Raw genomic sequence first — 137,500 nt, 5'->3', positions numbered from 1 at the left:
CACACCTTCAACACACCTTCAACACACCTTCTACTCACCTTTACACACCTTCAACACACCTTCAACACACCTTCTACTCACCTTTACACACCTTCAACACACCTTCTACTCACCTTTACACACCTTCAACACACCTTCAACACACCTTCAACACCCCTTCTACTCACCTTTACACACCTTCAACACACCTATTACTCACCTTTACACACCTTCAGCACCCCTTCTACTCACCTTTACACACCTTCAACACACCTTCTACTCATCTTTACACACCTTCAACACACCTTCTACTCACCTTTACACACCTTCTACTCACCTTTACACACCTTCTACTCACCTTTACACACCTTCAACACACCTTCTACTCACCTTCAACACACCTTCTACTCACCTTTACACACCTTCAACACACCTATTACTCACCTTTACACACCTTCAGCACCCCTTCTACTCACCTTTACACACCTTCAACACACCTTCTACTCACCTTTACACACCTTCTACTCACCTTTACACTCCTTCAACACACCTTCTACTCACCTTTACACACCTTCAGCACCCCTTCTACTCACCTTTACACACCTTCAACACACCTTCTACTCACCTTTACACACCTTCAACACACCTTCTACTCACCTTTACACACCTTCAGCACCCCTTCTACTCACCTTTACACACCTTCAACACACCTTCTACTCACCTTTACACACCTTCTACTCACCTTTACACACCTTCAACACACCTTCTACTCACCTTTACACACCTTCAACACACCTTCTACTCACCTTTACACACCTTCTACTCACCTTTACACACCTTCAACACACCTTCTACTCACCTTTACACACCTTCTACTCACCTTTACACACCTTCTACTCACCTTTACACACCTTCTACTCACCTTTACACACCTTCAACACACCTTCTACTCACCTTTACACACCTTCAACACACCTTCTACTCACCTTTACACACCTTCAACACACCTTCTACTCACCTTTACACACCTTCAACACACCTTCTACTCACCTTTACACACCTTCTACTCACCTTTACACACCTTCAACACACCTTCTACTCACCTTTACACACCTTCTACTCACCTTTACACCCCTTCTACTCACCTTTACACACCTTCAGCACCCCTTCTACTCACCTTTACACACCTTCAACACACCTTCTACTCACCTTTACACACCTTCTACTCACCTTTACACACCTTCAACACACCTTCTACTCACCTTTACACACCTTCAACACACCTTCTACTCACCTTTACACACCTTCTACTCACCTTTACACACCTTCAACACACCTTCTACTCACCTTTACACACCTTCTACTCACCTTTACACACCTTCTACTCACCTTTACACACCTTCAACACACCTTCTACTCACCTTCAACACACCTTCTACTCACCTTTACACACCTTCAACACACCTTCTACTCACCTTTACACACCTTCAACACACCTTCAACACACCTTCTACTCACCTTCAACACCCCTTCTACTCACCTTTACACACCTTCAACACACCTTCTACTCACCTTTACACACCTTCAGCACCCCTTCTACTCACCTTTACACACCTTCAACACACCTTCAACACCCCTTCTACTCACCTTTACACACCTTCAACACACCTTCTACTCACCTTTACACACCTTCTACTCACCTTTACACACCTTCTACTCACCTTTACACACCTTCAGCACCCCTTCTACTCACCTTTACACACCTTCTACTCACCTTTACACACCTTCTACTCACCTTTACACACCTTCAACACACCTTCTACTCACCTTTACACACCTTCTACTCACCTTTACACACCTTCAACACACCTTCTACTCACCTTTACACACCTTCAACACACCTTCTACTCACCTTTACACACCTTCAACACACCTTCAACACACCTTCTACTCACCTTTACACACCTTCAACACACCTTGACACACATTCAACACACCTTTACACAACTTCTACTCACCTTGACACACCTTCTACTCACCTTGACACACCTTCTGCTCATCTTTACACACCTTCTACCCACCTTGACACACATTCAACACACCTTCTACTCATGTTTACACACCTTCTACTCACCTTTACACACCTTCAATACACCTTCTACTCACCTTTACACACCTTCTACTCACCTTTACACACCTTCAATACACCTTCTACTCACCTTTACACACCTTCTACTCACCTTTACACACCTTCTACTCACCTTTACACACCTTCAATACACCTTCTACTCACCTTTGAACACCTTCAACACACCTTCAACACACCTTCTACTCACCTTTACACACCTTCAACACACCTTCTACTCACCTTTACACACCTTCAACACACCTTTACACACCTTCTACTCACGTTTACACACCTTCAACACACCTTGACACACCTTCAACACACCTTGACACACCTTCTACTCACCTTGACACACCTTCTACTCACCTTGACACACCTTCTACTCACCTTGACACACCTTCAACACACCTTTACACACCTTCTACTCACGTTTACACACCTTCAACACACCTTGACACACCTTCAACACACCTTGACACACCTTCTACTCACCTTGACACACCTTCAACACACTGTTACACACATTCAACACACCTTGACACACCTTCAACACACCTTTACACACCTTCTACTCACGTTTACACACCTTCAACACACCTTGACACACCTTCAACACACCTTTACACACCTTCTACTCACCTTGACACACCTTCAACACACCGTTACACACATTCAACACACCTTTACACACCTTCTACTCACCTTGACACACCTTCTACTCCCCTTGGCACACCTTCAACACACCTTTACACACCTTCAACACACCTTGACACACCTTCTACTCACCTTGACACACATTCAACACACCTTGACACACCTTCTACTCACCTTTACACACCTTCAACACACCTTCAACACACCATTACACACATTCAACACACCTTTACACACCTTCTACTCACCTTGACACACCTTCTACTCCCCTTGGCACACCTTCAACACACCTTGACACCCCTTCTACTCACCTTGACACACATTCAACACACCTTGACACACCTTCTACTCACCTTTACACACCTTCAACACACCTTGACACACCTTCTACTCACCTTGACACACATTCAACACACCTTTACACACCTTCTACTCACCTTCAACACACCTTCTACTCACCTTGACACACCTTGACACACCTTCTACTCACCTTGACACACCCTTTACTCACCTTGACACACCTTCAACACACCGTTACACACCTTCAACACACCTTCTACTCACCTTCAACACACCTTGACACACCTTCTACTCACCTTTACACACCTTCAACACACCTTCTACTCACCTTTACACACCTTTACACACCTTCTACTCACCTTGACACACCTTCTACTCACCTTGACACACCTTCAACACACCTTTACACACCTTCTACTCACGTTTACACACCTTCAACACACCTTGACACACCTTCAACACACCTTGACACACCTTCTACTCACCTTGACACACCTTCAACACACTGTTACACACATTCAACACACCTTGACACACCTTCAACACACCTTTACACACCTTCTACTCACGTTTACACACCTTCAACACACCTTGACACACCTTCTACTCCCCTTGGCACACCTTCAACACACCTTTACACACCTTCAACACACCTCGACACACCTTCTACTCACCTTGACACACATTCAACACACCTTGACACACCTTCTACTCACCTTTACACACCTTCAACACACCTTCAACACACCATTACACACATTCAACACACCTTTACACACCTTCTACTCACCTTGACACACCTTCTACTCCCCTTGGCACACCTTCAACACACCTTGACACCCCTTCTACTCACCTTGACACACCTTCAACACACCTTTACACACCTTCTACTCACCTTCAACACACCTTCTACTCACCTTGACACACCTTGACACACCTTCTACTCACCTTGACACACCTTTTACTCACCTTGACACACCTTCAACACACCGTTACACACATTCAACACACCTTCTACTCACCTTGACACACCTTCTACTCATCTTTACACACCTTCTACTCACCTTGACACACATTCAACACACCTTCTACTCATGTTTACACACCTTCTACTCACCTTTACACACCTTCAATACACCTTCTACTCACCTTTACACACCTTCTACTCACCTTTACACACCTTCAATACACCTTCTACTCACCTTTACACACCTTCTACTCACCTTTACACACCTTTTACTCACCTTCAACACACCTTTACACACCTTCTACTCACCTTGACACACATTCAACACACCTTCTACTCATGTTTACACACCTTCTACTCACCTTTACACACCTTCAATACACCTTCTACTCACCTTTACACACCTTCAATACACCTTCTACTCACCTTTACACACCTTCAATACACCTTCTACTCACCTTTACACACCTTCTACTCACCTTTACACACCTTCAATACACCTTCTACTCACCTTTACACACCTTCTACTCACCTTTACACACCTTCTACTCACCTTCAACACACCTTTACACACCTTCTACTCACCTTGACACACATTCAACACACCTTCTACTCATGTTTACACACCTTCTACTCACCTTTACACACCTTCAATACACCTTCTACTCACCTTTACACACCTTCAATACACCTTCTACTCACCTTTACACACCTTCTACTCACCTTTACACACCTTCTACTCACCTTTACACACCTTCAATACACCTTCTACTCACCTTTACACACCTTCTACTCACCTTTACACACCTTTTACTCACCTTCTACTCACCTTCAACACACCTTTACACACCTTCTACTCACCTTTACACATCTTCAACACACGTTTACACACCTTCTACTCACCTTTACACACATTCAACACACCTTTACACACCTTCTACTCACCTTTACACACCTTCAACACACCTTTACACACCTTCTACTCACCTTTACACACTTTCAACATACCTTCTACTCATCTTTACACACCTTCTACTCACCTTTACACACCTTCATATATCTTCTACTCACCTTTACACACCTTCTACTCATCTTTACCCACCTTTAACACACCTTTACACACCTTCATATATTTTCTACTCACCTTTACACACCTTCTACTCATCTTTACCCACCTTTAACACACTTTTACACACCTTCATATATTTTCTACTCACCTTTACACACCTTCTACTCACCTTTACACACCTTCATATATCTTCTACTCACCTTTACACACCTTCATATATCTTTTACTCACCTTTACACACCTTCAAACATCTTCTATTCACCTTTACACACCTTCTACTCACCTTTACACACCTTCATATATCTTCTACTCACCTTTACACACCTCCTGCACAAATGTATACAACTTTACTCGACTTATATATACCTTTACACATTTATACACCATGCACACATTCCGTACAGCTTTACACACCTTTCTACATACCATCTACCCATGTTTAATACACTGTTACACAACATTTAAACGTCTTTACACACCTTCTCCACACGCCTACATTTCTTTACACAACTTCAATACACCAATACAAAATGTCTACACAGCTTTGCCCACCGTCTATATTTAATTCAGTTACGTTTTATTTGCAGTGTCATAATGCAGCATTACTATTTACCTTTAAAAACTTTTTACACACCTTCCCCACACATTCTCTGCACGTTTGCACAGCTTTTACACACCTTCTGAACGTCTTCTACACATCAACTATGCAATAAAAGCAATAAAAAACTTTCAGTATGCTATAAAATGCAGATTATTTATTTCATTTTCCAGCCAGCATCTCTCTCTCTCTCTCTCTCTCTCTCTCTCGATGATAATAATAATAATACTTTCTTTGTGTTGCAGACGAGGATGATGCTTATGGGTTCCTCTTTCTCTCTGTTGGCTGGGTTTGAGTCGGCTCTCTATGAGGTGCTGTTTGCACGCCCTGTGAGCCACTCCCACATCACTTCTTCTTGCTCCAGCTCAGAGGCCAAAAGCACTTCCTGTGCCACGAATGGCTCATCGCTTCCACACGAACAAAAAGATTCGGAGAAGGACAAGAAAAAAACAGAATAATGTTTTGTTTTCTTCTTCTTTCTTTTATTTCCTTCCTTTTCCTGCACGACTGTGATTTTTTCTCCAAGACACTTTTCCACTTTTGCATGTGGGTAAAAATTGAAAGCTGAATTTATCCTTACATGTAGCTGTAGATTTTTTAAATTGCAAGGTTTTGCTCGAACTTTTGTATAACCTCACTACTGAATATTTTCTAGTAAATTCTTTCTTACCTCCCCCCCAAACCCTTTATCTGTATATTTGCTGTGGATCTGTAAATATTTCTATTCTGATTTTATAAAAATAAATCTATTCTCTCAATTATATTTTATATTATTTATATCACAAGATTATGCTGATGTGAAATGTTCTAACTGCTCGACTACATTCCTGAAATAATATCACTGAAAATATAACGGAAGATGTGTCACATTTGTGTGTTATTGTGCGTTTTTACTGAACACATTCCAACCTTTTAGACATCACACACAGCGATGTGAAGCGTTTCCACATTAATAATGGAATATTATTTTAACCTTCACTGAGTTAAATACATTTTTGAATGAAAATATTGTTAGTTCATCAAGTTTAAATGTATTTACAGTATATAAAAGTCTGTTAAATTATCAGTCAAACCTAAAAAGACATGGTAGTGTGACTAAGGTCCCCACAGCAGAATCTCTCCATGATAATATAATATAATATAATATAATATAATATAATATAATATAATATAATATAATATAATATAATATAATATAATATAATATAATATAATACAATATAATATAATACAATATAATATAATATAGGCTGCTTGATGGTTTAGTGGTTAGCACTGTGGCCTCACAGCAAGAAGGTCCTGGGTTCGAACAGGCAGGGGCCTTTCTGTGTGGAGTTTGTATGTTCTCCCCGTATTTTATTAATATGCATGAGTTTACTCAGGGTACTCCGGTTTCCTCCCACAGTCCACAGTCCTCCCACAGTACATTAGGTTGATTGGTAATTCTAAATTGCCCATAGGAGTGAGTGAGTGTGTGTGTGTGTGTGTGTGTGTGTGGTTGTCTGTGGCCCTGTGATGGACTGGTGACCTGTCCAGGGTGAACCGCTACCTTTTGCCCAATGTGTGCTGGGATAGGCTCCAGCAGATCCCTGTGACCCTTATTAGGAATAATGCGGGTATAGACAATGGATGGATAATATAATATAAGCCCGATACTCCTGCTCACCTTTACACACCTTCTTCTCACCTTCATATATCTTCTATAATATAATATAATATAATATAATATAATATAATATAATATAATATAATATAATATAATATAATATAATATAATATAAGCTGACTAATGAGCTAAGAAGCTAGAAAACGAAAAATTGTGTGTGCGCGCGCGCGAGTGTGTTGTCCACTAGGGGGGGTTGTTTTCTCCTCAGTGGTTTGACCCCCCCTCTCCCAGAGGAATGGTATGAGCCAAACGAGCAGAGTGACACAACGGCCGTCAAAACAGACACAAAGAGCGCGTGCACGCACACAGAGACACGCTGACCATCCAGAGCTGTCGTCTTTGTCTCCCACACATGAGAAATGACGCCGAGGCAACAAATAACCATCAGATATTATTGTAATATAGTAAATATCAACATGTATAAGAATTTTAATAATAGTATATAAAGAAAGAGAGTGTGTGTGTGTGTGTGTTCTTTGGTAGACAGACAGACAGGCTGAAAGAAAGACTGTCCGACATTAATGTGACAACAGTGACCTCAATTGATTCAAGTGCATTTTCTTCCTTTGGAGAATCAACACACTGATAAACTGTAGTCCAGTCTCTCTCTCTCTCTCTCTCTCTCTCTCTCTCTCTCTCTCTCTCTCTCTCTCTCTCTCTGTGAAAAAATTAGGATACTCCACTAAATATTCAGTTCTTTATTAAGAAATGTCAATTTTTGATCTTGTTTTAATTTGTACCTGTAGATGAAAGTGATGTAATTGCATGCAAACAACAAAATATCGCTTTGTTTTCACTTTTTAAACAAAAGAAATCAACAAAATTGATTATTTCACCTGAGGAAAAAGTTAGGACTCCCTATGCCCTAATAGCTAATGTTTCCCCCATTGGCTGAAATAACCTCGGAGAGATGTTTCTTGTAGCCATTTACCAGTTTCTGACATGGACTGGAAGAAAGTTTCCCTCACTCCTCAATGCTTCCAGCTGTGTGATGTTTGGGGGGTTTATTGCATGTTTCAAATCACTCCACAGGATCTCAATAGGATTTAGATCTGGACTTTGACTTGGCCAGCCCAGAATTCTCCATTCTTTAGTCCTTGGTGGATTTACTGGTATGTTTTGGGCCATTGTCACGTTGCAAGGTTCAGTTCGGCTTCAGTTTCAGTTTTTTGATAGATAGTCTTACATGTTCCTCAGGCACCTTCTGATAAAATGTAGAATTCATAATGGAGTCTATAATGGTGAGCTGGCCAAGTCCTGCTGCAGCGAAGCATCCCCAAACCATAACACTTCCACCTCCATGTTTCATAGTTGGTACGAGGTTCATTTGCTGAAATGCTGTATTTGGTTTACTGTTATGGTGTCCAAATAATTCAATTTTAGCATCTTTCCGAAGCACGTTATTCCAGAAGTCTTGGCCTTTGTCTCACTGTTCTTTGGGAAACTTTAGTCTTGCCCTCATGTTTTTTAAACAAATATAATAATTAAAGTTGTGTAGTCTCTTTCTGATTGTAATTCATGCACTTTGGCATAAACTGTAGCAAAAGCTTGCTGTAGGTCCTGTGATGATATTTTAGAGTTTTTGGAGATGTCTTTAAGCATCTTTGCGGTCTGCTCTCGGGGTGAATTTACTTGGATGACCTGACCTGGCCATGTTGGCAGTTGTTTTAAATGTTCTTCACTTGTAAATGATTTTCTGGACAATGGAATGGCTGATTACAAATTCTTTCGAGATCTTTTTATATCCCTTACCAGACTCGTAAGCATCAACAACCTTCATTCTGAAGGGCTCAGAGGGCTCTTTGGATTTCACCATGGTGATACCTCTCACTTCAACAATTAAGAGCAAACCAAGCTAATATATATATATATATATATATATATATATATATATATATATATATATATATATATATAAATATATGCATATATATATATATATATATATATATATATAAATATATGCATATACATATGAACTTAAGTGACATCCCATTCCTAATCCATAGGGTTCAATATGACGTTGGTCCACCCTTTGCAGCTATAACAGCTTCAACTCTTCTGGGAAGGCTGTCCACAAGGTTTAGGAGTGTGTTTATGGGAATTTTTGACCATTCTTCCAGAAGCGCATTTGTGAGGTCACACACTGATGTTGGACGAGAAGGCCTGGCTCTCAGTCTCCACTCTAATTCATCCCAAAGGTGTTCTATCGGGTTGAGGTGAGGACTCTGTGCAGGCCAGTCAAGTTCATCCACACCAGACTCTGTCATCCATGTCTTTATGGACCTTGCTTTGTGCACTGGTGCACAGTCATGTTGGAAGAGGAAGGGGCCAGCTCCAAACTGTTCCCACAAAGTTGGGAGCATGGAATTGTCCAAAATGTCTTGGTATGCTGAAGCATTCAGAGTTCCTTTCACTGGAACTAAGGGGCCAAGCCCAGCTCCTGAAAAACAACCCCACACCATAATCCCCCCTCCACCAAACATTACACTTGGCACAATGCAGTCAGACAAGTACCGTTCTCCTGGCAACCGCCAAACCCAGACTCGTCCATCAGATTGCCAGATGGAGAAGCGTGATTCGTCACTCCAGAGAATGCGTCTCCACTGCTCTAGAGTCCAGTGGCGGCGTGCTTTACACCACTGCATCCGACGCTTTGCATTGCACTTGGTGATGTATGGCTTGGATGCAGCTGCTCGGCCATGGAAACCCATTCCATGAAGCTCTCTGCACACTGTTCTTGAGCTAATCTGAAGGCCACATGAAGTTTGGAGGTCTGTAGCGATTGACTCTGCAGAAAGTTGGTGACCTCTTCGCACTATGCGCCTCAGCATCCACTGACCCCGCTCCGTCAGTTTACGTGGCCTACCACTTCGTGGCTGAGTTGCTGTCGTTCCCAAACACTTCCACGTTCTTATAATACAGCTGACAGTTGACTGTGGAATATTTAGGAGCGAGGAAATTTCACGACTGGATTTGTTGCACAGGTGGCATCCTATCACAGTTCCACACTGGAATTCACTGAGCTCCTGAGAGCGACCCATTCTTTCACAAATGTTTGTAAAAACAGTCTGCATGCCTAGGTGCTTGATTTTATACACCTGTGGCCATGGAAGTGATTGGAACACCTGATTCTGATTATTTGGATGGGTGAGCGAATACTTTTGGCAATATAGTGTATACTACCAGTCAAAAGTTTGGACACACCTTCTAATTCCATGGTCTTTCCTGATGTTTATTTCTTTCTACATTGTAAAACAATGCTGAAGGCGGCCGAAATACACAATAATGTCATTTGAACGGTTGATATTGAGATATGTCTGCTACTGATGCTCTGTAAAGCCTTCATAACGCCTCTAATCTGAGGTGCTGTTAATTGGTGATTTCTGAGGCTGGTAACTCTAAATGAACTTCTCCTCTGCAGCAGAGGTAAATTTTGGTCTTGCTTTACTGGGATGGTCTTCATGTGAACCAGTTTCATCATGGTGCTTGATGGATTTTGCAAATGCACTTGACAATACTGTTCTTGCAAGAGCTATTCCAGAACACCTGACCTTCGTGTCTTAAAATAACAACTGACTGTTTTTTGTTGTCATTACATATGGATTACTTAAGTCCATGTGTGTTATTTCATAGTTTTGAAATCTCCAGTATTGTTCTAGAATGTAGAAAATAAGTCACTAAACAGAAAACATTGAATTAAAAGGTGTGTCCAAACTTTTGACTGGTAGTGTATATATATATATATATATATATATATATATATATATATATATATATATATATATATATATATATATATAATATGTAGGCTGATACACAGTCTTAAGTGAAGCAGAAACAGCTGTGTAGGAGCTTAAATCTGGGTGAGAAAAAAACAAACTGTACTAAGGTGAGGTTGTGGAAGATGGTTTCATGTCACAAGACTGAGCACAGCAACAAGACAAAAGACAGTTCTACTGCATCAGCAATGTCTCTCCCAGGCAAAGAATTCAGAGCAGATTGGAGTTTCAAGATATCTTGAAGAAGCACAAAGAAACTGGCAGTGTTCAGGAGAGTAGACACAGTGGACGGCCAGCAGATGAAAGACACATTATGCTTACTTCTCTTTGACAATGGAAGATGTCCAGCAGTAAAATTTGCAAAGAACTGACTGAAACCAGTGGGACCCAGGTACTACTGTCCGGTGAAGCCTGACCAGAAGCGGTTCTCATGGAAGAATTGTGGCCAAAAAGCCATACCTCCAATGTGGAAACAAAACTTAGTGACTCAACTGTGCATGCAAACATAGGACCAAAAATGCATGTATTTCTAATATATTACAAAATTCGAAATATTTGGCTGCAGCAGGAGGCAGGTTGTTTGCTGAAGGGCTGGAGAGTGGTACAGTAATAAGTGTCAGGCCATAGTGAACAATGGTGGAGGTTCCTTGCAAGTTTGGGGCTGCTGCATTTCTGCAAATGGAGTTGGAGATCTGTTCAGGATTAATGGTGTCCTCAATGCTGAGAAATACAGGTAGATACTTATTCATCATGCAGTACCATCAGGGAGGTATCTGATTTGCCCCAAAGTTATTCTGCTTCAGGACAACAACCCCAAATGTACGAGTTCCTTCAAAAACTGGGTGCAAGTGTACTTAGAACGAATTGACGCTGTTTTACAGGCAAAGGTTGGTCACAAATATATTGATTTGATTGGAATTTTTCTTATTTTTTGAATTTTTCTTTGTGAAAGAACTTCTTTGTGAGCAGAAAAGCATCTCAGTATGCACAACAGGTCAAACCTTGGGGCAGTTGAGCTACAACAGGAGAAGACAACGTCAGGTTCTGCACTAACCAAAAACTGGACACTTGATGACTAGCCTGATGTGATGATTCTCATTTTCTGCTGCAATAATCCAGGCTGTCAACAGGTGGAGGTGGTAGAATGGTGTGGGGAATGTTTTTCATGGCACATTTTGGGCTCATTAATACCAATCAATTGTCACTTGTATGCCACAGCCTACTTGAATATTGTTGCTGATGTACCTTCCTGCACGGTCATAATGAAGTTATGTCTATATCTGGGAATGATTAAACACTGTCCTCCCTGTGCCACAGTTAATGCACAACGCACATTCACAAAGCACATTATGATTGGCTGAATTGAAAACTCACATCTTATTGGCTAAAGAGAACCTCCTTTAAAAGAAAGACTAATTTGTGTACTGGAGCGTGGTGGGAAAGTCTCAATATAGGCACACACAAATCCAAAGCGATATACGCACGCACATGAAGATTTAACAATTAATCCATAAATGTAAATGCATTCAGAAGTTTACAAACACACTTGCATATTTATGAACTGTGTTTTGCATTAGTGAATCTTACTTTGTGAATTGAAATGTATGTGAATGTGTGGATCGCTGTGGACCCCCTTTTTATTTGTGAATGTGAATGAGCTGAGGTCTTTGTGAATCATATTTTTTTAACGTATTCATTTTGAGATGATTCTATTTCCATATTAGCTTCCTAGAAGTGATCCAGATGGACTCTATGTGACAGGGAAACACTCTGTCATAGGGTAGACCATAGAACCTTTAAGGCTTCCCCCTGAGGGACAGCTGAAGAAGCCGTTAATAAGAATAGTGTAGGAAACTGGACGTTGTGAAAGATTTCGAAACCTGCGAAAAGGGAAAACGTAGAGCTTATCCACCTGGAAAACATGAGAAACTGGATTTTCTCCCTTTTCACTGGCCCACTTTGACGTGAAGGACAATAAGCACAGCGCTTTCTGCTTCTCTGTTCTCACTGATACAACAGTGTAGCAAACAATAACCTTAAAACTGTTATAAATCAGGAGCTGTTCTGAGATCAGTGTTCAGGCACACCAGCCTCTCTGTCGGATTTTTATTATTAATATTCTGTCTGTTTTACGTGGCAGCGGCGAGACATCAGAGCCTCAGCAGATAATAAAAGGGAAGAAGAAGGAGCTATTAATCCGAGGAAGATTACCAGCACCGATTCTTTTATCCTGTTGGAATATGTGCAGCACGTGAACATTTATTTATACTGAAAAACCTCCTTTATACAAAAAACAGACAAAACCAGACAAACACACCAGGGATGTTTGTGTGTGTGTGTGTGTGTGATTGTGTAAATTAATACAAGGGTCTCAAAAGGCAAAAATCTGGATTTTTAAAGAGGAAAATCTAAGACCCCTTTAAGCCTATATCTAAGTCGACCAGTTATCTTCTAACTTTAGCTAAGCTATAGGCATGGATGCTGGGGCTAGGGCTACCAAGAAAATGAAGAGCTGCCAAGTTTAAAATGCTAGCTATGTAAAATGAAGTGTAATTTATGACTTAACAATTTTGGAATATATGATATATATAAAATATACCTATAGACTTCTGGGCTAGGGCTGGGGCTAGGTTTAGGGATTACCATGTACGGGGCTGGGACTAACAGGAACTGGAGCATCATTTAGATAACACAGCTAATAGATCTGGATGACATTTTTTTCCATATAGCCTACTGTACCCTACTTTTTCATGTAGCTACTGCAGCAAGGCACTTAGGGGCTGGGGCTCAGGTTACAGAAACCAGAGCAGGTTCCAAACATAATATTCTAGCAGATGTAATCATTCTGCAAGCAGATTTTTTTATTCGTTTGGTTGTTTTGTGTGTGTGTGTGTGTGTGTGTGTAGAATTCTTTTATGTACAGCTAAAATGCAGTACAAATAGGTTTGGATTACAGTTGATTTTTGTGGACCTTTATGATTTAACCCTAAATTGGCTCTTATTACACTCCAAGGGACTGGGGTTTGGGTTAAGGTTAGGGTTCTGGAAGCCTGGTGTGTACAGCTAGCAAACTTTAGATTCTACCAGGTAACAGTGCAAATGGTTTGCAATTGTTCACACAGCGTTTTTCAGCAGAAGACTGAAACCCAGTCAGGTTTCCTTTCCTTTAAGCCGAGAGAAAAAGAAGGAAAAAACCTGATAAAATGGTAGCACGGTTACAATGGGGAAACATTGCATGCTATTGCCTATTCTGTGAGTTTTCCTGCGCTCTAAAGCCCGGCTGAATGATAGGCATGTCTGTTTTTGACAGGTTGGAGATAAGAAAGTGCCCTCAGGTATTAGATGTCATTCCTTTTTTTATTTATTTTAATTTTTTTCTCAGTCAGGAGGAAGCGGTTAGAGGAGCTCCTGCAGAAGAAAAGAGAATTTCGCAACAACAAAAGCCCTTCGTTTCTCATTAATTCGCTCCGGAGAGCGGCGTATCTCAGACGCGTAAATCCCTCCTGCTCAAACCTCGCACTGCGGCAGAATTTCAAATGTCCATAATAAGCCAAGTTCAAAATGAAGGGCACACCATCTCACACACACACACACACACACACACACACACACACACACACACACACATACATACACACACACACTCAAACACAAACAGGGACTAGAGATGTAATAGTAATAAATTCCTGGTATGATAATCATTCTATGCGTTAACGAATTTTTCCGAATAGTGATATGTTTGCAGTTTTCCCTTTAAAATAAAAGTAATTATTTAAAAACAAAAAGTTACAGCCTTTTATTTCATTCCCAAACAAAAGACAAAACACAATTCTATAGGGAAAAAAATTGCAATAAATGCTTTTTTTCCCCCGTTGGTTTGTTTTTAGGCTCCAAAACAATCTGACATTCTGACTCTGACTACATCGTCACTAAACAATGAACACCTCTCTCACAGCCGTATACAGAACACACCCTGTAAGTGACTGAGCTTTTAACGGTAACACACATAGGAATGTTTCTTTTTGACATCATGTCAGTGCAGAAAACTTGTGATTGAGATCAGAAAATTTCTACTGTTGTTGCTATGATCCTCTACATTAGCCTGATTGTTAATTAACTTAGCTCGCATTCATAGTATAAATCTGTAGTTTGTATTCCCGTTGGTTTTTGAAATGGGGAAAAAAAGGTCAAACGTGCCTTTAAACATGACAATAAATGTACTATAATATTATTGTTCAGTAAAATAAAGCACAGAGGTTTTCAGGTGTTAGATAGTGTCTGTTGCTCTGGTACATTAAATAAATGTCATTCAATTTGTTTCACAAGCAATAGAACAGACAAAACTTTCAGTTTACAATAAAAACAAAAGAGATGATAAATCAGTGTGAACCACAATCTTTTTAAAATCTTAAGTTATTCTTTTGGATTATCTAACATGCAGCAAATACGCAATATAACCAAAGGTGTATGTGGGTAGGCCATCACACCCATATGTGCTTACTGAACATCTCTTTCAGGAAGGCTTTGCACTAGATGTTGGAGTGTATCTGTGTGGAATTGTGTTCATTCAGCTACAAGAGTATTAGTGAGACCAGCCAGTGATGTAGGGTGAGGAGGTCATCTTACTGGTTCATCCCAAAAGGTCTTCGATTGAGGTTAGGGTTCTTTGATGGACACTTGAGGTCTTTGACACCAACTTTGGCAAACCATTTCTTTACAGAGCTCGCTTTGTGCACAAGGGCATTGTCATGCTCAAACATGTTTGTCTCTCTTAGTTCCAATGAAGACAAACTGAAATGCTACAGCATGCATTCTATTTGATTGTGAAGACAGGCTAGATGACTGTGGACTTCTGTCTGACACTGGGCAACAATTTGGGGACGGCTCACATGTGGGTGGAATGATAAGCTGTCTGCAAAACCTATGACTATATAGTGTATCTTATACTGCAAAAAGATATAAACAAAATCCACTATCCTGTGTCTTAATCATGGATGCAGTATTTCCTGTTAATGTTGGACTGTTGGCTGGTGATGGTGAAGTCCAAAAGTATTGGAGCGGCACTACCTTTTCTTCTAACTCTCTCACTTTGCTCCTTATAAACTGAAAATATTTGGGTGTCGGATCCTAAGGTAAATATGAGACAATAGATTCGAATATCAGCTTTCATTTCCTTTGCATCTAGATGCATTAGATAACTTAGAACATGGCAGCTTTGGTGGCAGACCATCCAATTTGTAGGTGATCAGAAATATTGATAGTCTTTAAGTTCTTGCACTGGACCTCGCTCCCTCAGATCTACTAGCACTGCTCGACTAGTCCCACCATCTCTCAGGGTTAGAGGTAAGTATACATCTAGACTCTTTTCTGTTCTGGCACCGAGGTGGGGGTTTCTCACTTCAGTCTTCTCTTCATGAGATGAAATGCTGCTCAACTGAATTAAGGTCTGGTGATTGATCTGACCAGTCTAAAACCTTTCAGTTTATCCTTTGTTATCTTGCCAGTGTGTTTTGGATCATTGTCTTGCTGTATGATGAAGTTCCTCCCAAGTTCCTGATCAGACTGAATGCATTTCTCTGTAAATTTCCAGACAGAATGTTTCTGAAGACTTCTGAATTCATTCTGCCGCTACTTACGTCATCAATAAAGATTAGTGAGGCTGCTCCAGAAGCAGCCACGCAAGCCCGAGCCATGACACTACCTCCACCATGCTTGACTGATGACTTTGTATGTTTTAGATCATGAGCAGATCCTTTCTTTTACCACGCATTAGCCTTTTCAACACTCTTGTAGAGGTTGAGCTTGGTTCCAGAGGTTCTGTAGATCAACTCTGTATGTCTTTGTGGATTCCAATACCTTCAGATTCTTATTACTGATGAGTGCTTTGCATTTTGTGGTGTGGTGGGTTGTTGGTTGTTGTTTACATAGCCCTTGGGCCCTGTGTGGTCTTAATCTGGGCTTGGGGAATGCATCACAGATACACCTCCAGATTATACAGTGACTAATATGACTTCTTTGTATTCAGTCCTTTTTTTTAAACACAAAAACACAACTCCAACAGTAGCTCCAGTGTGATTTGATGACATTCAGAAGCTACGTTTGTAGGCTGTGTCTCAGGAAGAGATTCTTTAGTACTCCTTAACAGCTTGTTGTTATGGAAACAGAACATTTTTTTTTATTTGTTTACTTGTGTTTTTAATCGCCCTTCTTTATGCTGACCAACAGTCAACTTTATTTTTAGGTTTTTCTTTCCATTGTGCCGGACGTGCATGCAGCTGATTTATATTGTAAGGAAACAAGACACGGTTGAAGGCCACAACAGGAAGCCGAGAGTAAATTACGCCTTTTTAATATTATTTCAATAACGTTGGCGCATGTGTTTGTGAGAGCGATAGAAATAGTTCTTACAATTATTTTAGTTAACGGTTAAGGAAGTGTTTTATCCAGTTGTGGCAAATTGAAATGAGTTGGTTTTGACCATTCTTTTGTAAGGTGCTAATAATTTTTACTCAGTGTGTGAATAAAAGAACTGAAATAAAGATTGCACTGTAGGATTGACCTTGTGTGATGTTTCGTTTCATCATGCCAGCGCCTGTCAAACCCTCCACTGAATCTACAGCATTAGTGTGTGCGTGTGTGTCTGTGTGTGTGTGTGTGTGTGTGTGTGTGTATGTGTGTGTGTGTGTGTGTGTTTGAGGAAGTGTGTGAAGCACATGATGAGAGAGGGATGATGAATAAGAAGAAGAGATGAAGGGAGGGGGAGGAAGAGAGCAACAATGTCCTTGAGGTGAAGGTTCCTCTTGAGTGTGTGTGGTCTTCAGGATTTTTGGAGCTCTTTGTGCTTCTACAGGAAAGGACACTCTTCTATGTTGATTTGGAACAGTTCATATTTAGGGAGCCAGACTAATTCTCCATGAAGGTACCTCATAAAAACAAATCTATTTTTTTTCCCTCAGATCCAGCAGTAAAACCCTCACTATTTCCCTGGTTGTCACCACAATATTTTTGCGCTCAGAGAGCAATGCTATTTTTGTTAAGTCAAGAAATGTTGTTTCAGTACAGAGATTTTGGGAATTATATTATTATTATTATTATTATTATTATTATTATTATTATTATTATTATTATTATTATTATCATCATCATCATTATTATTATTAGTATTAGTATTATTATTTATTTATTTTTATTATTATTATTATTATTATTATTATTATTATTATTATTTGGCAAACCTAGTATTAGTATTTTCTTCCACTTTTGAAGTGAAGCTCTACGTAAATAAAAGAAAAATTAAGTATTCATCTGTAGGTTTGAAAATAATAATAAAAAAACATCGATTGTATTCACCCACTTAATGTGAATTGACTTTTTGCAGAAATTACAGATTTTACTTGTCTGGGATGTGTCTCTCTGAGCTTTGCACATTATTATTGTGCCATTTTCTCTCATTCCTCAACACAAATTTTCTCCAGCTCTGTCAAATTAGATGGAGGATGTTGGTGGACAACAATTTTCAGGTCATGTCACAGATTTTCAGTTTCATTTAAGTCTGGGCTTTGACTCGGCTACTTCAAAACACGAGTCTTTTTTTTTTTTAGCCACTGCTTTGTAGTTTTTGCCCTTTGCTTTAGCTCTCTGTTCTATTATATAGAGCAGGTCTTATATATTTTTTTTACCCTAAATGCAGATGTCTGGCTCACTGGAGTAGGTTCTCCTCAGCATTTTGGCTTATATTCTGTTCGGTTCCACTTGCTGAAAAGCATCCATAGAGCATCATTCTACCACAAGCATGCTTGATCATAGGAATGGTGTTATCTGGGTATTAGGCTGTATTTGGTTTGCACCACACATTTTGCTCCTGGCTTTAGACCAAATGGCTCAACTTTTGTCTCACCAGATCAGATTTTTTTTCTAAAAGCATTCAGAGTTTTTAACAATGCCTTTCTCAGAAATGGCTTCTGACCACTCTCCTATAGAGGCTGACTCTGTGAAGAGCTGATGATATTGTTAAGGTTTGCAGTTTTAGACAGTCATTTCTGTAACTCCTTCAGTGTTGTTCCTGGCCTCTTAGACACTTGTCTGACAATTGCTCTCCTTGCCCAAGCACTTAGTCTTGGTATTGTCTGGATTGTGGCATAGTTTTCCGCTTTGATCTAATGGATTTCATAGGGGTCCTAAGAAGGTTCAAAACTTTGTTGATATTTTAGTAACCTTCACCATTTTTTTCCTTCAACAATTTCACTTGAAGCTTCATGGGCACTTACTTTACCTTCATTACAGCAGTACTGAACTGATGTGCCATCTTAGCTGTAAGAGCACCCAAAATTACAGATAGGTATAGTGCAAACATACACTATATTTAGTGTGGAATCTTGAAATACTAGACCTAATAAGATTATTAATTCTATGCTATTTAGGCTATTTATTTATTTTAAACTATCTTGAATATAATGGGGTCATTAGCTCACTTAACAGTGTTTTACCCTCTGTGACTTTGTGACTGGATGTCACAACAGTTTCTCTCCACTTTCTCTCTCCCACCTTTCACCTTCATGGGCATTGCACATCAGGAGTTGTGACTAATTTTGAGGTAGCACCTTTCCAGACCTGTTTTGTTTCTTCATCACATGTCCACTCAATGCAACCAAAAATCTTATAAGTCTTCCCAGTGAGAAAGACTGTAATAAGCCCCCTAGGCACTGTTAATGCATACCTCGGTGTCACTGGGTCTATATACAGCGGGTAAAATAAGTATTGAACACGTTACCATTTTTCTCAGTAAATATATTTCTAAAGGCGCTATTGACATGGAATTGTCACCAGATGTTGGTAACAACCCATGCAATCCAGCTATGCGAAGAAATCAAACCAGATATATAACCTTATTGTTACAAAACAGACTGATGGCATTGTTACAGATGGATTACAAAACTTCTGAATGTTCCACTGAGCACTGTTGGACCATTGGAACATCATTTTACCAAAAACCGACTACAACCAGGTGCTCCTCACAAGATTTTTGACAGAGGAGTGAAAAGAATTATCAGAAGTGTCGTCCAAAAGCCAAGGGCCACTTGTGGAGAGCTTCAGAAACACCTGGACTTAGCAGGTACAATTGTTTCAAAGAAAACAATAAGTAATGCACTCAACAGCCAAACTTCGTATAATTGAAGGAAGGATAAATGGAAAAATGTACCGAAACATTCTTGATAAAAAATCTGCTTCCATCTATCAGGATGATGAAGATGAAACAAGAGTGGACATTTCAGCAAGACAATGATCCCAAACACACAGCCAAGGAAACTCTCAACTGGTTTCAGAGAAAGAAAATAAAGCTGCTAGAATGGCCCAGACAATCACCTGACTTGAATCCAAGTGAAAATCTGTGGAAAGAACTAAAGATCAGAGTTCAAAGAAGAGACCCACAGAACCTTCAAGATTTGAAGACTGTTTGTATGGAAACCATGGGCCAAAATCATACCTGATCGATGCACGTAACTAGTTTCTCCATAGAGGAGGCGTCTGGAAGCTGTCATTAACAACAAAAGCTTTTGTACAAAATATAAAATAAATTTCAGTATGCATGTTCAATACTTCAATCCCATGTGTCATTTCACATTATTACACATTAACTTAATCTATGGACATCTGATTTCTTTGCATGTCTGAATTGTATGGGTTGTTACCAACATCTGGTGAAAATTTCATTTGAGTAGCATCTTAAGAAATATATTCACTGTGAATAATGGTGACATGTTCAATACTTATTTTACCTGCTGTAGATTTCTATATAGAAAACCCCACTGGCATTCTTCCTTACTGATGTTTTGACTATTTAGCATCCTGGAATTGCCCCGTCCTCTGTGCCAGTCATTTGACTGTTCAGCTCTGCCTTACCATCTTTTTGCCAGTTAGATTTTTGCCAACACTCTTCTCTTTTCAGCCACAGCCACCTGGATGCTGTTTCTGCCTGCTAACTGATCTCTGCTACCAATTTCTTCCAAAGCTCGACCTTTTATCCATATTACTCATAAGGTTCTCCAGAGTGATTGCCCTGGAAAACCCATGCAGCCCACCCACAGTGTTGACTCTCAAAGATCAGTGCCTGGTATTTCCTGGTATTTTGCTCATGAATTCTCTTCCAAGGGCACTGTCAAATCAATTAAAATCACTTGTTTTGTGCCTTTTGAGCAGAGGACAGTGTCTGTTTGGAGGTTAGTAACCACAGTTTCCTCTGGGAATTTGAGCTTCTCAAGTCCACCTGCATCTCCCAGTCACCCACCATTGCCAGGACCCCTGGCTCCTTAAATGGTTTTTAGATAGGTCTTAGAAAATGGACAAGGCATGATCCATTTACTTGATGTTTTGTTCTAACCCAACAGCCAGCATGGCCAGCATCTTGACATGCCACCACTAGAACTTCCCATCTCTCATGCTTCACTGTCTTCTGAAGAAGCTGTCTATTTTCCATTCAAGTGCTTTTACTCTGTAACGAGGTACTTCATAGACCAGCAGTGGACACAGGAGCCTTGTTAGGATCCCACGTTCATAGCCCCAGGCCTTGAACCCACTAGGGAGCCCATTCTTCCCCAGAGCTCTCATTCAAATATCCTGGACCATCATTCTTTGCACTTCATATTTAATCACTGGTCTCATTCATATATCAGTTCCCAAGACTCTTTACAGGCATTTCATTGATAGTGGGAATGTCCTCACCAATTTTGAATCAGAGCCACTCTTCAGGACAAGGATTCTGGATTTTGATAGTTTAAACTCCATTCTAGTCTCTTTGGTAATTACTACCAGATCTTCTAAGAGACACCAACCTTCCAGGCCTGACCTTTCTGGTATTGTCAGGTCATCTGTAAAAAAACTTGACCAGGTTATTTATTGCTGTGGGAAACAGAATCCCTTAGATTGTCTTGCCACTGACAATTCAGTCTATGCCAGTCTGTGGTAAAGTTATTGCAAGGAAAATGCATATTAAACCCATCAAAGTAGACCTGGAGAAGCTGCCAAAATCTGTCAGGTATATGTGGTCTCCCCGAGTATGACTCCAGCTTTTTGGACTGAGGTGTTAATGTAACTTTTGGCCAGCAGGAAGGTGGTCAGTCTCTGTGCCAGGATTACAAATAAGAGTTTCCCCCTCCACATTTAGCAGAGAGATGGTTTGAAACAGCTTGATGTGATCAGAGTCGTCTTCCTTAGGAATGAAGCAACCATCTTTACATAGCCAGGTCTCAGAAAGATTCTTTTTCCTTCATGCCACCTTCAATAGACATCTTTTCTAATATACACCAAAAAGTCAAAATCATTTACCTCTTTCAACCTGGGCTTGTCTTCATCAAAGAGGGTCAGTGGTTCATCAGGTATAATTTGTACTCATTCCCACTACTAGCACTTCTTGCCGTTGGTCACTGTGTTCTTTACAGGAGATTCTGGTTTCACCAGTTTTTGCCTGCCTGCTAATTTCCCTACAGTGGCACTCTGCCTGACTCCAAGGTATAATTCTGTTTTATATAAAATATATATGTTTTTGAGAGCTGCTTTTCTTCCTTTCTCAGTCTTTTCAGGTCACCCTGTAGGTTTCTGATCTCTTTTCAAATGTAAGTGATCTTACCCCATGTTCAAGATGATTTTGCATTTCTTTTTCCACAGATATCTCAACAATGTTGCTATCACTGCACATTCTATCATTTGCCTGTGGTTAGACACTGGCCCCAGCCTGTCCTCGGTCTCACCACTTACCAGACTTTTACCCCCTGCGTCTTCTGTGGACTGGTTGGCACAACTGGTTGTTGCTGCAGTTTCTTTGTACGAGCATTCCCTTTCATGGAGTGTTGCACATCAGGCCTAGTGGCTTCTTTTCATTTTCAAATAGCACCTGTCCTCGCTGGTGTTTTGCCAATTGAAGCCCATGAGTAACACAGCTCTGGGCTCAAACAGGACTCCTTAAACACACAGACTCAACTGATTCACTGAACATGAAAGGAGTGAATCTCAGTCTTGTCTGAAATGATTCATTGACCTATGAGGATACATGCAATTTCAAACATAACTACAGACATGCGCAGATTTTAAAAAACAGATCCGGTTCACCAGACCAGGTAAAGTCTCTGATAATCATAAAGTTGATTATCACATTATGGAATGTGGTGCACATTATATTTCTGAAGTCTCAGCAGTAGTGAAGCCGATCAGCAGCCCCTGAACAAAGAGAATGCATGCCATTGCCAAGACTGATTTGTTAACAATATAAACTCTTCCTGAATTGTTTGCAAATAAACTGTCTAATGAAATTTGGTGTGTGGAACTTCAGGGTACAATATTTGTGTGTAACTCAACAGGGCAGGTATTTCATGCGTGGAAGCTCATTTACACTCAACAAACTAAAATAAAATGATACCATTATGTTAAATAATATAACATTACTTTCACATTAATAGCACAGTTGGAGATTGTTTAACAGACCATGACATGGTTTATGAAAATGAAGTGTTTGGGGGTTAAACAAAAGTCAGAATTGGTCACTGGCCTCAGACAATTTCGTTTTTCTGATATCACACACTCACTAAAACATTTCTTCTCCTTCTGCTTCACGGAGAAAACTCAAGCCAGAAGCAAGTGAAAGCAATGACTTCACCTATTGTTAAACACTATAAGACACACACACACACACACACACACACACACACACTGGGCGCTGAAGGGGGAGAATACATTAACTCAAGAGCCAGGATGAGAGAGAAAAAGAGCACAATGTTGAAACCCAATGTGACGGAAAGAAGGAGCTGCCCACCATCATGGCAGCAAACAGATGAAAGAAAGAAAGACAGGAACGCAGCATAAAAGAGAAGGAGTGAAACCTCAGACATGTCAGAGGGGCCTCTTTTCTCTCCGGGTGTTCATTCATGGGGATAAAATGTGAAAAAAGAGAAACACTCTTCAAAACTGTGCAGTTTGTAGACTGCGGGTGTGACGACATACCAGGTTTGGAGATACCGTGAAATCCGAAGTATAGAAGTATATAGCTATTTATTATCTACAGCTGCCCAGAATCCACCCTTTAGAAACATGTATAATAAACCAAACAAAAAAAAAGATTTCTACAGTGTTCTAAAAAAAACTGGAAGACTAAGACACTTCACATCTCTGAGGCCTTGAAACTGTAATATGAATACTGTATAACAAATTTTTTCACTCCGTTATCAAAAATGCCGTACAACATAGCAAGCTATGCATCAGGAAGGTTATTTTCTTTTTCTCCATGATGGCACCTTGTTGAAAAGAACATTAATAAGATCTGCCAATCTTTCTCTCAGACCTCTATTTTTACCCTTCATTCCCCCACTCTCATCACCGTAACACATTTTCTCCTCTTTCTACCGAAGAGATCCTGCAGATCTCTCGTCTCCTGCAATCCTATAACATGTCCTTTAGATCCCATCTCTTCAACAGAGCTTCGGACCATCTCTCAAGACCTCCTGCCCTTCATCACTTCCATCATAAATAACTTCGGAACATCTGGTCACTGGTTATGCCCTGGGGTGGCTACTGTAAATAGGCAAGCAGGACTAAGCTTCCACTGTCTTTTCAAAGATTAAAAACACCAGGATAAGGTTTCATTTTTGCCATCCACTTCAGCTTATTTACTGTTAACAAATGTCTTAATGTGGATTATTTTAAAAAAAGACGCAAGGCTTAGCTGATCTTTTTCTAGCCCAGGCTATGAATTCATGCAGACGATCATTGAAAATCGTGTGCACGGAGTAACACACCCTCTAGATTTGATCTCCATTTGGCCATTTTATTTTATTTGACACATCTGTAATCATTAGCAGTGAATGAGAAGTGCATATGAAGTAAAGTTGTAGGTGTAATGAATGTGAATGAGGTGGAGACTAAAAGTAGATTAGACTAAGCACACATTGCCCAATCAAGGTACGGATTATCGGAAAGGACAGATTATACAAAAAGAGAGTCTTTAGTAAGAACGTGAAAAGGTTGCTGCTTTTCAGTTTAGCTTTTTTAACACTCTATTTGGAGGAAAATGGCGTGAAGGCTGTAGAATCACTGATTTATTTATGTTTTATATATATATGTTATATTGATTTATTTCATGATTAATCTCTGTATATTACATGATAATAGTGAAACACATCAGATGTTCTTATCACGCAATAGACATTAGGTTCTTATAAACAAGAAAAACATTTTTTCCTTTACAGTATTGTGAGGACAGACCAATGATAAGCAGGCAGAAATATTTGATTTCCTCAAAGGTGCAGAGATAAATGTGGGAAGCTAGGAGTAGTGCTTCTGTTCATTAAACACTGAAGGCCATGGACAACATTAGGAAGACTGGAATAACAGTTTCTACAAAATTTCTCATTGTGTCTGTCATTTTTCTTTTTTAAGAGAAAATAAAGCATGATAAATCCAGCTCGTTATAGGAGATGCTAATGTGATTAAAAACAAACCTGTAATCAAAAATAAAATTATATTTTTTGTTAGAATTGAGAATACAGTGTCAGTAGAGCCCTGTCAGACAGAAGTGTGTCTCTGTGGGAGTCTCGCCTGGGGGTGTAGGGTGTGTGTGTGTGTGTGTGTGTGGCGGGGAGGGGAATTCTAGATTCCCTGAAATACTGGCCATAGGTTTCTGGTGAGATGTCTGTTTCACTGGTAATGCCTGCTTCAGTTCATTGTAGTTGTCTGCCTTCCCTTTATTGATTGCTATGCATACAGTACAGGCTGATGGTGGAGCTGGAGGATGTTACGGAGAACCAGGGTGTGAGGTCGGATTTCAGGGCTACTCAAACACACTGAGCTGATTTGACAAAAATGCACATAAACCTATTCACACCAAGACTTATAGAAGGCTAGGTTCATGGCTAAGTATGTCTCTCTCTAACATGCACCATGTCTCTAATCATTTCAATTCATGTTTGCACTGTGTGTGTGTGTGTGTGTGTGTGTGTGACTCGTTAAGCAGGGAAGTGTACCGATTAATGTCGAGAATTTGGATGAGACCCAAACATTCGACTCAAACCTTTTTACTGCTGTGGATGGTCCCACATGGATGCCTTAATGATTTGCACTTTCAAAAATCCATTTGTACTCAAGTCTCACCCTTGCTTCAGTGGATAATCTCACCTAGATACTGCAGACTTGTACCTTCGACTGCCTGCTGTAATGATAATGCCGATCCTGCACTCATCCCAGGACAATTATTCACAATTTACTTATTTTCTACATCTTTTCCACACTTCTACAACTGTATACCTTTACTCTTTTTATTCCTGTAAACTTCCTGTATAATCTAACTATTCATTAAAAAAGGATGAGTTTTCGGTTGAGTCTGGTTTCTTACATGCATTCTTCTTCATTTTTTTGTGTCATGGAGTTTTTGAAGCTGTTCTCTAAATAAATATGTCTACCTAGTAAGCCATTGCGTTTGTTTAGATCATGACACCTGAGGTTTAAGGTGTCTTGTACTGTTTAATGACATTCTATTTCAGAACAGCAAGTCATAATCAAATAGTGTGATGTACTGAGGACTACAACACTGAACCATTAAACTGTACATTTATCACCTAGCTAAATACTGTAAGTGTATAATTATGTGTATGTTTAATAGAGTGTATATCTCTATTATGTTTAATAGAGACACTATAAAGGCACCAAAAAATAGATGGGGAAAAAATGACAGAGAAAAGAAATACAGATACAAAATACTAAAAAGTTTGTTGCTGTAAAGTAGTGACTCTTCTCATTGAAAATATAAATGTGCAGCTGATTCATTAATAATTACAAGCCACAGGAATATTGATCTTTATGTTTCAGTGTTTGTGTTTTTACACAGAGCTGCGAGTCATTAACATTCTGCACTGATGCTGTGTGAGAGACAGAGATAGAGGAAAAGTCAATAATCACTTTTTCCCTCAGTACAGTGGCAAGATGCTGAGATTTGGGGACTATTTATGAGATGGTGAATTATTGAGCTCAAATTAAAATGAAACAGCTGAGTGACCTAATTCTCAACACCCTGACTTTTTGTCTCTTTTTATTGACAAATTATAACTGTGTCTATGGCCTACTCCATGAGGAGGGTCCCTATGTAGGGTTCAATGTTGTGGCCCCTGGGAGTGCATTTTAATGATGTTCTTTGAGGCTGAAACTGATCTGATCTTTTATCTTTTAGCCATATTTGGGGTCTATGTCTATGGGTCTGTGTCCAAAAGCTGTCATTATATATATATATATATATATATATATATATATATATATATACACTATATTGCCAAAAGTATTCGCTCACCTGCCTTGACTCGCATATGAACTTAAGTGACATCCCATTCCTAATCCATAGGGTGCAATATGACGTTGGTCCACCCTTTGCAGCTATAACAGCTTCAACTCTTCTGGGAAGGCTGTCCACAAGGTTTAGGAGTGTGTTTATGGGAATTTTTGACCATTCTTCCAGAAGCGCATTTGTGAGGTCACACACTGATGTTGGACAAGAAGGCCTGGCTCTCAGTCTCCACTCTAATTCATCCCAAAGGTGTTCTATCGGGTTGAGGTCAGGACTCTGTGCAGGCCAGTCAAGTTCATCCACACCAGACTCTGTCATCCATGTCTTTATGGACCTTGCTTTGTGCACTGGTGCACAGTCATGTTGGAAGAGGAAGGGGCCAGCTACAAACTGTTCCCACAAAGTTGGGAGCATGGAATTGTCCAAAATGTCTTGGTATGCTGAAGCATTCAGAGTTCCTTTCACTGGAACTAAGGGGCCAAGCCCAGCTCCTGAAAAACAACCCCACACCATAATCCCCCCTCCACCAAACTTTACACTTGGCACAATGCAGTCAGACAAGTACCGTTCTCCTGGCAACCGCCAAACCCAGACTCGTCCATCACATTGCCAGATGGAGAAGCGTGATTCGTCACTCCAGAGAACTGCTCTAGAGTCCAGTGGCGGCGTGCTTTACACCACTGCATCCGATGCTTTGCATTGCACTTGGTGATGTATGGCTTGGATGCAGCTGCTCGGCCATGGAAACCCATTCCATGAAGCTCTCTGCGCACTGTTCTTGAGCTAATCTGAAGGCCACATGAAGTTTGGAGGTCTGTAGCGATTGACTCTGCAGAAAGTTGGCGACCTCTTCGCACTATGCGCCTCAGCATCCGCTGACCCCGCTCCGTCAGTTTATGTGGCCTACCACTTGGGGGCTGAGTTGCTGTCGTTCCCAAACACTTCCACGTTCTTATAATACAGCTGACAGTTGACTGTGGAATATTTAGGAGCGAGGAAATTTCACGACTGGATTTGTTGCACAGGTGGCATCCTATCACAGTTCCACGCTGGAATTCACTGAGCTCCTGAGAGCGACCCATTCTTTCACAAATGTTTGTAAAAACAGTCTGCATGCCTAGGTGCTTGATTTTATACACCTGTGGCCATGGAAGTGATTGGAACACCTGATTCTGATTATTTGGATGGGTGAGCGAATACTGACAGACTGACAGGTGAAGTGAATGACACTGATTATCTCCTCAGGAAGCAGGAAAAATGGGCAAGCTTAAGGATTTGTGCGAGTTTGACATTGTGATGGCTGGACGACTGGATCAGAGCATCTTCAAAACTGCAGCTCTTGTGGGGTGTTCCTGGTCTGCAGTGGTCAGTATCTATCAAAAGTGGTCCAAGGACCACTTTTGATAGGTGAACCGGCATCAGGGTCATGGGCGACCAAGGCTCATTGATACATGTGGGGAGTGAAGGCTGGCCCGTGTGATCTGATCCAACAGACGAGCTACTGTTGCTCAAATTGCTGAAGACGTATATATATATATATATATATATATATATATATATATATATATATATATATATATAGTGAGGGAAAAAATTATTTGATCCCCTGCTGATTTTGTACGTTTGCCCAAAGAAATGATCAGTTTGTAATTTTAATGGTAGGTTTATCTGAACAGTGAGAGACAGAATAACAACAAAAAAAAATCCAGAAAAACACATTTTTCAAAAAAGTTATACATTGATTTTATTGAGTGAAATAAGTATTTGACCCCTTTGCAAAACATGACTTAGTACTTGGTGGTAAACCCTTGTTGGCAATCACAGACGTCAGACAGTTCTTGTAGTTGGCCACCAGGTTTGCTCACATCTCAAGGAATTTGGGCCCACTCCTCTTTGCAGATCCTCTCCAAGTCATTAAGGTTTTGTAGCTGACCCTTCAGCTCCCTCCACAGATTTTCTATGGGATTAAGGTCTGGAGACTGGCTAGGCCACTACAGGACCTTAATGTGCTTCTTTTTGAACCACTCCTTTGTTGCCTTGGCCGTGTGTTTTGGGTCATTGTCAGGCTGGAATATCCATCCACGACCCATTTTCAATGCCCTGGCTGAGGGAAGGAGGTTCTCACTCAAGATTTGATGGTACATGGCTCAGTCCATCGTCCCTTTGATGCGGTGCGGTTGTCCTGTTCCCTTAGCAGAAAAACACCCCCAAAGCATAATGTTTCCACCTCCATGTTTGACAGTGGGGATGGTCTTCTTGGAGTCATAGGCAGCATTCCTCCTCCTCCAAACACGGCGAGTTGAGTTGATGCCAAAGAGCTGGATTTTGGTCTCATTTGACCACAACACTTTCACCTCCTCTGAATCATTCAGATGTTCACTGGCAAACTTCAGATGAGCCTGTACATGTGCTTTCTTTAGCAGGGGGACCTTGCGGGCGCTACTGGATTTCAGTCTTTCACAGCGTAGTGTGTTACCAATTGTTTTCTTGGTGACTATGGTCCCAGCTGCCTTCAGATCATTGACAAAATCCTCCAGTGAAATTCTGGGCTGATTCCTCGCCGTTCTCATGATCATTGAAACTCCATGAGGTGAGATCTTGTATGGAGCCCCAGACCGAGAAAGATTGACAGTCCTTTTGTGTTTCTTCCATTTGGGAATAATCACACCAACTGTTGTCACCTTCTCACCAAGCTGCTTGGCGATGGTCTTGTAGCTCATTCCAGCCTTGTGTAGGTCTACAATCTTGTCCCTGACATCCATGGACAGCTCTTTGGTCTTGGCCATGATGGAGAGTTTGGAATCTGATTGATTGCTTCCTTCTGTGGACAGGGTGTCTTTCATACAGTTAATGAGCTGAGATTAAGAGCACTCCCCGAGAGTGCTCCTACTGTAATCTCAGCTCCTTACCTGTATAAAAGACACCTGGGAGCCAGAAATCTTTCTGATTGATAGGGGATCAAATACTTATTTCACTCATTAAAATGCAAATCAATGTAGAACTTTTCTGAAATGTGTTTTTCTGGATTTTTTTGTTGTTATTCTGCCTCTCACTGTTCAAATACACCTACCATTAAAATTACAGACTGATCATTTCTTTGTCAGTGGGCAAACGTACAAAATCAGCAGGGGATCAAATAATTTTTCCCTCACTGTATATATATATATATATATATATATATATATATATATATATATATATACATAACTGAGACAGATTCCAACTCTCTAAAAGCTTCTGAACAGCACTTAATTTTATGGTTATGTCTCATGTCTGAATACTGATGTGCTTAATCCAACTCTGAATACAGCCACAGTGTCTGATTCTGTAAAGCAGGATGATTCACAAACTGGTCAGAGTTCTTCCACTTGCACTCAGTGGCCATCTTGGTGAAGCTCATGCGCGATTATTATTTCCAGTCCTGCATTACCAGACTTGAAAGTAGAGACAGCCATAAACCAGAAATAGATCAAGATGATAAAGATTTGGCTGTTAATATATAATTATATCCTTTTAAACAATTCTTTAGCTTCAATACAAAAACATGTTTTTGTGAAAAAGATTGTTTTCTGAAAAAGATCCTGAAAGAAACAATCATGTTTCTATGGCAATGTTGATTGTTATAGGACTGCTAAAGTCTAATATTTATTTTAGTATTCATTTTATTCCATTCTCCTTTGCAGAAACGCTCAAGAACTATCAAATTGCAGCGGGATCGCCTGTACACAGCCCTCTTCAAGTCATTCCACAGGATTTTGATAGGATTTAGATCTGGGCTCTGACTGGGCCATTTCAGCACTTTGATCTTTTTTTTCCGAAGCCATTTCTTTGTTAACTTGGATTTGTGCTTTGGGTTGTTATTGTGCTGGAAGGTGAAATTTTTCGTCATCTTCAGCTGTCTAACAGACGCCTGTAGGTTTTGTGCCAAAACAAATTGGTATTTGGAGGTTTCCATGATTTCTTCTAGTTTTTCGGTATCACTGACTAATCCCCTGTCCCAGCTGAGGAAAATTAGGCCCATAGCATGATGCTGCCATATCTCTGCCATATCTTATAGAATAATGCCCAAACAATACTACCTTGTTCTGATCAGACCACAGCACATTTTGCTACATGCTTTGATGTGATTGTATGTATGTATATGTCAAAATCTAGGTTGAGTTGGAATTCCACCTAAAATTGAATTGTATATTTCTTGTTTTTTAGTGAGAAAGACCTGTCACCTAACCTCCCACCTCTTAGCCAAGATATGTGAAGAATATGTGAGATTGTTGTTACATGCAGGGAGTGCAAGTACTTGCCTGCAGATCCTTTAATTTTGCTGTAGATCTCTTGGCAGCCTCCTTGATCACCCTGTTTTGGTCTTGTCTCCATCGATTTTTGAGGTATGTCCCATTCTTGGTAAAATCACTGCTATGCTCAATTTCCTCCACTTGTTGATGGCCTTCACAGTCTTCCATGGTACAGCTAATATAATGGGAATTCTTTTGTACTCCTATCCTGATCGATATCTTTAGACACTGAGGTCAAGTACATGCTGTGTAAGCTCTTCAACAGCACATGGCTTCTGCAGTCAGATGAAACCGACTAGAACAAATTTTGAAACAGCTTACAAATACAGATCTGATCTTTATTTCGGTTAATCAGAATCACTTCATTGATGACAGGTGTGTGATAATTACTTCCATGGTGTATGACAAAAACATCCATGCTCCCCAAAAATAATACAATCAACTCAAACTCTGGGGCAAAATCTGTGATGATAGAAACATAGAACTGTTTCAACGTGATTCTAAAAAGATATGTTTGGTGCAAAAGCGAGACACCTTATCACTCAAAGAACACCATACCTACAGTGGCAGCATCATGCTGTGGGGCTGCTTCACTTCAGCTGGAACTGGGTCTCTGTAGCCAAGTTATAGGGAGTCACAGATAGCTTCAGATACTGATGTATTTTGGCACCAAACCTTCAGTTTTGGAATGGCCCAGTCAGAGTCCAGATCTAAATCCTAGTGAAAACCTGTGGAATGACTTAAAGAGGCCTGTATATGGGAGATCCCATGGAAAGGTGGGGAAAAAAAAGAGCTGATGTGATTCATCTTGGTTTCATCACAAAAGCCTGAATTTTAACAGGGGCATGTGGACTCTTTATACACACTGCCTGGGGTCATTTTTATTGCTTAATTGATTAAAAATATGACGTAATCTTTCCAGGCGTGTACGCATGCATGGTGTTCGAAAACGACTGACATCATGGATATGGACGGGATTAAAATCACAGTGATACTCTGGAAATAATTACATAACTCACCTCTCCATGCATAACTTATCCAAGACTTTAACAGAAGTGTGTTGTATAGAGTGTCACATAGAGTGTATGTAGTGCAATAAGATGCTGCTCTGTTTTTACATATACTGTATGTCAAAGTAGCGACAGCATCTTTATGTCTCTATCTGTCTCCTCGCTCTTTCTCTCTCTCTCTCTCTCTCTTTCTTCAAGGCCCTCTTGAGGAGGTAAAAAGTGCTGACATCACCTTAAGCCCACTGCATTCTGGGGCGGTGGCAGTTTTTGCTGACACTCGTGTCTCAAAAAAAAATCCAACAAAGTGCAGAAATTACAACCCACAACCCACCCCACCCCACAACTATCTCCTTTACATATCTTTGTATATCTCATTCATGTACATTTTTCTCAGAAGGTACTGGAAGTATTTATTGGCTTTACATTGATGATATTTGGGTTTGAGATCGAAAGATAAATATAAGACGATAGATCAGAATTTCAGCTTTCAGTTCCTAATATTTACATCTAGCTGTGTTAAAGAACTTAGAGCATGCCAATTTTTGTTCGAACCCACTCATTTTTCAAATGTTAAAGAATATTACAACAGGTGTTTCTTGTTGCTCAGGTGTGCTCTGTTAGATCGTTGTTTAAACAGATAACAGCTCTTATTTTTACTCTTGGGTTGAACCCTGGGTTTATAATGCATTTGATCTTAAAAAGGATAAACCAACATGAAGGCCAGAGAGCTGTCTATGGGAGAAAAGCAAGTTATATTAAAAAGCAGGAACAAGTACTGGGCATGGTCAAAACAAGAATCTGGAATGTTGTAAAATAAGAGAGAGAGAGAGAGCGAGAGAGAGAGAGAGAGAGAGATAAACACTGAATAGGTCAGCCAAGGAAAACAACAGCAGTTGATGAGCGCTCGGAAGAAGCAACCCAAACAACCTCCTCAGGACAGAGGATCACAATCCACTGTTAAAAGAAGACTAATTTAGAGGCCATAACATAAGATGCAAACCACTTATCAGCAGTAAGAATCAGAGACCAGACTGGAATTCACAAAAAAGTATAAAGATCAACCAGAAAGGTTCTGAAATCAAGCTTAACCTCCAAAGTGATGGAAAAGTGTAGAGAAAGAAAGGATCTGCTCATGATCCAAAACATACAAGCTGCTCAGTCAAGCACAGTGGAGATAATGTCATGGCTCAGGCTTGCATGGCTGCTTTTGGAGCAGCCTCACTAGTCTTTATTGATGATGTAAGTCATGATGGTAGCAGCAGAATGAATTCAGAAGTCTACAGAAACGTTCTGTTTGCCAGTTTACAGAGAAATGCATCTAACACCTCTGGAGGAACTTCATCATACAGCAGGACAATGACCTAAAAACACACTGCCAACATAACAAAGGACTTCTGGGGAAAAAGTGGAAGGTTTTAGACTGGCCAAGTCTCCAATCTCCATATGATAACCCACTGGAGCAGCATTTCACTTCCTAAAAATGAGACTGAAGAGAGAAATCCTGAAAACACACAACAACTGAGAGAAGCTGCAGTAGAAGCCTGGAAACGCAGCACAAAAGAAGAATGCATGATTCCACATGAAGACAGTGGAGTTCCTTACAGGCCACATTAAAAACAAACATTAACAAATATATTCAAATCAGAGCCGCGTGTGTGTGTGCGTGTGTGTGTGTGTGAATGCATGCGTGCCTGCGCGCTCGTGCACGTATGCAACCATTTTTCTTTTTCATTTTCTGATGTGTGTTTATCTGAAATTGTCACTCTTTTCAGGACAATAACACACACACACACACACACACAATTTATCCAGATGTGTCTAAAAGCTTTTCTGCATTTTCCTTTCCCGTCGTTTCTGACAGCAAAATGGATTAAATGTGAATCTCAGACGGCATTCATAACAAATCTGCAGAGTGACTGAACCTCCTGTCTGTTTGTCTGTCTGTCCCTCTCTCTCTCTCTCTCTCTCTCTCCTAGTGAGTCACCTTGTAAATATATGAATATGAAATGTGGAGAGAAGAAAATGTAATCTGCCACTACATCGCCGTGATTTGCATATCTGCCAGCCGCTGTTGTTTTTTTTCCCTGATGTTGTTCTTTCTTTTTCTTTCCTCTCCTTTTTTGGTCAATGATGGAAGGATGACAGCCAATACGATCTTGCCCTAATGTGCCCTCCTCCTCATTTTCCTTCCTTTTCATCCTTTCACTCTTTTTTTTCTTTCTTTTGCTGTGATGAAAGTTGGATTAATGTGAGCAGGTGGAAAACTAAACTAAACAAATGTGCCCTCATTCACCTTCTGTTTTTTTTCCACCCTTCTTTCCCTCCATGTTTTATTCCTTTACTTCCTATTGGCTACGGATAGAGGGATGACAGGCGATGATGATCTAGCCCCCTGTGTGCCCTCATCCTTTCTTTTTATATACATCATTCCCTTCATCTTCTCTTTTTCTCCATCCTTCCTTTTCATGTCATTCTCATCCCCACTTATTTCTCTCAGTGTTTCAGGATGGAGGGATGACAGACGAGCTAGCTGAAAGACAAATTAATAACACTGACATGCCCTTTTTTTTTTTTTCAAATGATCTCCTCCCTTTCTTTTTCCTTAGTTGGTGAAGGATGGAGGGACGACAGGTAAAGTGAGCATGTGGAAAGCTAGAGACATGACATTGACTTGTGCCCTACTTTTCCTCCTCCTCTTTTTCAGTATTTTCTTTTTTGTCTTTGTCCCCTCTTCTTTCCTACCATCCGTACACCCCCAGCCGAACCCTCTCCACCTGTTCTTTTCCTCTCTTTCCCCCCACGGTGCCCCTCGTCCCCCTGTCCAGACCCTCTGCTGCATTCATATTCAAATCCACTGAATGTTCTACCCTTCTGAAAAAAGAAAGAAAAGAAAGAGAGGAATGAAGATTTGAGTCAACACTACAACAAAGAAAGTTTATGTCCCTTCATTTTTCTTTTATTTGATCAAAATATATAATAATTGTTGTTGTTTTTTTAATAAAAGAACAAACTGCGTCCTCTGAAGAAAGACGCCAAAAGCAAAAATTTCCTTGGGAGTCAATCTGAATTCGAAAAAGATCTTACATTAACAAAAGGCTAGGTTTTGTGCCATTATTAAATGCAACAAGGAAAGAATGATTACAATGATTAGAGATAAAGATTTTGTTTACTTTGTGTGGATCTTTAACTCCATGAAGTTTATCCCCCTTTTATTTTAGAATTTATTCAGTTATTTGGCTTAAATTAGCCTCCATGCACCCGTCTTTCCCCCACGCCCCCTCCATGTAGCCTCCATGCATCCTCCTTTGTGTGCCTTCATTACACTCTTACTGTATATATCATTATATCATGTCTCTAATAATGTTCTTACATAACGTGAACAGAAACTGATAAAGGTTTATGAAATGCATTCACCCCTGTTTATTTCCAATTTTTGTAATACTAAAAGCTTCTCTGAATGGAATTATTTTCCTCTTTATAAAATGACCCTGTAGAAATGGCATCAAGTAAAGCATGTAGATGTCCCCAAAAATGTTTGGGGAAAAAATGATAAATATATGATACTGTTCGTATTCACCGAATGCATCTATATGAACTTTGGCATTTCCCCCCATTCGTCAATGCGAATTTCTCCAGCAGTTCTCAGGTTATGTTACAGATAACCAATTGGACTTAATTCTAGATTTTGGCTGAACCATTCCAAACTCTACAAACCTCATTGTCTTTATTTTTTTGTGCAATAAAAGCAGATGTCTGGCTGACTAGGTCCTTCTCAATAATTGGCTCAATCCTTGTTGCCTGTGATGACAGCAAGCTTTCCATTCATTATGCCTTTGGCTTTAGAAATGGCTTAAGTATAGTCTCATCAGACCACAAAATCTTATTCCGAAAGCTCTCAGATTTTCGAACATGGACATCCTTCTGGCCACTTGCCTATAGAGCAGATGATATTGTTGAGGTCTGCAGAGGTTCTGCTGTTCCTGCCAGTGATCTCTGTAACCCCTTCAGTGTTGGAGCTGCACTCTTAGACACTTCTCTTACAATTGCAATTGCTAGTGTCTGGGGTTGTGCCATCATTTTCCTTCTTTAATATAATAGACTTCACAGTGCTTCTAAGAAGGATCAAAGCTTTGCTGATATTTTAATAACCTTCTCCATCTCCCCCCCCCCCCTTTTAACTTCACCTAGAAGGTTCAGGGGGCACTTCCTTGGTCCTCACGGCAATATCTGTTTCGAACTGCTATATTAGCTGCAAGGAATACCAATGTCAGAGTTATTTTGTAAGCATACAATTGGAAATAAATGGACTGTACATGGAAAAGGAGTACCTGGTTAACATATTTAGTGTCAGCCAATAAAAATGGAATACTATTCTTAATTTAGGTTTTTAAAAATAGAAATAATCACTCTGTACATCAAATGTCCAGAGTGTACACATATTCACGGTCACTTCCGAAAGTATTGGAATGGCTAGACCTTCTGTTTCGTTTTGGTTTTGAAATCAGAAGATGAATTGAAGGAGGTGAAATGCCACCCCATTTGATTCAGATCTGTTGACTGACTCGGTCAGTCTAAAACATTCTGCTCTTTTCCTGTGATGAAGTCCATAATTGTGCTGGCAGTGTGTTTTAGGTCATTGTCCTGCTGCAAGATGAAGATTGGATGCATTTCTCTGTAAATTGTGAATTGCATCAGACAGAATGCTTCTGTAGACTTCTGAATTCATTCTGCTGCTTTCATCACGAGTTACGGCATCAATAAAGATTAGTGAGCCTGCTCCAAAAGCAGCCATGCAAGCCCGAGCCATGACACTACCTGCGCCGTGCTTGACTGATATGCTCATGTTTTGGAACATGAGCAGATCATTTTTTTTCTCCATCACATTGGCTGAGGTTTCTCTGATTCTTACTGCTGGTGAGTGGTTTGCATCTTGTGGTATATCCTCTATATTTCTGCTCTCAAAGTATTTTTCCAAACTGGTGGATTGTGAGAGCTTCACTCCTGTGCTATGGAGGTAGTTGGTGATATCCCTGACTGTTGTTTTTGGATTTTTTCTTTATGTTCTTTTTTTGTCATTGTCTGCTGTTGTTTTCTCTGGCCAAACACCTCTTTGATGTCTGGATGCTTATACACCGGCACATTGCCCTGGCTTTGTCCAGTGGATGTGCAGTAGCTCTGATCAAGTTCCTGTCTTTTCACAGCTTCAAAGTGGCTTCCATTTTCATCATAGACAGCTCTCTAGTCTTCAAACCCGTTTATCCCTTTTCAACAGCAAATGCATTCTTCTCAGGTGAAACCCAGGCTTCAAACCAAGAGAGCTATTCATTGTTCGAACAATCAATCGAACAGAGCACACCTGAGCAACAAGAAACACCGGTCAGACACATGATACAATATTTCTGATCACTTACAAATGGGTGGTCTGCCACCAAAAGGTTCAGTGTTCTAATTAACATACATAAATGTAAGAAATCTGAAATTCGGATTGATTGTCTCATGTTTATCTTTTAATCTCAAACCCGAGTGTCTTCAGAGAACAGCACCACCATAAAACATTGACCTTGTTGTTCCAATATTTTTGGAGGGCACCGTATTTATATGATGTGGCATCACTCAAACAAAACAATCGTACAGAATAAGACAGTTCGAATAAGAGAAGCGAAGCTGGATGGACATGAAATCTGATGCAAGAATACCTATATACGTGTCCTCCTTTTCTCCATTATTTATCCTTTTTTTTTTTTGCTGCTGTAGAGAGTGACCTACATCACCATGAGTATTCAATCTGAGGTAAATTGCTTCTCCAGACATTGGCTAGTTCATTGTCATGTCTTCAGAAACGAGGCATGTCAAAGACGATGCTTTTTACTGACAAGAGATAAGAAATTCAACATCAAACTAGCAGCCAGCTGATGCTACGCATGCTGAAGCCTCTGATTCTGTCTCACTGTCGCATCATTAGCATGTATTTACTACTTACTACAGCAGGATCGCATGTTTATAGAAGACACACATTCCACATCATGTTTCTCTCAATCACGCTGGCATTTACACAGTCTATTTTATGCTAGTTTCTGGTTACTCTGTTTACTATCCTTGTTATTTGAAATCTGTGGCCTCTCAGGGAGATATTTAGAGTTGGTTTTCAGCCCATTTAGTGAGGATTTAATAACAAAATTGGGCACATTTGATTTGAGATCTCAGGTGTCCTGTAACTACAGATTAAAGTGCTATTCAGAAGTTACGAGAGACTTACAAATCAGAGTTTGCCTAAAGCAGAGACATGTCTTGGTTGTGTGAGTAAATTAAGCCAGGGTTTATTGCCAGGTAAACTAAAAAAAGGAGCAGTACCACCGTATGATCACAGATTGATGTCTGATGAAATTTATGCTTTGGTGGTAAATAAACAGAGAAAATATGGAATGACAATTTGGGGAAATTTTAAATATATTAATATGATTAAATATGATTACCAGTGACAATGATCAGTACGCTAATCTTTAATAGCCCAAATATCAACCAGATTACTGTGAACACATTGAAACCATTAAGATGGCTGTGGATGTTCTTCCATGGAAAGCCTTAGGCCTGTAACAGGGCTGTGCTCAAGTCTGAACAAAATAGAGTTTAAGTTAAAACTAGAATGAGTTCATAAATGAGGCCCATATTTATAAGTTGCTCGTAAGCTCATAAGTTCCTGGTTATACAATCGCACTTTTTGATTATATAGTACAGAAGGGAAATTATGTTTAATCATACTATCTGGTGTCACTCAGATGACTCCTTTTTCCTTGCCACAGTCGCCTCTGACATGCTTGTTAGGAATAAATTCCAGTATGTTTCTGTAAAGCTCCCTTATTGCAATGTCCACTGTTAAAAGAGCTATTCAAATAACATTTGATTTAATTGAGTTGAACTGAGAGTATCATCCCTTCAATGTACACAAAAGGTTTTTTCAGCACCATCCAAGGAGTTGCGTCTTAATCAAATAAACAGCAAAAACTGCATAGATAACATTATGAAGAATTGAAAATGAGCTGTAAGTTTTATACATGAGTGCTTGGTCAGCTAATTGTTTAAACCATGAGCACAATTCCCTTATAGGACTCCTCAGAATTAACAAGACAATTGGGATTATTTTATAAATTCAACAACTCAAAGATCCTGTGCAAAATGATTATGATTGCATAACCTCCATTTATTTATAGCATCTTCTGGTTTCATGTTTCCTGTGGTTTCACAGTTTTATTTTTTTTAAAGTTTATTGTATACACCAATCAGGCATAACATTATGAGCCCTGAGAGGTGATGTGAATAAGACTGATTATCTCCTCATCATGGCACCTGTTAGTGGGTGGGATATATTAGGCAGCAAGAGAACATTTTGTCCTCGAAGTTAGTATGTTAGAAGCAGGAAAAATTGGCAAGCGTAAGGATTTGAGCCAAATTGTGATGGCTGGACGACTGGATCAGAGCATCTCCAAAACCTGCAGCTCTTGTGGGGTGTTCCTGGTCTGCAGTGGTCAGTATCTATCCTTTATGTCCTGTAAGTATCTGGTGCTAACATCATGGTGAGAGACACCACAGCACACCTTCAGGGATCTAGTGTAGGCAATGCCTTGATGGATCAGGGCTGTTTTGGCAGCAAAAGGGGGACGAACACAATATTAGTGGTCATAATGTTATGCCTGATCAGTGTATTGTAAGTTATAGTGTTTTACAGAACAAAAAGATTTTTTCAAGCTTAAGCGCATGTGTTTAAAATAATTTGAATATTGTGAATGGGGAATTGACTTAAAAAGCTGTTTGAACACTGAATGTCAGGAACCTTTCCAATATAAATATTGACATACAGCCCTTAGTAAACATTTTATGCTAGTTACTTGGCAAGTGCCATGTTGTCATGTCTGTTGTACTTAGTTGACTCTGGCTGAGACATGTTTTAGTTTAGTTTTTAGTTTTAGTTTAGCTGTAAATTTACATGCCTTTTATGTTTCTGGTAGTGAAAGGGTTGAAAACATGCATGACAAGCAGAGACAAAAACATTCCTGATATTTTCTAAGAGCGAGTGTGACCTGTTTCTTCAGACAGATTTTCCTCCCAATTGTCAAAATAAATCAGGTGGAAAGTAATAGTTTTCTCCACAAAGCCTGAATGTGAAATTGCATTTAAATTACACAGCAGGAATCTTTTTTTTTGTTCCTGATGTAATTTATTTATGATTTGTCCCTCAAAATGTTTTCAAGTTCCCTGCTTTTTCATTCAATTCATCAAAAAAAAGAGAGAGAACGAAACAATCTGACTATCTGATTGATATTGAGTAAGAAACATTTTTCATTTAAAATAAATAATTTTTGTTCTTTAAACGTGTGAATAGTGATTTTTCTATTAAATTGTTCACAGCAGTAGAGTTTATACACCAGATACGGTGAGAACTTAGCTGCCTCCAACTATTTAATTATCATACAGACATTTTTTCCATGTGTTTTTCATTCAGTTTTGCAATGAATAAACTGACGCAATCATTGACCCATTGGTCATGGGTTTCATCCTTGATTTTTTATTCAACGCAGGTCAATTTATTGACTTCGACTGTGTAGTGCTAAAACATATATCCTGACACCACATGTACTTCGTATTGTGTGAAAATCTATTCAATGTTCATGCATTTCCTATTACATGAGCCAAATATGAGAGAGGTTGGATATTAATGTGATTTGAACCTCTGTTTGGATGTTAATCTTATAATGTTGATGTTCTTGTAATATTAAAATAAAGAATGGTGTTCTTAAAACATTCTTTTTTAATATGATGTTCCATTACCATTAATATCCATCCATCCATTTTCTATACCCGCTTTATTCCTAATTAGGGTCACGGGGATCTGCTGGAGCCTATCCCAGCAGGAGTACACCCTGGACAGGTTGTCCAGTCCATCACAGGGCCACACATATAGACAGACAACCACACACACTCACAGGCAATTTAGAATTATCAACCAACCTAATGTACATGTTTTTAGACTGTGGGAGGAAACCAGAGTATCCGGAGTAAACCCACGCAGGCACGGGGAGAACATGCAAACTCCACACAGAAAGACCCCTGCCTGTTTGAACCTGTGATCCGAACCCAGGACCTTCTTTCTGCAAGGCAACAGTGCTAACCACTAAGCCACCGTGCTGCTCCCATTAATATCCATTTATCAATATTACGTAACACGAAATAAATATTTCCAAAAAAGTTCCAAGCAGAAACCCTTTAAAAATCAGGACCCATTAACCCAGAAACCCTAAAGAAATACTTATATCAACTTTGACTACAGTGTACATGCATCTGAACACTCACACACACACGCACACACACACACACACATACACACGCAGCTTCCTGCAGATCTGTTTTTTGACAGTAATTTTGGAATAATTTATAATTAAAACACATGTACATTATTCAGAAACAAATCTCTGCTTTATTGTCATGACATACAGTGCTATTAAAACAAACTGGGGTTACAACAGTGTGATTATTTAGAATACATTATTATGAGTATTAGGAACTCAGTAACTGAAAATGCTTCGAGGAACTCAGATTGATTGAGTTATTTTATTTGAAATGAATAATTTCACGTTTTAATTACGCAGGTAGTCTTAGACTAAACCTAGACCAAACATACTTTGCTTTCAAATTTCTGAACTCCTCATACAACTAATCCTCGATGGTGTGTTCTTTCAGGTAATTTAATATCAGGCATTATAGGTATTCATTAAAAACTAGCTAAAAAGAAATTCCCTTAAATACAAAGGTCAGGATAAGTGACTCTCATGATTGAATGGATATGAATTAGTAGTTTATGGACACTAAGTACAATAAAATAAGCTAGCATAAAACTGAATAATAAAATAAAACGAAATATATTTGACAGCCGTGTTGTTTTGGCACTTTGGTGGAGCAGTGGGTCGATTTGCCTCCTCATAATTCCAGTGTCCTGGGTTTGATCTTAACTTGATGTGTCTGCCTGTGTGGAGTGTTGCACCCAACAGCGGACTGATCCAAGAAAAGAAAAAAAAACAAACAAAACAAAACTGACCATAGTTCAGCGACTCCAGTTTTCTAAATGTGAAGCAACTCAGATTGCTGTAGCAGATCTTCTGTAATGGCCAATTACTTGTTACAGTCACTGAAAACGAAAACATAGTGTTTAAAGATAATCGGACAGAGAAGTATGAGTTTATTCTCAAAATGCTATATCTCATCTGTTCAGACTCTGTGGCACGAGTCAAAAGCACCAATGTGAAAAAAATAATCTCTAATTAATAAGCATTATAGAAGTAAATTTTGGTGCTGATCAGTCATGTTAGTTGCTTGTGCAGAACATTATATGCTTCAGATGTAATGTTACATGAAACATGCACGTTTTAGATAAATACCTCTATTTAGATATGCAGACTGGCAATTTCTGTTACAGTTACTGTATCTTAGATACTGGAATTTATACAACAAAAACAAGCCAACACAGTGAAATATAGCCAGATATTGTTCATTCTGTCTGGAATGCAAAGGAGATGCATCATTTTATACAAGTCTTTCCTTCCTCCAGCATATTGAAAGGTACAGTAATAAAAGAAAGTACACCCTCCTTCAGTTCAATTTTATTTTTTTAGGGCCTAAATAAAATTGTTTGGTCCTCATCAATTTCTGCAAACAAACAAATTCCCTCAGGTGACAAGAGCAACAAGACTTTCTAATATGTAGTATTTTTTATTATTATTATTATTATTATTATTATTATTTTTTACCAAACAAACCATCATTCAGAGCTAAGATGGAACGCCCGTCCTTCTTTCACAATCATTATGTGAGTAATAATCAGCCTGGTGTTACTAATGAAATGCACCGGATTAGTTCATAAACAAGACGTTTGATTAGCTCTATAAAAGCAGAATTGTTGGTGCTTTGGTGTTTTTGAGCCCCGAGATGCGATGCCAAGATGCAAGGACTTCAAGCATGACTTCAGAAACACAACTGTAGCTGCTTGCTAGTCTGGAAAGGGTTATAAAGCTATCACTAAACAGTTTGAATTTCACTACACTACAGTGGAAAGGATCGCTTACAAACGGTGAGCTTTCAAGACAGTAGGTGGGAGTTCCAGCAAATTTAGGCGAAGCTCCAACTGTATAAATGTCAGAGATTTAAAGAACAACCAGAGCTTCATTCTTCAACCACAGGACCTGGGAATCTTGCAGGTGGAAAGGTTTGTGATGTTTTGTAGCCACAGGACCTGGGAAACCTGCCGTCACTGAAACAATGATAAACTCCGCTTTAGTCCAGAAAATTCTTCAGACAAAAGTGAGGCCATTTGTCCTGCAGCTTAAGCTGGGCTGAAATTGGGTCATGCAGCAGGACAATGATTCCAAGCACACCAGGAAGTTCACATCTGAATAGCTAAAGAAGAAAAAAATGAATGACCAACTTAATGTCCAGACCAAATAGAGGTGCTGTGCAAGCATGTTAAGAGAGTTGTGCATAAAATAAATGCCCTCAAACCCTCAATGAACTTAGGCAAAGACGAGTGGGTCAACATTTCTCCAAAACAATGTGAGAGGCTGATGAACTCCTGTAGAAAACATTTTTTCAAGTTATTGATGCTAACAGTGCTTCTGTATTTCTTATCTGGTGAACTTTTTGGGAACAAATGACTATGAATTGAAATCTTTTGTTGTCACCTGAGGTTATTAGCTGGTCCCCAACTGTAATTTAGAATTGACATATAGGCACTGACAAATAGATCCTAGAATTGAAGTAGTGTGCACTTTCTTTTTCTCATTAGTGTAGGACAAGAGGTGCTTGTCCTCCAGTTCAAAACTGATAGCAAAAGCCCTAGCTGAAGGGCCACACAAATGACTACAGTGCTAATTGCATTGCCGGTCATGGCTGATGACAAGAGAAGTGTTGAACCGTTCTGTTGAAAAGGCAAAGATGCAACGTTTCAAGAATCTTAGAATAAGTAAGTGTTTAAATCCAGTGTTTAGTAATGAAAGGTAGCTGTGTGTGTGTGTGTGTGTGTGTTTGTGGAAATGGTGCTTAGAGCTCAGCATTGATTCAGCAGTTTGATTCAGCACTTTTCAGTAAAATCGCCTCTCGCCTGCATACAGAGCGTCACAATACACTCCACACTGCAATCGGGAATTTATTAAAAATCAAATCGATAGGTCAGCTCTTTCTAAAACTACTGATAAAGAAAACAGAATGATGTGAGATTTAAGGTAGGAATATATTTTATAAATGTCCGTATGTACCATACCGCATAAATAATCACACAAACAGCACAACAACTCATGATGCTTATTATTGTTTCAGAAATAATGATATAATTATCCAGACTACTACAAATCACATGACCCCATCCTGATTGCATTCACTTGTTTGTTTCCCCTTGATTAAAGTTCTCATTTTTCTCTGTTTAATGACTAGGCATCTGTTGTGTTGTGTTTGGTGCCATGTTTCTCTTGCTCTAGTTTCACTCTGTGTATAGTTCTTGTTTTGCCATTGTGCACTTGGTGATGTCTATTGTAGATGTAAGTTTATGGATTTTATTATATCATATGATTCTTACATTAAGTTATATTGTAGATTTTCTTTATTGAATCTTTTTCTTCTTTCGGCTTTTCCCTTCAGGGGTCGCCACAGTGAATAATCTCTCTCCATCTATCCCTATCTTCTGCATCCTCAACACTTGCACCCACTAGCTTCAAAACCTCATTTATTCCATCCATATACCTCCTCTTTGGCCTCCCTCTTTGCCTCCTGCCTGGCAGCTCCATGCCCAACATTCTCCTACCAATATACTCACTCTCCCTCCTCTGAACATGTCCAAACCATCTTAATCTGGCCTCCCTAACTTCGTCCCCCAAACGTCCAACATGAGCTGTCCCTCTGATGTACTTGTTCCTAATCCTGTCCAACTGTGCCACTCCCAAAGAGAACCTCAACATCTTCAGCTCTGCTACCTCCAGCTCTGACTCCTGCCTCTTCCTCAGTGACACTGTCTCTAAACCATACAGCATGGCCGGTCTCACCACTGTCTTAGATTTTGTTTACTGAATAAAAGGTCTTTTTCTTTCCCTCATGTACTGTATGTGATCTCCCAGTCTTGAACATCTCCACCTTTAGAGTGAAGTAAATGATATATTTCTTTAATACTTTGTTACTCTCAGTCCACTCCATCACCTTCTCATTGCTACAGGCTCTTCTTTAGGAAGTGCACATTTAGTGGATATTAATAACATTCTGTTCCATCAAATCACGTGACGTTTGTTTTTATCCAGAAAGGCCGAGGAGACGGTTGGATTTTCCTGTAGCAGATTAATCAGCTTTCCCTCAGTGACCATATGCCGTAACAGCATGAGTTTGAACTCACTTCTCTACTGATCCAGACTCAGCTTTATGTGACTGAACAGTAACAGGATGGACAGTACTACTGATCTAGGATCAGCTTCATGTGGCTGAACAGTAACAGGAAGTACAGCACTACTGATCCTGGATAAGCTGTATGTGACTGTGAGCACCAGTGATCAGAAATCATAAAAGTAAAGCAAACCTGAGGAAACATGCTACCTGATTCTTGAATCATTTGGTGCATTTGTTTATCAGTAATAATAATAATAATAATAAGTGAAATGTTACTGTACCTTCATGCTTGACCAATGAACGTCTATGTCTGTTTTTCATCACAGCTCTCACAATGTTTCTATCAGGGTCTGGTTGTTAGAACACCTTTGGTTTCCTTCCTTTCTGAAAATTCTACTTTGTTGTATATACTATGCCCAAAGATGTCTGGATATTTGTACACCGTTGGTTTCTTTTATTTTCCCGAGACATTCCAAAATTGTTGTACTGTTATGTCCAGTGTTTGTGCAATGGCTCTGATTGAGTTTTCCTCTCAGCTTTAAAATGGTCTGCTTTGCTCCAAGTATAGTTTAACAACAAATGCATTCTTTACAGACAAAACCCAGGGCTCAAAACAAGAGTAAACATTCAAAGCTGGTAATTATTTAAACAATCAATCTAGCAGAGCGTACCTGAGCAACACTTTTCCATTTTCCAATAGATGTGATTGCTAACAAATTTGTGGATTTGAACAAAACGTGTGATATTTCAAGATGGTTAACAGGTGTTGCACACGCCATTGACCTGACAGCCAGGATATGGTCTATTATTCCACCATCTTTACTTACATATAAACACCAATACCAATATAAATATGGTTGGAAAAGTAATGTATGGAAATGATTTTTTGATCAGTCATCAAAACAATGCCAACGTCATAAAGATCATAGAGTGATAAAATCTAAGATAATTTTTTGTGTTTAGAAAAATTAGCATGACTAGAAATGGATACTACGCTGTATACAGTGGTAAAGGTTTGTTCATATTTTAATATTTCAGACAACATCTACATCCAGAGGTCACTGTTCCAACATTTGACTGTTACAAACCTTTAGGTGCTACGATACTTTCGCTTTTCTTTCACTTCATAATTTCTCATTTCAGGTTTTAGTTCATTAGTTTTCTGTTCCTCTATATACATGACAGGTTTCAGGGGTCAAATCAAGCACCTGCAACCAACTCACATGCTAGAAATGAGTAGCACTCTTGGCAGCTAGCTAAACACAATTTAAACTTCTTGCTATTTAAAGTTTCCAGCTAATCCCCAAGCTCCAGAAGCGTGTAGAACAAAAATACTGCTAGATGTTTCACTAAACATTTTCACCCTTTCTTTAAATGGTTATCCTCTGGGGCCTGTTCCACTGCTCCTTCACCAACTATCCCTTTTTATTGCCTTTACTGAAATCCTGTGGGCTGTTTATGGGCTTTGTTTTGCTTCCAGACATTTTCATTGCACTCAGTTGTATAAACCGTGGACACTGGACTGAACCAGTTTGGAGAGAGGGGTTTATTGCTCGGAGAATTAAACATTAATATTTCCATCAAAACTGCATAATTGTCACCACCTTTCCCCTACTAGTGATGGAGCTGGTCACAGTCTTAACGTTGATGTTTAATGTTAAAGAGTGAACTGAAATGTGATACATCACTCTTTCACTTTCACTTTAGCAAGCCATCTTGTCATTTTGTTTAAATATTTAGACTTGTTATTAGAGAGCCTGTCCTGGAAAAAGAAAAACATCTATTATCTTTTTTATGACGCTAATCCTTATCTTAATCTCTCTGGCACTCAGTATATCCCAACAGGACATCCTTTTTCCTTTTGTGCTGTCACTTCCTGTTTTCTAAGTCTCTCTCTCTTTCTCTCTCTCTCTCTCTCTCTCTCTCGCTTATTTTATTTTATTTTCTTTACTTTTATACTGTGCACCCTTTATAAAAATGTACAAAAACGGTTGTATAAACTAAACATGATATACGACATTTCAAACTATCTTTTATGTATCTCTGTAACGTGAAAGGATATTTCTTTTTATAGTTTTGCCATTTTCAATGCTCGCTAAAATTGTTAAGATTGTATTCAATTAGATTCATTTCGAATATATGCAGGCAAATGATCGTTCTTGAAAAAAGCTGGTTAAGAATAATTCTTTTGCACTCAGTGCCCAGGAACTCTGCTGTTGCCTGTAGTAATGTTCTGCTTTCTCTTGGTATAAATATGAAGCTGCACATATCTAAAATCCTTTCGGGCGTCCACTACCATGAGACTCTCAGACATGTCTGATTCATCCTGATGCTCTACTCTTCTTCTGAGAATCACTAGCAGCTGCTGAGGATGGCTACAGCCTAAATCCTGTCACGAGATTGCTTTGGATAGTAGCAAAGAAATGACCCAAAGTTTGCTGTGGATGGTCTGACTTTGATCGCCTAATGATTGTACTTACTGAAAACAGTCTAATCTCAAATCTCATGTATTATTCAGTGAATCATTTCATCTGGATACTATGGACTTAAAGCTACAAACTCTGATGAAATCAAAATGCACATAACTCTGATGCCAATCCTGAGCATGAGTTCCAGTTTGAATCTGGTTCCTCTCCAGTTTTTTTCCTTGACACTGTAATTTCGTGACAATGTCCATTGTTCAAAGAACTATATCAATAAAATCTGCACTGAAACAGAAAAAGCAAAGCACATGTGTTACAAATCAGATAATAGCTCTATATAAAATACATAATCGGTCATATACATATTTGTAGGGCTTAATAAATAAAAAAAAATACCATATCTAAAACTGCTGTAAATTAGTTTGAACCATGAGCATCAGTGAAGGAGGACAAAGCGTTTTAGAATCATAAAGTTTAGTTAATTCAAGTTGCTTTATCACCTATTAAACACAGCCACCTTGTGTAAACATTATCCATATCCATATTAGCGTTATCAAAAACCAGACCAATCAGATCTGTTCCCTGCTGGGTGCCAACAATTTACAAAATCTGACCTAGAGTCAGTAATGAAACAAATATAAGCGTCCTGAATAAAGGGGGAACTGTTGACTTCATACAGTTTAGGTATAGCAGTAATAAATGAGTAACAAATAGCATATTTATATTCTATGAATAATAACATGCATGGGTTTGTATTGATTAGTAAGGTAAAATCTTTGAATGATATCGTATTGAATTATAACAGTGCTATAGTCTGATGACTATTGTGCAGATTTCTGGATACTATATTCTGCTGTGCATTTACTGTAGGCATTTTTCCCCCCCAGAAGATGTTTCTGCAAACTTCTGGGTATAGACTTATGTCTAATGACAGCTGATAAAATCCACCTTACATGAATATGGTTGTAAAACACGCTACAGGCGGGAGCATGCTTTCAATAAGACGTTTTTATGTAAATTATTAATGTCTTGTTCATGCCCTGTGGCCTTTCATTGGCAGTCACTTGTGTGGTGTTTGTGTTAGTCACTGAGAGAACAATTAAACACTCTCGTCCAAACCAAACCTGTGTTTATGCCTCCATACAAATAATACTGGGATTAACTGCTGTGTGTGTGTGTGTGTGTGTAGTAAAACCTCATGATTTAAAAGCATTTTTAAAGTTGTCAAACATTAGTACAAATTCCTTGCGAATTTGAGACTCTCAGAGATGAACCTAATTACCGAAAAGCAGGAGCATGCTACTGAGAGATGAACATTATTGTTCCTGAGAAAGTGAATGAGAGCTTTGAAACTTTCTCATCTTATTGTTTATCTGAACACAAAAGTTAATCAAGGTGCTCATGGCAAATTGGAAATTTATACAGTAATTGTTGTTTAGGAATTAACGTACGTTTACTCATTCATAGCCTGTGTGTGTGTCTGTGTGTGTGTGTGTGTATTTCCTGACACAGCGGTGAGCTAAGTAAACCACAGTTCCACTGCACACTGCAGGAAATTTCAGAAATAAAAGTGTGTTTCTGTTTGAGGAAGTAATGCAAATTTCTGTTTCTGATTCTTTTACTCCAGAAACTACTGGAGGTGGAGCTTGTTCTACTGAACCGAAAAAAAAAAATCTGAAACATGTCTTGTGCTACATTAATATTTATACAACACTTGAGAAAAGCATGCAAAAAAACAAAAAACAAAGATAGCTTGTCGTTTAGTTTAAGACAAAAGAACATTCATTTCTTCGGTTGAGCATCTGTTTATTTGAACCCACCTATTTTTCAGGTGGTCAAAAATATTGGAACATGCGAATGACAGGTGTTTCTTGTCCCTCAGGTGTGCCCTGTTAGCCTGAGTCTTCAATTGGGTAATAGCTATAAATGATTACTCTCGATTGGAGCTCTGGGTTTTACCTGTGAAAACTGTATTTGTTGTTAAAAAGAACAAACCAACATGAAGACCAGACAACTGTCTAAGGGAGAAAAGCGGGAATAACCAATACAATTTGGAATATCCAAAAAAAAAAAAGAAGAAGAAGGAAAGCAATGGTGCACTGACAACCAGTCCAGAGAGCTGTGAAGAAAAACTCCAAAAACAGTCTGGCACATCACCTCTACAACTACGTCCACAGGGCAGGGGTAAAGGTATCAAAATCCTTAATGACTACTACAATGGATTTCTTCAAATGTTTCAAAAATATAGAGGTCCTATCACAAGATGCAAACCACTCCAATAAAAAAAAAAAAAAAAGGTTAAAGAATCAGGTAGCATTTTTCCTCAAGTGTGCTAGACTTTACCTTTAGGAGATGGACAAGTCATGGAAAGTCCAAACAGTGGAGAAAGAAAGGATCTGCTCACGATCCAAAATATATGAGCTCATCAGTCAAGCACAGTGGAGGTAGTGTCATGACTTGGGCTTGCATGGCTGCTTCAGGAATAGACTCACTAATCTTTATTGATATTCATAGTACAGGTACTTAGCAACAAAATGCAGTTTAGTTATTTTATCTACCAGACGTACCAACCGTAAATGTGTATATATATATATATATATATATATATATATATATATATATATATATATATATATATATGTATATATACACATGTGTGTGTGTGTGTGTGTGTGTGTGTGTGTGTGTGTATATATATCAGCCATAACATTATGACCACTGATAGGTGAAGTGAATAGCACTGATTATCTCCTCATCATGGCACCTGTTAGTGGGTGGGATATATTAGGCAGCAAGTGAACATTTAGTAGGATGTTAGACCCAGTAAGGATTTGAGTGAGTTTGACAAGGGCCAAATTGTGATGGCTAGACGACTGGATCAGAGCATCTCCAAAACTGCAGCTCTTGTGGGGTGTTCCCGGTCTGCAGTGGTCAGTATCTATCAAAAGTGGTCCAAGGAAGGAACAGTGGTGAACCGGCGACAGGGTCATGGACGGCCAAGGCTCACTGATGCACGTAGGGAGTGAAGGCTGGCCCGTGTGATCCGATCCAACAGACGAGCTACTGTTGCTCAAATTGCTGAAGAAGTTAATGCTGGTTCTGATAGAATGGTGTCAGAATACACAGTGCATCTCAGTTTGTTGCGTATGGTGCTGCATAGCGGCAGACCAGTCACGGTCCCATGCACCACCGAAAGCATCAACAATGGGCACGTGAGCATCAGAACTGGACAAATGAACGATGGAAGAAGGTACAATGATCAGCCATAACATTAAAACCACTAACAAGTGAAGTGTGTAATGTTGATTCTTTCGTTACAGTAGCAAAGATTAGTGGTTGGTGCCCACCAAGAGTGCTCTAAAGAAAGACAACAGGTGTACCAGTGACATGGGCACCCAAAGCTCATTACTGTATAGTATAGTGAGTGAATGTTAATCTGTCTGCTTCGATTCCACAGAAGAGTTACTATAACACAATTTGCTGATAAAGTTCATGTTGGCTATGACAGAAGGATGTCAGACCACACAGTGCATGAAAAGCTTACACATGCATGCAATTATTTAATCACCCAATCATGTGGCAGCTGCAGTACAACGCATAAATCGAGCAGGGACGATGATTTGTACCACGGACCAGCAGCTTCGGGTAATGTTAACATCAACCATCAAAAATGTGATCTCAGTCATTTTGACCGTGGGATGATTGTTGGTGCCAGGGAGCTGGTTTGAGTATTTCTATAACGGCTGATCTCCTGGGATTTTCACACACAACAGTCTCTAGAGTGCAATAAAAAAAACAACAAAAAAACCCACAACATCCAGTGAGCTGCAGTTCTGCAGACTGAAACGCCTAGTTTAGAGAGGACAAAGGAGAATGGACAGACTGGTTGGAGCTAACAGAGAGGCTACAGTAGCTCAGTTAAGCACTCTGTACTATTGCAATGAGCAGAACAGCAGGGACTACAACAGAAGAAGACCACGTCAGGTTCCACTTCTGTCAGACAAGAACAGAAATCTGAGCCTGCACCGGGTACAGACTTACCGAAACTGGGCAGTTTATGACTAGAAATGTAGCCTGGTCAGATGAATCTCAATTTATGCTGAGGCACACAGATGGTAGGGTCAGAATTTGTCGCCAACAGCATGAATGAAAAAATCCAAGTGCCTGACATGAAAACTTCAAATGCACCTGAAAAATCTGCAGGAACTGAGTGATGCAATCGTGTCAACATGGAGCAGAATCTCAAAGGAATCTTTTCAACATCTTGTGGAATCCATGCCATGCCTGGCTTTAGAGCAAAACGGATAATAATGTGCTCAGTGAATGTATGTACATTATATATTGTTCGGTGTTTAAAATAATTTATAATCACCCGCTTACAGTGTCATCCGAATGAGGATGAGGTTCTCTTTTGAGTCTGGTTCCTCCAAAGGTTTCTTCCTCATACCATCTAAGGGAGTTTTTCCTAGCCACAGTCGCCTCAGGCTTGCTCACTAGGGATGATTTTGTCTAATATTTAGGATGTTTTTTTTTTGTTTCTTATGCTCTGTAAAGCTGCTTTGAGACAATATCTGTTGTTAAAAGAGCTATACAAATAAAATAGCATGATATTGAATTGAATAGATAGGGCTTAGTGGTCAGCACTGTTGCCTCACAGCAAGAAGGGTTCCTGGGTTCGGATCCCGGGTTCAAACAGGCAGGGGCCTTTCTGTGTGGAGTTTGCATGTTCTCCCCATGCCTGTGTGAGTTTACTCTGGGTCCAAAAACATGTACATTATGTTGACTGGTAATTCTAAATTGCCCATAGGATTGTGTGGTTGTCTGTCTATATGTGTGGCCCTGTGATGGACTGGTGACCTGTCCTGGTGTGGAGATCCCTGTGTCCCTAATTAGTAATAAAGTAGGTATAGAAAATGGATGGATGAATTGAATAGATTTATCTTGGCTTCATTTTGTTTCCAAAGCAAACAAGCAAAACAAAACAAACAAAAAACAAAACCAAAACAAAAAACACAGCAGGGGACTTTTTATGTAGACTTTTTATATCCACTGCAGACAAAAATAGATTTTTTTTTTAATCTGATATGTAAAAATTCTCTGTCATTTATAAGCTTTATTTAACACATTTTGAAAAAAATTAACAAACCTGCTTGTGTTATATATTCACTTGTAGGAAGAAAAGGTTCAACTGATGTTTCTTCTATCAAAAATAAAGTGTCTTTGGTTGCTATAATATAATATAATATAATATAATATAATATAATATAATATAATATAATATAATATAATATAATATAATATAATATAATATGCATGATCAATTGTGTTAATGAGTTCGCTAATTAATCTTATTCTCATTAATAACTCCTCGTGCTACATGTCTGCTGAATCTCGCGCGCTCCCTCTGCTGCCTGCTGCTGTCCAAAAACTTCATGTCTGCTCTTCCTGCTTCTTCTCCTCCTTCTTCTTCAGTGTGTGTGTGTGTGTGTGTGTACTGGGAACCGGACGGACGGATCTCGGGTCATCTGCAGCTGCGGCGCGCGCACGCGGAGGGCGCAGGAGGAGGCGGAGGGAAAAAAATGGCGGCCATCAACTAGACCAGGACACACGGGGACAAGTCGGAGAAGAAGATCCGAAATAGTGAGTAAAGCGGAATAAGCGGCTTCTAAAACGCGACAATCTGGAGAAAGCCACGGTGTGTTTGGTGGTCCGTGACGTGCTGACTCTATGTGTGTGTGTGTGTGTGTGTGTGTGTGCGCGCGCGCGTGCGTGTGTGTGTATGTGTTTGCGTGCTTTATTTGGAAATTGAAGCTCGACGTGAAAGACCTGCGAAGGTGCTCCTGTCTCTCGCTGTCTGCCTCTGCTTGTCTCTCCTTCTTTATGTTTTTCCTTTTCTGACCGAATGGTGGAGGTTAGCCTCGTGCTGGTGTTAGGTGAAGATCTAGAGAAGGTTGAGATGATCAGAGTATAATTAAAGTGAACCAGACGGAGAGCTTCCTGCTCGCTTCTTCTTCTTCTTCTTCTTCTTCTTCTTCTTGTTCTTCTTCCAACCCTCTATTTATAAACCTCACTAATGTGTGTGTTTTGTTTAGATCATCTAATGGACAAATGCTTGAGGTGTTTGGAGAAGGGATTGGTCCAAAAGAGCTTTATTTGACTGGTGTGTGTGTGTGTGTGTGTGTGTGTGAGGAAGAGAAGAAGGAGAAGCCATTGCGCTTCTTTTCTGCTCTTTCTCTCCTGTGGGATCGTCCATTAAGCGACAGTCAGTGTGGCTGGCATTGCTGCAGCTCCTCTCCACGTCCACACACACACACACACACACACACACACTCTCACTCACACACACTCTCTCTCTCTCACTCACACACACACACACACACAGTGAGTACAAAAAAGCCAATGTTCCTGCTCCCTGACGTTCAGCTTGAACACGATCTGGATGTTTTTCATGCACTCGCTCATGTGGATGGATGGAAGTGTAGGTGAAAAGTGAAGTGTTTGGACTTCCTCCTCCTCCTCCTCCTTCTCCTTCTCCTTCTTCTTCTTCTTCTTCTTCTGCTTCTTCTTCTTCCTCGTCTTCATCTCTGTCCGTCTCTGGCGTCTTTTTGGACGTGCTGTCAGGTACGGCATTATTCTCCGTAAAATGGAGGGAGGCGGATGAGTCTCCGAGGAGAGAAAGAAAGAAAGGAAGGAGGAGGAGTGAGACAGGAGAACAAAGGTTGACTTCTCTTCTCTGGCTTCTACTCTCGCTTGGACGAGGAACCTCACATAGTGAGCTGTTAGAGTAAATATTTTTCTTTTTCTGCTTTTATCATGGGTTTATGGTTCATTTGAGGTTTCGGATGAACTCAGATTCTTGTTGTTCTCGATGGATTTGTCCGTGTCTGTGTGTGTGTTAGAGTTGTAGTTCCCTTTTTTTCTTTTTTTTTTGAATAGAAGCCGCGACGATGGTTGTCACATTCAGCCGTGGATGAGAGGAGAATGTTAATGCAGCCACATTCATGCTAATGTTCTACCAGTAGTGGCCTTCACATCTCTTGTGAGAAGTTTTCAAAGTTCCTCTTTGTACTTTTGGAGATTTTAAACCTGATTTTGAGGTTTCTCCTTGATAATAAAAACTGTTTGTTTGGTTTTTTTTTTGAAGTGTTTATGGATATTAAAGATCCACCTCAGGTTCCTGTTATGTTCTTCATGTCATTTGAACATATTAGCATGGTGGTTAGAATGCATTTTTATTGCCCTTTACATTTCTTGACATGTGTTGTGAAGGTTTAAGAAGGTTTGGTCATTTATCACGATGTAAAAAGTGTTCTTTAAATCTTCCAGTATTACTTTGTAGTTCTCCCTATTAATTAACGCTTGTAGCGAGTTTTTGTAGATCCACACGCTAATTCTGACATGCATGAATGTTGCAGAAGTTCTTCGTTCTTTAGTGTGTGAAAAGTTTTGAAAAAATTCCTGCTTGTGTTTTGACCGATATTTAAAATCTCGCAATGGCGATTTTAGAGACTTTTCTTATCCCTAACAGCTTGAAACCTATTGAAGTTTTTTTTTGTTGATATCTTTCATACTCAGGTTCTCGCTATGTTCTCAGGCTAATCTCAACATGTTGGAATGGCTTTTATTGGTCTTTACTCATGTTTGGAAAGACATGAGGTTCTTGCTTGAGTTCTGGACATTGCATGATATTGCATATTGTTTAATATTGCATTGTTTAATATTGCAATTTATTACCAAAGAAATGGAAAAATACAGCTGAAGAGTGTCGTTTTACAGCATCTCAAATTCTTTATTTTTATCTTCTTATCTCTTCATTCTGCTGTTTTTGCCAGATAATGTGAATGACTGAAGGTGTGTGTGTGTGTGCGCACTTGCTTGCTTCTGCAATAACTCCGGTCAGTGTAGAAACCTGCTGACACTGAGATCACTGCGACAACTGAGGAGGACGAGCTTTTAAAATTCAAAATGGAGGATGTGTGTGTGTGTGTGTGTGAGTGTGGAAGCTAAAACTGACTTTTACAAATGAAACTTGATGCATGAGCTCACCTCAGACTTTGCATAAGACTTTTTCTGATAAGTATGCGTCTTAGATCGAGGAGTTTCGAGGTTCCGTATTGTCAAATTTAGGATTCAGATCTTTTGTGGTGTTGCTCTGTAGTACAGATGAGTGGAAACCTGGTGTCTGATACAGACAGCATTGGTGTTTACAATTAAAAATGTTGGTGTGTTGTCCATCTTAATTGGACCTGTCAGCCTACACACACACACAGACAACACACAACACACTTTGGTATGGTGTGTGTGTGTGTGTGTTGTGTCTCGTCAGCATAGCTTCATTCTGCCAACCTGCCAGTCCAGTTTGAACATGTTCTCCTGCAGCGTCTTCATGTCCCTCACCTGTGTTTATACAAAAGTGGAATTTCAGCAAGAGTGAAGCTGAATGGAGACATTAGAACAAGATCTAATGAGTGAGTGTTCCTCCTAGGTGAGGTCGCAGGAATGAGATTTTTTAGTTGTGTGCCTTTAGCAGATATCTTTCCGTTTCTTGAAGAACTTTTCCGTTTCTGAGAGATCTCTTTTTGGCCCACCTTGCCTGCACGGCATGATTAAATCTACACCCAAATTCTCAGTGATGTTCAGGTCAGGGAAGTGTTAGGGCCATTCCCAAAGCTTCAGCTTGCATGTCTTGAAGTAGGTCATGATGGACTTCTTGGATCCTTTTCCTTTTGTAGAAGCCAGACGCTTTTCAGCTTCAGTTACTGATGGTCACATTTGCTTCCATACTTTGTTGATATTTAAAGGCGTCCTTTCATATTTACTCTTCCATCAACCCATGCAATGTTTGCTGTGCCACTGGCTGCCACACTTCCTTAAGCATAATTGATTCGCCCCCAGGCTTAATTGTTGGCAAGGTGTGTTTTTTTTGTTTTTTCTTTTCAAACGTTCCTCCTCTTTCAGGAACAGGAGGAGTTCAGTTTTTATCAGGCCTCAGCACTTTTCCCCAAAATCTCTCTGGTTTGACGTACATAAGATAGGACTTTTGTGATTAGGTTATTCCTTCTGATGACTCTTCCATGCAGATCTTGTTTCGACAAGCAGTGTGATTTGGGGATTTTTGCCTTTGCCGTTCTGTCCAGCATGCGTGTTGGTCTATCTTGAGTCTTCTTGGTCTTGTAGATCTTGTCCTGCCTTCCTCAGCTCCCTTTAACTGCTGTTACTCAATGACATTTCAGACAGTGGAAACTGCAAGATCTACATGCTTTGATACCTTTTTATAGCCTTCCTGTGCTTCGTAAGCTTCAATTACCTTCATTTCCAGATCCTCAGTCAGCTGTGTAGAAAAGCCAATGTTTGTTGAGTGTTTGCACAAGATTTGACGAGTCCGAGAGTTTATTACGCTTTGGAGCTGACTCTTCCTAATGACAATAGGACCTGAATGATGAGTCTTAACAAGTAACTTTTGTTAAGTGCATTTAAGGAATACTTTTTTTCTAACAATGTATAATTTGGTTTGAGACTGTGTGTGTGTGTGTGTGTGTGTATGTAAGAGAGAGAGAAAGAGAGAGAGAGAATAAATTATTTTGTAAATCATTTTGTATGTGTATACGCTCCTGTGTCTGGCGCGCTTTGATGACATCATCATTCTGCTCTGCATCTGGACGTTAAACAGAGACAGGAGGTGATGGAAACACATGACTGTTCTTTTGTGTATGTGTGTGTGTATGTGTGTGTGTGTGTATGTATGTATGTGTGTGTGTGTGTGTGTGTGTGTGTGTGAGGGCCTGGAAAAGCTAAAAAGCTGTGTTATGTAACTGAATGATAGCCAAAGGTTCACTTTCAGTGCTGACCCACATGTTCACTAATCCTGAAACAACCACAGAAACATGGTAGATCTATAGAATGTGCATTTGTAATAAATCTTAAATATCACTTCTTAATTTGCAGTATGTGTAGCATCATGCTTACACCCGAACTCTCTCATTCAGTCATTGTTTGGTTTTTTTCTTCAGAAGGATGAATGAAGTGTGTGTAGCACCGAAGTGATTTCCCACAATGCACCCTGTCTCGCAGTCGGTCGACCGTTTCGATCGGCTTTTGTGTCGTTCTACTCCTCAGAGGTTCTGGAGATCTTTATTTTGTGTGTGTGTTAGCATGAGCGGCACTTGAGTGAAACTTGTGCTACTTCGTGACCTTAACATCACCAGTCACCTGGCAACAGATCTCTGGAAATTACATAATTACAATAAATATTATAAAATATTTAAATAAATATTTTATAATATATAAATATTTATCCATAGCTAAATATTTCTCCAGAAACTTTATACTGTGTCGTGTTTTGTTGTTAAATAAATCGGTATAAAAATTAGTATGCAAATTAAGGCGTCCTACTTTTAAATAATTTGATCTAGTTTACCGGCAGTTAGCTAACCACCCTAGGTACACCATATGGCCAAAAGTAAGCAGACACCTGACCATCATAACCATTTGTGGTTCTTCACCCAACCTGTTGTCACAAAGTTGAAAGCACACAACTGTATGCTATAGCTTTTTGATTTGTCCTTCACTGGAACTAAGAGGCCTACACGCATACCAGCATGACCATGCTTCTGTCCACTAAGTGAGCTCCATGATGGCATGTTTGGCTAAAATTTAACTAGAAGAACTGGAGTGTCCTGCACAGAGCCCTGACTCTAACTCAACTCCACTGAAGACCTTTGGGATGAACTGGAATGCTGACTGCAGCCCAGATCTCATCATCCAAAATCTCAATGCTTATGTCACTGAATGAACTCGAATCTAAAAGCCAAGCTCCAAAATGTAGTGGAAAGCCTTCCCAGAAGAGTGGAGGCTATTATAACAGCAAAAGAACTAAAATCTGGAATAAAATGTTCTGTGGTAATGTGTCCACATACCTTTGACCACAGAGTGCAAGTTTGTAATGATATTTATACATGGCTATTTGAGATGACCAGTCAGCATGAGTGTTTCCTAATTTGCATATTATTTTTATACATTTTATCTGGTTTTATCAGAACAGTAATATAATGAAGTAAGTAAATGACCTATACCATCAACAACTTTGACAGGGACTGGGGTTGTGGACACTCCACATAAGTAGATACAAAACTTAGCTAGGTGTTGATATGGTGAATTTCTTCCTAAGCAGACTTTGTTATTTTGTCTTGGCCCAAATCTGTGGTCATTTTGAAATATTCCAAGCTGCTCTAAACGTTTTGGAGTTAGTTGATTTTGTGTTCATTTTAGAAGTTGTAAATTCTCAAAATCCTGCAGGGACGGAGGAAAATAATTCGTTTCAGGGAGGTCATTCTGTCGTGGATTGTTTTCCAATAACTGCATGTCACCAAGTTATTTACTCCTTAGTTAATAATGTATTATTTCGTACAGATTATTTGAAATCATGTGTTTTGGTGAATTTTATTAAGTTGTCTTCTTAAGTTAAGTGAAATTCTTTCTTCACATATCCCATCCTTGGGGGTTGGGGTCAGAGCACGGGGTCAGCCATGATGCAGCACCCCTGGAGCAGGGTGGGATGGGGACCTTGCTCAAGGGCCCAGCGGTGGCAACTTGGCTGTGCTGGGGCTTGAACCCTGATCTTCCAGTCAACTTCCCAGAGCCTTAACCACTTGAGCTACCACCACCTCTATTACAGTGTAAATACAGTATACTGAAGATCTTTACGGTCCTGTGAACTTTTTGGTAAGATCACGAAAAGGAGAAGTGAGAACACGAGCGTGAACAGGGAGAACACAGAGAGAGAACGTTCTCCAGATAATCAGATCCATGATCTTCGACACCACCACGATGTAGGATGTCGAGTTTGCAGTGTGAAAAAGGAAAGTTATAACTGCCTACAATATCTGGATATCTAAAAGCTTAAAAATAGGGAGAATACTTTTGTTTCCTGGTGTGTGTTAGCATTAGCAGGCCCCTGATTCATAAAATGTGAGGGTGAGAGGAGAGACAGGCAAGCTGAGAGCTGATCAGGCTGTATGTGTGTGCGTGTGTGTGAGAAAGAGAGAGAGAGAAAGAGATGTTTTTATCTATGTATTTGACTCCAGAAGTATTGGCACCCTGGGTACCGATAATTATGAGGTGGTTTTGTTATATCTGCATTTTGAATCATTTTTCTTAACTTACTTACTTTTTCTTAGAATGGATTTGTTCCAATTATAGGTTAGATTTAGATTTGATCCATTGTTCAGTGTGGGATTATGTTCGTTAACCACAAGGACTTATTCCACTAAAGCAACAGCATAATTTTACTGATGTTGCCAATACTTGTTGGTCTAACTGTGTTTAGGATTATTAAGGAAACTAGTGGCACATAAAATGCAGGAGAACAAGCATATAGACACATAGGCATGAAGAATAAAATTACACAGGGGTATTCTCTCTCTCTTTCTCTCTCTCTCTCTCTCTCTCTCTCTCTCCCTCTCTCTCTCTCTCTCTCTCTCTCACAGATTTCCATCATTACTTTAAACATCTGCTTTACTGATAGCTGCAGATTTTATTATGTAGTGATGAACATGCTCACTTGTCTAACAGGACATGTAGAGTCCGAGAGTCACACATTTTTTGCACCTAGACATTTTATCTTAAAATGATGACATTTGTGACTGAGCAGGGGAGGGGTTAATGGGGTTTGATTGCAGGATTGATATGTAAACTATACTGGATAGTCAATAGCGGTGTTTCGGTAACTTCGGTGTTTATTTGGGGTCGTGATATTCGCATGAAAACCGTATTGAAATCTCAAACACAGGCATGCAGGTCACATGCAGGTTATGCTAAATTCAAGGCAATAGGTTTCTATTACCTGTTAGATATGCTAGCCTCCTAGCCTCCAGTGTGAATAGAAAAAAAAGAAGCAAAATTAAAAGGCTAAAAACTGAGCTGTTGTAAGAAGCAAAATGGTAGTTAAAAGTAAATATTTAAAAAGGTAGAGAAACGATATAAAATGGTAGGAAGACTGAATAATAAAAAAGGAATAAATGACGGGGAGATCAGTGTTTCTTAGATGAAATGCAGACAAGATGCTGTGTGCAAAATTCTTTGCGCTTCTTGGTGTCGGTGAATGGAGAAGTGGTGCGAAAACAAGCCTTCCTTTCAGAGAGAACAGCAGCGTTCTGTAGGAGAGGAACCTTCACCTCTCTCACTTCCTCTACACAGCCAAAAGACCTGCTGATCTCCAAACCGATTAAACATTGAACAAGTTCACTCGCCGCTTTAGCATTAATGAATTCACTCTGCCTTCAGCTGGAAAAGGAACAGTTCGGCTCTGATAATAAATTATTAGAAGCATTACTGATGTAGCACCTTTAATTTCCAATAAAATGTCAAGGCAAAAACATTCAACATGGCTCTAAGAGCTAAGATTTAGCCTTTTGTTACTAAATAAAAATTTGGTAGAAATGACCGGGAGGTGTGTCTGGAAGTTTTGGGGGGGTTTTTTTGGACTTGATAGCCAAAGCTGTATGAGAAAGTCTTAATGTTAGCAAAGCTGAGAGTTTTTCCCGCTCATTGACTAGCGCTCATTTCCAGTCCACACAGTTCTGAGTTTCTGTTCTCACATGGCTTCTGAGGACTGTCTCGAGGTTCACTTTTTTGCTCTGTTGTTTTTGAAACTACACGCTGCCACCGAGCCTAATCACACACATCAAAAACATGCAGAAATCGGCTACAAAAGTGCATTGTATTTCCACAGACATGTCAAACTCCACTCCCACAGACTCACCGAAGTATAGATAAAAAAAACAACAACAAAAAAAAAACAAAGACAGCATGGTCATGATTTTATTTGTGACAAAAAAATAAAAGGTGACTGATTACAGCAACTGAATTGAATATTAACCATGGCACCAACAAAGCAACAAAATTAACTTAGTCTTTACAAAATATAGAGGTCATGTTCACATAAGCTCTACACACAGCATCGTTCAGTTTCTATAGCGTTTCCAGCTTATAGCAGAACTTCTCATATCTCAGATCATGAATTCAGAAAGCTTTAAACTATTACTGAAAACATTTCGGTTTAAATACCTGCACACTTCATTTTCATTATTTATTTGTTTATTTTTTTCTACATTGATTAGCCATACATTTAAACCAGTGACGACTGACATGCATAACTTTATCTTGTTACAGCGAGACCTGTCATGGGGTGGGTTATAGAAGACAGACAGACAGACAGATACTTAATCGATCCCGAAGGAAATTCCAGATGTTAGTAGATGTTTTGGAATCTGAGTGACTTTGACAAGGGCCAAATTGCGATAGCTTAATGACTGGATCAGAGCATCTCCAAAACAACAAGTCTTGTGGAGTGTTTCTGGTATGCAGTGGTTAGTACTTACCATAAGTGGTCCAAAGAAAGACAACCAGTGAACAAGTGACAGGGACATGAGTATACCTACAAATGTGCCTCAAATGGACATAGGTGCTTCAGGAAAGGACCATGAAGAAATGGTGTAGTCTGATGAATCAGATTTCCTTTTACATCATGTAGATAGACATGGCTTATCTGGGGTATAGATGGCACCAGAATTTACTGGCAAGCCTGCAAAGGCAGTGTGATGGTCTGGAAAATGTTCTGGGAAACCTTGGGACCTGACATTCATGTGGATGTTACTTTGGCACGTACCAGTTACCTAAGCATTGTTGCAGACCATGTACACCCATTCATGGCACCGGTGTTTCAGCAGGAAACAAGTCCGATCCATGGAAATCCCTCCTCACGACTTACAGGACTGAAAAGATCTGCTGCTGCTGACGTGTTGGTGCAAGATTCCACAGCACACCTTCAGAGGTCTTGCGTTGTTTTCACAAAACGCAAAGGCGACCTACACAATATTAGGCAGGTGGCTTTAATGTTACGACTGATCAGTGTGTGTAATATTTGTTTAGGAACAATATGCGAGTCTCTAGGATCTGGATTTGAATTTTTATGAAAATGAAGTTCTGTAATCGTGTCCACGACCTTGAACTTTAAATTTGAACTTTATTGTGAACGTATCATAAATGTGTGTCTCGGGTTTAAAACTTATTCTAAATTTGTGCACAGAAAAAAAAAAAAAATCTAAAAAGCTAGTTCCAGTTAAAGCGAGGTGAATGTTGCGGCAGTGTGTAGCGCGGTAGGTTAAAATAAAAAACGCTCAGCATGCAGACCTAAGACACGTGAACCTTTTTTTCCATAGTGTCTGGTTAGTATGTGACTGAAACACACACCTCTGCAGTTCTTGGGAAGGGTTTCAGTGCTATGGTGAGACATCCTACCAGCTGCTGTGGTTTCTTAAATACCATGAAACTCAGTGCTTTCTTTCATTCTCTCCTCACTCGCTGTTTTCTGTTGTCTCTTATCTAACTTTAATTTAGAGATTTATGAAATCCAAACAAACAAAAAAAAAACCCACAGAAATGTTCAGATTGATTGAGTTTTTTGGTGATGCAGTGCACTAGGGTTTGTCTATAGTGATGTAATTAGACGCCACATATTTGCTAAAGAAGTTTGGTGGTTTGGGACGCAGCCAGAGGGAGTGACCTGCTGTCACTGTAATGGAGCATCACTGTGGCTTTGCTAAAGACTAAGCTTACTAACTAACTAGGTCAACCTGGGTCATACTGTTTAGAGAAACTATTTGGTGTGTGTGTATATATAATGTGTGCAGGAAACACATTGCAAGAGTGTGTGGTGTGTGTCTTTTGTTGATGTCATCTTGATGCTTGGAGAGGAACTCATAGGCACATGTTTATATTTATCGATCAGTTTCCAAGATGGATTTCGTTCACTGTTCCTTCATCTTCTATAAAACATTTGAACATTTTGTAGTCTAAATGTCGGAGATGTCTAGAGCGTTCCTGTCTGAAGTTGTGCACTTGCGATACGATGTAGCTAACAAGTCATGTATGCTAATAGCCACCAGTGTAGCATGGTGCTCTAAATGTGTTGCTTCATATAACATTTTCTTTTTTAAATAAGTGAAAGATCTCCAACTCAATCGTTTATCTCCATCCAGATCGCTTCTAACGTGCAAACTCTACCTGTTAGAAATGCAAAGCGACCAATAATTAAAGTTGATCATTAAACCAGCGTTAACAAAGACGCTTTCCTTTCGATTCCTTTCGCCTTGAATCACGGTAAGGGAAACGCGACTTTAAGTTCCTCTCACGTTCTTGAGCAGAACATTTTGGAGAACTGAGCTCTGCTTCTCCTCCACCGCTGTCTGTTTAAAACAGATCCTCTGTGAAGGAAGATGTTGAATCAACACCATTTCTGCTTTCACAAGCACCAACGTGGAGAGAGAGAGAGAGGAAAAAAAAAAACAACAGGCGGATCGGAAGATCTTTGCTGAGGTTACTCCATGCCATGTGTGTAATAGGATAGCGAGCTTCAGGGAGGGAGTGTGGAGGAACAAAAAAAAAGGAACAAGGCCCTCTTCATAGCCTTGAGGAGCACAAAATGGTGGACAGATGAATGTTAGCGGTGCTGAAATGGACTCGCTCTGAAGCGGAACAGGCTGAGGGTCACCTCCACTCCTGTTATACAGATCTGTTTAAGCAGTGTTCCTGTCAGGAGAAAGTGCTGTGTGGAGATGGAAATCAGTCTGAGCAGATTAAACAAATCACATTCACCAGGAAGGAATAAGGACAGCTGTCTTCTAAAGAGCTTTATTTTTTTTTTGTTGAGCAAATCTGAAGGCTCGTGTGTTTCCAGCGTTCACTGGATGAAAGCACCATTAATGTTTTACCACAGACTGGGTGACAATACCGTTCAAAACTGCTGTATATCTGCATCGCTACGTTCCGTGCATTTCCTGGTGGAGAGCTTGCTTTCTCACAATGAAGAGACTGGTGTTTGCTTGAGGCTTTTAGAAATGGGGAAAAATTCTTGTTTTTTTTTGTCAGTTGATAAATGAATGGATAGATGGATGGGTTAATGAGACCGTGAAGTTAATTACATTATTATAGCTTGTACCACAGCCCGGTTGAATTCTCCGATTTGACTGGTTGGTTGGATTTCTTTTTGTTTACCAGGACACTAGTTCCAGCTGTAACATGACCAATAAGTTTATATTAATGTGTTTGTTCGTTTCTATAGTAACAGCTCATTCAGAGAGTCGTATGACGAACGTGGTACATAATCAAATTAAATTATTTTTTTTTAATGATTTAAAAATAAGATGTTTACAAATTGTCTTGTTGGAGTCCCAGGTAGGCCGTGCAGAATTTCCCAGCATGGGAAGGTGTTCAGGACAGACATCTGACTTCATCTGACTTCATCTGGTTTCTTGGTAAAATTTGTTATGTTTAAAGAGAGAGAGAATGTAAATGATAAAAGGAACAGACTTGTCTCTCAGATGTTCCACAACATGAAAATATAAATCATTAAAATGTATTTGTGTGTTTATTAATTAACATAGTTCTTCGGGCAGTACAAGGGGAATAACATGGTCTTATTGTTATATAAGACTATAAGGTCAGGGAATATGTTATTCCCTAATGTTGATTATTTTAATGTAACACCATTTCCCCAAGTGTTTTACTCCTCTTTTATCCATTATAGGTACTTTTATTGCTGTGAAACATCCCCAAAACAAGTACGATCATGTCCTTTTGTTCTGCAAGCCATAAAAAGTCATTCCCTTACCAGCCTCACCTTTATTTTCCTCTCTCATATCATTGAGAAACTCCACTGTTTTTTTGTTTTTTTTTGACATTTCCTGTATTTGAAAACTCGAAAGCTTTAACTGTTAAAACTTCTGACACTGGAGACTCCTTCCATATAGGATAAATAGACCGGGTTCCTGAGGTTAATGAGCATGATTTTCAACCAGTGGAAAGGAAGTGCAGTCCAGGTGCTTGAGGTCACAATGTGGGGAAATTTAAACAGGAAGTGTTTTTCCACAGAAATGATTCTTTCAGGAAACTCTGCAAGCGGATGTCATCAAAAAACGCATGCACAAACCATCACATTAATCCCGCCCCTCAACCTCTTTCAGTCTCGGGAGAGAAATGTGTCTTCATTAGCAGAAGTAGAACTGATACATTCTTTTAATGTTTTCTTTTTTGTGCGTCTGTGTGTGTGCCTGCATACGTGTGTGTGTGTGTGTGTGTGTGTTGGTGCTTCATTCAGATGTTGTATCTGGTTAATGGTTGACCCAGTTCAGGTCTGCTGCCATCTGCTCTGAAAGGGATTTGCTGGGGGAAGCAGAAGATTACAGCAGATACAGCAGGAGGGCCAGGACACTGGCTTACAAATATTAGAAGATCTTGAATGTTTTGTAGACTTTCAGACCATTGGTTTTGCTTAAGGAACTAAAATTACAGCTCTTTTCCATTAATCTCCTGATTCATCAAGGCACTTTTAACAAGGTTTTTTTTGCTGTGTTATGTTGAGATAGCGTATGCATGAAGAAAAAGATGTAGCGTATTCATGAGGTCTAGGGTGATATCCATGAAGGTGTCTTATTGCTCTGAAGGGGTTAATCCCAGTATTTCGAGCTTTGGCTTTTTGTTGGTACCACTGTTTAGGTTTCTAAACCTTGGTTAGTCCCAGACTAAGTGCTCTAACTCCTATCCAGTCCCAGGGTTTTTAAGACTAACCTTATGGAACCATTAATTTATTCTATAGACAGCTATAGATACATTTTCTTGAAGAATATAAGTAAGCAGTGGTGTACATATTCAGAAGTCAAGTGACAGGATCCTGAATTTAATGATGCAAAGGCTTCAGTTTGCATGGGTAAATCACATCATGCAAAGTCTGTCTGGTCTTGCTATATGCAGTATGCACTTATCCTAGGTCAAATTTTATGGGTTTTTTTTGCATTTTTAGGACATAATTTTAGTACACCTGGTTTAAACCATTTTTTCTAAATGTACAGAAGAAGATCTGCAAGTAGGTGAAGTAAAGGTCAGTCTTAAAGAACCGTCTCAAACCAATCTCAAAACCTCTCTGATTTATTTTGTAGAAACACAGTCACAGTTCTCCCCAGTCACAGTTCTTCCCAGTCACAGTTTCCTACATTATGTCCACAGTTACAGGCACATTTTTTTTAAACTTTAGGTGTTTTAGCATCAACGTTTCAGAGAAAGAAAGGATCTGGAAGACTTGGTCTAAAGAAACATCTGATGAGTCAAATTTTTAAATGGTTTTTGACCAAACTACTAAGTATAGAGTGTGTGGTGTGTGTGTTATCTGCTGATGATAGTTACCAAGTCCATGAAGGATTTTTTATTTTTTTAGATTAGTTTTGTTGGAATGCAGTTTTATCAGGATGAATAGTTCTTTGGTTACTCATCAATGTAACAAGCCAAAGTTGTTGTCTTGAAAGTGTTCTGCCTCCTCGAACTGTGATTTAACTGGACGAAACACGGTTAAAATGTAAACGACTGGACTGAAAACGGATTTTTGGCCGTAATTAAAGGAGACTGGGTCTGGGATTTCTCTGTGCAAACCTTCTGAAGGATTTCAAATTCAAGGTTAGAGCAATTTGAATGACAAATAATAACTGAAGGTGTCCCACACCTTGATAAAAGAAGGACATCACATAGAACAAGGTGACCTGGAAGATTCGCAAGATAGGGGCGTGTCTAGCTCCAGTGACTATAAAGTGACTACACACTTATGGAAATTATGGTTAAAGATTCTGACCATGAACATGAGAACTTCCTGTGTGCAGAAACAGAATAAATGTACTGTAGAAGTTATCCGTGCGAGGAGAAGAAGCTCATTTTTACAGTTTACATTGTATGATGGATGAGGTCCATGATCTGTCCAGGTTCTACAGAGAATAGCTAGAAGTTAAGAACCATTTTGTTCCTTCAGAATTAGAGACAGATGTGTTATTCTTCTCAATGATGATCAACCTCAGACTCATGCAGCAACTGTAATGATGGTGAAGAACATAATGATTAAGCACTCCTATTTACCGGGAAAAATCATGTTCTGACTAAAACCAAAGCAACACTCAAGAAGGCACAGTCATGATCTGTGGATGTTTTGCTGCCAATCCTGATGCATTTAACCAAAACGTCTCAGATCAACTCCATTACAGCGTGTTGAATCAGCAGATTGTTGAATAAATCTTCGTTCTTCTTCAAGATAATAATCAAAGTTGACGCACCTCCGGGTTGTGTAAGAACTTGATAAAGCAGTATGTGAAGGACAGTTGAGTAGAACAAGCTGAACTGGACAAGTCAGAAGCGTTCCAGTGATTTCCGCCTTAACTGGGGAAAAAAAAACAAAAAAAACCCTACAAACAAATGTTTGGATACAAGTCTAGAACATGCTGGTTATAAACAGTTTTAACTCTCTGCTGGCTATTTTCATTGCTCTTCGTAATATTTATTAGTGCTGCTGCTTTCATATTATTGTGTGACGTTGCATGTCTGGATGAACCACACCAGAACATTGTCCTTCAGCTGGCGATTATTTTCTTGAGAAGTTGATTAGATGTGTGTTAAAGCTCAGCTCCCTGTGACTGCGAATCTCCATCCACATGATGTCAAATCTGTGTGTAGTGTGCAACAGAGTGGACTAAAAACCTCTGTGACTTAATCAGCTTACCCTCCTGTTCGTGTTTGTGCTTAACAATGTGCTGATCCATCGCCTCACACTAGCGTGTTGCATTTCTATACTGCATCATTTCTTTTCCAAATCACGTCAGTAGTGACCAGAAAAAAATATTTTCAGTCTGTCGTTTTGGTCTCATTCTTTTTGCTTTATTTATATTAAAATATGATTTTGGTCATTCAATTGGAATTGAAGTTTTGTATTCGTGTTATTTTCGTCTTGGGTCTTATCACTGTGTATTAACTACTTGGTGATTTTCCTGTTCCTGTTTTTATTTAAAAGCATGTGTGAGACAGGTCTGAAAGGTAAAATTTGACCTGAAGTGATTGAGACCGCGATGGCCAGAAGAATGAGCCGATGTGGATAAACTAGTTGGTTGCTTACCACATGGCAAAATTCCAAAACACTTGCTACGTACCACAATGGTTGGTGTTTACCACATGACAATAAACAAATTTTATTGTAACAGCATTTTTACAGTAGACATTGACTGGGCCTGAATGGACAGGTATGGATAAGAGCCACAATTGTAAACTATGATATTATTAGGATAATGCTGTTGTCATTGTGTGGACCAGTGGGTGTTTCTAGTCCCACCTAGTTTGATTCAGGAGATAACGAGAACATACAGTATGATGGTTAATGTATGGAGCTGTGCCGTCTCTTGGAAACGAAAATAGGTTTCTGTCTAAATCTGTTAAAACTGTGTCTTTTAAATTTGTCATTTTGGAAGACTTTTCCTCCTTTCAGAAAAGATCTGAAATAGAATCTGTAAGAAAACTGGAACCGTTGACCATCCAAAGAACTGTTCAGGAACCTTCAAGTGATTTGGTGTAGCGTTTACTGAGAGAACCATTTTAGATTTCTTTTTACAGCAGCCGTAGTAGTGTATCATTACAGTTCTATCTCTCTCTGTCTCGTTGCTCCTCACCCCGGCGCTGCAGATGTTTTTGAGCTCTGGAGAGAAAAAAGGACGTTTCAGGCATGCTTTGCATTTTTAGACCCTCTCGTGGAGCCGAGCTGGCACTTTCCTCCTCCAGCCTGCAGAAGATTTATTTATTTATTTTTTTTTAAAGAAGCGATTGTCCTTGAGAACCTGCTCAGAGACTGTGTTTGTGCTCTGTGTTTAATCCTGAGATGGGTTGAGGTTTCGTTCTGACATATAAAATGGCCAAGTCAGGCTGGCAGAAGTGAAGCGTTTCTGCTGAGCTGTGTGTTTGTAGGACACATTTTTTTGTCAGCACTTCTCCAGAGGAACATCATTCTTTATACATACCACATCATTAGCATTTGCATTAGCATCTGTCTTTTCTACGTGTATCGTAGCTGAATAGACTTCAGGGATATGAGGTTATAACCAATGGACTGAGATTTCACCAGAGACTTTGCGCACACACACGCACACACACACACACACACACTCACACGGCTGACTCTTAAAATGGCTGCTGTCCTTGAATCTCGAAGGACCTGCACTGCTCTTCACTTGTCATAGCAACAAAGACTTGGGAAATTTCTCCCTTATTAGTCATTAGCAGTTAGCTTAACATGGCACCGAGGAAGATGGTCCTCATGATTATTTTCATCTTCAAGTCCTTTGTTGTCACACACGCAGAGAAACACCTTCTTTGACGCCATTTTGGAGCCAGAAGGTGGGGACATAAGATGGACAATGAATAAAAAAAATGCTGTGGCTTTGCATTTTAGTTGTAGCTATCAATTTTATTGTTGGAATGATGGGAGACCATCTGCATTACATGGTCAAAAGTATATGGACATCACATCCATACATGGTTCTTCCCCAAACTGTTGGATGTACACAGTTTTATATGTTGCCTTTGTTTGCTGTAGGTTTACAGTTTGCCTTCATCGGCACTAAGATGCCCAAATCTGTTCCAGCATGACAATGCCCATGTGCACAAAGCGAGCTCCATGAAGATCCCTCGACCCCACTGAACACCTTTTGGGATAAACTGGAACACTCTCCAGGCCTTCTCATCCAACATCAGTGCCTGACCTCAATAATACTCTTGAGGCTGATTGAACACAAATCTCCCCACAGATATGTTCCAAGATCTAGTGGAGGTTATTATAAGAGCAAAGAGAGACTGAATCTGGAGTGGGATTGTTCAACCATTTTAGCCATATTGTGTAACCAGAAGTTACTGCTATCTCTGCTGTTCAGTTTCTGATTAGTCCAGCTTCGTAAAAGCACTTAGACTTTTCAAAATTTCTTTCAGAGGCACCAAATTACACCATTTGTACATGCTAGTTTGAGCGCGCTAACAATCCTAGTAAAAAAGCACATAAATAAGAGTTATACAGTGTAATCGTTTCCCATGACTCACTGACTGAATTATTCCTTAGAAACCACTCTACACACTAGAAAGTTTTAAAAAGAAAGTAGGAGAAAGTGCTCTCTGTCCATCAGTTCCCGGGCGTGACCTTGGTGTGTCTGTCCCAGTGAAGGGGGTGTGGCCTCTGTGCCTGTCAGTCCCTGTGAAAGGGGTGTGGCTTCTGTGTCTGTAAGTTTCACTGAAGATGACATGGCCTTTGTACCTGTCAATATCAGAGAAGGAGGTGTGGCCTCTGTACCTGTCAGTCACAGTGAAGGAGGTGTAGCCTCTGTGTCCGTCAATCCCAGTCAAAGAGGCCTTTGTGGCTTTTGTGTTCGTCAGTCCAAGTGAAGGTGGCATGGCTTCTGTGTCTGTCAATTTCAGTGAAGGAGGCGTTGCCTCTGTGTCTGTCAGTCTCAGTGAAGGTGTCATGTCCTTTCACCAAGAGAGCAGTATGAAGTGAGTAAAACTTGAGTTTGATAAAGTTTTTAAATAAAGTTAATGTTTCACACACACACAAACACTGTTCCGCATGCTGTTTTTATTTTGTTCCCAGCTCCACATTTCCTCTGACCTTCACTCATCACTCAGCCTTGGACCACTTGAGCACAGAGTCCTTCACTCGCTGTCCTTGACTATAAGAAACGCTGCACTTCTGTTTATCAGCCGTCAAGTCGGTTTGCCTTCGAGGTCTGGAGTGTGTGAGGTTCTGGAATAAGAATGGATCAGCGTGTTGTTTCTACAGATTTCAAGGCCTTCTGTGGAATTGCACCCTTGCTCCAAATCATAGCCAGGCTGCGCATCACAGAAAAACATAAAAATATGTTTTTTTAAGCATTGATGTGTGTTTGTAGATCTTTAATACCTATTTATACTAATTTGTGCTTATGACAATACTGTGATATTGTTTGCCACACATCTCTCACTTACACTATTACTGTATTGTACTATCATGTCGAATAACTATCCGCAGTATCTCCGATTTCATTGTTAAGAGAGCGTGGCTGAGTAAAGCTTGCATAAGATACAGCTTTACCAATCGTATGGCAACAGCTCACCCTTTTTGTTATATTTAGTTAAAGTACAAAATACTTTTCTATAACAGCAAGTTTGATATAGGCCCAGCCTGAAAATCACCAAACTTAATCAAATGTGATAAATAGTTTATTTGTATGGTGCTTTTAACCTTGTGCATTGTCACAAAGCAGCTTTACAGAAACATTTAAATTGTGGATATTAACTTGAAAATGTATGAACGTATCCCTAATGAGTAAACCAGAGGCAACAGTGACGGAGAGAAGCTCCCTTAGATGATATGAGGAAGAAACCTTGAGAGGAACCAGACTCAAAAAGGAATCCATCCTCATCTGGATGACCTCAGAGAGTGTGATTTGTAAAAAATTTCCCTTCTAAAACTGTTCCACTTGGTGAAAAAAAGTACAGTTGTGTAATCAGGAAATTCATTTTATTTTTTTAACTTGAAGTCTATTTTGTTCATTGATGGAGACTTGAATGAAAAACTGTTCGTGGCAATAAATTTCCTCACGGAATGTGTTATGAAGCATGCCACTCCAATTCATTTAGACCAAAACAACACATTTGATGGAAACGGAAGTGCCCATTTCAACAGAGCAATCCTCCTGTAAAGTATGGGAACACTTTACATTACACCGTGTTGTGTTTTCATACGAGAAATATATTTAGATTTGTAATAAATCAGGAGTGGTCAGTGTGAGAGACAGTGGAAGCTCTGTGCTCTGGCTTGAACACACTGCTTATTAAGTGTATTGAGTTGTACTCAATGACTGTATACGTGTGTTGACGTTCTACTAGTAGTTTCAAAGTAAACCTGAAATGTCTCTGATGCCTTCTAGTGGCCAGTTCCCATGTTAGTGAATGGACAAGGAACCAAACCTACATTTTAATCCACAAACTTACAAGAATTTTCTTATAATAAGAGGTATAGTTGTTGAGGTGATTGACGGTTTTGGACATCATTGACCTCCTGACCAAACATGCACCTGAAGCTTTTGACAGTTGTGTGGCAAAGCCACGGTTTGTCTTGCTATAAGCTGTTCTATCCGCCCCACAGCAGTGGGTTCTTTCACATTGGTGTTGATGACTCTTGACTTGACTAAGCAATATTTTGTACGGTTGTCTTGCATAGATGCAATACACAATGTATATATTAATAAGTTGCTTTTGATTCACATTTAAGTTGATTCGCTGATTCCATGCACTGACAACCCCAAAGATTTGGAGTTGATTCCACGTGCCAGGATGATTCACCCCCATGCACACACACGACAAACATAATGAATTTAGCATCAGAGAGTTTCATTTGGTGAGACAGCTGGCGTATATTTACTTTGCCTTTACTTGGAATTTAGCTGATCAGAATTGAACAGAATTTGAAATTAGATAGCTGCAGAAACATTAAAATGTACAGACTACCTTCATCATGCTTATCTGGGTGGTTTCATTTGGTTGATATAAGCACTTGATATTCTCATGCATGGCACAGGGGGATAGCATGCGCCTGCCACCTCACAGCTCCTGGGTTCTGCAAGCCTGATCTCGGGTTAGTGCCTGTGAGGAGTTTCTCAAATTTCTCCCCATCTAATCAATCATCAAAACGACTGTTTGTTGTAGTCATAGTTTATATTAATATTAATTCTAATATGTGACTGTTTCTATAGTAACAGCCAATTCACGGGGATTTGTATGGCACAGAGTATGAAAAAATGATTAAAACATGTATATTCTTCTAGATGTTTATTTAACATTTATTTAATATTTAACATTTATGGAAGGGGTCAGAACTTTTCTCACGAAGGAATATCCTCAGGACAGGGAAGTTTACATGTTTCACTTTTTCTCCTTCACAAAGCTGTATATTTTTTTTTGTCTTATTAACTTAGAGAGAGAGAGAAAAATGAGGCTGGTGTTGAAAAGAATGTTTATAGCTGATATGACGTGACGACGTTGACAAATTGCTGCGGTAGAAGTAAATGAAAACACTCAGGGAGGTGCTGATATCGGAAAATAATCAACTACAGTGTTGTGACTCTGCTTCACTGTAACAGCACCACACAGTCTTTTATGACTTACTTAATTTGTGCTTTATTACATTAACTTGTAAACATCATCTTAAGGTTTTCTTTGTATTTATCGCTTTGCGTCAATAAACGTGTCAGATTTTTTAAAGAGCGCAGTTGTTCATATTTTAGTGAAGATGTATTGATGTGACAGAGATTCTGTGAGCCTGCTATTGATTATCTCTGGGTTCTGGGATAATTATGCCACCTCCGTTTGATCCCCCCCCCCACAATGCTTTGTGTTTGCATGGCCACCTCAGGGCTCAGAGCAATCCTCAGTGCTTGAGAAGGACCTGATGCAGTGTTTCCGAAGATGTGTGATGTAAATATGGAGACACGGCGGTTGTTCTCCAGCTGCGGCTTTATCCCAAGGTCATGAAGAAAGAGATCGAATCCAGTCATAATCCCGTCTCAGCGAGCGTTCCTGGAAACACGACATCTTTTGTGTCAGAATATAAGGCTCATCGAGCGTGAGGAGGGCTTTCAGTGCCGTTTCCATCAGTGTTGTTCATATCGATCGTGATGAGGTTGAAATTAAGATGCGCTGGGGATTTGAAATAGTTGAGATTGCTGTAAACTGGTGTGCTGAGGTGATGAGACAGGTCACTGCAGGGTGAAACTTCTCGACACGTCACCAAGTCCTTTTAATTAATTAATTTTTTTTTTTTATTCCAGGTTTCCCTGATTTTCCAGGGAGTGTTCAGTGATGGAGGTGCTACAGTGCGATGGCTGTGATTTCCGTGCAGAGTCCTGTGATGAGCTCAAGGCTCACATTCAGGACGTCCACACCGTTTTCCTGCAGCCTACAGATGTTGGGAATGAATCACCTCAAAGGTCAAGATCCGATTCCTTAAATTCCTTCAGCCACACAGAGGAGGATGACGAGGATATCGGCAATAATGAATGTGAATTTCCACACAAGGAAACAGGTACAGCTCCACCCCACACACCTGAGGGTTGGTTGTTTGTTTGTTTGTTTGTTTGTTTATTTATTTATTTATTTATTTATTTATTTATTTATTTATTTATTTATTTAATACCTGATGTGTCAAATGTGTGCAAAGCACAAATCCTAAAGAATCCTCATTTTTCTCTTAATCATTCAAAATTCCACAAGCATGGAGAAGCCTTTCTGCTTCCTCTACCTGCTCTATCAGTTTTCTCTACCATTTTTAATCTCAAACTTTTCTACTGTCTACACCTACTCCAATTTCTCCACCTTATGAACATTCTATACTTTCTCCACCCACTTTACTTTTCCTCTTGCTCCAATTTCTCCATGTCTTTCTATTTCTCCAACGAATCTCAAAACTTCTTCTCCCAAATCTTCTGTCTTGTCCAATTTTTCCACTTTTCCCAATGTCTGTCTTTACTCTCTGTACCTCCTCTACTGTCTTCACTTTCTTTACTTACTCCAACTCTATGCCATTTCTACATTCTCTGCTTTCTTCCACTTTCTCTACTTTCTTGAAATCCGTCCATTTTCTCTACTCGCTTTACTTTACTTTACATTTTCCACTTTCTCTACCTTCTCTACTCGCTTCACTTTCTGTACTTTCTCCCTCTCTATTTTTTATTGTTTTTGGCCTGTGTATCTGACTATAAATCCTCTCTCTTCTTTTCTTTGTCTGGCGAAAAAAAAAAAAAATTAGTTATTGATTAGTGTGAAGTTTAATTTTGGTGTCTGAAATTAGTAGCCAGCAGAAACGGACACGGATACAGTGGCGTGTGTCAATGTGTAAATAAAATCAAATTAAAAAGTGATGTTCTCAGAAGCATCGCTGGCTATTGGCTCAGTTCCATTCGCCTGGCTCTGGTGTAACAGGAACATTGGAACTCATGCTGCTTAAAGTTGCTGCAGTAAACAGAGCCAGCGTGAGAGTGATGTGTTAGATTTTAGGTGATAATGAGCCGTTAACTTAAATTCTGTAATGTAAACAGTAATCATTTTGCTAAACATTACATTTCCTGTTTTGATCAGAACACAGGTCTCTAAAACTGCATGATGTCACTCCAGCAGGATGTCTGTCCCACACCTTCGTTCTATTTTTTTCATATAGCAACTCCAGTCTTGTCACGTTTTTGAATGTGCATGTAAATGCGAGCAATGTTCATATAAATGCTCACTTCTGAGGTTGTGGAAATTTACATATAAGCGACTCACTGACGTATACCTGATGATCAGATTCAAATCATATAACTGGCAATTTAATGCACAGATCAAATAAGACTAGATGCTCCAATCGGACGAATCTAATGGCGCCCTGTAAATGGGGGAAGAGGCACACTGCAATGACTGAGCTGCGTTACTGGAAAATTTAGCATGCACCACACTTACAGGCACTCATTCATATTTAGTCTTCATTTTGTCCTTTTCAGCTCTTGAGCCTTTCTTTTTAGTAAACATCTGTGCCGTAAACACGCTTGGTCCTTTATGACTGATTACCATTTATCAACATAGTGTGAAAAAAATCTGTGCAAACCGAAACTTTTATCAAACTGCCAAATATTTTTTGCTCTGTTTGACCCACATAAACAGCTGTCAGGGTTATTGTAATGCAGTTATGCCATTGACATTATTGTGTGTTAAACCATGTCCACCTCCCTATGAATCTCAAATGAATTCCCTCCATTTTCTGTGTTCTATCTTTGGCCCTGATCACACTGCTGTTTTTATCTATACAGACACTGCACACAACTATCTAGCTGAAGTCTGCTTCCATGCTACTGCTTCTCAGAATTAATGAATCACCCTGGACATCTTTCCAATGTTAGTCTTATATTAGTCAGGCTCATATGTGCATCACCTTGTGAATCACGTCAGTCTGCATGTCGATGAAATGAAAATGCTTTATGTTAGAATCTGTGTATTCATTGCATTACATTGGAAGGAAATCTAGGTATCTGGGTGCCGTGGTTAATAAAGTATTACAACTTACGTTGTGAAGGTCAACGACCTTTTAGGTCCCTCTTTTGGTCAGGATCAGAAGCTTTTACAGGAAAGTGGCTATGTAAATGATGGCACATGGCAATCAAAATCAGTTCATAAGACAGGCTTTCTTGCATAATAAAGAAGTAAATATATGCTCTGTCCCAATTCTGTCATTTGTTGTGTCTTCTAAAAGTGCTGATATCTATCATGCATGCTTTTATTTCTACAGATTTGCTTACAATCAATTATTATTTTAGATTATGAGAGAACAACATTTAAACATAACATTTTGCTGGTTTAGGATAGAAAGTATGTGTATGCAGTGTTAACACACAGCCCGAGGGTTAACACAGCATACATGGAAACAGTCCTTGCTTTTAATCACTTTGTGGTTAATGTTTGTTGTAATCTTATTCTTGCTTATGATACTATTAAGCAACGTAGTACATTGTAAAATAGATCCTATTTGTTATAATAAGTCCTTATATAGATTCCAGATGAAAGGACTCTGGCTTTTCTGCTTTGAGTGCATATGCAAATAAACAGTGTGCAGAAAAAATAAACGCAGTTTTTCCCTATGTTTATGTTTCAGGCCTCAACTCCGTCACCACAGATTCGGGGCCCTTCCCCGGTTCAAACCAAACGATTTACAATCCCTCAGCCGACAAGACGACAAACCCGTTTTTTCAGTGCAAATTTTGTGTGCGCTACTTCAGATCAAAATCCCTCCTCAACGAACATGTTAAGAAGGTCCATGGCATTGAAGGAGGCGCTTATTCAAATGATCATTCAAATTCACTCGACACATCCAAGTCAGGCTTCAATGTTACAGCGCACCATAGTGTAGAAAAGCTGTACTCCTGTCAGTATTGTACGTATAAATCTCCTCGCCGAGCAAGACTCCTGAAGCATCAGAGTATGCACCACAAAGATAATTTTCTGGCCCATTCAGATTCTCCTGTCGAAGCAGAAGCTGAAACAGAGGTTCTGGACATGGACTCCGACGCCATGTCTTCAGAAGAACAGTGCGAGGAATCGCAGGATCTTACTGAACGTAACGTTTTGGAATCCATGATCAAAGCTCGGTCCAGAGGTGGATTCAGCTGTGAATGGTGTGGCTTCCAGACCTTGCAAAGACAGCAGTTATGTGATCACATGATGAAGAAGCATCGGAACATGGTTAAGATTATGATATCACTGGAAAAGCCCAAAGCAGATGGAAGTGCAGGATCTTCCAAATCAAATTCTCCTTCATCACCAAGAAGCACTCCAACGTCCAACTTGATGTCGGCTGATCTAAGTGGAAATGAAGGCTCCGCAGCATCTGTGAAAGGCAGTGCCTCAGTGAAGTCCCTGTCAGGGCTGTCACGTTTTCAGTATTCCCACATTGCAGGAAAGATTCCCAACAGTACAGGATCTTCCATACTGTCAGAGAGGTCGACTTTTGCCATGTCCGACATGTCGCAATCAAGGGTAGATCTGGATACCAGCGTGCTGAACGATTCACAGAGCAGCTCTGATGATGAACTCTGTGACGTTGATGATCCTGCTTACAACGACTCGTTGTGCACTGAGGATTCTGCTAAGCTGCTTCTGTCAGAGGAGGAAAATAAACTGCTGGAGACAGAAGGCATTCCAGTTGGAAGACATTTGGATAGGTTCCAGTGCCCTTTCTGCTCTTTTCGAGCTAAACAGCATAGCAGCATCGTTCACCATATAGAAAACATACATTTAGCAAGCCAAACCACCTTGTACAAGTGTAACGAGTGTACATTTCTTTGTACAAGTTCAGTAAAACTTGCCACGCACAAGCAATGTCACAGTGGATCCACTTCTGAATGGGACATCATGGACCTAACCAATGAAAGCCAAGATGGCCAAATTGAAGACTCTGTCAATGGAGGAAATGGCAGCTCTACCATGAATGGCCAGAAATCCATTGATGTAGAAGAGGAAAATTCTCATCACTGTTCCCTCTGTAATTTTTCCACAATGACACTGAAAGGTTTACGTGTCCACCAGCAACATAAGCACTCGTACTGTGATGGGATGCAACCCACAGGTCAAGAAGATTCATTAAATGAGCAGCAGGACTCTGAATCGGAATCATATGGCACATCAAACTTTGTGCAAAAAACTCAAACATCAATCCTTGGATTTTCTTCCAGAAAGCACCTTATTGGAAAGACAGCCAGAAAGTCCATAAATGACTTACCTCTGGATCTGTCCCCTGTGAAGAAACGGACAAGAATTGATGAAATTGCAAATAACCTTCAAAGTAAAATTAGTCAGAGTCAGCAGCAAGAGGATGTTATCAATCTCGATGATATGGAGGATGAGGATGAAGAAAATGAAAATCATGTTGATGAGACCAGAGAGAATGAGAACTCTGAGATTCAAAGCCGACGCTTCACCTACAATACGCAGCATTTGTACATCAGGAAACCTGGTTTTGTTCAAACGGGGCATGGTGTCGGCAAAAGGAAGCGTAGCTTGCAGTCCAAGTTAACATCAAGGAACATTCCTATCCAAGTCACCGTCTCTGATGATGAGGACAGTTTTGGTGCAGAGTCTAAAGATATCCAGGATCAATGCAGTCAAGACAGCAGAGAGACGTTTCAAGACGGCACCGATTACCCAGAGGAAACTGGTAACCTTTTCTACTGTAAACACTGTGAGTACCAAAACAAGTCTGCTCGCAGTGTTAGCACCCATTACCAGCGTATGCATCCCTATATTAAGTTTAGCTTTAAATACATTCTTGATCCAGAGGATCAGAGTGCTGTCTTCCGTTGCCTAGAGTGTTTCATAGAGTACAACAATTTCAGTGACTTACACCAGCATTACATGGATCACCATCCAGAAGCTAGCAATGTTCTCAACTTTAACCAGCCAGATTTGGTGTACACATGTCGCTTCTGCTCATACACCAGCCCAAATGTGAGAAGCCTGATGCCTCATTACCAAAGAATGCACCCCTCAGTGAAAATCAACAACGCCATGATCTTCTCAAGCTATGTGGTCGATCAGCCTCAGAAAGGAACTACAGAGTCACAGACACTGAGAGAAATCTTGAATTCGGGGCCCAAGAGCTTCACCAGCTCTGCCTCAAGGTCGTCTTCTAGCCCTGCCCTTAAAAACTCGATCAAAACATCAGAAACAAAAATGGACTCTGAAGCTTTTAGAGAAATCGTCGATGGTAACGTTGTGGTGTACGATTGTGACATGTGCTCATTTGCGAGCCCTAACATGCACTCTGTACTGGTTCACTATCAGAAAAAGCATCCTGAACAGAAGGCATCATACTTTCGCATACAGAAGACCATGCGGGTCATCTCAGTCGATCGAGCGCAATCATCAGCCAACTCCACATTTACCCTGTCAAGTACTCCGAAACCGTCAAATGTTATGCCCTTGACTCTGGATGACGAGCTTTACTACTGCAAACACTGTGTTTACAACAACCGATCTGTGGTGGGCGTTCTAGTTCATTACCAAAAGCGCCATCCAGAAATCAAGGTGACCGCTAAATACATAAAGCATGCACCTCCTACTCTTGGGTTGATGAAGCTCATGGATGAGTTGCAGATTGCACCTCCGAAACAGTTTCTGAAACAGTTAAGCACCAATGCAACTGATGGATCCAATCATTTGCATCCAAAAGGAACTGCAGACAAGGGGGAGGGTGAGATGTTGTTTTTCTGCCAGCACTGCGACTACGGGAACCGCACTGTGAAAGGAGTGTTAATCCATTACCAGAAGAAGCACAGAGATGTCAAGGCAAATGCAGATTTGGTTAGGAGACATACTGCTGTGGTTCGCAGTCAAAGGGAAAGGGCTCAGATGATACAAACAGGAAGTTCCACATCCACTGCAACCTCAGCCACTGATGCGGAGAAATCCAAAGCACTTAGATCTTTGAAGTGTAGACACTGTGCCTACACATCTCCTTATGTGTATGCCTTGAAGAAGCATCTTAAGAAGGATCACCCCACTGTGAAGGCCACAGCCATGACCATCTTGCGCTGGGCTTATCAAGATGGGATCTTGGAGGCTGGTTATCACTGTGAATGGTGTATTTATTCCCATGCTGAGCCCAGTGGGCTGCTCATGCATTACCAAAGACGACACCCAGAGCACAGTGTGGATTATGCTTATATGGCCAGCAAATTATGGGCCGGTCCTGATACGTCCATTTCCAAGCAGTTGGGCAACTCTGAGATAAAGCATTACCAATGCAGAGATTGTGCCTTTGAGGCCTGTTCTGTTTGGGACATCACCAATCACTACCAAGCTGTTCATCCGTGGGCTGTCAAAGATGACGAGTCTGTTCTCATTGAGATCATTAAAGGAAACCAAACATCGGATAAGCTTATGTCTCCATTGGGAAAAGGAAACGTCTCAACTTCCAGCCCATTCAACAGTCACCAGTCTGATGAAGGCACAGTGGACATCATCAGGTCGGCACCTGAACATCATCCCCACCTTTCCTTCTCCACCAGCTCCTCTATATCGAACAATCCCTACCAGTGCACTGTGTGCCTATCTGAGTACAATAGCCTTCATGGACTTCTGACTCACTATGGCAAGAAACACCCAGGCATGAAAGTGAAGGCTGCAGACTTTGCACAGGAAGCAGATATTAATCCTAGTTCGGTTTACAAGTGCAGGCACTGTCCGTATGTAAATTCCCGCATTCATGGGGTTCTTACACATTACCAGAAACGGCATCCGCTGGTCAAAGTAACAGCAGAAGACTTTGCTGATGATGTTGAGGAAGTCAAAGATTTGGCACCAGAAGGAGATGAAAGATCAAAAAACCAGAGGCAGGGTTACGGTGCCTACAGATGCAAGATGTGCCCTTATACTCATGGAACACTTGAGAAACTGAAGATTCATTATGAGAAATATCACAACCAGTCTGTTTCAGAAATATTTACGCCAACACATTTGCAATCCTCAGTTAGAAAAGAGGACACTGTTGCAGAATGCACTGCTAGCAGTATGCCTGAAGCATCTGAGAGATGTGAGTTTGACCTTGCCCTCTCAGAATTTGCAAAGGGAGAGAAACATACCGTGTTCAGATGTCAGCTCTGCAAATACTTCTGCTCAACCAGGAAGGGTATCGCTCGGCACTACCGCATCAAGCACAACAATGTACGAGCTCAGCCCGAAGGCAAGAACAACGTCTTTAAATGTGCCCTCTGCTCCTACACTAACCCCATCCGGAAAGGTCTGGCTGCACACTATCAGAAACGGCATGACATTGATGCTTACTATACACACTGTCTCGCTGCTTCCAAGACCACAGGTGAGAAACCAAGCAAAGTGACCGTACCACTGGCCTCGGAAGAAGATAAGTCAGCAATGAGTGAGGAGCTGAGGCAAGCAGTTGACCGAAGAAAGTGCTCATTGTGCTCTTTCCAGGCATTCAGCAGGAAAAGCATTATCTCCCACTATGTCAAGCGTCACCCGGGGGTTTTTCCAAAAAAGCAGTCCTCTAGCAAACTCGGTCGTTACTTCACTGTGATTTACCCCAAGGATCCAGAGACACCAGCCATTACAGAGGATGTTGAACTGGTGGAAGTAAAATCAGAGAATGATGGCGAACACATGGAAAATGACTTGGAATGGCCACAATTCAAGTGCATGATGTGTTCTAAGCTGACATTTGACACCACAGACCTTCTCGTCTCACATTACAATGATTACCACAGCAACGAGCTCAGGCGGGACTTTGTCACCATACAGAGCCCAGTGGAGGAAGGTGCTGAGCTTTACCAATGTGCTCACTGTGAAATCAAGTTCCTTACTCTTCCTGAACTTAGCATCCACCTCACGAAGCACAATGAGAAGTTTGAGAAAAGGACCACGCACCATGAACAGCGGAAGGAGCTCCAGATCAGGCGGAAATCCGCAGAGACACTGGAGACACAACCGGACAACAAGGTGAGCTGTAATAAGTCTTTATTTATGGTTGTAAATGTTTAAGCTTTATGCTGAATCTGACAAAAAACAATGCCTCATGACTTGTCACTACTTCTACAGATCGATGGCTCAGCTGAAAAAGTTCCTATTGGCTACCGATGCAACTTCTGTGTCGAAATTCACCCGACGCTCAGAGCTATTTGCAACCATCTTAGGAAGCATATCCAGTACGGCGAAGTCAAAGAAGGACGTGTTAAGGTAATAACGAGAGACTATTCATGCTTTATTTTCTCACAACCGAATTTTCTGAAAACTGCATCATGCTGCGATTTTATTCATATAGCCTTCTCTATATGATATGAGATATAAACAATAATGTTGCTGTGGTTAAATTTTGAAGGCTTTAATCATATGATCAAACATAGTTAGCGATTGAAATAGAGGAAATTGCAATGAAATGTTGAGCTCAAATTAAAATGACAAATCAAAATATCATGAAAGCAATTATGAAAATATGAAAATTATGTTTCCGTTGATAGCAGGGAGTGGTGGAAATTTCTGATGGCATCGCCAATGGCAGCATGGAGAATACGGTCACTACAGATGCTATTACCACTGAGACGGGGGACGACCTGTTGCTCACCATGGAAACGGGAATCACAGAGAGGGTTCCGGAACACCGGTGCGATATGTGCGATCGAGTTTTCATGTCCATGCAGGGACTCCGATCTCATGAGCGAAGTCATTCAGCCACAGCCATGATCAACAGAGATGACAAGTACAGTTGCCAGTACTGTCAGTTCCAGTCAGCTTTCAGGCACAAGTACGGAGGGAAATAGCCGATATAACAACCTCTTTATGCTTTTTTCATCATGTCGGGTAAATGTTAGCATGCAATCAACTTCTGTTTCATTTCTTCCCCTTTAGTCTGGACCGCCACATTCAGTCTCATCACGGACATCACAAACCGTTCCGCTGTAAACTCTGTCCCTTTAAATCAGCCTATCTGAGCCGTCTGAAGAGTCACCTGCACAAATCGCATGCAGGTACACGCACACACACCTGCACAAACCCCCAGCAGGTGTACACAGATCACACACAGATTTACGTACACACACACACTCACACAAATCTCACACAGGCACAAATAGACACACATGCACCTGCAAAAATCCTATGCAGGTGTACACACACAGGCCTGCACAAAACACACATACACAATCTGCTCAATTATGTTTGGTTTATTTGTGATGCATTTCTATGTGTTAATTATTATTGTTGGTTGTATTGCGATCTTTGTTGTTGATGTTTGTTTGCTTTAGGTGAGAACACATATAAGTGCATCTCATGTCCATTCTCGACAATGACGATCAGTCAGCTGAAGGATCACTCGCTGCGAGAACACGGACAAACCCTCACACTGCCCCGACTGAGAGCCCGAGCTGCCCTGCGCACCACACACACAATCACAAACAACGACCCCCAACACATATCTCACGATGCCACCACCGACGGTACGTCCCAACGTGCTAAGGTTAAAATGTCACACATTATTTAGACCAATAATGACACGCGTAGGGTGTGTTAATGAGCTGATGAGTGGTGTGACAACACAATAGATCATGTACCTGTTCAGTATGATACTCTACACCCAAGACTAAAATGCTACACAACCTGATAAACGGTCAGTAGATCGGACGGTAAAACATCATTTCAGGAGGCTATCAGACCAGTATTCCACCCTCGCTATCACAGTAGTTCATCCCTGAGGAAACCACTACAATAAAACACACCCAGCTGACATCATTTTCATATAGTCTGTGTAATTTTAATGAATAATTTTATAGTTTTGAATACACACTCTCTCTCTCTGTGTATCCATCCTTTTCTCACATTCTATCTGCCTCTGTCTCTCAGACTCTGTGGCGTATTTGGAGCCACCGGATGTTCAGCAGCAGTTGAGTCATTACCAGTTGGCATCACGAAATCAGGCCCCACCCACCCTCTTGTCAGTTTCCCCTGGCCCCTCCCCAACGTCAGGGGCAGAGACGTTAGGGGCTCTGACCCGCCCTGAGCCCACCCTAACCTGTGAATTTTGTGAGTTCAGCTCGGGCTACATGCAGAGTCTGAGGAGACATTACCGAGACCGCCATGGAGGAAAGAAACTCTTCAAGTGCAAAGACTGTTCCTTCTTCACATGCTACAAGTAACTACTCATCATTATAACCATAATAGTCACTGTGTGTTTGTTTTGGTGTTTGAGTTTGTTGTAGTGTTTATTTTTGGTATTTATTCACTGTTTGTCCCGCAGGTCCACCTTCACCCTGCATGTGGAGGCTGGACACAGTCCTCCGTCTGATGATGGACTAAGAGAACTGCGCTGTCCTTTCTGTCTCTATCACACCAAGGCTAAGAGTCACATGATTGATCATGTCCTCCTTCACCGAGGTATAGATGCCGTACACTATACTATTGTCCACTACACCATAGCACGTGTTAGCTCAGTGGTTAAGATGTTGGCCCACTGATTTAAAGGTGAATTTAAATCCTAGGGCCACCATGGCCCTTGAGCAAGGCCCTTGTTGCTCTGGATAAGGGGTTACCACCTTCCTCTATACCACTACACATCTGTCCACTACAACACTGTCCACCACATCACATTCCATTGCACCATCAACCCCTACATCACATCCTCTAGGCAGAAACCCCAACACCAGAATCCTATACACTATACACTGTCCTGTATACCATAAATTATACTGATCATTTCCTTCTGTCTCCCCACCCAGAAGAGCGGGTGATCCCTCTGGAAGTGTCTCGTTCTAAACTGTCTCGTCACCTAGACGGATTGATCTTCCGCTGCCATAAGTGCACATTCACATGTTCGAGTGGTGACAGTCTGCAGCAGCACATCGACAAACACGATGAGCCCAAACCGTATGAGTGTCGACTGTGTTACTATGACACAAAACACCAGCAGCAGCTTGAGGATCACCTCCGTGACGAACACAAGGTCAGCCTCGGTCCTCTGTTCCAAAAAGTGTACTTCAGACTAAGTATTCTTTGTGAAAATATGTGTTCTTACTTAAAATCCAGCACTTTGGTTTAGGGCTCTTTCCTAAAAACTATAACACAAAGATGCTATTCTAACGACACCGTTTGGTGGACTTTTTTGCTATCAGGTGATCCGTAACTTTGAGCTGATGGGCCGAGTGAATCTGGACCAGCTGGATGTTCTGAAGGAGAAAATAAACAGCGAAGAGGAAGAAGAACTGAGGGAGGAAGAGGAAGAAAAGGAGGAACCGGTGGCCATTGAGGAAGATGAGCAAACCGAGGAATTAGGAAGAGAAGAGGAAGAGATGGAGGAGGAAGTGACGGCCACACAGGAAGAGGGTAAACAGGAAGCAGAGACGGCGGGTAAGCAATAAACTACATCGGTGATAAAAAAAAAAAATTATTAAGTTCTTGTAATAATGTGTGAGAATTATATATTTATTTAACTGTAATAAGAATTCTGCATTTGTTTAACTTTTTATTATATAGGATTGAGGAATTGGAAACAAGCTTTAATAACAATTTATTAAAAAACTATGAATTAAGATTTTATTCCTACTGACTCTCTCTCTCTGGTTTGGGATGGTGTGCTGTTACAGAAATGATGATGCCGTGTTCTCCAAGTGCAGGGAAAAAGTTTCCATGTGAGTTTTGTGGCCGAACTTTTTCTCTTAGTTTGGAATGGGAACGTCATGTTCTCCGCCACGGCATGTGAGTGTCCTACATTCAAATGTCCAAGTGCAATAAAAACAAACTTATTATTATTATATAGTAAGGTGCACAAGTTTTAAGCAGGTGTGGGAAAATGCTGTAAAGTGTTATTTATTTGTCAATTAACAAAATGGAAAGTAAATGAAAATCAGATCGATATTTGATATGACCACCCTTTCAGCATCAATTCGTTCTAAGTACACTTGCACCTAGTTTTTGAAGGAACTCGGCAGGTAGGTTGTTCCAGACATCTTGGAGAACTGAACACAGATCTTCTGTGGATGTAGGCTGCCTGAAATCCTTCTGTGTCTTCATGTAATCCCAGACAGGCTTGATGTTTAGATCTGGGCTCTGTGGAGGCCAAACCATTACTTCCAGGACTCCATGTTCTTCTCTACGCTGAGAATAGTTCTTAAAGACATTGGCTGTACGTTTGGGGTTGTTGTCCTGCTGCAGAATAACTTTGGGGCCAATCAGATACCTCACTGATGGTATTGAATGATGAATAAGTATCTGCCTGCATTTCTCAGCATTGAGGACACCATTAATCCTGAACAGATCTCCAACTCTATTTGCAGAAATGCAGCAGCCCCAAACTTGTAAGGAACCTCTACCATAGTTCACTGTGGCCTGACACTGATTACTGTACAATCTCTCATTCTGCTACAGCCAAATATTTCAGTCCAGAGCTCCTGCTACCATGTTTCTGAACCCCAGTTCCAATGTTTTCGTGCATAGTCGAGTTGCTTAGCTTTGTTTCCACATCGGAGGTATGACCATGAGAACCACTAGATGGCTGTACCTGGGTCCCACTGGTTTCATCCAGTTTTTTGCTGATGGCACTGCTGGACATCGATCGTTCTCAAAGTATGATGTGTCTTTCATCTGCTGCATTAAATTTCTTCAGGCGGCCACTGCGTCTGCTCTCCTCAACATTGCCAGTTCCTTTGTTCTTCTTCAAAATAGCTGGTTCAGCACATCTTGAAACTCCAGTCTGCTTTGAAATCTTTGCCTGGGAGAGACGTTGCTGATGCAGTAGAACTATCTTGTGTCTTGATGCTGTGCTCAGTCTTGCCATGGTGTGTGAACTGTGACATGAAACCATTCTTCCACAACCTCACCATAGTAGAGTTTGTTTGTTTTTCACCCAGTTTTAAGCTCCTACACAGCTGTTTCTGTTTCACTTAATGACAGTGTTTCAGCCTACATATGAAATTCATGATCATTAGCACCTGCTTGGTATAATTGGTTAATCATCCACCTGACACTGATCCTACAAAATCCCTGACTTTGTGCAAATACACAAAGTGTGCAAGATGCTGGTATGAAGCCAAAGGGTAGTCACATTGTATTTTATAAATTAATAAAAATAAACAATTTAAATATATATTTTTGAAAGCAGTTCCTCCTGGTGGTCCAGGGGCAGGATCCTGCGCTCTCGTTGCCACGGCATGGGTTCAATTCCCGGGCAGGGAGCTAACCTAGCCACTGAAGAGTTAACTCTCAGTGCCGGTCCCAAGCCTGGATTAAATGGGAGCGTTGTGACGGGAAGGGCATCCGGCGTAAAACCTGTGCTAAATTGAAATGTGCGGCCCAAATGATCCTCTGTGGCGACCCAAAACAGGGAGTAGCCGAAACAACAACAGCATTTTTTAAGACATTTGTTCACACCTGCCTAAAACCTTTGCACAATACGTATGTATATAACAACTTCACACTTAATTTGAGACTTTTCTATCCTTTTCAGGACTGTTAACAGCAACATGAGAGCTATGAGCCCAGTTGCCTCAGTAACAATAACAGATGAGGGCATCGACCAATCAGTTAACACTACAGAAGTCGAGAGAGCATATCAGTCCAGCCAGTCGGAGAGTCCTGTTCAAAATGAGGACTATTGAGAGACCAAAAATGACATATAGAAATGTACTGTGTTATAATGGTGTACGGTTTGTTGTTGAAAAAAAAAAAAACTAGGCTGCTTCATGGACACTTGATTTAAAAAAGTGAGGAAAAAAAAGCAAAACTGTTCATGGTTTTGAAGCATTGTTAGATTTTAAGTGTTAAACATGGGTTCTATAGGTTGTGTTACATCCTAGCTGTGTGTTAAATCGCTGATCCTTTAAAAAGTGTGACTTGGTCCCATAGGACAGATGCTAATAATATATTGGTAACCAATAGTGACGAATCTGTAAGAACTCTGTTCAGGTTAAATAAACACTTCCTGTAAGGTGTTAAAAATGTCCCCCCCGTTTTACTTTACTTTTGAATCTTAAATATATTTCACAAATATGAGAAAAACACGACAAATAAACCATTCTACTTGAAATGTTTTAAAGGAATAGTCTGTGTTTCAGCACATCCCAACACCATGTGTTCGATTAATATCAGTGGAATTTCATGTGAATTTTATCCCGAAGATATTTCATTGGCTTAAGTGTAGGATTGGACAGTTTTTTGACATTTATATTTGTATTATGGATATATTGGTCTCTATTTTTCTTCCATATACGTAAATATATGGTAAATTATATTTCTTTATTTAAGCTGTTTTTTTGTTTTTAAAAACTTAAATATTGCCCATATTATCCAAAAAAATTGGCTGCTTTTTTAAAAAAAAAAAAAAATACAAATTACATTTAATCTAATCTGTATTTTATTCTATTATAAAAATATATTAAGAAATTGCCGATTCTGTTAAACACCAAAAAAGCATGATATCTTTTGACTTATAAATAATTTCGCACTTTTATCAACATAAAAAAACACCCACAACTGTTGCATCATTTCAGAACACTAAATTTTAGGCAATGTCGATGTTACGGCTCCATTTCTGTGAGCTGCGTATCCTTTCTGCTAGAACCATCCGGATCTCTCTTATTATAAACAGCGATATTTCCGTCCCCGTGAAATATTTCTTCATCTAAAATGGTGGATACTCCTCACTTAAAATAGGGGTTTTAAATAGGAAGCTGTGATGATGCCTGATGAACACCTGACAACACCGATCGTGTGATTTGACCTGAACGCTGACTTACAGATTCAATATTTTTTACATTTTTAGCCTTGTGTTAATCTTTAATCCTGTAGCTGAATTCCTTCAGGAATAGTCGCCATCTTATTTGTATCAGACGTTTGTTGATTTTTATTTTTTATTTAATTTTTTTTTTTTTTTTTTTTTTTTTTTTTTTTTTTTTTAAGTATATGGACAAACACTGGGCCCCAAAGTTTTGTAGCAAATTGCTACTGTAGTTTTATTCTATTTTTAATTCTTAATTTTATTTTATTTTTTCTTATTTTCTTTCAGCTGCTTATAAGGCATGTTTCTGCACTCCGTCGTGTATGAAAACAAAACTTTCCAAAAGAAAAAAAGAAAAAAAAAATGGAATAACTTAAAGCACCTTCCATGCAAACTCCATGGCTCCATTTTGTTTTGTGCATGATTACAGGAAACAAGAACTGATGAAGAGTAGCATTTTGGGTTTAGCTATTTTCTATCGAGCAGCTCGTCCCTTCAAGCAATTACAACAATTAAAAAAAAATAGTTTTCTTTGAATACTTGGTTTTTATGCTTCTCCTTAAAGGAACAATGAATAGATTGTATGCGATGAAAGTTGCTGCTCAAAAACCCTGAAGCCTTATCATTATTATTATCATTATTATTATTATTAATAATTATTATTATTATTATTTATTTTATTTTGCTCCATTTCTTTCCAGACACAATTTGGTGCAGTTACAGTACGATACAGTCGCATCCCAAAACGAAGTCTTTTGGGCAGCGAGAGAAAATTTTTCTCCTGTTCAACAGCAATCCCATAATTCTTGAATATTTCCGAAACAAAATACTGTAATAATCGACTGTATTCGTTTGGAATTCATCACATTTTTGATAACGAAACAAAAATCAGCAGGAGCTGTGACATCACTGATATAAAAACATTAAAAAATTAAACTCCTGCCTTATCCGAATAGTGAGGAAGAAGACTCCAGCTGTATTCTCAGTCATCTCCTTTTTTGTTTCTTTCTTTGTTTCTTTTTTCCTTTCTTTCTTTTTTTTTTTTGGTTGTTGTTAACAGAAGCTTCATGTCAAGTGTTTGGGAATGTGGTGGGGGTTTTTGTGGTGTCGTCCATATTTAACAAAAAAAAAAAAAAACGAAAAAAGAAGTCATTTTGTGTGGTTATAGGAAATACTTTTTCTTTTTCTACCTTTAAAAAAACAACAACAAAAAAAAAAGAAAATAAAAAATAGTTTCTTTCTTTATAAGCCTAAACGTTTGTAAAAGACAGAAACCCGTTAAAATTCTGAACACACTGGATTGTTGTACATATGATTTAGAGTTTTGTTCGTTTGTTTGTTTGTTCGTTTTGTTTTGTTTGGACTTAGTCGGACAGTAGCCCCTCCATCTCGCCTTCTTCCTGTGAAACCCGTGACGTTGACTAGAAGTTTGTTGTTTACACTTTGATTTCTGGATATTCTGTAAATATTGTAATTCATCGGGTTTTTTTTAACTTGTTAATAAAGTTATCAGATAACGAGAAACGTTGCGGGTCTGCATTATTCTCTTCCACGCAAACGTGGGTTTTAACCGAGATTAAAAGTCACTCTCGCAATCCGCAGGATGGGATCGCATTAGGCATGAACTTCAGCATCATGTAGGGGTGAAAAAGTGTAAGAAGAAATGAAGATGGATGGATGGAAATTTACAAAATGTAAAAATTGTATGGAAATGTTGGGAACCCCATGTCAAATGTCTGATTTTTTGTGTATTTTTAAGTCGAGATCATATGAAGCAAACAAGCACGAATCTTATACAGTTTTATTTCTTGAATAGCTTCAAATTTACTTCAAAGAGAAGAGAAGCTATTAAAGGAAAAACTATTTTGGGATGTTTGACCTTCTGTGGCTTTTAATCCTCTTTGGATCAATACCAATGTTTTATCAGTTCATCTATTGGATACAATATTCCAAATAAATACCACAAACATTCAGCTAGTCGATCTTGAGCTATTGTGGACACACAGGCAGAGAGGTACAGTACATGGGCAACATAATACCACCTCATGGTGCAGGTATCCTAGTAACATTTTCCCACCAAATGTTAATGCATAATTAATTACGTTGTATTTGATCAACTTTTTAAAAAAAAAAAAAAAAAAAAAAGGAGTGCTAAAGTTTTGGACACCTCAACAAGTCAGTACTTAGTAACCCAGTTTTGGAAGATGTCACAGGTTGCAAAGGTTTTTTGATAGGCAGCTTTGCTGGTATTTACTGGAATCCTTTATATTCCTTTTATTACCATCTACCCATGCCATTTCTGCTGTGCCACTGACTGCCACAGTAAAGCCACCTCCATGCTTAACAGTTTGCAAGGCATTCATTTCATCAAATCATATGCTTTTTTTCTCCAAACATGCCTTTGGTGATTATTTATTCCTCATCAGTCCACTATTTTTAAAAAATAAAATAAAATTATCTACATGTTGCTCTTCAGACATTGTGATCAGGTCACTGATCTAAGGTCTAAGGTTTTAATTCGTCTTTTTTATTTTTACTTAATTTTTATTACCAACTTTTTGTTCACGAGAGAAGTATTACTTTATTCAAATAAAAGGAACAAAACTAAACAGTTTAATTGTATCCTTCTGATGACTCTTCCATGCAGATCATGGCTGTGGAAGTAACACTGCAGAGTAGAAGATTACACCACTCATGTATCAGCTAAACCTTCCTGCAGGTCATTTGGGGTTTTTGCTTTACCTTTCTGCACACAGGCAGTTATTTCCGAGTTTTCTTATCCTTCGACTTCCAACCTTCTCGTTACCAGGTTTCCCGTAAGGGGCTTCGTCTGCTTTGATTAGCTTAAGTTTCAGATAGCGTAAAGTTAGAAGAGTTTCCTAATGATAACACTATGTAACACGATTTTTGTTCCTGGGTAGTGAATGACATTTTCCAATTACTCTTGATGGAAAATGATAAAAAAAAAATAGCCATTAAGCCCCTTGAAGTTTGGGTTTGGGCTTTTAAGAGAACGAAAACCTCAAAATTAGCCCATTTTACTAAAAAAAACCTGCCTAATTTGCACATTTTACCTGTTTTTTCATAAAATAAGCCACAAGAATTTTTTTTTTATAAATTTATTAGACTTTAACATTAAAAGAAATAAACAATTAAAAGTGAATAGTTTTGTGACAATATTGTAAGTCACTTTCCCCATCATGTTTTAATTGTACACTCCTTGGTAGCGGTATTCAAAGTCCATTATGTCCTGGCGCTCTCCTTGTTCCTCTAAGTACTGTATGTTCCCATGTTCTCCTTGAAGCTTTCCAAGTGTGAATCACGGATATGGACCTTAAGAGATAGTTTTCTGCCTTGTTGTTGCCTAAGAAAACTGCAACAAAGCTCTTCCAAGCTTCTTTCTCCTTCTTCTTCAGCTTCTTGGAAAATTCTTCACTTTCCCACTTTTTTTATTTGTGGACCATCAAAAACACCAGCTTTAACCTTAGCTTCAGACAGCTTAGGAAGAAGTTTTTGAAGATACTTAAAAGCTGCAGATTCCTTGTCAAGAGCTGTGGCAAATTGTTTCATCAGCCCTAGTTTGATGTGCAGTGGTGGAAACAATATTTTCTGAGTATTCACAAGTGGCTCACACTGGACATGGCACTCACCCACAGAATACTTAGTCCTTGGTGGCCAGTGCTTCTGTTTGTAGCATGTTGCAGTATCCCTACTGTCCCAAAGGCAAAGATAGCAAGGGAATTTTGTGAAGCCTCCTTGAAGACCCATCAAGAATGCCACCATTTTAAATTCTCCAATTTCCAAATTTCTTGTTTTTTCCAAGAACTTCCTCAAATTTCTGGATGATGCTAGAAAAATGGGTGGCTATCAGAAACATTCCAGAGAGTTCTACCTCATTTTTAAAGGTAGTTATAGTACACTGTCAAAGTTTCATTGCAATTCAAGAGGTTTTTTGGAAAGTATAATTTAGCTCTTTTTCACGTTTCGAGAAATATGAGAATTTGAGAATCCCGTTGCTATTGCAACTTTCATGGCTAAGACGGGTTTTTTTACTTGGGTTACAAAGAATGGGGAAATAACACTTAGTTCCCAGGAACAAGAAAAAAGTAAAAACGTGTTACATAGTGTATATCTTGACCCAAGTGATGAGTAAATCAAGGCCTAACAAGTTTAATGTAAATAAAATATTTAGTTCTGAGACTTTTGAAGGGTGATTCAAAATTGGACACCTGCTATAATGATGATTTAATTGTTTTGTATTTTTTCAGTAAAAACAAATCTTCTTCTTCTTTCGTTTTTTCCCTTCAGGGGTGGCCACAGCGAATGATCTCTCTCCACCTATCCCTATCTTCTGCATCCTCAACACTTGCACCCACTAGCTTCATATCCCCATTTATTCCATCCATATACCTCCTCTTTGGCCTTCCTCTTTGCCTCCTGCCTGGCAGCTCCATGTCCAACATTCTCCTACCAATATACTCACTCTCCCTCCTCTGAACATGTCCAACCCACCTTAATCTGGTCTCCCTAACTTCGTCCCCCAAACGCCCAACATGAGCCATCCCTCTGATGTACTTGTTCCTAATCCTGTCCAACCGTGCCACTCCCAAAGAGAACCTCAACATCAGTAAAAACAAATATCAAATAAAATATAAATTAACATTATCATTTGCAGATAGAACCCAAGCAATTTGCAAACAAATATACAATTCATAAATAGGGCCCCAGTTATCCTGCCTAATGTGATCGTGATTAGCATTTGGAGGGGTTTGGCATTACAACCGGTGGATCGGCTCCTTGGGGACACAGTGACGTGTTTTGGGGAATTTTTATCTGGGAAACCATTCCGTTCCTGCAGGCCATCACCACCCATCGCCTCTGCATCTGCCACCTTGTTAATCTTACTGCTACACTCAAAAACACACAGTGAAGGGGGACATGATGAGCAGGAACAGGCCAAACTGGACAGTTACACAGTATAAAGTAAAGAAAATGAAATGAATTAAAAACAAAAATTTTAAGTTACTGTTAAGTAGAACTTTTAAATATATTTTTTTTATTTTTTTTGTTTAAATAAAGATTTTTTTCTTTATCTTTTCACTCACATCATAAATCAGGAGCTCTGCTTCTGATCTTCAACTTTTATCTTTACGAACATTTCTTAAATGTGAACTCAAACTGGTTCCTGTTCTTAAGGACAGTATATCTAGGAAAATAATACAAAATATATTTTGGCAATATTCTTGTCTTTTTTATAATTCGTCACTTTCAGAAAGCTTTCTGACAACTCTGTTGGGCTAGACTTTTTTTATTTGTCCAATGTAATGCTTTTGTGCCCCAACCCTAGAGGTGTGTCTTGCTCTACAGTAGCAGCACATTAACAGTAAACATGGTTTGCCAGTGAGTCTTCCTGCATGCTATTTCCTTTTCTACAGGAAAAAAATGGTTGGAGTTTATTTATCAGGAAGAGGGTGGTGTTTGTGTGAGTTGGTGGGTTTGCAACAGAAACTTTTCAGAGGATTGTTTTACTATCCTGGGGTTGTTCAGTGCTGGAATATTGCTACCTCAGACTGATGGAGAAGGTGTTTTCATCTTTATGCGTTATCAGGGCTTTTCTATCAGTAAGAGTAAGTAATATCATTTAATCTAGCATTAAGTGCCTCCTAATGACAATACTGCTGCCTATCTTCACGATCACTGCTGTTGACACTTAACCTTAAATAAACCTTTAATAAATAAACGCAAACTCTACAGCAAACTAAACTCATGAAAAACTAACATTTGTGATTAACCTTAGATTTAATCAAATACAGACAGGAATAGTAACTGTGGCAGAGGAAGGCTATAAAAAGATATCGAAGGGCTTTAAGCTCACAATTTCCATGTCTGAAATGTCATTAAGAAATTGCAGTTAAGGGGAGCTGTGGAAGTCAAGGCTAGATATGAAAGACCAAGAAAAATATCAGATAAAATTTTACTGTAGGATGCCTAGAAAGGCAAAGCTTAATCCACAAATGAAACAAAAGGCCTGGCTTCTACAACTGGACAAGGTTCCAAAACATACCTCAAATTCCACTATAAACTACTTGAAAAAATGCAAGCTGAAGCTTTTGAAATGGCCCTTATGGTACCCTGTCTTAATCTCTAAATCTTTGTAGGCAGATTTTAAATACGATGTGCATGCAAGATGGCCCAGCAATATGCCAGAAGGAATATTGGTTGAAAGATGAAAGATTTTCTAACTGGCTACAAAATGCCTTTGCAAGCTGTGATATCTGCCAAAGGGAGTGTTACTAAGTAGTAAAGGTGTACACACACCACAATAACTATGTAATTGTTTTCTAACTTCAGTTTAATCTAACATAAAGTAACTATGCAGAAATGTTTAAGTAGTTTGAGGCAGAGGTTGTGTTTACTCCTTTGCACTTCACTAAGATATACACCAATCAGGCATAACATTATGACCACCTGCCTAATATTGTGTTGGTCCTCCTTTTGCTGCCAAAACAGTCCTGACCTGTTGAGGCATGGACTCCACTAGATCCACTAGATGGTGTGCTGTGGTATCTGGCACCAAAATGTTAGCAGCAGATCCTTTAAGTCCTGTAAGTTACGAGGTGGGACCTCCATGGATCGGACTTGTTTGTCCAGCACATCCCACAGACGCTCGATTGGATTGCGATCTGGGGAATTTGGAGGCCAAGTCAACTCCTCAAACACGTTCTTGTGATCATTAAACCATTCCTGAACCATTTTTGCTTTGTGGCACGGCGCATTATCCTGTGGAAAGAGGACACAGCCATCAGGGAATACTGCTTCCATGAAAGGGTGTACATGGTCTGCAACAATGCTTAGGTAGGTGGTACATGTAAAAGAAACATCCACATGGATGGCAGGACCCAAGGTTTCCCAGCAAACATTGCCCAAAGCATGACACTGCCGTCGCTGGCTTGCCTTCTTTCCATAGTGCATCCTGGTGCCATGTGTTTCCCTGGTAAGTGAAGCACACGCACTCGGCCATTCACATGATGTCAAAGAAAATGTGATTCATCAGACCAGGCCACCACCTTCCATTGCTCCGTGGTCCAGTTTTGATGCTCTCGTGCCCATTGTTGTTGCTTTCGGTGGTGCACAGGGGTCAGCATGGGCACTCTGACTGGTCTGCGGCTATGCAGCCCCATATGCAACAAACTGTGATGCACTGTGTATTCTGACACCTTTCTATCAGAACCAGCATTAACTTCTTCAGCAATTTGAGCAACAGTAGCTCATCTGTTGGATCGGATCACACTGGCCAGCCTTCGCTCCCCACGTGTATCAGTGAGCCTTGGCCACCCATGACCCGGCGCCAGTTCACCACTGTTCCTTATGTTATGCCTGATCTGTGTATATGACAAAATTGTTGCATACAGTTTTAGCTCTATAAACTTGGCATCTACGATGGCATCATAATCTAGGATATCACCTGGGTTAAGTAGACAGTCATGAGTGAAGCTATTAAGCTATTCATTAAACTCTTTCACAAGGAAACATTGCAACATACAGAATCAAATCATGGCTTTAAATAGAAGGCTAATGGTATTTAATTTAATCTTGTTAACTAAAGCAGGCTCTAATTTTTCAATGGTGACAGATTCCATCTAATCATTTTGAATAAAGTCACTTCATTTAAAAAAAAAAAAAAAGGACTTTTACATTAAGACTTTCGTATTCACATAAAGACCTACTTTATGTCAAACGTTATGAATCATACAGGATTTGTTCACTGGTCCTTTCTGAAATGTTGTAATTACAAGGTGAGTGCACTTCAGCATCACCAGAATGATGTAATTATTCTATTATTCTATTAATCTCGAGACCCTTGGTTTTTCCATTAGACCTGACTATCTGATTTTGGGGGTGTGGCAAAGAACTGAATGTGAACGCCCACAGCAGAAGGTAAGATTTAAGTGGTAATTGTGTACGCTGTTCTTTATTTACTTTCCGTAAGGATAATTAAACTTCTTATTGTTGATTATTTAAAACAAAATCTTTTCTCACGCCGTCCACATAACACACGTCGTAACTGCCCACCTCCAATCTCTGTGCAGGTCAGCCTCTGTCTTTAAGCACCCGCAGCCGATTAGCAAACGGGGAGCGCTGGAGCCGTACTGCGCATGCGCGTGGCATTGGCGCGTGCGCCCTTTCCTTCTGGTTTGTTTATGCGCTGCAAAAAAAGGCGAGAGCGTAATGGCGGCGAGCAGGCTGTGATGAGCTAGCGAAAATAGCCTGGACTCACTGTCACACCCTGGGAAAGATCACCGTCTCTCCTCACACACACACACACACGCGCGGAAACTGCTCAAAATGCAGATAACACTGAAAACCCTGCAGCAGCAGACGTTTAAAATCGACATCGACGCGGAGGAAACGGTGAGATATGTTCACTCCGGTGGAATGGACTCGAGACACGGGGCCGCGAAAGTTGGCTTGCCGCTTAGCTATGCTATCGCTACATATGTGCCCGCGTACACCCTGTTTAAGACAGTTATAATACGCGAGACCGGGTCGCACGTGGGAACCGAGCACTAGTGCATCTTAATTTGGGACCATTTACGGAGAATTGGGTGAGCCGTGAGCTAGTTTCGTTGTGAGGGAAAAGTTGAGAACGCCTGCACAGTGATGCTAAGCTATCTAGCAAGCTAACAGCTTATCACGTTCACATGATGGCTAACTACCATGTCTGACGTTAGTGTTAGTGGTCTTGATGAGTTCATATATTCTAAGGGCCTAAATTCTTATGTAGTATTTAATTTGTTGGGATTAAAAAAAAAAAAGATCCGAGTTTAATGAAGTTAGCTAGTTATCCTGCCCTTCGCCTAATTGTATAGTTAGCGCGAGTTTACGAATAAACTCTGAGTTCATTAGTCGTTAGGAGGGGAAAAAACGCGTTGGTCAACATTGTTCTTTATTTATTAATTCTGTACAACACAATAATGTTGATGCAACGGATTTTGAACTTGTGCTAGCGAACACACGGGTCTAGTTGTGCTACCTGGCTAATATGCTAAAGCTAGCTAGCCGTGCGTGGCCTGCTGATTCACACACGCCAGTGAGCTGCTTCATTATCGAACTTTAAATCCCAGCGTTTCTGTAGGTTAGTGTTTAATACTCAGGCGATCACTGTGGGTTTGTTTAATACATCGTGTCACCTGATAGGAATCAACTTTTTTTTAATGGTTCTTATAAAAACTTGGCTATGAGAAAGTTGACCTCGGGCCCGAGCCCGTGCAGCTGCAGTGTCTATAAATCGTGTTCACACCTCCATCAGCACTTTGTCACCCTTCTGACTGAGTCATGAAGTGTGACTCCATTCTTTTTCTCTCTCTGAAAGATAACAGCGTGTAGAGAGTAAAGATTTTGTATAACAGCAGCTCTGAAAGCAGTGCAGCTGTAAATATTAACGCACGCGTTTTTAATACGTTGCTATAGTAACGGCTCATTCACACGGACCTGTGTTTTTAGATGCTCCATATTCATCAGGGTTAGTGCTTTATAACAGTTAGACATAAAGCTGTGTATGTTCTCAGGACAGAAGAGATTACACGTTTATAGCTTTTATAAACTAAGCACTAACAGGAACTGGCTTGGTTCACCAACGTTCCTTGGCATTAAATTCAACTGAATGGATTAAAAGTAAGGATGTAACGTGATACTGCATGGAAGGTTGCTGTGGTATAAGAGTAATAAAACCTTTCACAACAATGCTGTTCTAGGAATATAGTCATCCTTCGGTTTCATCACCCCGCCCTGTCACTCAGTATTTGGCTATAACCGCATACCTCTGTCCTGAGGGTATGCAAGATTTTGTATTATGGCGTCGTTAAAATCGAAACACGGTCTATGATTCATTAAGGTCTTTCAGTCTCAAAATGTAACTTCACCAAGCAAAATGATGACTCAGGTACTCATGGATTAAATCAGGCTTTTTGCTTTGTCATTATAGATATATATATATACACACACACAGCTTTTAAAATGGAATATGTCCTTGATGGCAGTATTGTTTGATTAATATATAATGTGTACAGTGCACTATTCCACTGCACCTCTGAGCTCTCTTTTTTTTTTTTTTCCTTCCAGGTAAAGGCGTTAAAGGAGAAAATCGAGAATGAGAAGGGAAAGGAGAGTTTTCCTGTCGCTGGACAGAAGCTGATCTATGCAGGTTTGTCTTTGTCTCTGTGTTTATGTGCTAAGAGAAAAAATTTCGAATGAGTGATGTAGGTGACTTCGAGTGAGAGAAATGTAGAGACATGGAGACAGACAGGGAATGTCAAAGAGAGACAAACGTTTACACCGACTGTTCATGTTTACATGCAAAAAAAATAGTTTGAATCCTTAACTGGACATTCTGTTAAGGTCTGTTTATGATGCGCATTACTAGTAATCTGATCCATGCTTATGCTTTTGCGTGGAGTGAGGTTTAGTGCCAGCTCTCCCATAATGACATGCAGCACATTTTCATGCGTTTGTGAAATGTACATATTATCCATTGGAATGCACACACTTGCACAATCATGGTTTACATGGCTATTTTTCTTATAATTTTTTAAATGGATTATAAAACCCGTATTCATTTGGAAATTGAATTCGACTTGACCTTAGTCAGTTGGCTGTATTTGGACTGATGTATCTACGTAATTGATCTGTTTTGATCCATTCTGGTTGATGTATCAGTTCAGTTAACAGATTCTTGTCTTCCAGTCCATGTAAACTGAGAGACTGGCTGACTGATGGTGAGGGAAATAGGCGAGGAGAGAGAGAGAATATGAGAGAAGCAGGGATTAAGATGTACTTTATGAATTGACTGTAATTTATTTTGCTGATTTGCTTTGCAGGTAAAATCCTAAATGATGACACAGCACTGAAGGAGTATAAGATAGACGAGAAGAACTTTGTGGTTGTCATGGTAGCAAAGGTAAAAAAAAAAAAAAACCCCAAAAAAACTTTCTGAACAAACAATACTTGTTTATTTTCTATACAATTTTCAGCAGGAGTAGTGTTCCTCATGCTTACAGCCACACATCCTTGAAAAAATGAAATGTCCAGAGCGTGTCTTTATTCCACACACAGTGGATCAGCTTGGGCATGGTCAGTGTGTGCAGGGTTTTTTTTTTTTTTTTTTTAAATGATTTAAACAAGCCATGAGGCTAATGTAGACTAATGAGTTTTGTGTTGCTGTGATTGAAATGAGAGTAATAAAGTGCTTTAATTGGCTTCTGCTATTTTCTAAACCTGTGCACAAACAGTATTTAATTAGATGAGTGTTGTTTATATCAGCAATTCTCGCAATAATTATATTCCTGTAAAATAAAGGTATTAGTGCTACCAGATGTTTCTGTAGAATAATTTTCTGTTAAAATATTAGTCTAAAATGATTGAGCTGCCGTTACCATAGCTACCGCTGCTCCAGATGCTTTCGCAGGACTGTGCAAGTTTAAGACTTTTCAGTTTGTGTGGACTGATTGTTTTAAATGGTCTCCAGCCTAAAGCTGCTCCTGCAGCTGCTCAATCTTCAACTACAGCAGCATCTTCGAGTAGTCCCGCCTCTAGCACTACAACTCCCACAATCCCCCCTGCGGCTGCTGCTGCCGCCGCAGCTGCCGCTACCACCACCACCACCACCACCACCACCACCACCACCACCACTGACACCACATCTGAAAGCAGCAAAGAGGAGAAAGCAGCAGAGGAAAAACCACCGTCTTCTACACCTGCCAGGTACATCACACACCTCATATACACCTAACAAGGTATCGGACAACTTGCGCACACCTAAGACTGTTGAGGTTGCTCTAACTTTGAATATTTTTTTTTTTCTGTAATATGTTACTGTAATTTATAAGTGAATAAAGTGTAGTACACCACCTGGGCAATTACTGACTGTCCATCACTTGTCTTTATCCTGCAGTTCCGGTAGCCTGACGAACGTCAACATATTCGACGAGGCGACTTCTGCTCTGGGTAAAGGACACTGCACTGCGAGACTCCAGTCTTTATAAACACCTGTCTTTTACAATAAGGTTGTCTAATGTTCACATGGCTGAGCTCAGTGTTGAGCAGGAGAGCAGTTAAATAGTGAATTCAATCGTATAATTATAACCACCATTAACATTATTTGTAAAGTAATCTGCTGCTTTGTTGAGCTGATTTGAACATTTTTCAGGTGCATTCCTTTGGAGTTGAGCATACATACCCATATCGGTTTTTTCACAGTAATGAAACCATTTACTTTTCACGAAAGCAAGTAAGTCATACAGGCCACCACAAAGTGAGATTGGGAGAAGGGGTGGTGTGGTGGTTCTGGTGATGAAATATAATTGGCAATAAACATCACTGGATATCATGATGATGTGATATCATACAAGCCTGACGCACGTCCTCCAAAACTATTTGGATTAATTGATAGCAGATAACACAATTTAAACAGAGGAATGCATTGACCCGGGACCCACGGGGAGTGTATAGGTTTCATCATCTACTATAATATTGACAATGGATTTGTGTAATGTATTGATTGTGTGTATTTGAACAGTGACGGGACAGTCGTATGAGAACATGGTGACTGAGATCATGCTAATGGGCTATGAGAGGGAGCAGGTGGTGGCTGCGCTGCGTGCCAGTTTCAACAACCCAGACCGAGCTGTTGAGTACCTGCTCACGGTGAGATGGGTGGGGCAGAAAGTGGGAGTTTTGAGAGTGCTTTGGAGGTTACAGATGATCAAGTAGTGATGCATCACTGAGGGGTGATGGAGGGATGGGGAGTGAGAAGAATTATGGAGGAACTGAGAATGAAGGTAGATCGTATTGTGGGATTAAGAATGAGAGGGAATGGACAGATTAGGAATGAAGGAGGATTTTTAGTGAGATTAGGAATGAGTGGGAATGAGAGTGAATATTTTGAGGTAATAGGAATTATGCTGGCATTATGAAAGGATTAGAAATAATTGAAGGCTCATGTGAGGATTAGGAATGAGAGATTGCTGAGATTAAATTAATGATGGAGTGATTATGTATAGATTCCAATTAAGGAATGAGGGCCAGATTGTGGATAGCTTGGGAGTGAGGTAGCAATTATAGACATTATGAATGAGGTATGGATTATAGAGGGATTTTGAATGGATTGGGAATACAAGAGAGATTACATGGGCATAAGGAATGTTTGATAAAAGTGGGATTGGGGATGAAGGGAGGTATTATGGTCATACTAGGAAAGAGGAAAGGATTATGAGGTGGGGGTCATGGAAAGGTTTGGAATGATAAGAATGTGGATGAAAAGAATATTCTTGGGATTAGCAGTGAGATGGATGAGATGAGGATAAATAGGAAGGAAGGACAAATTGGTAGATGTTTTAGTAAGGATGGAATTGATTAGTTATTAGAAGTGTTCAAGTGTCTTTATTATGTTTTTAGAGTAAGGATGAATTTGGCTTATAAAATATTTTAAAAGTTTACTTGTTGAAATTTGTGTGCAGGGAATTCCAGCGGAGAGTGAGGGAAACGTTGGGGGCTCCGATCCTGCAGCTCCAGTAGGGGGCACCCCGGCTGCTCCCACAGGACTCTCATCTCCGTCCAGCACAACACCTACACAACCCAGTGCTGGGTCAGCAGGTATACACACACTCATATACACAACTCATAACTGAAGTATCAACATTGTACTGTTTTACTCAAGGACAGCAAAGCATTTTATCTATTGGGATTGATAACGCATCATTGTATGTTTTCCCCCATATCTTGAGTCCTAGAGAGAAATTAAATTCCTGTTGCCTTGGCTATTCTGCAGTGTGGACAGTTAAACTCCACTCAGATTTTGAGCTCTGATCCAGAACCTACTTTTGCAAACTAGTTCAAGGATTTTTTTTTCTGTGTTGTAACAGAATTGGTGTCTAAAATGTGTTGTATTGTGAACCATAATGCTGACACATGCCATATGTGGTTATAGCCTAATGTATTCAATCCAGTCATGAGCTCATGAATATTTGCCTGGATTTTTACAAAACGTAAGGGGCATACACAAGATCCGATTCTGATGTCAAATGTGATGTTTTGGGTTTGGTCATATCATAAAGGGCAGAGCCAGGTTCTGATGGGTGTTTCTCAGATACCACACGGTGAGTTAGTATGTATAACAAAACGCAAAAGGTAGGCAATCTTGTCGTAGTTATAGGATTTTTTGATTTTTTTCAGTGCTGTATTATTTTTAAGGAGAGTGTGTAATTAATAAATGATCAGTTCATGTTGGTCTGTATGGCAGTGTGGCTGCTAGGTGTCACATCACACCTAGTAGAGTGAAGGAGTGCTGGTATGAATCCATAAAAACTTTAATGCATGCTTATCATTCAATGTATATTCAATAGTTTGGTTTTAAATGTTATGCATAATTTCTGTTTTTTTGTCTGTATAGCTAATCCTCTGGACTTTCTGAGGAATCAGCCTCAGTTCCTGCAGATGAGGCAGATCATCCAACAGAACCCCTCATTGCTGCCTGCCCTGCTGCAACAGATTGGCAGAGAGAACCCCCAGTTGCTGCAGGTATTACTGCACCCCAACCACACCCCAATTCTGGGAATACTTGCCCAGAAATTCAACAAAATACTGCAGAGTTTATTAAATTCCAGGTCGTCCTCCAATCACCTTCTCGTTCTGTTTTTTTTTCCCATCAGCAAATCAGCAGCCACCAGGAGCAGTTTATTCAGATGCTGAATGAACCAGCACAGGAAGCAGGCCAAGGAGGGGGTGGGGGCGTGTCTGAGGCTGGTGGTGGGCACATGAACTACATCCAGGTCACACCACAGGAAAAGGAAGCAATTGAACGGGTAAGTCACATTGGAATAATACACCACTATGTATGTGTGAAGGAACAGCCAACATGGGTCTGAGACACACTGTGTACTGAAGTTCTAGTCAGAGCACAGAATGTAGAGTTTGCTTTCATAGCAACTGAGGAAAATCATTATTAAAGAGAACCGGTGAAAATACGATTTCCAAAACAAATTAATAAATGCTAAACTGTACATTTAATTTTTAAGGTGTTTTCGTTGTTTACTATAAACATTTTACTGGAAAATACTGTTCCTAGCAGTCCTGTTTTTAACCACATTTTCCAGTTTCTTTGGCCGCAGTGGGTTCACATTTAATAAAAAAAAAAAACAACCTTGCTTATTTCCGATTCAGATACTCATTGTCAGTGTTTACAGCCTTTGTATGTCTGGACCAGTGATTAAACACCTTCTCATAACTCCTCCTCTATTTCTCTTGTCTGTAGCTAAAGGCGCTCGGATTCCCAGAAGGACTTGTTATTCAGGCCTACTTCGCTTGTGAGAAGAATGAGAACCTGGCTGCCAATTTCCTTTTACAACAGAACTTCGACGATGACTAAAAGCTCTTTTTTTGTTTTTGTTTTTTGGTTTATTTTTTTGTTTATTTCCCAATTTACCCCGGTTAATTTTTTTTTTCTTTTTTTTTTTCAGTTAATCGTACTGCAAAAAAATAGATAAAATGATATTCATACATAAAAACCCCTCCACAGGCAGTCTTGGTCTATTTTTCTTTACACACTGGATAACTCGTCTGTTTTATCTGCTTCTGCTTTGTGAAGGCAAGCAATTGGGAATTGTGTTCATTTGCTCAATTGGGAAATTAAGTAAAAAGCATAATCAATGACTTCCTCTGATGATGACCTGGATTATTTTATTTTTTGGCCTATATTCATGATTTTATTTTCGCCGAATACAGGTTTAAGGGGTTTAATCCCCATTTTTTTCCCATCTCCATCGATGTCAGCATTTGTGGCTGAACTGCGCATTCAGTTATGTTCATTGTTTAAGTATTTTTATTTTCTTCCATCTTTCGCTCGTGTTCATGCCTTCTTTTCACAGTTGAACGGTATAGGGACCCGAAACACAATTTTAAACATTAAAAAGATTTTTAAAGCAACCCAGTTGCCGTATATATTTTTGTTTAAGTTCAAATACAATCAGCTTTTCTTTGTAGTGCATGTAATGCAGAGATATGGTTCTGTGCAAAAATTCATCAACCTTTTATTTCAAAAGGTTAAAGGCATGTCCGTATTCTCCACATTGATTAGTGTGGACAGTTCCACGTTCTGCACATTTACTGTCCTTTTTACAGGAAGAAATAAAAAGTTTTCAACATAACACCTCATCTGTCTGTAAGCTTGTTAAGCATGACCGGTAGTCAGCAGTGAGCTGTGAATCTTTTCCAAAATCATTCCCCTGCTGGAAAAAATGTGAAGAAATAAGAGTGATTAAGGAACAAACAACACATTTAAAACATTTCTGTTCCTACAGGAGTCTGTTTCTGGTGAAGGTTAAGGCACTGAATGAATGTGCAGGAGAGAAAAAAAGATGAGGATAAATTACAGGGAGGTTGAACCAGAAAGCAAGACTGACAGAATAAAAGAAAAACATGATGGAGGATTGTGTCTCCAGTTTGCTGTGCATGTGCTGAAGAACTACTGGTTTAAAAAATATGATTTCTTTCCATCTTTAATCTGATCAGAGAGATCACTTGATAGCTGCTGAAATCAGATTACGTCCATATCAAAGTTGTTTCTATAAATACGTTGCCTTTGGATGAAAGGGGAAAAAAGCAACGTCTGGTCACAGTGAGCGTGCAGTTAGACTGTGTTTCTGCTGACGTGAAACCATCACAGAAAGTCAGGCACAATAAAAGGAAGATGACTAAACATTGCTGTACTCCTTTAACACTTAATTAAAATGATAATAGAGGCAAAGAGAAGAACCAGAGGACCAGCAACAAGACTGCATGAGCAGCACACCATTAAACTGGACACAGTTTTCCAGAATGTTTTCATCTTTGACGTTAAAGTAAAAAATAGGAAGAACTTGCTGATAAAATCCTTCTCCATCTGCTGCAGCTTCTTGAGGATATCTCAGTATGTATTATACATGGATCTGCTGCTTGTTGTACTTCTGCAGCCGCTCAGCATGGTGGTCTAAGCACAGATGTCTGGATCGGGTGTAAAATGGGGTGTATTTATATGCCTCATGTCCTGTTGTCCCAGGAAGAAGAGGTTACTGATGGAAAAAAATTGAAGACATGCACTGTTTATTTCTGTTAGTAATCAGTGCGTCCTGCAGATGGCGCTGTTTACTGCAGTTCTTTACATCAGATTCTTTTTTATTAGTCATGGGTTTTCTTTTTTGGATTATTATTATTATTGATATTATTAATATATTTTGGGGAATGTTTTTAGTGTTTTATTAAATATTTATTTTTTTTTTAATTTTTATTAAAAAAGAGATTATAGTTTGATCATGTTTTGAGTACTGTAATCCACTCAGTAGTAGAGAGAGTGAGAGTGTGGAAGAAGCTGCTTAAGGTTGCCATGAACATTTTAGGACCAGGATTTAAGGAACTGTAGAGACACTAAAGGTTTAAATGCACGCAAATCTGGCAACCCTGTAATGATTCATTAGGAAAGAGGTCACTGCAGATGGGACGTTAGCTTAATACTGTGTGTTGTATGGACTTGGTTAAACAACATAATAAATGACATGGAAAAAAATATCTGATCTATTAGAGGTAAAAGAAACAAGCTTTAATGTCTCTTTATTCATATTAAAATATAATAGTAATAAAATGTATTATTAAAAAATATAAATAATGTGGAAAAATAGTAGAAAATGATATTATAAATGCATAAACATGTGGTTATGTGAACTGATGAACAGGAAAAATAATCAACACGTAGAATTAAAGAATTAATGATCATTCATGTTCATCTGAAATGTTTTATATTTTATTTATACACTAACGTATTCATACATAAAATACAAAAAAATATATATTTACAAGTTTTACAAAAAGGCAAGATTATATTACATTTATTTATTATAAACAAAAACTGTTCAGAGTTACAAAAATATCCAGAATGTTATTTAGAGGTTTTTCATTTTATTTTATTTTATTATCAAAATGTTTATTGCACCAGTGCAGAGACACAACGCGCCAAAAAGTAATCTGTACCAGAAATGACCACTATCACTATACACTGCCTGTGTGTGTGTGTGTGTGTGTGTGTGTGTGTGTGGTGTTAATGCATGAGCACGCGTACACGTGCGTGCATGTGTATGTGTGTGTGTGTGTGTATAGGATAAAGGTGTATTTTTTTGTATATTATTGTATATTTTGTATATTATAATCCCATAATATCCCTGATGTTGTATATACTTATTATATTTACTTGTTCTTAGTTTTTGAAACCCCAAGCTCCAAATTTCGGAAGCATTAAATTTATACACATATAAATATATAAATATATAAATATATATATATATATATATATATATATATATATATATATATATATATATATATATATATTTAATTTCCAGTTTGGTTTCACTTTCCTGTATGTATTTGGTAACTAAAAAAAAAAACACCACTGAATATTTATATAAATGTATATATTTCCAGTTCTATAGAATAAAAAAACGTAGTTATAATTTCCACGTAGCTTCTCTTGCATTTGATGCTTTGCAGAAATGTATTCATTTAAATATTACTGTATACAAAAATACTTTTTTTTTTTTAAATTACAGCCACATATTATAGTGATATAATTACAGTTTATTTTTATATGTTTCCAAAACGGTTTGTTTTATTGTTCAGTTTTTGGCACCCTGTGATTGAATTAGTTTTTAAAAAAAAAAAAAAAAACAGATCAGTGTTTTCTGAGTCACTGATGTATTGGAAGACTTTCTTTATCCTGTGTGTTTCCGGTTACTGGGCTGTGTTCCAAATACCACCAAACTCGCCACGTCCTATTCCCTACGGTGGCGATTACCCAGAGCATTCATGTGTATACTCTCTGCATATTAATATAGAGAAATGTTCGTTCTGATCCGTGTGGTTCTAGGATGTACAGACCCCGAGGTTCTGCAGTTGTCTCCATCAGACTGAGGTGAAACTCGAGACGGAACATCTCGACGTAGTGTGCACTACAGGAAGGGTTATATTAGAGTTAGTGTTAAGCTGGTGTTGCTGGATGTTGATCATATTGTAGTAATTATGGGGATGTTTGCTCTGAGATGTAAACAGCCAGGTGTAGTGAAGACATGAAATGGCAGTAATGATGATGTACAATTATAATAAAGTCTAATAAATAAAATGGTCAGTACAGTCTGTTGAGTCGTCCGGTTCATGAGCCATCGACGTTTCTATATAAAGGAAAAATGTAAGAGATAATAGTGAACTTTGTTTAGCCGTGAACGTCACAGCGTGTCTCGGGTCTTTTTCTTTCGTTGTCTTTTCTTTCAAAAAGGCAACTCGTGGAGATTTGATGGACATCCCGTGCGTTGACGCGCATGGTTCAGGATTAAAGGTTATAGATGTCGTTTCATGTGCAGTGCCAGATGATCAGAGCGGGAAAAAGCACGGTCGCACTTCTGGCACTGAAACGGCCGGTGACCCGTGTGTTTGCGGTAATGACGGGTCAGTTCATCAGAACGGGCAAATTTCCATCCACAGCCTTCCCAGTCACAGTGATATGGCTTCTCCCCTACACACACACACACACAGTCATTTATTTCAGATTCCATTAATTCCAGAAATCCTGATAATGGTATGACAGGTGATAATGGAAAATAATATCCCTTACCTGTGTGTGTTCTTTGATGTGCTTTAAGGTGCGAGCTCTTGGTGTAGGTTTTCCCACAGCCGACGTAATCACACGTGTGTGTGGCCATTCTCTTCCTTGGCCATGAACGTCGTCCACGTTTGGGTTTGGGCTCCTCTGCTGCAGGAGGAGCCATTTCTGTTTAGAGAGGAGGAAGAGGAACGGATAAGAAGAGAATTAAGCATCAGACAATCTGATCAGTTGAAGACTAAGATCATGTAATTTGATAGGTAGGCAACTGGCCTGGTTCTTTTCTATCCACCAAAATTTAGGGGGAATAAATCTTAAACTGCATTGCACAAGCTAGAGTAGACCAGAGTTAATCACATCAACGAAAAAAAAAACAAAAACGATAAGCAACAATGCAACAATAAAAGTAATAAGTGAAACCAAAGCCCTGCGACCAGTATGTTAATAAAAATGAACAGATCATTTATGTTTAATGGATGTGTTACTGATATGATTAAACAGTTCTGATCCTGTCCTGAAGATATTTCTCCTATTTATATATATATATATATATATATATATATATATATATGTATATACATATATATACATATATATATATATATATATATATATATATATATATATATATATATATATATATATATATATATAAATATATAAGACTCTCATTCGAAAAAGAATGAATGGTAAAATATCATCTGGCTCTTTTCTCTGACACCTTCAAACTGGAAGAAGAACAAACCCTTCAATAATGAAATGTACATGCTCAGTAAAGAAGCGCTCTTCAAAGGTTCATTGAATAATTAACAGTTCTTCGTTTCCAAAAAAACACAGGTCCTAACCGGAGCTCTTTCAGCAGCGATGTTATAGCACAAAAAAAATAAATAAAAGATCATCATTGTGTGTACAATATGTTCTCTCCAGTTTCTTTTTTAACACTAGAACCCAGAAGGAACCTCATCCAGGTTCCAGTGTAGTTTTCAGTACTGTATGTGATGTTTATCTCCTACATTGATGTGTCTATACAGGTATATTTATATTCCTTTACAAACCACACTAACCTCGAACAGAGAAGGCTACAGCAGGGGGCAGAGCTTTCTCTTACAAAGCCCCACAGTTATGGAACAGCCTTCAAATTAGTGTTTAGGACTCAGACACAGTCTCAGTGTTTAAGTCCAGGCTGAACACATATTTGTTTAGTCATGGCTTTTGTGAAAAGATTTTTTTTTCTTAGGTAAAAGGAGCAGTGTTGATGGTGGACTAGCTGGCCGCTTCATGCCCCAGAGCACTCTCATGTTTTACCTTCTGGCTCTCTCTTTTAGTTATGCTGTCACAGCTAGTGAAAGTTCCTAGTTCCTGCTTGGACTCTGCACACAGTGGACATTGTCCTTAACCCTTACGTGACAATAAGCATAGCTAATTATCACATCTCTCTCTCTCTCTCTCTCTCTATCTCTCTCTCTCTCTCTACATATGGACAGTGTAAATATATATGAGATTGCTGTGGATGGTACCACTTAGAAACCATGACTGCAAGTGATATGCACAGTTTAGTAACAATGGCTTAGTACTACGATTTCTATAACAGCTTTTACGCCACAAACAATTTTGTGCATAATTTAAGTGGACATAATTACACCTTTTTGACCATATAGTACACAGATATAGAAGGGAAATGATTTATTATCACACTATCCAGTGTCACTCAGATGATAATGAGTTCCCTTCTGAGTGTGGTTCCTAACATCGGTTCAGGGACATATTCCTTTCCTTTTGGCTGGTTGATTATGGACTCATTTCTAACTTTAAAATTCATATCCTGAAATTTATATCCTTTATTATATAGTAAATATTTCTGTAAAACTGCCCTGTGACAATGTCTACTGTTAAAAGCACCATAGAAATAAAATGGAATTGAATTTAATTGAATAGAATGAAAGCACATTAATCCACTTTAACGTATATTTAACATAATTTTCCTCAACAGTACCGAAACATTTCCCTTTCTAGATCATGAATTCAAGTAATTTTACATGTTCGGAGATAATTAAGCAAATAATTAAGATATAATATTTTTAATTCTAACAACATCAGAAATTTTATGTGCATAAAAATACTAATAAATAGGAATATCAGCAAAAATCACTTCTTACATTTTTATCCCTCAGCCAGGCCTTTTTGAACCGCTACTCATGTTGTGTCACAGGGCAGTGTTACACAGTGGAAGGAAGGAGCTATCTGCTTTATTCTGCATGCATGACTTCACAGATGCTAATGACTGACAGGGGAGTGAGAGTATGCCAGCCCTCCAACCCATTGCTCTCCCATTCACCTGCAATGTCTTTGATTAAAACTATTCCATCTACCTATTTTCCCTTTCCCTTACAGAGTAAAACGAATCTATATATAATAATGATAAAAGGCTTAAAGATTTAGAGAAAATTAGTGAGACAGGTGACGTGACTGACCTGTGTACTGCACTGACGCTGCGGCAAACTGGGAATAACTGTGAGATGGATGAAATCCCTGCGGTACAGAGATTGAGGGATGAGCCAACACCTGAGAGAAAGAGACAGAGAAATTGAGTGAGACAGGTATTAACCTAGAACCATTTCCTGAATTTCACTCAGGAATTATTAATAATGTTAAATTATGAATACTATAATTTCATAAACGGCTCCAAAGTCAGCTGCCAGGTCACAGCTACAGTATTTTATGTTTCCTCTAATAGAAATGCACTTGACGACAAACAGTGGATCACAGATCTATTAAAAAAGAGAGAGAAAGAGTGAGAGAGAGAGAGAGAGAGAGAGAGAGAGAGACTCTCGACCAAACAGAGAGAAATGAGGAGCCACACTGGTTGCAGAGATTTTCACCGACCCATATGAATGAATTTTGAATGATCTATTTATTTGGATCCCTGATCTGCATGTTACAGGTTTAGTGTCAAGAAGCGTGTGAATCCTGTCAGCATGTTCAGCTTGTTAATCACTCTGCTTGTGGCTTTAATGAGGTTTAAATGATTTCCATCTCAGCAAAACATCACCCAAGTGTGGAGAGTTTGAGGAAGAGTTTGCGAGAGCAGTGAAGTCGCTCAGCATGACATTTTTGCCTGAGATTCAGGAACAGGCAAACTCTGGTTGTTGAAATCTAAAATATATACATTGTCTATAAAAATGCGGTTACTTATGAAATATTACCTACGTTAAACAGTTCGGGAATAACCTTTAAACTCCAAACTCTGTTCAAAACACCGAACCGACCTGACAATTATTTAAAACAGATTAAAATCTTTCATCAAAATCCTGCACGACAGATGTGATTCACACACTGGTGCAAATTCTGAAAATAATCACACATGAAGGTTTACACAGTGCTTATTAATGGATTTAAAGGTTTAATAAAAAGACATTAACCCATCTCAATCGATCTGAATTGGATTGGCTTCATTTGGTGTACTCTATTCTGATGGATATGTATATATATATATATATATGTTTATTATTATTCTGCCTGAGTTTGAGTACCTCAGTATTGCTAAAAGATGATTGTAATGAAAGCATCGAACAGAATAAAAAACATCAAATATCAAAATGATATATATTTCATCTTCTATCTTTGTGGCCATCGTATTATCTCTATTCCTTTTTATTACAGCTTTTTCATGTAAATATGAGCAGAAATGCAGCTCTAAGGGGTTAAAGCCATGTGTTTACCTGGGCAGGTGTGTGATGCTCTTCTGGTGAGAGGGAGGAAGAGGAAGTAGAGGCCTGGGCTTCCTGTTTAATTCTGCGGCACATAAACAAAGGCGGCGGTTCTGATGCGGCCATGTTCTCACCCTCGACGTACGCCGACATGCCGGTTTGAACGTTGGTCGTTTTAACCAGAAATTTCCCGTGGAGGTTAATGTTGGTGTTAGTGTTAGCATTTGCCGGAGTGCCGACCTCGGCGGTAGGTGGCTGAAGGTAGGCAGGGTCCAGATCAGGTCTCATGAGTTCGGCGACAAATCCGCCGCTCGGAGAAACGTCACTGATGTCTGGAACGTACGGCATGTGATAGGACGTATACGATGATGGTGTCATTTCCTGTGGAGGCTGCCGACTCTGCTGCTGCTGTTGCTGTTGCTGTTGTTGCTGCTGCATAATGCTGTTAGAGAGGATGAAGTCGTAGTCGAGCAGCTCAAATTCTTCTGGTTCTTTTCTAGTCATGATGTTGTCAAAGTGCTTCAGATGAGACATTTCGTCCTTCCATCTCTTAGCCCGAACACACACACACAAACACACACAAAGAGAAATATAGAGAAATAAGTACAAGATAAGGACCGTATCATAATTAAATGCCAAATATGAGTATAATATGAGTATGTGTAGCATTTTACTGTATCAAAAGCCAGTGGAATTGTCATTTGTTTAAAAGATGAAAATATTTAAATATGCAATGTTGATGATTCCTTATTTATACCACAGATAAGCACGCTTAAACACTTCTCAGACTGTTAAACTTGTTTGTCAAAGATTAAAAGCTCTAAATAACTGACAGTTTTTGACTTGCAAATATCTCTCTGTTTGTGTGTGTGTGTGTGTGTGTTTGTGTGTGTGTGTGATTTTGCTTAGTCACACACAATGAGAAATGGATTTTTATACTGCAACTTTATTTACTTCACTTTTGTTTCAGCGTGTTACACAAAGTGCTCCTACAGTGCAACTACACTTCATTCACATGTTATTACACTGTTATAATATTAACATAAGTGGCCAATGTAAAAATGGAGGGGAGAGAGAGAGAGAGAGAGAGAGAGAGAGCGAAAGAAGACAGAGTGATAGACTGAAATATAAAAAGGAAAGGTGAGAGAGAGTGAGGCAGAAACGTCCTGAAATCAACAACAAATCAGTCAAAAAACAAACTGAAATATATTTATTTTTAAGTTATGAAATCAAATAAATGAGCGAGAATAATCAGTGAAGACGATATTGTACAGAACAATAATTTGACATTATTTATTTTATTACTCTTTGAACACATCAGAGTCACTGCCGGCTATTGTACTGGACTGTCCTCCAAAAGCCAATCAGAAAGCCAGCCTTTCTCTCAGCTTCAGCTTTTTCTTTATTTTGCTTTCATCTTTCATCACTATGCCATGTGCTGTGTGTGGAATCACGTGATGTAATGAGCTACTGCTGTTCACCTCATTAACGATTTCGTACTCAAATATAGCGTATTGTTATACACTACAACATGCTGTTGCTGAATTCTGGATTCTGATTGGTCAGAGGGGGTTCAGAGCTCTGACACTAATACAAGCTGCAAATCATGTGTTTATAATACAGGATCATTTCTATAGTAACAGCTCAAACACAGAGATGCTCCACACACCCTGATTAAAAACACGTGCGAACATTGATAAAAAAGAATCCTCAGTGTAGCTTTGAGTTTCTTCGACATAGGGAAGTCTTCAGCACAGACAACTGACACTTTTTCACAGTAACCTCCTTTTTATTATTCGTTCCAGAAGAGAAAACGGGTGGCTGGTCAGGGAACAGCTGTGTATAGATGCTTTGACATGAGCGATGCTCCACAACATGACAATAATATATAATAAATAATCATTAGTTTAATATGTTTCATAAACCTTTATCACTCCACAATCATTAAATTCCTGAAGTGTGGGATGCTACAGTTGGAGTGGTCAAAAAAAAATCGGATGTATTTGGACTATTTCCTAAAAACACTTTACAGCAAATGGACAATTTAACATGAAACTGATGAGTCAGTGACAATCCCTCAGTTACAAATATATTTAATATGAATGTTAGACTGTAATAATAATAATAATAATAATTATTATTATTATTATTATTATTATTATTATTATTATTATTATTATTATTATTATTATTATTAGAAGAAGAAGAAGAAGAAGAAGAGGAAGAAGAAGAATTTACAACTGTAAATTCAATAAATAAATTCAGGAAAATAAAGATTGTCCAGAAATAATATTAATAATTATTCACATTAATTGAACTCTTACTAACTGGTTTGAATGAGTTTATAACAGTGTAATAACAGAGTATTAGTAGATTAAAAGAACATAGTAATCAACTAGAGACTGGGATTAATAAGAGTGTACTGTGTTAATGTATGCACACACACACACACACACACACACAAACGCATAATGTATACAAAATGTGTTTAGAGTTTAGATTTTTAGAATATTTTTTTGCATATTAAATTATCAACACTGAGGTATTCCTTTCCTTAATATTATGGGCTGTTTTAGTCATATTAATTGTATTAATTAACATGTGGCCTTCAATGGAGAGCGAGATTTATTTTGAGTTTTACGTTTAAACTTCTTTCATGGACATATGACTCAATTTTCTAATAATTTCATACATTAGCCACACTGACTTTCAGCAACCTAATACAGTGGGAATTAGTCCTTGCCACATCTCAACCTAAAGAGAGCAACGCGGCGGCTTTAGTCTTTTAGTCTACGCAGCACTCTCGCCTCGTCATCTCTACTTCCATGCTATAACCACCATCAGCACCATCATACTCTTCATCTCATCCCTCGCTAACAAGTTAAACCGCGTCTCCACCGTTACTCAGCTCAACTGTGTTGTAGAGCTGTTTTGCGAATCTATGAATAAAGTCTTCACTACTTATACTTATACACTGGATTTCTCTTTAATATGATTTTGAACATCGCTGGAAATGGTAAGGTTTTTGTTTTTAGGAGACAAGAGTGAAACCTGACACACTGAGATCACTGGACATTTCTCTCCTGTCAAATGACACTGTAAATGAAGCAACCTGTCTCTAATGGTTAGTTACAATCAACAAATTAACACCAGAGTCATTGAACACATCAGAATATGTCGATATGAACAAATTGAATTTGTTTCCTTTTTAACTTCAGCATTAACACAACATTCACCATGCTAAAATAAACCAGATATGCCAAATAATGTTCCTTTCATACCAAGACGTCCACAACAACCTATATGAACGCTGTAAGAGATATGGTTGTGGGTGGAATTAGTACATGATAGTAGTACATAGTACATGCTGATCTTTTGAGAAACTCGTACAGACTTGATTGTAGGCGAAGTAGTCTTAATCATTCGATTTTTCATAAATGGAGTTGTAAGAAAAGACAAAACCGCACCCTAGCCCCGCCTTGTCTCCACCCGGCCTCCACCCTGCCTCTGCCATAACCCCACCTTGATTCTGCCCTCATCCTGCCCAAAACTCTGCATCTAAAAATTTTCAGACATTTTAAGTGTGTACACAGCTAGACATAGAAATTTCGACCGAATGGACGGCACCATTTAGTAACATTTTTAGTCATGAATCGAACAAAGATTCTCATGCATTCTTATCCGAAACCTCTAATACTCTAAAGGGTTTCCTCTGTTTATCCCTTTGGGGAACCCCGAGAAAGTTATGTCAGAGGATTGACGCAGCAGATTGACCTAGTGTTCAAAGTACAAACCCTTTAGGAGGCTGAAAACCCTGATCGAAAGACACGCATACACTACTGCTCATTACTGTCACCTATCTAATAAATAATAAATGATTATTAATGATCACACTCTCAGCAAAAAGGCCACTAAACTGTATCCTCCCTGCCGTTTGCACCTGTACTGTGTAGCATGTATAGAATGCTAGTGTATTTCTGAAAGCTAATAACTATTTATGGTCCAATAATGGAGCTCAAAAAGCTCTTTAAAGATCACTGTAGGCAAATATCCTGGTGAAACATTTTATTAAAGGTACAACAGAAATAAGGGTGTAATAATGATTATCGGATACAATAAACTATTATTAGTGGATATATCATGAGGAAATGGCTAATATCATTGGAAAGAAATGAAGGGAATAAATATAATGAAGCTGTAAGAAGGATTATAGTGTGGAATAAATACAGAGTTGATTGAAGTTTACTGACCGGCTCAGCGGCTCCGGTGGTGAAAGTGGAGATGGAGGGCAGGAGCGCGCGCCTCAGCGCCATACCGTCCACATCTGCCGGAGGCTGCCTGTAACACACAAGAGGTTAACAAAAAGGAAATAAAATCCCACAGTGTAAAAAAGTACTTTTTTTTTACTAAATCACCCATCTCTCTCTCACACTCTCTCTCTCTCTCTCTCTCTCTCTCTCTCTCTCACTGTGTGTGCGTCTTTAAGTGTGTGTGCGCGCGCGTGTCCAAATGAGGAAAAAAAGTGAAAGTGAATATTCAGAATACTAACCTCATTAATGGAAAAGTACAGGTGTTCACACGCTAGAGAAAAATCCCAACAGATAAATCCCGGTTTATTAAATCCACACACAGGGCTCTGTCCAGTCCCAAGCGCGGTTTAAACTCCGGTACGCTTCATACCGCGCGCGCGCGCGTGTAAGTGTGTGTGTGTGTGTGTGTGCGTCTGTGTGTGTGTGTAAACTGTGTGTACGTGTGTACAGGGGGATTAACGGGTCCCTGTCTGTACCGGTGGAGTGTCATTAAACTCCTCCGCTCTCTCGCGCTCTCTGAGGCTCTCCGGCTTTTCTTCCGCTTCTTAAAGCCCGGACACGCCCCTCGTCGCGCGGCAACGGGACCGAAAAAAATAGAAAACAACACACCACGAGCGCGCGTGCGAGCGTGAGCGTGTGTTTGTGTGACGTCAAAAGGGAGAAGCCCGGGCATCAGGCCAACGAGGAGGCAGAGCGAGCGCTCTCTCTGTGTGTGTGTGTGTGTGTGTGTGTGTGATAGCAACGAGCCACAGTGTTGTGAAAGGTTTTTAATTTTATTTGTGTAAAATAATGCTATAACATTTACAAGCATAATTATTTACAATCCATATTTTGTCACGCCCCAAATAAAACCAGCTAAATGAATAGCGCCTTATGAGTTCATTTTCTTTCCTGTGCAGGGGATTGATGTACAGTTGTATCTCCGTTCCTTTTAAACGAAATGCTTTCTTAAGTTTGACTTTAAAATTATTGGCAACCCCCAACAGTTTTATCAGGATGAAGTTTTTCCTGGAGAGGACAGCACTGACCTTAGACCCAAGTGTAAAAGATGTCCGTCCGCTTGTCCATGCTGAACATTTTTAATCCTTATAGGTCAAATATATCCAGATTTCCCGGTAAAATCCAAATATTAAAGATGCAAAAGATGAGGTTACCATCCTAGTGATAAGGTAAAGTGCCTTGTTTGTGAGAGTGTAATGATTAACAAATAAATAACTGTACTTATTTTATATTTTCACTGAATAGACTTGATCTCTCAAGGTGATCCTAAATCATTCCCAGTACACTAAATTCAGCTCCTTACTCCACATGTACTCACGGTTCCTACATCCTGAGTATATGTTCAAGGTTCACAGCAGTAAAGACAATATTTCAGTAGTAAAAATCCTTTATGGTAACATTCATATTTCTATTGCTAAGCTAGTAAATTGTATGCACTACATAAGGTATCAATAATGCCTAATATATCCTATGTAACGCCTGGTACATATGTCAAATAGGGAAGCTGAAACACCTGGACACAGGCTACATTCTCAAGTTCGGGCATGTAGACCGTAGTTCTCAGGTTTGACAGGGTTCATCATGAAACATCTCTGTGATTTGACTATATGTTTAGAATTTACATCTTGTTGTCTCCCTCTACAACCAAGTTTTAACCTCCTGGAAGGACAGCTAGGATTTGAACTGAAATATCTTCACACAGCCTACTCTCTTTCCATACTGGACACCATGTTTGTGGGATTGAAGTTGTTTTCACATCGACCACATTGACGAGCTGTTGTTCTCATCTGACCACAAAAACACAAATCCTCTTGTAACTCTAGTGAGGCTTAGTAAAGCTCCAAAGCTGTGTTGGTATCTAAGGAGGAACTTTTCCAATCAGCTTATTATTCTAAAAATGCAGTCTTATAAAATATAGATTCCTTCAGTTGTCCCATAAAGCTGCTATGTGGAACGCTACTACAATGTGTTTTACTATCAGAAAAGGCTTGAAGTGGCATAAGCGTGAGGTATAATTTTCAACTGATTGCTTTAACATCCAGCTAACATTTAAGGGTTAATTCAATAATTAAGGGTTCTAAAATGGTCCGACTTCTCACGCTTCATGTGCCCAGTTCCTGCCAGATGAAATGACGTTTCAGATATTGTTTTTATTATTATTATTATTATTATTATTATTATTATTATTATTATTATTTGTGTTTAATTCTATTTTAACTCACTGTACTGAGTTTTTTTAGATCAAGTTCATCTGTTTTTTATTGACACGCTTTACTGTCCTTCACTGACGGATGATGAAGACGTTTTATGTATTTATTTATCTGATTATTTGGTCAAAGTATGACTATATGTGCTTTTATGACGTTTTAGCATGACAGTACTCGTGTGTTGTACTAAACAGTAAGTTTGTTCATGCGTTTGAGTGGAAAATGTGGATAATTGGTAAGTAATGCTTAGTTCATGCATTCTTTTTTGCCTGTTCTTTTTAAGGGTGCCAATATTTCTGAGCTGACTGTACATCTACGCATGTGGCTCTTAGGTGTGTGAACAAAGGTGTACAGCAGCCTCACCTTTACACTCGACCGTTTATTCACTTGTGCGTTTGTTCCGCTGCTTTATTCATTCATACCGTGAGCAGGTCATTGACTTGCTCTCAGACTGAGGTGAAACCGGTTGGTCCGGCTTGTTACCGCGGCGATAAATCATCACATACTGAGGTGGGTCAAGTGTTAGATGTGACGACAGTTAACATTGCGTTAAGATCTGAAGACCTGAATGAAGCACATGACATCACACCACATGGAACAGGAGATTCAGATCCTGCAGTACACTTGAGAACTAGTGAGGCTAGATGGTTAAGAGAAAACATGAACTTTTTACTCATGAGTGATTTAATTCAATTAAATACTATACACCGATCAGGCATAACATTATGAGCAATGACAAGTGAAGTGAATAAGACTGAGAATAAGAGAATAAGATGAGAATAAGATCTCCTCATCATGGCACCTGTTAGTGGGTGGGATATATTAGGCAGCAAGTGAACATTTTGTCCTCAAAGTTGATGTGTTAGAAGCAGGAAAAATGGACAAGAGTAAGGATTTGAGTGAGTTTGACAAAGGGGCCAAATTGTGATGGCTAGAAGACTGGATCAGAGCATCTCCAAAACTGCAGCTTTTGTGGGGTGTTCCCAGTCTGCAGTGGTCAGTATCTATCAAAAGTGGTCTGTGGGGAGCTAAGGTCGGCCCGTGTGATCTGATCCAACAGATGAGCTACTTTTGCTCAAATTGCTGAAGACTTTAATGCTGGTTCTGATAGAAAGGTGTCAGAATACACAGTGCATGAGGGGTCAGGGCTGTTTTGGCAGCAAAAGGGGGACTAACACAATATTAGGCAGGTGGTCATAATGTTATGCCTGTGTGGGATTACATCAGTTGCACAGAACTGTGTTAAGGCATGATGGGCTTTCCTCATTTTGCAGCAAGGGGCGGGGCATAAAACTGTCACCGAGCTCTACATTAAAAATGATTAAACCCACAGGCAGTTAGCAACACACTGCTATTTACATCACACGCACATTTTAAACATCAGTGTAGAAAACGGTTAAAGAATGAACTTAATGAAAGTCTATTCTAAATCACAGCATCTTTTTTTGGTAAGTGTGTGTGTGTGTGTGTTTGAGATACAACTGAAGATTCTGCCCTTATACGTCAGGCTTTCAAAAGTGATTCAGTAGCATTTAATCAAGCATTTCTAACTGATTTATAACCACAAACACTGCACTTCATTAAGCGTATTGGTTCTTAAACACACTTACATTTGTTCTTGGTATTTCCACATATTTACACACAGCAGAAAGATGTCAACATTAAAATGGAGGAAGAAGGAAATTGAGAGGAACTGAGATGTTCATGTATGAGTGTTCTGTTTGATAGTCATGTTATTTTAGCCAGATGACAAACACAAACACAAAAACACAAATAGGAGTGCTTCTTTTTCTTTTCTGGTCACTGAAACACACTTTTATTAACACTCAGTAGCCAGAAGCCCACAATAAGATACTGATCTGTTTAAAAAAATAAAGAAATATTATCGTTGTTGTTAGTGTATGTGTGTATTAGACTCCAACTTCATGAACGTCTATTCTAGGTCACAGCCCAGTGAAATCTTTTTGGTTTGAGATTTACGATACAGCTTGAAATTCTCTCCTGATATGTCTGACGCTTACAAAAGTGATTCATAAAGGATTTATGTTAGCAGGACATTTTCTGATCATTAGGCTTTAAGGGATGGACTGCGAAGAGTCACAGACTAGAACACAGAAATATCACAATGCGGTTTTGAGGGAAACGTATGCACTCTCGGTATGCTGGTCAAACAACCAAATTAGTGCAGAACTAAGCGTTGTATGAGAATGTTTTTATGTAACCTTAATAAATGTTCCATTATTGGCTGTAGAAACAACACAGGTGTTTCCTAAACGTTAGTTTATGTGTTATTGGAAATACTGTGTGTGTGTGTGTGTGACGGCACTTTAGAACGTTGCATGAACGTGATTGTGGAACTTTGCAGTTTAACTGCTCACTGAAACATTTCTGTAAGGACTGAACGCTGCAGTAAACGGATGTATGACACTAAACATGCTCCTTTATTCTCAGCAAACATGCTCTTTAAATATTAACACACAAGCACACACACACACACACACTCAGACAACGTTATAAAATGCTATGTAGAGACTTGCGCATCTTCAAAGTGCATAAAAGGGGCCAAGTAATGTTTGTGAACAAATCAAACACCAACAAATGCTGTGTGTGTGTGTGTGTGTGTGTGTGTGTGAGTGTGTGTGCGTTGTATGAAGAGCAAACACGGCTCCATGATGATCCTGTTGCTTCAGGATCTTGTCTGTTTGATTCAATCAACATAAATGACTTTTGCTTACACGCACACAACCAGACTCACACACACATGTTGTGTTCTGTGGTTAGTTTTTCATTAGGATTATTTGTTTATTAAAATAACCGACTTTCTCGCCAGTCTCCTTAAATGCGCACTATTTGTATCGCACTTCATTTCATTTTTTTTTCATTTTGTATCGAGTTTCATTTCAAATATTTCCCTATTTATTCATGTGCAGTGTTTCTCATTTATGTATCTGTATTCGGGAGGAATCTTTGAATGACGTTGAATTTTGAGTGAATGGTAGATTTTCTGCTGGCTCTGTCTCCGTTCCATTCTTGCTGGGTCATTGCGGTGTCTTTATTCAGTCTTATTATCATTTATCATTATTATATTCTAGATTTGATTTTTTTTAGGTTCAGTCTCACGGATGATTAAGAGTTTCACTGAATAATACTTTAGTTTAACAGTTTAAGGAGGAAAAGCAGAACCCCATCACTGACCGTCTCTGACGTTTAGGGAGTATTATTACCACAACAAAAAAAAATTATCACATGTGCATAAAGCAACAGTCAGAGTTTCCACTGAACACCAACATCAACACCACCCAAGTCTTAGTGCACTACCTAGGCCTCTTTCATTCCATCAGTTCTCACACACTCATTCACCCTCTCAACAAACTGGCATTTTTAATAAAAGAATAAAGATCTATAGATGTGTGTGTGTGTGAAAGAGAGAGACAGAGAGAGAGAGAAATAGAGAGGGAGAAAGAGAGAGGGAGAGAGAGGGAGAGAGAGAGGGAGAGAGAGAGAGAGAGAGAGAGAGAGAGAGAGAGACAGACTGAGCAAATGAGGAGTCCCAGCTCCAGGAAGATATATGCAAATGATATGCAAATGAGCAGGTGATTCCTCGTTTGATTTGCTCCCCATTCATTTGCATGTAGTTGCATGGAGTTTTTTAGGTATCAAGTGTGTGTGTGTGTGTGTCTGCACCTGCCCTCTCAAAGAAATCATAAGGTAAAAGTGGTGTTTCTGTGGGCTATGTAGTGATTAGGGTGTATGGTTTGGAACAGGTCCTCAGTGTAGTGTTGTGTAGGTGGTGTTTGTGACGATGAATTTCAGACTTGTCTTAATTTAAAACAAAGTGGGAATGAAAGAAGAAAGGCATCACTGTAATGCTTCCAAGTGTGTGTGTGTGTGGACCGCGCCTCTTGTTTTTGGCTTGTTTACACAGAGCAAGCTGAGTGTGGCTCCGTCGTTTACATCATTCCATCCGATCCGGAGAGAAAGTGTGTGTGTATGTGTGTGTGTGTGTGTGTGTGTGTGTGTGTGAGAGAGACAGAGAGAGAGAGAGTCGTGAGGCCTGTGCCTCCTCTGCGCGCCCGGGATTCCTCCACAGCCTTAAATATGGCAGTTATTTTTAACCCTCAGTGTAAGAGCCGCCCACCGTGTTCCCTCAGCCAGGAGGGGAAATGGAACAGAGCCACACTTCCTGGTCACATGACCCATCTGACCAATTAGAGTTAGAGAGGCACAGGGAATGAGGGAGAAAGAGAGGGGGGAATCCAGGCATACTGCCCAGACCTCAGTGCCTCAATCCGGCCCCTGTGTGTGTGTGTGTGTGTATGTGTGTGTGTCCTGTCAAAGACAGTAGAGAGAATACACTGCATCCTAAACCACACCCTATTCACTACAGGTGAATAATGTGTAGTCTAGGCCTACACGTAAAGACAGTGTGTGGACTATATAATGAATAAGGCATGTGGTTTGGGACACACTTATAGTGGAGTGATGATGGCATTTATGTGGCCTATATAGTAAATTGGGTGTGTTTGCTATCCTAGGAACAGTAGGCACAATGGAGGGCAAATTTACCCTGAATGGAACTCCTGCTTATTGCAGCTCACCCTTCATACAGTCATTCACACCTGGGGCAATTTTCCATAGCCAGTCTATACATATCAGCATGTTTTTGGGCACTGACGGGAAACTGGACAATGCAGTGGAACGCCACAGGAACCGCTGAGGAGAGCATACAAAACTGGAATATGTGTTACCCAAAAGTGTGTGTGATTGGGTACATGTCCACAGCAGACCAGTGACAGTGTTTGTCCTATATAGTGCGCAGGGCATGCGCGTTTCTTCCCACACACATACATACACCAATCAGGCATAACATTATGACCACCTGCCTAATATTGTGTTGGTCCTCCTTTTGCTGCCAAAACAGCCCTGATCCATCGTGCACTGTGTATTCTAACACCTTTCTATCAGAACCAGCATTAACTTCTTCAGCAATTTGAGCAGCAGTAGCTCGTCTGTTGGATCGGATCAGCCTTCACTCCCCACGTGCATCAATGAGCCTTGACCCTTTCGCCGGTTCACCACTGCTCCTTCCTTGGACCACTTTTGATAGATACTGACCACTGCAGACTGGGAACACCCCACAAGAGCTGCAGTTTTGGAGATGCTCTGATCCAGTCGTCTAGCCATAACAATTTGGCCTTTGTCAAACTCGCTCAAATCCTTACTCTTGCCCATTTTTCCTGCTTCTAACACATCAACTTTGAGGATAAAATGTTCACTTGCTGCCTAATATATCCCACCCACTAACAGGTGCCATGATGAGGAGATAATCAGTCTTATTCACTTCACCAGTCAGTGCTCATAATGTTATGTCTGATCGGTGTACACACACACACAGAAATCAGGGGTGGGGGATTGAGGAGTGATTTGCTGTGATGTCACACAGTCACTCCAGGATTAGAAACCTCTAAAATGCAGGCTTGTATTTTTTACACACAAACACACTCAAAAGCACCTTAATGTGATATCTGATTATTAATATTATCTGATTTCGGCACGTTATTTATGTACTCGTGTAAACACCACACGGTGATATCTTTTTTTAAAATCAGACTCCTGCAGCTGGTTGCACCAGCGGAATGTAAGTTCTAGTGTATTCTATTTATAGTGTAAATGGCCGCTATGTTTAACTTAATAGTCTTACTTGCGTCTAGTTAGAGTTTCATCATAGCTTTAACTGATGATTTATAGTGCAGAGTAAAAAGATGATCATTAGACCCCTTACATATACTCATCTATTGCAAAAAGTCTTTGATCAACATAACATTTTTAGGAATATACTTCACAAAATATTTTGAACCATTTGCCTTTACTGTAAGTGTTTTACATTTATATTTTACCCTTTTGACACTTTTATCTCTGAAGACTGAATACAACTGCCCAACATTGGGCACAACAGCACAATGGTGGCTTAGTGGTCAGCACTGTTGCCTCACAGCAAGAAGGTCCTGGGTTCGAATCCTGGGTTTGAACAGGCAGGGGCCTTTCTATGTGGAGTTTGTATGCTCTCCCCATACTCCAGGTACTCCAGTTTCTTTCCACAGTCCAAAACATGTACATTAGGTTGATTGGTAACTATAAATTGCCCATAAGTGTGTGTGGTTGTCTGTCTATGTGGCCCTGCAATGGACTGGTGACCTGTCCAGAGTGTACCCCTACCTTTTGCCCAGTGTGTGTTGGGATAGGCTCCAGCAGATCCCCGTGACCCTAATTAGGATTAAAACAAGTATAGAAAATGGATGGATGGATCAATGCATACATCATTTAAGTTGCCACATTTTTGCTTGAGGCAAAGAGAGACACAGATGCTAATCGCTAACTACGTCTATTATTCCCCTTCATGAATTTAGTGTGTTTCTGACCGGCTAGTGATGGTGAAATATGTCATCACTTTAATCACTATTGGTTTTGACTGGCATTGTTGAATATCAGATCATCCTACACTATATTGCCAAAAGTATTTGCTCACCTGCCTTGACTCGCATATGAACTTAAGTGACATCCCATTCCTAATCCATAGGGTTCAATATGACGTCGGTCCACCCTTTGCAGCTATAACAGCTTCAACTCTTCTGGGAAGGCTGTCCACAAGGTTTAGGAGTGTGTTTATGGGAATTTTTGACCATTCTTCCAGAAGCGCATTTGTGAGGTCACACACTGATGTTGGACGAGAAGGCCTGGCTCTCAGTCTCCACTCTAATTCATCCCAAAGGTGTGCTATCGGGTTGAGGTCAGGATTCTGTGCAGGCCAGTCAAGTTCATCCACACCAGACTCTGTCATCCATGTCTTTATGGACCTTGCTTTGTGCACTGGTGCACAGTCATGTTGGAAGAGGAAGGGGCCAGCTCCAAACTGTTCCCACAAAGTTGGGAGCATGGAATTGTCCAAAATGTCTTGGTACGCTGAAGCATTCAGAGTTCCTTTCACTGGAACTAAGCGGCCAAGCCCAGCTCCTGAAAAACAACCCCACACCATAATCCCCCCTCCACCAAACTTTACACCTGGCACAATGCAGTCAGACAAGTACCGTTCTCCTGGCAACCGCCAAACCCAGACTCGTCCATCAGATTGCCAGATAGAGAAGCGCGATTCGTCACTCCAGAGAACGCGTCTCCACTGCTCTAGAGTCCAGTGGCGGCGTGCTTTACACCACTGCATCCGACGCTTTGCATTGCACTTGGTGATGTATGGCTTGGATGCAGCTGCTCGGCCATGGAAACCCATTCCATGAAGCTCTCTGCACACTGTTCTTGAGCTAATCTGAAGGCCACATGAAGTTTGGAGGTCTGTAGCGATTGACTCTACAGAAAGTTGGCGACCTCTTCGCACTATGCGCCTCAGCATCCGCTGACCCCGCTCCGTCAGTTTACGTGGCCTACCACTTCGTGGCTGAGTTGCTGTCATTCCCAAACACTTCCACGTTCTTATAATACAGCTGACAGTTGACTGTGGAATATTTAGGAGCGAGGAATTTTCACGACTGGATTTGTTGCACAGGTGGCATCCTATCACAGTTCCACACTGGAATTCACTGAGCTCCTGAGGGCGACCCATTCTTTCACAAATGTTTGTAAAAACAGTCTGCATGCCTAGGTGCTTGATTTTATACACCTGTGGCCATGGAAGTGATTGGAACACCTGATTCTGATTATTTGGATGGGTGAGCGAATACTTTTGGCAATATAGTGTATATTGAAAAATCTACTGCTGCATGTCTTATTGAGTCAGTAAGGGTCATGATTCAGCAAGTGCTTTCGTACACATGATTTTATAAATACACTAGAGCTTCACAGTGGGAGAAAACCTTACTAGTGAATTAAATCAACCAGTTTCAACCAGTTTCACAAGAAATAGCAGAGAAAGCAGGTAAAGATAGGTAAGCGCAGTATTATGAATGTCAACATGATCTTTGCCTTTTCTTTGTCCTTTATTCATGCAACACAATGCCAGGCTTGAATGTGAGACAGGCTAACCGGTGGCTCATTTTACAAATAAACAAGTAGCCAAATTTCCTTTAAGCAGCGTTCAACCACAAGACTCTCTTGCACATCCATAATGATTCTTGAAATTTGTGACACATCATGACAATGGTTTGCTTTCTCCCTAGAAGGGCAGTCATTTTAGGTGACATGTAGGGGATCCACACCTGCACCATGCAGACTCTACCGTGGTGTCCCTCAAGGCTCAGTACTTGGTCCTGTTCTGCTCACCATCTATACCCAGTTTCTTGGTGAGGTCATGTCCTTTTACGGGTTTTTGTACCACTGGTGCGCAGATGGCACTCCAGTTATTCTCTCTTTTCCTCTCACTACATTTCATCATGCATGCAGACATTTCATCATGGATGGCAGCTCTGAACTGCTGATGAACTGAACTGCTGTTCATTGCAGATGATGCATCCTCATATCAGGATCTTGTGATCTTGTGATCTCTCTGGACAATCTCACCATCTGTCAGAGCACATGGAAAAACCTTGTGTACTCAACTATCTTCCTTCTAATCTCACAGTGCTATACTACCTTGCTCATGCTAGTTTCACCTTTAAAACTGAAGGATTTGAATATTTCTATACACACAGGCCTCTCAAATGTTTATTCAGTCTCTTATTCACTCTCATCCAAGACTGTAACCTGCTTATTCAGGTCTTCCTCTGAGCACCACAATGTCACAAAGTTCACTCTATTGCTACACTCCCTCCTCTGGCTTCCTGTAACTGCCCACATCGGATTCAACACACTGGAGGAATGAACCTTTCCTTAATGTCCAAAAAGCTGAGTCACTGGCTGTCTTCAAGCAATGACTAAAGCCCTACCACTTCATGAAGCACTTAAATTAGCATTTTGTTATTGAAATAATATGAATCATAAATAAATCAATGTCTTGTGTATTTTTCATACAACACTAACTTCCCCCCCCAGCAAGGTTTTTAGACCGATCATATGAATCAGTATAAAGTTGTTTTTACTAATATAGGCTTCAAAACACTAAGTTACTCTGGATAAGTGGAAATGTGAGTGTAAAAGGTTAGCTAACATCAGGCTACATATTATATCACCAGGCTACATAACTAGACCTGATCAGTTCAATACAAATTTAAAAATTCATAAATATTACAATTAAGCATTATCAGACAAGCGAGTGTGCTGTTATACTGAATATCGGCACGGATTCGCAGGTAATCACAGCACACATGTTAGTAGAACAGCACAACTGCCAACATCTGCACAACAACTCTGTCAACAAAAATAGTTCAGAAAGAAGCCAGAGCTGGATAGAGTGTTGCATTGGGGCTAGGAAACATGATGATATAATACCAATATTCTTAAAAATGATGTCCCAGTATACCTTTGTGTGATATCCTGAGATCTTTTTCTCTTTTCTCAGTTTTTCAAATTTCACTAACAAACTCTGGAAGCAATGTTGTACTGAAAAGTGTTGTTGTTGAGGCTGCTCCCTGTTCAGGGTCGCCACAGCAGATCACTTGGTCCGCATGTTTCAATTTGGCACAGATTTTACACTGGATGCCCTTCCTGGCACAACCCTCCCATTTAATCCGGGCTTGGGACCGGCACTGAGAGCTAACTCTTCAGTGGCTGGGTTAGCTCCCTGCCCGGGAATCAAGCCCCGGCCACTACAATGAGAGCACGGGATCCTGCCGCTGGATCACCAGGAGGCTCAAAATGTTGTACTGAAAAGTTTTTAATTCAGTTCAATTCAATTTATTTGTATAGTGCTTGCCTCACAACAAGAAGGTCCTGGGTTCGAATCCCGGGTTTGAATAGGCAGAGGCCTTTCTGTGTGGAGTTTGCATGTTCTCCCCGTGCCTGTGTGGGTTTACTCCGGGTACTCCGGTTTCCTCCCACAGTCCAAAAACATGTACATAAGGTGGATTGGTAGTTCTAAATTGCCCATAGGAGTGAGTGTGAGTGTGTGTGGTTGTCCGTCTATATGTGTGGCCCTGTGATGGACTGGTGACCTGTCCAGGGGGTACCCATGCCTTTCACCCATGTGCTGGGATAAACTCCAGCAGATCCCTGTGACCCTAATTAGGAATAAAGTGGGTATAGGAAATGGATGGATGGATGGATGATAAAAGTTTAAGGTTACTGTTTTATCCCTAATGAGCAAGCCTGAGGTGATGGAGGCAAGGAAAAACTCCCTGGGATGATATGAGGAAGAAATTTTGAGAGGAACCATGCTCAGAAGGGAACCTCATTCTCATTTGGATGACAAAAATGTTTAAATATATTCTAAATATGTATTCAAATTATTTTTGTATAACAATTATAAATGTCTGATCATTTTTCTAACATTTTAGAATAATATTAGCTGACAGACCATGGTAAACTATTGCTAGATTTTATTTTTATTTTATGTAGCGAACACAACCAAGTATGAAGAGACAAAAACAGGAAAATGTACCAGTGCTGTTAATATATCAACACGATCGTCCAATCAAATTAATGAACCAGGACCAACTCTTCCACTCTATCCACACAAAGTCGAATGATTATTTCCCCGTGATTGTTGAAATAAGACCATTGTAAATCCACAGAGACAAGAAAAACATTTTGGTTTAAAAGCACCGACATTTAGTTACGGTCAACTGATGTAACTGTCTGCTGGATTTCAGACATGTGATATCATGTAGTTTCTACATCTGTGTAAACAAGAGGACAGAAAAAAACTGAAAAAAAAAAATCTATGTTTCGCGTCACGTCTTTCTTCTTCTTCTGGTTAGTGTCGGCTTGTCCAGCGAGTGCAGTCTGACATCACAGGTTGAACTGAATATGGTCATTGATAGTAACTGACAGTGACAGTGCAGGTATACGTGCTGGACTGAGATAACCTGTCAGGAATAATATCCTGCACTTTCAGTTTAAATATATATATTCATCTGTCCATGTATGTCTGGCCAACTCAATTCAGTCTGTCTGTCTGTCTGTCCACTAATATGAGCTCAGACACAGAGTGATGAAACAGTGTGAGAACCACCGCAACATCACAGAGGGAGGAGTACAAATGTCTGAGGGATACAAACCTCCACTGTCTTTATCTTTGTATCTCACTTTTTGTCTGCCTCTGCTCTCTCTCTCTCTCTGTATGTCTGTCTCTCTGCTCTCTCTATTTCTCTATCCATCTCTCACTGACTGTCTGTCTGTCTGTGTCTGTCTCTCTCTCTCGGTATGTCTGTCTCTCTCTCTCTCTCTCTCTCTCTATTTCTCTATCCATCTCTCACTGACTGTCTGTCTGTGTGTCTGTCTGTCTCTCTCTCTCTCTCTCTCTCTCTCTCTCTCTCATTCTCTCTCTCTCTCTCTCTCTGTATGTCTGTCTCTCTCTCTCTCGCTCTCTATTTCTCTATCCATCTCTCACTGACTGTCTGTCTGTCTGTCTGTCTCTCTCTCTCTCTCTCTCTCTCTCTCTCTCTCTCTCTCTCTCTCTCTCTCTCTCTCTCTCTCTCGCTCTCTATTTCTCTATCCATCTCTCACTGACTGTCTGTCTGTCTGTCTGTCTCTCTCTCTCTCTCTCTCTCTCTCTCTCTCTCTCTCTCTCTCTATCAATCTCTCACGGACTCTGCCTGTCTGTTTGTCTGTCTGTTTGTCTCTCTCACTCTGTTTGTCTCTTTCTCTTTCTTTCTGTCTGTCTATCTCTCTCTCTGTCTCTCTCTCTCTTTCTCTCTGTCTCTCTCTCTATCTATCTATTTCTCACTCTGTCTGTCTGTCTGTCTGTCTGCCTGCCTCTGTCTCTCTCTCTCTCTTTCTCTCTGTCTCTCTGAAGCATGGTGGGATTCCCCCAAATCCCCCTGTTACACCACTACTACGTCTACAGGCTGAAATTAAATAAGGAGGTACCATGTTTTCTTTGGACAGTGTGTGTGTGAGTGTGTGTCCTTATTGTGGCACATTTTCCAGTTTTGCTGATGACTAAGTGACGTCTGAAATTCTTCAGCAGAAATCTTGTTCTTGCTTTCTGTCTTCACTTTGATCTGGATGTCTTTGAATTTTTACTTTTATCACTTTTACTTTTAGTTAAATTGCTGTTTTGTTTTTTTTTACTTCGGTTTCAGTGTGTAAACCGCACCGTGGACTTATTCTCATTGCTTTAATAAAATCTTTTATGCTTAATGACAAACACAGGCGATACTGCACACGTTACAGCAGCAGGTTCTGGGATTTGTATCAATTTCAAACCACATTTTTACTGTTTCAGCCTCGTTTCTCCACACAGATGAAGAGCGGAGGCGAATTTACACTGCTCTTTAAAATTTTCACTGCGATTAAACTTCTCGAGCTGTGTTCACAAAAACGGCTGAGACTAAAAGCATCTCCTGAAAAATGAAAATAAAATCGATGTCTTATTAGCAGAGACTTTCTTAGATTTTAGCCACAAACGTCTTGAAAGGTTACACAATATTATACTTTCTGTATGGTTTAGAGACAGTGTCACTGAGGAAGAGACAGAAGTCAGAGCTGGAGGAAGCAGAGCTGGTTGGACAGGATTAGGAATGAGTACATCAGAGGGACAGCTCATGTTGGACGTTTGGGGGACAAAGTTAGGGAGGCCAGATTAAGATGGTTTCAGAGGAGGGAGAGTGAGTATATTGGTAGGAGAATGTTGGACATGGAGCTGCCAGGCAGGAGGCAAAGAGGAAGGCCAAAGAGGATGGAATAAATTTGGATATGAAGCTAGTGGGTGCAAGTGTTGAGGATGCAGAAGATAGGGATAGGTGGAGGGAGATGATTCGCTGTGGCCACCCCTGAAGGGAAAAGCCGACAGAAGAAGAAGAAGAAGAAGAAGAAGAAGAGTACTGTATAACATAATATACAGTATGTATACTGGTTGGCGCTATTGGTGTATTTTGTGTATCTGTCCTGTGGTGTATTGTATTGTCTGTTTGCACTGTCGTTTTGTCTTGCACTGTTTGCACTAGGTTGCACACAATACACTTCATATGGCTAGAACAACTTATTTTTAGTCCTTAGTTCTGTGCTGTTTTAAGTAGCACTAGGGACCTGGAGAAACGTTGTCTTATTTCACTCTGTACTGCGTCAGCTATATATGGTTGAAATGACAATAAAAGCTTCTTGACTTGACTTGACTTAAAAACATGTGATGGTCATGTGACCTACTACTGATCAAGTACAACTTACAGTACATAAGTGCTTATCATAAAGCTTTTGTTGTAAAATCCGTTGTATATAGAAAGCATGGAACTTTTTATGTGACAAACATCATGTAGACACTTATACAGACACTCATTCATCATTTATACAGAGATCACTGATCATGTGCACCGACCAATCGATCATAATTATCTCACTACAGACATCCACCATACGTAACAGACAGAATATGTCTGGAAATCTTATCACATCTACATATGACTTAAAGCTGAAACACAAACATCCCAAACACCTCTGAGATTCAGTATGTTTAAGATCATGTGTTGGATATGTTCAATAATGGCAAGCTTTAAATAGATATTGTGTCCATTAGATTTGAGATTTCTGTGACAGTGGGGACTTTCACACCGTCACGGATCTGCCGTTACATCTGGCAGCTTGTGACAGCAAGGAATTAGTGTCTATAATAAACTCAGAAACTACACTGACCTAACAGTTCCTCATGAGCCCTTGGTCGCTGTTGTAGAAAGGACATTATTTAGTTACATTTACATTATTTACTGTCCAGTGTCACCCAAATGAGGATGGGTTCCGTTCTGAGCCTGGTTCCTTTGAGGGTTTCTTCCTCATATCATTACAGGGAGTTTTTACTTGCCACTGTCGTCGCAGGGTTGCACATTGGGGATAAAATAGGGATAAAATAGTAATGTATATATATATATTCTACTGGTTAAGGCTCTGGGTTGTTGATTGGAGGATTGGGGTTCAAGCCCCAGCACCACTAAGCTCTACTATTAGGCAGTTGGTCAAGGCCCTTAACCCTCTCTGCTCCAGGGGTGCTGTATCATAGCTGCCCCTACACTCTGACCCCAACTTTCTTAGCTGGGACATATGAAGAAAAGAATCTCACTGTGCTGTAATGTATGTGTGGCGATAATAAAGGCTTCATGCCCCTCAGTTCTTCTTTTTCTAAATCAGTACTTTAGATAAATGTAAATTGTCCCCCATTCCTGTTCACTAATTAGCATGAGCGAAACTAAATTTAGCGCTGTTTCTTTGATGTTTCTGTTGACACTCATAATAAACTACACTGCGGTAATATTTCTGTTTAGGCAACAAATGAGGAGCATGAGGATCATTTTCGTTCTTGAATCTCTCGATTGAGCTCCGGTCCTGGGACAAAATCAGCCTTTTACACCATAATTGCAGCAATCAGGGATATTTTGGAGTGCCTGGGCTTCTTGGAACAGAGCTGAGAGAACATCGCTGGTCCTTTACTGAGTAGAGGGATTTTGGCTGCATAACATACAACAGTTTCAGTGTGTGATTGCTGTCAGGGGACAAGAGATTGTGTTCCTGCAAAAGGTGTTCTACTTTTTTTTAATTTTTTTTCCCCTCTTCCCTCAAATTCAGAAAAACAGAAACATGTGTGTGACATTTTCATGACTGGAACCTTCACGTTAACACTCCAAAGATAACATTTTATGAATATATATATATATATATATATATATATATATATATATATATATATATATACACACTATATTGCCAAAAGTATTCGCTCACCCATCCAAAAAATCAGAATCAGGTGTTCCAATCACTTCCATGGCCACAGGTGTATAAAATCAAGCACCTAGGCATGCAGACTGTTTTTACAAACATTTGTGAAAGAATGGGTCGCTCTCAGGAGCTCAGTGAATTCCAGTGTGGAACTGTGATAGGATGCCACCTGTGCAACAAATCCAGTCGTGAAATTTCCTTGCTCCTAAATATTCCACAGTCAACTGTCAGCTGTATTATAAGAACGTGGAAGTGTTTGGGAACGACAGCAACTCAGCCACGAAGTGGTAGGCCACATAAACCGACGGAGCGGGGTCAGCGGATGCTGAGGCGCATAGTGCGAAGAGGTCGCCAACTTTCTGCAGAGTCAATCGCTACAGACCTCCAAACTTCATGTGGCCTTCAGATTAGCTCAAGAACAGTGTGCAGAGAGCTTCATGGAATGGGTTTCCATGGCCGGGCAGCTGCATCCAAGCCATACATCACCAAGTGCAATACAAAGCATCGGATGCAGTGGTGTAAAGCACGCCGCCACTGGACTCTAGAGCAGTGGAGACGCGTTCTCTGGAGTGACGAATCGCGCTTCTCCATCTGGCAATCTGATGGACGAGTCTGGGTTTGGCGGTTGCCAGGAGAATGGTACTTGTCTGACTGCATTGTGCCAAGTGTAAAGTTTAGTGGAGGGGGGATTATGGTGTGGGGTTGTTTTTCAGGAGCTGGGCTTGGCCCCTTAGTTTCAGTGAAAGGAACTCTGAATGCTTCAGCATACCAAGACATTTTGGACAATTCCATGCTCCCAACTTTGTGGGAACAGTTTGGAGCTGGCTCCTTCCTTTTCCAACATGACTGTGCACCAGTGCACAAAGCAAGGTCCATAAAGACATGGATGACAGAGTCTGGTGTGGATGAACTTGACTGGCCTGCACAGAGTCCTCACCTCAACCCAATAGAACACCTTTGGGATGAATTAGAGCGGAGACTGAGAGCCAGGCCTTCTCGTCCAACATCAGTGTGTGACCTCACAAATGCGCTTCTGGAAGAATGGTCAAAAATTCCCATAAACACACTCCTAAACCTTGTGGACAGCCTTCCCAGAAGAGTTGAAGCTGTTATAGCTGCAAAGGGTGGACCGAAGTCATATTGAACCCTATGGATTAGGAATGGGATGTGACTTAAGTACATATGCGAGTCAAGGCAGGTGAGCGAATACTTTTGGCAATATAGTGTATATATATATATATAAATCTGCTGTGGATTTCATTATCTGAGGCTATATATATATATACACACATTCCCCAAACTGATGCTACAAGGCTGGAAGAACAAGAATTCTACAGAATGTCTCTGTATGTTGTAGCTTTACAATTTTCCCTTCACTGGAACTAAGAGGCTCAAACCTGTTGCAGCACGACAATGCTCAGGGGCATAAAGTGAGCTCCATGAAGGCATGTTTTGCAAAGGTTGGAATGGAAGAACCTGAGTTTCCTGCACTGAGCCCGGACTCAACCGCAGTGAAGGCCGATGGGATGAACTGGAACACTATCTGTACCCAGACCTCCTCACCTAACATCAGCATCTGAGCTCACTCTTACAACCGAATTAACACAAATCCCCACAGCCACGTTCCAACATATAGTGGAAAACTTCTTCCCAGTAGAATGGAGCTTATTATAACAGCAAAGGAAATGTTGGAATGAAATGTTGAAATTTAGCTAAATATTATGTGGAATTTCTCACATTAAATAGATTCATTTTTCCTCACATGTACTTCAACATTAGCTACATTAAAATGTCTAAACCCATCTTGGCAATTCTACCTGCTGCCTTGCGAAAGGTTTGTAAGATTCCATTGTTTATGCTAACACAAGTATGCTTTCTCGTTGTGCTAATGGTAATGAGTAAGCTAGTTTTGAAATGACATGGTTGGCTAACTAGCTCTGCTGCTAATGTACAGTGTTCCTGTACAGATAAAAGATATTTTATTGCAGTGTTTTCTTTCACAAATGCTATGACAGAAGCTAGGAAGTCTTAGTTATCCCAATAAACTCTTCAAGAGCCATTTATTTATATGATTGTTCCACATCATAATGAGAGCTTAAATGGAGTTTTTCATCAATATGGTCTCTCTCTCTCTCTCTCTCTCTCTCTCTCTCTCTCTTTCTTCTGTATCTGTCTGTCAGAGCCTGTGTGTCACTCTGTCAGTTTCACTAGTTTTGTCTGTTGCTCTGTCTTTCTCTCTTTGTGTGAGAAACAGAGAGAGAGCTTGGTGTTGATTCACTTTATATAATTTATAGATTTTATTTCTTAAGACAAACAACTTTATTATTGTTCTGCGAGTTGTGGTGCAGTGTGTAAAAATAAACCGCTCTGTTTTTCTTCTCTTTTATCCTTCTGTGCTTTAAAGTGTGTTTGAGGGGGGAAAACGGCACTGAAATAAATGTGTGTGTGTTTTGCTGATGTCAGCAAGTGTAGTGTGGCATTGTGGGTAAAACGTCCCTCATGCCTTTAATAAATAGATTCATGTGAAGCTACTCATTTAGAGGTTTTGGGCCCTTTTATGCTCCTATACGTCTGTGTGTGTGTGTGTGTGTGTGT

General features: G+C 39.8%; 5 protein-coding genes across 9 annotated transcripts in view; 4 read left to right on the top strand and 1 right to left on the bottom strand.

Moving 5' to 3' along the window:
* tmem38b (transmembrane protein 38B) overlaps positions 1–6,252 on the top strand; it is a 26,841-nt gene extending 20,589 nt beyond the window's left edge. Inside the window, exon 6 of the mRNA XM_058414662.1 lies at positions 5,941–6,252. Coding sequence (XP_058270645.1) covers positions 5,941–6,153 — 213 coding nt within the window. The 3' untranslated portion in view covers positions 6,154–6,252. The remainder of the gene's footprint in view (positions 1–5,940) is intronic.
* LOC131368645 (dynein heavy chain-like) lies at positions 2,339–5,934 on the top strand. Its single transcript, XM_058414661.1, has one exon. It carries the CDS (start codon positions 4,156–4,158, stop codon positions 5,134–5,136), a length of 981 nt encoding a protein of 326 aa, XP_058270644.1. The 5' UTR covers positions 2,339–4,155; the 3' UTR covers positions 5,137–5,934.
* Positions 6,253–54,072: 47,820 nt separating the features above from the next.
* Positions 54,073–91,785, top strand: znf462 (zinc finger protein 462). Of its 4 annotated transcripts, none has more exons than XM_058415198.1 (13): positions 54,073–54,230; positions 75,296–75,549; positions 78,145–83,501; positions 83,601–83,738; positions 84,023–84,303; positions 84,408–84,526; positions 84,803–84,994; positions 85,398–85,686; positions 85,792–85,928; positions 86,270–86,493; positions 86,663–86,897; positions 87,134–87,245; positions 88,993–91,785. In XM_058415198.1, exons 2-13 carry the CDS (start codon positions 75,327–75,329, stop codon positions 89,141–89,143), a joined length of 7,458 nt encoding a protein of 2,485 aa, XP_058271181.1. In that variant the 5' UTR covers positions 54,073–54,230; positions 75,296–75,326; the 3' UTR covers positions 89,144–91,785. The 4 variants fall into 4 exon arrangements, with proteins under 4 accessions (XP_058271181.1, XP_058271177.1, XP_058271180.1 ...); XM_058415194.1 differs by having other exon boundaries at positions 84,020–84,303; XM_058415197.1 differs by having other exon boundaries at positions 54,077–54,285; positions 84,020–84,303.
* Positions 91,786–98,451: 6,666 nt separating this feature from the next.
* Positions 98,452–106,460, top strand: rad23b (RAD23 homolog B, nucleotide excision repair protein). 2 transcript variants are annotated; one of them, XM_058414892.1, is made up of 10 exons: positions 98,452–98,673; positions 100,384–100,465; positions 101,139–101,218; positions 101,786–102,021; positions 102,212–102,264; positions 102,836–102,963; positions 103,776–103,911; positions 104,708–104,835; positions 104,967–105,119; positions 105,569–106,460. In XM_058414892.1, exons 1-10 carry the CDS (start codon positions 98,608–98,610, stop codon positions 105,680–105,682), a joined length of 1,176 nt encoding a protein of 391 aa, XP_058270875.1. In that variant the 5' UTR covers positions 98,452–98,607; the 3' UTR covers positions 105,683–106,460. The 2 variants fall into 2 exon arrangements, with proteins under 2 accessions (XP_058270875.1, XP_058270876.1); XM_058414893.1 differs by lacking the exons at positions 98,452–98,673; positions 101,139–101,218.
* A 2,526-nt stretch (positions 106,461–108,986) lies between these two features.
* On the bottom strand, positions 108,987–118,482 carry klf4 (Kruppel like factor 4). The gene is made up of 6 exons (XM_058414894.1): positions 118,193–118,482; positions 117,894–117,981; positions 113,656–114,192; positions 112,408–112,498; positions 109,949–110,104; positions 108,987–109,849 (listed from the first exon to the last, which is right to left on the bottom strand). Exons 1-6 carry the CDS (start codon positions 118,195–118,197, stop codon positions 109,674–109,676), a joined length of 1,053 nt encoding a protein of 350 aa, XP_058270877.1. The 5' UTR covers positions 118,198–118,482; the 3' UTR covers positions 108,987–109,673.
* Positions 118,483–137,500: the final 19,018 nt, after the last annotated feature.

The sequence above is a fragment of the Hemibagrus wyckioides genome, linkage group LG18 (genome assembly GCF_019097595.1).
Source record: "Hemibagrus wyckioides isolate EC202008001 linkage group LG18, SWU_Hwy_1.0, whole genome shotgun sequence".
NCBI lineage: Eukaryota > Metazoa > Chordata > Actinopteri > Siluriformes > Bagridae > Hemibagrus > Hemibagrus wyckioides.
The sequence above is the reverse complement of the archived record's forward strand: the minus strand, read 5'-3'. Positions and strand labels throughout refer to the sequence as shown.

What these genes read in the sequence shown, in the direction of transcription:
- znf462 (XM_058415194.1), top strand. Translation starts at nt 75,327, where the DNA reads ATGGAGGTGCTACAGTGCGATGGCTGTGATTTCCGTGCAGAGTCCTGT. An exon ending in TCAAAGAAGGACGTGTTAAG is followed by an intron (nt 83,739 to 84,019) that starts GTAATAACGAGA and finishes TTCCGTTGATAG; the next exon opens with CAGGGAGTGGTGGAAATTTC. An exon ending in ACCTCCGTGACGAACACAAG is followed by an intron (nt 86,494 to 86,662) that starts GTCAGCCTCGGT and finishes TTTTGCTATCAG; the next exon opens with GTGATCCGTAACTTTGAGCT.
- LOC131368645 (XM_058414661.1), top strand. Translation starts at nt 4,156, where the DNA reads ATGTTTACACACCTTCTACTCACCTTTACACACCTTCAATACACCTTC.
- rad23b (XM_058414892.1), top strand. Translation starts at nt 98,608, where the DNA reads ATGCAGATAACACTGAAAACCCTGCAGCAGCAGACGTTTAAAATCGAC. An exon ending in CTGTTGAGTACCTGCTCACG is followed by an intron (nt 102,964 to 103,775) that starts GTGAGATGGGTG and finishes ATTTGTGTGCAG; the next exon opens with GGAATTCCAGCGGAGAGTGA. An exon ending in AGAACCCCCAGTTGCTGCAG is followed by an intron (nt 104,836 to 104,966) that starts GTATTACTGCAC and finishes TTTTCCCATCAG; the next exon opens with CAAATCAGCAGCCACCAGGA.
- klf4 (XM_058414894.1), bottom strand. An exon ending in CCACCGGAGCCGCTGAGCCG is followed by an intron (nt 114,193 to 117,893) that starts GTCAGTAAACTT and finishes GTTCGGGCTAAG; the next exon opens with AGATGGAAGGACGAAATGTC. An exon ending in ACATCAAAGAACACACACAG is followed by an intron (nt 109,850 to 109,948) that starts GTAAGGGATATT and finishes GTGTGTGTGTAG; the next exon opens with GGGAGAAGCCATATCACTGT.